Here is a 144,179-nt window from a genome sequence, read left to right as displayed (position 1 = left end):
CTTTCGGTGCTGGCTGCTTTCCTATGGGCGCCATCGCTGGATGTTTCGAATTTAGCTCCGGGGCTGCGGGAGAGTGACATAGAGAGTGTTGCCCCTTTACCAAGCAAAGCTATTACAGAGCACGAATGTCTGTGCGGCAGCGAATGCAGTTCCAAGGGACAGTGAAAACCAGCTACAGCTTTCGGTGCTGGCAGCTTTCCTGTGGGCGCAATCGCTGGACGTTTCGAATTTCGCTCCGGAGCTGCGGGAGAGTGAGATAGACAGTGTTGCCCCTTTACCAAGCAAAGCTATTACAGAGCACGAATGTCTGTGCGGCAGCGAATGCAGTTCCAAGGGACAGTGAAAACCAGCTACAGCTTTCGGTGCTGGCAGCTTTCCTGTGGGCGCAATCGCTGGACGTTTCGAATTTGGCACGCGGGCTGCGGGAGAGTGAGATACAAAGTGTTGCCCCTTTATGAACCACAGCTTTTGGATAGTGCGAATATCTGTGCGGCAGCGAATGCAGTTCCAAGGGACAGTGAAAACCAGCTACAGCGTTCGGTGCTGGCAGCTTTCGTGTGGGCGCAATCGCTGGACGTTTCGAAATATGCTCGGGGGCTGCGGGAGAGTGATAGAGAGTGTTGCCCCTTTACCAAGCAAAGCTATTACAGAGCACGAATGTCTGTGCGGCAGCGAATGCAGTTCCAAGGGACAGTGAAAACCAGCTACAGCTTTCGGTTCTGGCAGCTTTCCTGTGGGCGCAATCGCTGGACATTTCTTCTTTTGCACCCGGGCTGCGGGAGAGGGAGATACACAGTATTGCCCCTTTACCAAGCAAAGCTATTACAGAGCACGAATGTCTGTGCGGCAGCGAATGCAGTTCCAAGGGACAGTGAAAACCAGCTACAGCGTTCAGTGGTGGCAGCTTTCGTGTGGGCGCAATCGCTGGACATTTCGAATTTCGCTCCGGGGCTCTAAGATAGAGATAGAGAGTATTGCCCCTTTACCAAGCAAAGCTATTACAGAGCACGAATGTCTGTGCGGCAGCGAATGCAGTTCCAAGGGACAGTGAAAACCAGCTACAGCTTTCGGTGCTGGCAGCTTTCCTGTGGGCGCAATGGCTGGACGTTTCGAATTTCGCTCCAAGGCTGCGGGAGAGATAGAGAGTGTTGCCCCTTTACCAAGCAAAGCTATTACAGAGCACGAATGTCTGTGTGGCAGCGAATGCAGTACCAAGGGACAGTGAAAACGAGCTACAGCGTTCCATGCTGGCTGCTTTCCTGTGGGTGCAATGGCTGGACGTTTCGAATTTGGCACCCGGGCTGCGGGAGAGTGAGATAGACAGTGTTGCCCTTTTACCAAGCAAAGCTATTACAGAGCACGAATGTCTGTGCGGCAGCGAATGCAGTTCCAAGGGACAGTGAAAACCAGCTACAGCTTTCGGTGCTGGCAGCTTTCGTGTGGGCGCAATCGCTGGACGTTTCGAATTTGGCACCCGGGCTGCGGGAGAGTGAGATAGACAGTGTTGCCCCTTTACCAAGCAAAGCTATTACAGAGCACGAATGTCTGTGCGGCAGCGAATGCAGTTCCAAGGGACAGTGAAAACCAGCTACAGCGTTCAGTGCTGGCAGCTTTCGTGTGGGCACAATGGCTGGACGTTTCGAATTTGGCAGCCGGGGTGCCGGAGAGTGAGATACAAAGTGTTGCCCCTTTATGAAGCACAGCTTTTGGATAGTGCGAATATCTGTGCGGCAGCGAATGCAGTTCCAAGGGACAGTGAAAACCAGCTACAGCTTTCGGTGCTGGCAGATTTCCTGTGCGCGCAATGGCTGGACGTTTCGAATTTCGCTCCGGAACTGCGGGAGAGTGAGATAGAGAGTGTTGCCCCTTTACCAAGCAAAGCTATTACAGAGCACGAATGTCTGTGCGGCAGCGAATGCAGTTCCAAGGGACAGTGAAAACCAGCTACAGCGTTCGGTGCTGGCAGCTTTCGTGTGGGCGCAATCGCTGGACATTTCGACTTTTGCACCCGGGATGCGGGAGAGTGAGATACACAGTGTTGCCCCTTTACCAAGCAAAGCTATTACAGAGCACGAATGTCTGTGCGGCAGCGAATGCAGTTCCAAGGGACAGTGAAAACCAGCTACAGCTGTCGGTGCTTGCAGCAGTCCTGTGGGCGGTAACGCTGGACGTTTCGAATTTGTTCACCCGGGGCTCTAGATAGAGATAGAGAGTGTTGCCCCTTTACCAAGCAAAGCTATTACAGAGCACGAATATCTGTGCGGCAGCGAATGCAGTTCCAAGGGACAGTGAAAACCAGCTACAGCATTCGGTGCTGGCAGCTTTCCTGTGGGCGCAATCGCTGGACATTTCGAATTGCGCTCCGGGGCTCTAAGATAGAGATAGAGAGTGTTGCCCCTTTACCAAGCAAAGCTATTACAGAGCACGAATGTCTGTGCGGCAGCGAATGCAGTTCCAAGGGACAGTGAAAACCAGCTACAGCGTTCGGTGCTGGCAGCTTTCCTGTGGGCGCAATCGCTGGACATTTCGAATTTCGCTCCAGGGCTCCCGGAGAGTGAGATAGAGAGTGTTGCCCCTTTACCAAGCAAAGCTATTACAGAGCACGAATGTCTGTGCGGCAGCGAATGCAGTTCCAAGGCACAGTGAAAACCAGCTACAGCTTTCGGTGCTTGCTGCTTTCCTGTGGGTGCAATCGCTGGACGTTTCGAAATTCGCTCGGGGGCTGCGGGAGAGTGAGATACACAGTGTTGCCCCTTTACCAAGCAAAGCTATTACAGAGCACGAATGTCTGTGCGGCAGCGAATGCAGTTCCAAGGGACAGTGAAAACCAGCTACAGCTTTCGGTGCTGGCAGCTTTCGTGTGGGCGCAATCACTGGACATTTCGACTTTTGCACCGGGGCTCCTAAAGAGTGAGATAGAGAGGGTTGCCCCTTTACCAAGCACAGCTATTATAGAGCACGAATGTCTGTGCGGCAGCGAATGCAGTTCCAAGGGACAGTGAAAACCAGCTACAGCGTTCAGTGGTGGCAGCTTTCGTGTGGGCGCAATCGCTGGACATTTCGAATTTCGCTCCGGGGCTCTAAGATAGAGATAGAGAGTATTGCCCCTTTACCAAGCAAAGCTATTACAGAGCACGAATGTCTGTGCGGCAGCGAATGCAGTTCCATGGGACAGTGAGAACCAGCAAAAGCTTTCAGTGCTGGCACCTTTCGTGTAGGAGCAATCGCTGGACGTTTCGAATTTTGCAGCTGGGCACTGGCAAGAGTGAGATACACAGTGCTGCACCCGGACGAAGCTAAGCAAGTGCAGTGAAGGAGTGCCTGTTGCGGCAGTGAATGCATTTCCAAGATAGAGTGAGGACCAGCAAGAGCGCTCGGTACTAGCACCTTTCATGTGCTCGCAATCGCTGGACGTTTCCAATTTTGCAGCTGGGCTCTGGTGAGAGTGAGACAGACAGCGTTGCCCCTTAAGGAAGCTAAGCAAGAGCAGAGCCCCGGTGTTCGTGTGGCAGCGAATGTGGTAGGTTGACTTTGACTTTCGCAGGTGGGCACTGGCGAGAGTGAGATACGCAGTGTTGCACCCTGACAAAGCTAAGCGAGTGCGGAGCCCGAGTGTCTCTGTGGCAGTGAACGCATTTCCAAGAGACAGTGAGGACCAGGAAGAGCTTTCCGTGCTGGCACCTTTCGTGTGGGCGCAATCGCTGGGCTTTTCGAATTCCCTTGCTGGGCTCTGCGAGCGTGAGCTACACAGCCTTGCACGCTGACGGAGCTAAGGAAGCGCAGAGCGCGAATCTGTGTGCGGCAGAGAGTGCAGTTCCATGGGACACTGATAACCAGCTACAGCTTTCAGTTGCTGGCAGCTTTCACGTGGCAGCAGTCGCTGGACGTTTCGAATTTCGCAGCTTGGCACTGGCGGGAGGGAGAGACACAGTGTTGCACGCTTATGAAGATAAGCAAGTGCAGAGCGCGAGTGTCTTTTTGGCAGCGAAGCAGGTTCCAAGGGACGGTGAGTACCAGCAACAGCTTTCAGTGCTGGCACCTTCCGTGTGGAAGGAATGGCTGGCAGTTTTGAGTGTCACCGCTGGGCTATGGCGAGAGTGAGAGAGGCAGCGTTGGATCTTACAAAGCTAGGCAAGTGTAGAGCTCCAAGGTTTGTCGGCTGTGAATGCGGTTCTAAGGGACAGTGAGAACCAGCAACAGCTTTCAGTGCTGGCACTTCTCGTGTGCGAGCAGTCGCTAGACGTTTTGATTTTCGGAATTGGGCTGCGGTGAGATTGAGACAGACAGCTTTGGACCATAACAAAGCTAGGCACGTGCATTGCCCCAGCGCTCGTGGGGGTTTGAATGCGGTGGTAAGGGACCGCTGAGGACCAGCAACAGCTTTCAGTACTGGCGCCTTCCGGGCGGGAGCAATCGCTGGACGTTTCGAATTTCAGAGCTGGGCTCTGAGAAGAGTGAGATAGGGAGCATTGGACCCTTCGGAAGCTAGGCAAGTGCGGAGCGCCGTGGTTCGTGGGTTCGTAAATGCAATGCGGAGGGACCGTGAGGATCAGCAAACAGCTTTCGGTGCTGGCACCTTTCTGCAGTAATTAAGGGCTGCCATTTGCTTTTTATAACTGTCTCTGGTGTTCAGAATGGTCAACACAAAACGCAAATTAATTTGTGAAATTCTTAAAAATATGAATGAAAACAAGAAGCTATTAGGAAGTTTGAAAAGTAAAGACCTTCGAAGACTGAGGTTTTCAATGCAAGAGATTCTGGAATTCATAATGGGGTTTAGTCCTCTCGTATGCTATGGCCTAGCTGTGAAATATTGCTCTGCCAATGGAAGACGCACTGCTGAAAGTGTGGCCGAAACAAGCGTCTGTAGGATTTCCTTTCATACATTACCTGCAGGTAGAAATCATCTATAAAGAAGTAGCTGAGTAGGAGACAATGGTTGCCGGCTAAGCAGGCAGGGTACGACTGTGCTTCTAAATAAAATGGGCTTGAGGCCAGCTTGGTACAGAATGCCTGTGTTCATGCTACACATAGCACTTACCTTGGGATTTTTTTTTAATTATTTTTTGGGGGTTTGGTTTTTTTTTTTGAGCCCCGTATAGACTTCCTATGGCCTAAACCAATAATGTTCTTTCTGGGATGTGTATGCGTGTTTTTTCATTGTTATTAGTAGTGGGTTTAATTTTTCAGTGCAGAGCATGCCAAATAACATGAGAGTTGCTCTGTAGCCCACTACTATGAAGTTAGCAAAGCGTGAAACTAAGGGTCCGTTTTGAATGACCAAAATGCGGCCCGAGGCCACGTGAAGGGCACTTGAATCTTAAGGGCTGTACATAGTAAAGCTGGTGCATTCCTCTTTAGCCTGCTCACTAGGAGGAGCTCCTGACACTTGCTGACTGGAACTGGGCATTTACGTGGAGCATACTTGTTTGCGTTGGCCAAAGCCACACCACAGAGAGGTCTACTAGTTAGGCAATGTGCATGATCAGTGGTCATGCACAAACTCATTTTCTCCATTTTATTTAGAAGCATAAACTTCACCTCAGGTTCTGAATGATGTGCTAGAACAGGCTTTAGATAGTTTAATTTACTGACCTTAAGACCTGAAGTCTGTAAGAAATGGCATTTCTTGTACTGGATCACAATTTTCTTTTAATTTCCTTTTGACTCGTATTTGCAGCGTAGTTTGAGTCTGAGGGACAAGTAACTTACTGTGTTGGTAGTATTAGTGTAACCAAATGTGAGAGACTGAAAGAGTGAACGTCTCAAACGTCGTGGCGACGCGAGGTGCTATTTGCACGGTGACGGCAGGTTGGCGAGCACGGCGTGGGGGAGAGCGAGAGCGGGATGTGGAGAGGGCGTCGGAGCATGCGCGGTTCCGGGTTCCGACAGACCTTACCATATATGGCCAGAGGTCACACAGAGTTTATCTGAGGAAGGGGCTTGCGACTGCCCGAGAGACACACACACACACACCCCCCCCCCCGCGAGCACCCCCCTGCCCCAGCGCCTGCGCAGAAGACTGAGAACGTTGTAGAACAAGAACCATGTAAGTCCTGAAGGGGCGTACCTGGCGGCGGGGATTAGCCTGGAAAAGACAGGCCCTCCAGGGAACCACGCGCGCGCCCACCACCGGAGGCTTGCCACGCCTGCCATCGTCATCGCGGGACCTAAGGGTGGTGATACTTTTCCTTTCTCTTTCCTCCTTTCTTCTCCTTTCCTTTTCTCGCCTCTCTCTTCCTCTACTCTTCCAATATATGTAAGTTTGGGATAAATTGTGACGGGTTGCCCGGCAATTAGCTCCAGTGCCAAATCGCCTCTGTTGGTTCGTTGGGCTTGCCAGTTCGTTAAGTTTGTCCGTTTGTTGAATTCACCAGTTAATAAAGTTGCTGGCCCGACTGTTGCTCTGAGTCACTGTCGTGACTCTGCCGACCACGCGGCTCTGCCGAGCAGAGATCGGCCTTTGTCGGTACGCAAAGTGTTGGGGAATCAAAAAAGATTCACCCGTCTCGCAACCCACCGAGTGGGACGAGACACCGAATAATCTCCACTTTTGTGTCATACTGAAAAGGAACCACATCTCTGGCAGAGAATATCACCAACTCTAACTTGAAAAAAATCATGACTCCTTTGAATTCGTCGTGATAGATTTATGGCAGTTCTGCATGACTCTCTGCACGTGAAAGGACCCATCTTCGTTTTATGTTGGGGACTGTGAAGGTCAGGAACACAAAGGCATACAAAAAGGAGAGGTCTCGCATAGCCTCACAAGGAGAAGAGAAACCTTCTGCATGCCTTATTTTGCAGTCTTAGGACTTCCAGTTTTATTTTGCCTGCAGCCTCAGGTTCTCTGATGAGGCTTAGTATCGAATGAGGTGAGCAGTTCTTCCGAAGAACCAGGACGACGCTTTGGTTATCCACCCTTCTCTGAGATTTTCGGGGAACAAAAGAGTCACTGTGGGAACAGCATAAATCATAGCACTCTTTAGATTGTAACCAGATGTAACCAAAATTATTAGTTTGTTCTTTTGTAAATAAGCAACATAGAGATAGGAGCAGGTTAGACAATGCTTTAATATTGTGTTTGTACACCTATGGCTATGGATATGCTACTATGCCCAAAGACAATTGGACAAGGAGTAGTACGGACATGCTGCTATGTTCCCAGTACAGCCCCAGCCCATCTTGACAAAGAGTCGAGGGTAGTTAGAATAATTGGTTTGTGTTAAGGGTGCCAAATCATTGTTAGGGACCATGCACCATGAAGAAGGGCAGCAAGTTACATAAGCAAGGTGGGATTGCGCATGTCCAGAAGAAGGGGTCAACTAAAGGACACACCTGTATGACCACCAAGGACCACCAGAGACCCCCACGGAAGCCCCTCGGAGCTCAAGGACGCATGCGTAATGACCACGCAAATATGATAATTAGTTCCAGGAAATAGAATGAATATGCATTATCATTCCGGGAAATTTGATGCATATGTATGTAACTGGACAATATAAGTTTCGGCTGATGTAACCTGCGGTATGCACGCTAGGTGGAACGATCCCCCGTGCATCCGGCGCCGTAATAAAGAATGCCTGCTTCTTAATACTACATTGGTGTTAAGGAGTTTGATTCCCGATTTCGGTGACAAGATTGCCCATGGGACCTGGGGGTAGAGTCCAGGCTTGCTACAAGTTCAATCAAATACTATAATTATAAATACTTGTTACATGTTCAATCAAATAGATTTTTAAAATATGTTCTGTTGTGATATTTTAAATTTTTTCTTTGCTGTCCCCAATCAATAGAAGAACAACATAGATGATAACAAGTGCTGTTTACATTATAAACCACCCATTTTAATCTAATCAATTGGATCTGCTACTGAATTAAAAATTATGTTAATGTGGTGATTAGGCTGTCCAACTCCATTGTAGAGAAGGTTTTAAATGAAAAGCTTCTGTCTTTCAAATGATTCATAGCCTAAATTCAAGATATAAACTACCTTATGCTCTTCTACTTACTAACATTTGGAGAACCATACTGAATGAGAAAATTACTAATTAGCCTTTGCTGATATGAGAGCATATAACAAGAGAAGGGAAGGGTCAGTGTTTCCAGTACTAAAATGGAAATTGGAAAGACAGTTTCATTTTCTCTCTTTCTCTCTGCGCTACTTTAAATAACCCATTTAATTTACTTTTCCTTCATTTCCCTGTTGGAAGAATTACCATTCCTTTACTTCCAACCCTCCTTTACTGCTGAAAGATTTGAGAAATGAGCTGCTACTAAGATCTCTGGAACAAGAAATATGCTTCAGTTTGTTATTTAACTGAAGATGTCCAGCCAGGAAAAAGAATTCCTAGCCACTAAGTATATTGATACAAAAAACCGTATAGAGGCATTGCAAGATAAAACAAGTAACAGAAGGAGGAAGGGGGCTGTTAAGTCTTCTCTGTTTCAGAAGGTCATTCAACTTAAGATAATCCAAGCAAACAAAACAGAATGAGTAAAGAAGATCTATCAATCCACAGGAGAAAAGCAAGTGATAATGGACCTTATCAAAACCAACTGTATATCACTGGAGTGCCATTGACAGGTGTTCCACTACTCACAGAATGTTTGGCAAGTTTTGTTTAGTGAAAAGTGGTCATTAACAAATAAAACAATAAGCTCTCCAACACAGCTCTTTTTTCTGAATCGTAAATTAGAAACACTAAGAGTTAGATAGAAAAAGGAGAAAGTGTCATGTTATTAAAAAAAAAAGAGGTTCCTGTACAGATGTATGTGTTGATCTCTGTTATATCTTACATAACCAAGCTAAAAAGAACGAAAAAAATGTAAAGGGTTTCCTGACTAAGTGGTTTCCAAATCAAGTGTTTCACCAAGCTATTGACAAGACTCAAAAAAGCAAAAGCTGATAGGAAGTTCTCAGTTTCAGCCGTAAGCTTCATCAAACTTTAAGTTTCACATTATGTATCTATCTTCCACAGCACTTAAAATATAAAGGAGGCGTTTTATGTATCATCATTCATAATCATTTCACTGTACAACACTGAGGAGGAAAGCCTTAGACTGATACTATTAGAATACAGGAATCTTGTTATTTTTTCCACTCGACATTGTACATAAAATTAAAATAGTTAATCATCAGTATTTTAAGGTTATTACTGTGGTGAGAACACAGACTTCCATTAATAAAGGAAGGATTCCCATTAAAATACGGTCGTGGTTTAACCCTGTTATCCCACAAGTGTGATGTCATTTACCCAGTGTGCGAGATGCCAATAGACACACAGGGCAGAGGTATTTTATTTCATGTCTGTGCAGAGATGGGTGGTAGCTCCACAAGACTAGCAGAAAGTTCGGTCATGCAGGTACAGTATGTATACAGTCTAGTTATGCATATGCGTAAGTAATTACACAGCAGTTTTCTATTGGTCTACCTTTCTCTTATTTCAACTTAAAGCTACAGTGCTACTTTAATACTCTGCACATGCTCAAAGGTGAGGGGTCTCTGCTTGGGCTGGGATCTCCAGCTCAAGGGGTGTGACTTTTAGTATTGTAATGAGGACACTTTGCGTAAGGGTGCTTCTTATCACACTTCTAGTAGTAGTTTCAGATGGTTCCCAAAACATCTTAATTAGCTGACATATTTCTCCAGGATGTTCTTTACTCCCAAGGACAGTAATTACTTTTTAAACATTCCACGTTCCAGTCTGAATCTTCCTTATCAACTCTACATAAGTCCTGGCCTTCCACCAGCTCCTGTTAGACTACAGTTCCCCCCCTTTGAGACTATGAGACTTTTCTTCACAGTCCTTACATGTCTCATTATTAGTTCTCATTAATAGTATATTATTTCCAGTAGTAACTTGTACAGTTAGTCATCTAACACATTTTAAGGCACAACTAACAACAGTACAGATGATTATCATCATGACTACAATTATAATTATGGTTTGAAGTAAACTTGCCAACCATCCAGTTAGGGACAATTCAAAACTTTGAAATATTTTGTTTAGAGGCCTGAATATTTCTACTTGATTTTGCCACTTATTTTATTTGGTCTCTTTGTTGGTCTAAATGTTCAGTTATATTGGGGATATGGGTGCAACAATCTGTTTGTCAGATTTAGGTACCCACATACCCCGTGTTTATGCAATAAGGTTAGCCTATTCCGCAATGTCATTTTTGAACTTTCCTGTAATTGAGTGTTTTAAATCTTGTAGTCCTGGTCTGGTTGCATTTGCTAACCACATTCGATTCTGGAAGTAGGTAATTTGGAGACTGAAGAAAGCTCCAGTTTAAATCTAAAGTTAAAATTCCCCACTCGAGGGGATCAGTTGCAGATTTAGTGAGCAGGCCATTATACTGCTGACATTATGGATTCTTCCAAAGGCTTGGACAAGTTTTAAGACTAGATTTCTGTTACAAAAAGTAAATGCTAGGTTAATCAATGTCAGAGATACAATTTTAATTGTAACCATGCTAAATTAATAACACTTTCCAAGAGTGTCCTAGGAGTAATTTCAATAATAGTTTTCTAAAAGGAAAACCCTGATACAATTCATCGACAGTCTCTGGGTAGTTGGAGTTTCAGTTCTCCAGTTGGCATAGAGGTCCACTTGTCCAGATCTGGCACCTTCTTTACTCTAGTATAATGAATCCAGGAGTCAATCCCATTCATCTTTACCACTGTATAAGTTTTTAATAGCACTCTATATGGTCCTTTCCACTTTTCTTTCAAGGGCTCATCTTTCCAAGTTTGTTCAGAGACCATGACTCCTTGTTGGAATGGGTGTACTGGAGTGTCCAAGCGAATGGGAGTCTTCTGGTTTAGGTACCTATGCAGGGAGGATAAATTCTGTGAGAGAGATATCAAATACTCTTTAATTACTGCCTGTCCCTTTATATGCATTTGGTCTCCCTTCATGGTTAAATGATTGATTGCATATGGTTTTCCATACAAGATCTCAAATGGACTAACACCTTCCCCAACTCTGGGTGTAATTCATACTTTCATTAATGCTATGGGTAGAATATCTACTCACTTAATTTGAGTTTCCTGACACACTGTAGAAATCTGTCTTTTTAGATTTTGGTTCATTCTTTCTACTTTGCCACTGGAGTGTGAACCCCAAAATCCCATTTAATGTCTAGAAATCTAGAAACTCCCTGCACTATTTCTGCAATAAATTGGGGTCTGTTATCAGAGGATATACCTTCTAGAACACTGAATCTAGGGATAATTTATTTCAATAGAATTTTATTCACTTCCCTTGTTAGTGTAAAAAGGGAAAGCTTTGGGCCAGCCAGAAAAGGTGTCTACCATTACCAATAAATATTTATACAGGTTACACCTTGGCGGTTCCGTAAAACCTATATGCCAGTATTCCCCAGGAGTTATTGCTTGTTTTATGATACCTCCCATGATTTTCTTTGCAATTTTTGAGTTATTGGCACAACAGCACACTTTTTAACCATTATATCTGCTAGGCTTTGCATTCCTGGCCCAATGACGTGTCTTTTGGCAATTAGCACTAACGCATCTGCTCCCGAGTGTGTTTCTTGGTGCAGTTTCTCGAGTAGAATTTCCATCATCTTTTCAGAAATTAATAATTGTTTCAGTGGTATCACCCACCAACCCTGATCTTTTTTGGAACAATCTAATTGCTCTGCCAGTTCATTTGCCTTCTCAGTATATTGTGGGGGTGATAATTCCAAATGGGGTACTGAAATTAAAGCTCTTTCAAATTTTGATTTCTGTAATGCTGCTTCTTTTGCTAACTGGTCTGCTTTTCGATTTCCCTTTGTGATTTCACTGTTTCCCTTCTGATGCGCTTTACAATGCATTATAGCAACCTCCTCCGGTTGAAGGACTGCTGTAAGAGCTTCATTATTTCTGTTCCATATTTGATCGGAGCCCCGTGTGAACTTAACAGTCTTCTTTCTTTCCAGATTGCCCCATGTGCATGCACTACTCCACATGCATACTTAGAATCCGTGTAAATATTGACTCTTTTTCCCTGACTAAGCTCCAAAACTTGTGTAGTGCAACCAATTCTGCCTTTTGAGCAGATGTATTACTAGGCAAAGATTTAGCTTCTAAGGCCTGAGTATGTGTTACCACTGCATATCGAGCTTTCCGTCTTCCTTCCAACATAAAACTGCTTCCATCAGTAAATAACTCCAGTTCTGCATTTAGTAGAAGTTCGTCTCGCAGATCTGTTGCATTAAGATTTACTGTTGTGTACAAATAGGAGTCTGAGGAGTGGCTGGAGGGGGGAAACCCTCCCATTGAGTCACGAGGTTCAGACAGGAGCCCCTTGCTTTCTAAACTCCTTCTCAGAGAGGAGTCTAGGTGCGGCTAGGTCCAGTCTTAGTCTCAGACTTGGTCAACAGTTTATTTTTAAGGACTGTGCGTATAGCCACTTATCAGAACCAGAGCCCTCTCAGGGCTTTTGCTAAGACAACAACATTAATCTACAACGTCATAAGTCTGGTCATGTCCAGCGTACTGAACTTCATGATTACAGATTCACTAATAACGTGCTTACACCCCCACTCTAGCCGTGTTGCATGAACTGTCATGGCCACACTTAAAGAGGCTGGTCGTGTTCAATGAGAACTACCATGGCTAGATCAATGAAGAGTGCAGTTTATTAGAGCAACAGACACACAGATTCTTTGGATTACTGGTGATAAATTCACTGTCTGCAAAGCACATGCAAATACCAAGAATATGAGTGACACTGCCAGCTATAAGCGCATTAAAATATAATAAAGCAACTCAATAGAGATTTCTAAGTTTCCCAGGGAGGCACTTGGTATAACCAAATGTTCGACTCTTACCGAAAGGCATCCCAATGGGGGGGAAGAGACGCTCAGCCCGTGGACTGATCCCAAACGTTAGAGTGGTACACGATGGTGTCTTCCCTAACATTCTCTCTCTCTTAAGCTATTTTACACAATTTTTCACCTTTCAGGTGGAGCTTGAGTGACTCTAGTCATACATCTTTTTTTAGGATTGGTGTAAAGTTTTCTCGCTTCACTTTTAAAGGTATAAGCTAGGAAAATTCAGAGTGCAAGCTCAGTGAGGGGTCGTCGCACCTTGGAGGCGGGTAGCTTTTGGGATGGAGGTGTGTTTTGGTATTATAATGATGTTATAATGCACAAAGTTCACCAAAAGAACAGCATTTTGTCAAAAACATTACAGGCTGTTGGCCCAGGGTAGTAAATATGCAGCTTATCAGTTCCATAATACCTTTACGCTCCCATATAATCGCAGAGCCTGGCCACGGCATCTCCACACCACTCCACCCTCCAAGCAGTACCTCTTAGAGTCAGCACACCAAGTTCCCCTGACGTTACTGACATCAAAGGTTGCAGGCCTAGGGAACTTCCATGGAATGGATTCCTTGCATGTCAGCCGCATTCCACCCAGGAAGCTTCTTCAATGCTGTGCCTTACCTAAAAGTGTGAATATAAGTTTAATTTCTAAGTCACCTCAGCAATTATCCCATATGATCATAGGCCTACTAGAATACCTTTGTTCGATGGTGGTTAAGCAATGATGCAGTTCACTGGATTTGGAAATTGGGAGTAGAGTTGCAGTATTTAGAGCAGAGGTCAGGGAGATTACAACATCATCTTGTTCCAGCAGCACCGCTTGATATTTAGCTAACCTGCTTGGAGAGACACAATGATGTCCTTTATTTTCAAGGAGAGAAGACACAGCATGAGGTACGAACACAGTAATTGGTTGGCCTAACGTCAATTTCTGAGATTCTTCAATCAAAGTTGCAGTAGCCGCTACTGCCCTGAAACAAGCAGGCCAACCTTTACTGACTTCTTCAAATTGTTTTGGAAAATATCCCACTGGTCTTTTCCAGCTCCCCAGTTTTTGTGTCAAAACTCCTAATGCCACTTGCTGTCTTTCATGTACATGTAATTGGAAGGGTTTCCTCAAATTCGGGAGTCCCAAAGCAGAAGCCTCCATGAGTTTCCCTTTTAATTTCATCAAAACTCTTCCTACATTCAGGTGTCCATTGAAGAACCCCCTCAGGTCCTTTCACAGCAGCATACAGTGGTTTGGCAATCAGTCCAAAATTGGGAATCCGTAAGTGATACCATCTGGCCATTCTCAGAAATCCTCAATTGCTTCTTTGATGTAGGTACAGCAATTCTACAAATTGCCTCTTTTCTCTCAGTACTTAATTCTCTCTCTCCTTTGGTGATTTCAAACCCCATATATTGGACCTTTTTTCCCCCAATCTGAGCCTTTTTCTTAGAAACCCAATACCCTGCCAAGCCTGGAAAGTTAAGCAAACTGGTGGTGGCTTCCAGGCATGCCTCATAACTGTCAGAACCAATTAGTAAATCATCAACTTATTGCAACAATGTTACAGCATCATGATCATTTTGCCATAGTTCCAATTCTTTGGCTATAGTATGTTATCAAATAAGGTAGGGCTGTTCTTGAATCCTTGGGGAAGGACAGTCCAGCAGAGTTGTGTCTTTTGTCCTGTAGTTGGATTCTCCCATTCAAATGCGAAGATGGTCTGGCTCTGCTTATCCACAGGTATACAGAAGAAGGCATCTTTTATATCTAATACTGTGAAATAAGTATTACTGTTAGGGGTTGTAGTAAGGAGAGTATATGGATTTGGAACCGCAGGGTGGACATCTACTGTCCTTGCATTAATTTCGCCTAAGTCCTGTACCAGTCTATATTCAGAAGAATGAGGCTTCTTTACAGGTAGGATGGGAGTATTAAATTCTGATTGACACTCCTGTAACAATCCACGTTCTAAAAAAAGGAGCTTATTATAGGTCCTAATCTTTTTTGGGCCTCCAGCTCAATAGGGTATTTTTTCTTTCTTACCAGTTGAGCTCCTGGTTTCAGTTCAGTCTTTACCAGGGTCTCATTCTTTGCTCATCTGGGTATGTTCGATGCCTACTCCAGAGGTGTGACCGCATTCAGTAATTCCTCTGGAATATGCATTTCTTCATTAGGATCTTTCTCGGTTAACAAATATATCTGGGCTTTCCAGGCAGTCTCTGGAGGAATATGCAACTGAACAGAGTCTTCAGAAAAAGTTAGTTGTGCATTGAGTTTACAAAGTAAATCCCGTCCAAGCAATGGTAAGGGGAATTCTGGCATATGAAGAAATTAATGAGTTAATTTAGTATTTCCAATTGAACATGCCATAGGTTCTAAAAATGGCCTTAAAGTCTTTATCCCTGTTGCACTAACAAGGCTTATTTTAGTTCTACTTAAGGGTCCCCTACAACTAGTTACTAAAGAATGTGTGGCTCCACTATCAATTTAAAAAAATCTATTATTTAATTTCCCAGCTTGACTGGTGCCAGAGGATTGGCTGGGGAAACTTTATACACCTTATATGCGATTGACAATAGCTGTGAGATTGTCATTTCATCCACGCCCTCTACCTTTTGTAATTTCTTTCTCGTATCTGCTGCTGTTTGACCAATAAACAGCATGTTATGTAACTTTGAATTGCTATCATCTTCCAGATCTGTCCATTTTCGAGCTACTTCACACAGTCTCTCATAGAAGGCTGATGGGGTTTCCTTATCCCCTGCCTTACTTCATATAGTTACATTCTTAGGCTTTTGCACTCCATGTTGAATCCCATACAAAATTAACTTTTGATATTCCTTTACCCTCTGTAATCCCTCACTTGTGTTTGGATCCCACTCTGGATCCTCTTTTGGGAGGTACATATTGGCATTAGGCAGCCCTCCCTCCCTTCCCCCTGCCCCGTTCTTGAGTTAGTCCTTCTCTAGCCTTCTCTAAAATTATTCTCCTCTCAGTGGTAAAGAAATATTCTAGGAGATCCTATACATCTCCCCAGTTAAGAGTATAAGTCATCATTACAGTTTTAACAGTACTATACATTTCTTCTGGATTGTTTAGTTCAATACAATAAGATTTTCCCTTTTTCTCTTTTAATGCATATATTCCAATCTGATGTTTACAATCCACTATCCACATTTCTTCCTAATATCCCAATCATTTCTGAATAAAAAAACATATCCACATAAGGTATTTCCTCCCATTTTTCAGTTCTCCAACAAAACAACATTAATTGCAATACAGGGGTTTATTTCAAGGATCCATTCTTAGGCCATTTTTTCACCATCTTGCAATTGATATTGTGCCCACCATTGATTACAGTATCGTTTTAGCTTATTTTTAGTTATGGGATCCCCCTCAAATTTATTCCAATTCTTCAGGATGCATCCTAGAGGAGAGCAAAGGGGTGCCTCCTGGGAAGCAGCAGCACCCGTATCGGTACCAAAAACACCAGCAATTCTACACAAACTGGAACGAGGGATGTCTCCCTTCATTACTCAGAACAGAACAGAATAGTGTGTAGAAACAAACAGAACTATGTTACTGCCACGTATCTTTCCTGATGCATCTTATGCAGAACCCAGAACAGAACAGATGCTGCCTGCTTCCTGTGAGATCTTGCGCCTATCCCCCTTTTCTCATATCCAAAAAACCCCCTCTTTTTAGTAGCGTTGCACCATTGTGTTGCTTACTGCTTGACTGCAGGAGAGGAGCTGAAGGAGTACCAAATCAACAGGTCAGTGCATGCTGGACTTCACTCAGGTCCCTTCTCCCTGTTGGATGTGGCAAGATGCACCGGGCAAGGCTGTCAGCTCAGTCCCATCTGGGGTGCCAAAACTGTTATCCCACAAGCGTGAGGTTGTTTACCCAGTGTGCGAGATGCCAATATATAGACAAGGCAAAGGTATTTTATTTCATGTCTGAGCAGAGATGGGTGGTAGCTCCACAAAGCTAACACAAAGTTCGGTCATTCAGGTACATACATCCCCTTACTAATATGGTGGAAGGACTGCAAATTAAACCTTACAGAGCATAAAAATCCTTGCCAATAAGGTTGGATCACTATTTTGTTCTTCTCCTGGAAGCTGGGAAGAGGGAATGAAAAATGGTAAAGAACATTCCTATGTCCATTTGAAGGGGGAGCAGCTTATTCAATCAGTAGTTCAAAGAAAGTTGCATTTCGTTTGCTGCTTCTCTGAAATAGTAAAATAGACCAAAATTGTAGATGACTGAAACACCTCTGGTGGTATTAGAAAAATTTACCAGAAGAGAGAGCAGTTGCCATAAATGCTGAGTGGCATGGAGATAATTTGGTTAGATCTATAGGTAGGGAAAAAGTAATTAAATGTAAAGGCATTTTAGAGTCTCTTAAATTGAAAAACGTTGGGAAAAAAGCTTTTAATTGTCATTTCAGTGTTTATATGGCATCTTTTCCCAGCACCCTGGCACTTATCTCCACTAATTCATTCAAATTCTGTATGCTACAACAACAAAAACCTGATCAGGCATGGAAAGTCCAACACCATAGATAAGATTTTTAAAGTTGAAGCACGGTTGGATGCAAAACAAAATAAAGACAAAAACAAACAGATGAAACCTAAAGTTAATTTAAGTCATTACACCACTGTAATTAACAGTGTGAGCTTTTTTTGGTCATGTCATGCACGGGTAATTCAGAAAACTCTGGACGGTACAGAAGTATTTAGCATGTAAAATCTGGAAACATTACTTTTTGGTCTGTAAAAGTCTGATAACAGATGGTGTTTTAGAAGGTTTGAGAGCTAGAAAAAGGAGAAAATTCTCTCTGAAACAAAATAATCCTATAAGAGACAACCTGTGATGTGTGCTTTTATTTGCTGGATGTTACATAAGTAATATGTTTTCTTAAATATCAGAACAAAACTAGTGTTTGAATGGGCTTCACTAATTTCAGATTACAGAAAAAGAAATACAATCAAATACAATATTAATTTGAAAGAAACTACTTGGCTAGATAATTTAATACCTGACTAAATGTACATCTCTTGCTAACTCAATCACAGTCAGGGGACATGTTTGCAAGGCGTCTGTCCATAACTAGTATTGGGTCCATCCTCCAGTGATGGGGTCTGTAGCATAGGCCTATTGCCCTTTACTCCAGCATTTATTTATTTAGGTAACAACTTACTCATTACAGCAGCTCTGAGCAAGCTGAAGCATGTAGTGTTTTGTAAATGTGGTGCAGACTCATTACATAAGACATTCACAGTCTCACAGCTCTACACCTTCACGTTGGGGCTTCACTTTAGAGCTTGCTCTTAAGACAATTGTGGGAGCACTGCATGGATTCTTCCTAGTCTGTGGTTCCTCTAGGCTAAGGAATGCTTTTTAGTAGCTAGTACTTCACAGTTTGAGATATTTGCCTTCTCTTGCTTATCTTTGTATCCCTCGTTCCTTTTTCTTTTATGCTTAATAATATGCCCCTGCATCTCACCTGTTGATTTGGTTAGCCTTTGCCTCCCATGCAGGACAGAATTTGAAATTTCTTTGATTTCTGAAAATTAACAAATTGTTTTAATTTTCTGAATATTATGAGTTGGAAACATGACATTCAGACTTCCAGTATTTGTATACAGCATGATCCCCTCCCATTCTTCACATTATCTTCCATTTAAGTAACACATTTATTATTTCATCTAAACTCTGTGGTTAAACTCTACTTGGTTTTGATCACAAAGGAAAACCACAGCATATATTTATGTCTTAATATATGTATAATTTTTTAATGGAAACAATCAGGCTATAATATAAAAGTTGACTCTTGTTAAGTATTTTTATCTACTTTTAACTATATTTATATGTCAGAAGTAAAGATTTAAAGTCTTGATATAGCCAAAGCGGAAAGCTGCATTTCTCTGAGAAATACAAATGGATAAAACTCAATAGATAAAATGCGGATAAATTCTAGGACTGTAGCAACATAGAAAATATAAGTTGTGAGAAACAAATACAGAAATCTGTTGCCATGACAACAAAAATCCTAATTCCATATTCAAGAGGAAGTCGGTTCCTTGGTGAAAAATAAACTGCCTAAGCAAGTTAAAAAATTCTGTTTGGGCTCACTGGCTGATAAATGTACAAAAATTAACACAGTCTCTACACAAGCCTGCTTTAAAACAAAACACTTATCTATAATAAAAAATACTGGAAACTCCTCTGCAGTATAAAAACCCCAAAACAATACTTCAGTGTGGCAAAGGAACACCAATTTAAAGATTCAACAGCATCACTGATATCAAAAGAATCTAACACACTGAAACATTGCAGAATATATTTTCTTTCAGTTTGATCTCTGTGAATCTGACACTGCAGCATATCACTTTGTGCCTTACTAGCCAAATGCTTCTGGCTAGATAAGTCCACCTATATAAGAAAAGACACACATTTTCTTGGGCTTTCCAGTACTACTGGAAACTCAGTTGATCTTACATACAAGTACTGCCAGATTCTTTACTAAAAGCACTTCTCATGATGTCAACTAGGTTAGTACTAAAAATGTTCCCACTGCATTGAGCTGTAATTCAGTGGTAAACAGTAACATTTGTCCCTAGAAACGTATCACATTTTTCCTTCCCTTCAGAAAACTAGCAATAGAAAAAAAAGCTTGACTCCTGAGATTCACCAGGTAAAAAAGCCAAATATTTGATCAAGGTCTGTAATGAAATGGGTGTAACAGTAACTGGCCCATCAATTAGAGCATAACTACAGCCAAGAGCACCAGTAAAAATAAATTATCAGCACGTTCACATACATTCAGCAAGCCTAATAAAGGCAGATATCTTTAAGAGGAAGCCTTAAGTATTCAAATGAAGAGAGCAGTTAAGTTCAGGCAAAAGGCAACTCAACAAAAAAACATTTACCACCAAATTTTATCAAATACATATCCTCATCGTTCCCCATAAACTCTATGAAACAAGCAGACTTTGCATTATTCTGGAAAGCTCATTAACTCAAACTGATATTGGACCAAGAGCTAGTAAACTCCAGGGACTGCATAGAGAACAATCTTCCCTAAGCACTTCCACAAGCCACCATTGTGCAATATATTATAGAGGAAAAAATAATGCTGTACACAAAAAGTACATTTAAGCAAATGCACAAAGTACCTTTAGGCCGAAGACATGCATGTAACACAGAAGCCTGTGTTGCTTTTATTCTGCCTCTTCTTCTTAAGCAGAGAAACAACTTTTCTTCCCCCAATCTTTCTTTAACCATAACTTTGGTGGTATTCTTTAAACAGACTTGTTCTAGATTTTAAACACCTATAAGGAATCATTTAGTGTTTATGAGTATTTCTACAATCTATTAAATTACATGCTAACTACTTATCAATGCATTTGAAGTTCTCTTCAAATAGAACAGAAGTCTCCAGCTCAGATAAGCAATGGCAAATCTTTCTGTAACAGAAGCACCTGAATATTGTGACCAAAGTTCTGATGATGTTTTAACATCTTCCTCTTAGCTGGCTACAGATTCTTTCAAATACCTACTTTTGGTTTTGTTTATCAGCTACTAATAATTCTCGGATTCAAGATACTCATAATTTCTGAATGGGTCTTGAACAATACCTGATTCAGTATGAGTCTGTCTTAAAACTTGAATCCATCACTCCTGTAATATCCCTCCACTTCCTCCTAACAATAATTATTTTTAGATCTGGATTTTTTCCACAGCTTTCAGCACTAACCCAATGCAATAAGAACAGAATTAGGATCCCATTTTCAATTATTTTTGGTATTCAACATATAAAACATAGAACCTTTATCTTTATTGACAAGAAAAAAATATATCTTTAACTAAGATAATAAAGGGTGAAGTAATAAATTTCTGAAGAGAAATAGAACAGGGACTTGTTCTTAGAAAGAGATTAATGTTTTTTCCTAGTTGACGCTCACTCTTCACAACCAGCTGCACATTATTTTAAGTTGCATAGTGGCTTCATCTATAATGCTAATAATATCATATCATTAGTTAGTGAATGTAACTAACTGAACATGCACATCTTTAGCTGTCAATCTTAATCTAAATAATTACTTTTTTCCCATTGTGCCTGGCTTATTACAGGCAACATTTACTTCTGAACACTAAAACGTGGAAATATTCACTTGATGCCATCTTCCTTCCATTCCATGTCTCATAGAAGTTACAGTTAGTAAAGAACCTCAGAGATTGACAGAGAAAGGTACATGCTTTGAGAGTTCGGAATGCTGGTGTGTTGCAGGAACTACACAGGAGTAAGCCAGAAATTCTACCAAAATCTCAATTTTTTCAGCATCTAATAAAAGGGCTTATTTTAATTCTGCATTACAATTAATAGAGCTTGTCATACTACAATTTTTTAAAGTGTTCTAATTAAGCACAGTTTGTACTTTGATAGAGAATATAGTTGAAGAAAAATTCCAGGCTTAGATGAATGAAACATAGGAGATGCTAAATTCACTTTTTTCAAAAATAGGAGTCAAACTAATATTTGTGTATCACACTGAAGTGGCTATCCATAGGTACTGTCACTGAATTTTTAAAGCATGTAATGCCAATGAAAACAGAAGGATTACTTGCGGGGGAGGGTAACACTTGCTCTGGATTGACGGATTGATCTGGACTTAAACGCTTTTGAATTACAGAAAAGCATACCTTACACAACATTTTTCTTTTCACAGTTATACAGGCACTGCTGAAAAGGAAATCTTGCAGTATGGAAACTATTTTTAAACCTACCACTATGTAGGTTCTTCAGGTGTATGTTTTGCGTTCACACATGCAGTAGAGAAACAGAGAAAAGTTACAACGCTTGGCCTTTTGTTTCAATAAAATCCAGGTTGTCTTTTGCTTGTTTATTTAAGAGTTTCCAATTTCCTCCCCTATACTGACTTCACTCCGTGTCTTTTCAAAATGAAAAAGAAGGAAAACAACTGCAAGGGTACCATTGCGTCTTAGCGTGGTTGAGATCTGTTTTCCACAGCGGCATGTGAAATTTCTTGGTTTGACTCTGTCAACCCTTTTTACACACCCGCGTGTAGCGTTTGTGCCCATTACCCCGCATCTCTTTTCCGAAGGAAGAAACGACCTTCTGCCAGCCAGCGCGGGAAGCGGCTTCCGCCCGGGGCGGGGCCGCAGGCGGGCCGGGCTCTGCCGCCGCAGGCGTGTGGCGGGGTGCGCAGCGCGTGCCTTTGGCGACACCTGCTGCCCGTCGGCGGAACCGCGCTTCTGATGACGAGGGAAAGCAGAGGGGTCATTCCTTTCCTAGGCTTGGTGGTATTTCAGCTTCCTGAAGGGCTTCTTTTACCGCCTTTACAGTCATTCGTGGGTTTAGGATCTCCAAATCCACCTCTGAGTACGAAATTATAAATTCCCTTTTTCTCAGTGATTTTGCTGGGGTTTGGAGAGGAGTTTCTTTTTAGGTTTTTTGTTACCTTAATCTTGAAAAAACAGTTGAACTATAAATTGGGGAGGGGGGTGTCAACTATACTGTCTCAAGGTATACTTTGTCCAAAGGATTGGACTATTTTTGAACAGAGAATAGTTGCAATATAAAACAATCACTATTGTTCTGTTCTGCTTTACAGTTCCAATTTTGCAACATGCCAGTTGCACTAAGGTCTAAAACACAAATTAGTTATGATTGAGGAAGAAAAATCAGTTTCTAGTCATTTGTACATGACAGTATACCTGATTTTGATACAATGCCAAAGAAAACTACAGACAAAATGAAAGGGAAGAAAAATCTATGATTTTTCAAGATAAGGAAAGAAAAAGCTATGACAGGGAAGAAAAATCTAATTATGTATTACTATATTTCATTTGAGACAGCACTATTGACAATGATGACAACTTTGAGTAGATAATACAAACAAAGCAATTATAATAAAGCTCATGTTAGCCAAAGATTTACGGGGTCCTGAGTGGGCAGGGGTGCAGAGCTGGCAGAGCTTCCTTAACCCATGAGTTTTCTCACTTTTACTCTTCTGATTCTCTCCCCCATCCCACTGGGAGGGGGGAGTGAGTCAGTGGCTGTGTGGTGCTTAGTTGCTGGCTGGGGTTAAACCACAACACATGGAAAACAATAAATTGTTGTGACATTTATTTAACTTTGAGATAAAATAAATCCCCAGCCATGGCCCAGAACAGTATCTACTATCAAAAACCAGGGATGGTCTAATCTACAATGGGACACCAGCAACACACAGTTAAGATCAAAGCAAATCAGCAATACAAAACTCAATGAAACAAAGCTCCAGACTGACCAGAGAAGACTTCTAGGCATCTGCACAGGAGCTTGAGCACAGGTCAGGCAGTCAAAGTGGAAACAAATCTCAGTACAGAGATGATACTGGTTATAAAACCAAATGTATTTGTGTTTAGATATGACATAGGGGTCATCCTTGCACTTAGATAGCTACATGAATGAAGGTACAGCTAGAAGTAGAGGGAAAGAGAGGTGGTGTAATTGAGAAGTGGTTAACCCTAACCTTAAATCATGTTTCAAGAAAGATACTATTATTACTTAAAACACAAAAGAGTGATACTTAAAAAATTCAGAGTTCTAAACTTTTTTCCATCATTGACCCTCCTCCTTTTGAGAGTAATTTTTTCTATATGTTTTAATGTCAGTTTTCCCTTTGATACACTAATGGGGTTTAACCTGTAGTTCTTGCCAAGCAGGTCACATGATTTTAGTATAGCACTTCAAGATCTTTCTGACAAAAAAGGAGAGGGGTGAGTACAGAAAGGGACAGAACTATATTTCATTCCAGCTATTTAGCAAGTGTACCACCTAGTTTGTAGGGCTACATGCAGAGATGAATAGAGACTCACCTGTTATTTCAAATTCAAAATAAGCAGGTGTATAGGACAGTTGACATAAATCAAGCAGAGGGGTGTAGAAGATGGGGATTTATTTATTTATTTACTTATTAAAACAGCATCTAGCATACCAATAATCAATGTATAATCCAATAGGGACCATGCACCTATGTTAATGTATTTCTTTTGGGCACGGATAAGAATTAATTTTGAATAACCATTTCAATGCTTTAGAATGCAATTTCCAAACTGAACCACATGGACGGTTGCTGTGACATCTCATTCATAATGTATTAATTTTTAAAGCTTAAGAGCAAATGTTAGCATACTACTACAGGCTATTCAAGTGAATATGTAATTCCATTTTAAAGTTAAAGCTTAAAATTAGAATTACAAAATTGATTTGTGTAGGTTATAATACCTGCCTCCAAAGAGATTATCAGTCTTCAGAAATATGAGCTACACTTGAAAATTGTAAATTGATATTCCCTGTGACCCTATTAGATTTCCTTAATAAACTCAGATTAACAGTAGTACAGTTACAAAAATTATATTAACAGACTCACAGGGTGCAGTGGGAATAGATTTGAAAGTAAAGTTTCCTGAAGCTTTGAGCTCTATAAGTGAACTCAGATGCCACCTACTGACCAAACTCACAGGAACGTGTTTGTTTGTATGAAGGGCATCATCGTCCTATTGTATCACACAGAGTATCTCAGAAGAAAATTCACAAATTCTTCAGATGATATTCCCTAAAGTGAAAAGTACACTACAAAGTACAAAGTCAACGTCAACCAAACTCCGTATTTAACACAGCAGCTCCCAGCAAGGGGGCAGGTAGTGGGGTGTGAAGGAGAGCAGGAAACAAACCTGTTTCACAGTCGTGACAACAGTTTTTAAGATACCGTAACTAATTGTACTGACCTCTCACGTTTAAGTGCCCCGAAACTAAACAACTATGGAAAGTCAATAAATGAAAGCACTGTAGAGATGAACTCACAGGTTTTTCCACTCAGATTACAGATGCACCTTAATTTCTAGAGACCAGTTTTCAAAAACTTGTTTTTTACAGGCTGTTAGCATTTTACAGATGTGAATCTTGCCACAGTGGTTTAAAACATACTACCAAGCTGTTTATACTAGCTTCCTGCCAGGCCTTACACTTCTGTAAAACAAAAAGCACAAATGTCTGCCTGCACTTCAGCCACCCCAATTCACAGTCTGGAAATGTCACTAAAACCTGTAAATGCTGCCCTCCAAAGAATGCATGCTGACACATGCTGGGGAATACTAGTCCTGAAGATCAGCTGGCTGTAGTCAAGTTGTCTCTCATTTCTATGGACAGAATTGTGTTAATGACATCTTGCACTCAGTATTGTAAAGGACCACAAAGAGTTCCACGAACAGTTCCCATCAAGTTTTAATGTGCTTTGCCATCTAGCTCCCTTTAAATTCTCAGCGTTAACTTAGTAATGGAACTTTAGCCTCCCAGAAAACAAAACAAAACAAACTCCCATACATTAAAAGCAAATTATCTCACAGTCTAGGTAAAGGTGAAGGAATCAAATCTACTTGTCAGGGAAGGGAGATTGCTTTCACTAATCATATATGAAGAAAAAGCCTTACTTGTTGAAGGTTTAAGTTATGAAAACTTTAATTAATTAACACTTTTTTACCCTGTTGTAAAAGATTAAAAAATTTTAGAAATTCTGAAGAATTCCATGATATTACTATTTGGGGTCCAGGAGTTTAAAAGAAGAATGCTACCCAGTCTCTAAAGAGTTAGAAACACGCTTGAAGAGGCCTGTAATGGTATTTTAGGTTCATTTCTGACTTGTCTTTCTGCTGATGTTCATTTCAGCTACAGAGACCATGACTACTTTAAACAGGAGTGAGCAGGAGACAGTTTGTGTAGACCTACCTAAGAATGAGGTATGTTAGTAACAAGGTAACATCCATGAAATTGCCATCTCAAAACTGGTTCTGTTTCTCCTTTAATGAATTATCATTAGGTGCATGCAGAAATGTTCCTGGTGTCTCAGTTGTATCACCTACATCAAGGATCTCCTCTGCTGTACTCCAGGGCGTGGTCAAGCTATGGTCAAGCATCTACTTGAAGGCTGTCTGATATGAGGAAGAGACTATGGAGACTCTTACGGCCATGCTATTTTGAAACTTTTAATGTGGGTTTAACATATCCTTGCAGCTTTCTTTTAGTGAAATCATGGCTCAGTGTTTCAGTAGTTTCATTACAGTTCATTTCATTCAGGAATAGAGACATTCAAAGCTCAGAATGGACAATTCACAGCAGTCTTGAAACTGTGAGAAGTTTCACCTGTTTTAGCCAGCCATATATCCTAATAAAATTGAAAAAGAAAAATGTAATTTTGTCTTAAGTCTTTCTTTCCAAATTTAGCATCCTTCAGAGACAAAAGATTTTTGTAAGATATGAATCTCAGGGTCTTTAAGGTTGTTTTGCTTTCTTGTCAGAATAACACAAAACAATAATGAATACTTTTTTTGCCATAAATTGAGAAAAGCAGTAAGACTAGCCTAAAAAGAAACACAACACATATGACTTCTCTGTTTGTGAGATACAACTGAATAAAGAAAGCTTTGGACTTCTCAGCCTTCTTTCAGGATCACCTGTGCATTTTTCAGTTTTGTGTCTACTATCCATATTACTGCTAAGCCTAACTTCACATACAGAAACTCAACATCTTTTCATTAGTGGGACAGGTACAGGCTAGAAAAAAAATTTAAAAACTTGTAAATACTATTTTGCTGAGCAAACCCAAATCTTGTCTTTTTAAGATGTCACAGAAGATGATAGTGTTCTGATATACTCTCCAGAACAAAGATTACAGAGATAGGTGTACACAAAAGGAACCCAGACTAAAAGGCAAAGCAATTAGCATTTTGAGGGGCTTGGCAAGCTTAGTACTATTGTGTTAAATACTCTGGATTTACAACATTATGCCCTGAAATTCAAATTCTCTTTAAAGAAGAGAAATTTGGAGCTGTTTTTCTAACTGTCATGATGAACTGTCATGATGAACATTATGCAGGTCACTTTTTGTCTTGATCTAAAAATTTCATTCTGGTTCATATGCTCTGCTGCATATACTCGTTAGCAAGTCAAGATCTACCTCTTCCTAAGCTGTAATTGTTTTGATCCCTAGCACTATTCATTATTTTACTTCTTAAAGCGTTGAAGAAAAAAAAGCAGGATGAAGATGGTGTTTCTATTGGCCATGCATTGATGTCCATTATGTACAACATTAAAAAGTTTGGGAACAAGAAGCTTGTAAACTAAGGTGGTGGTATATATGCCATGTTAATTTCCCCTTTCCATGTTTTTGTGATCTGGAATTCAATTTTTAGGTTCTCCTATACTACTGCATCAGGATTTGCTTGTAAACTAGCGGTGGTATTCCTTTACTGCAGTTAGTTGCTTGATTGGTGTTATGGACATATGTTTTTTACTTTTTCCTCACAACTGATTTACAGAACAATGACTTTTTGGCAGCACATATAGATTCATAGAATATCTCGAGTTGGACAGGACCCATAGAGATCATTGAGTTCAATTCCCTGGTCCTTGCAGGACTACCAAAACTGAACCATATATACATATATAAAACCTTATCTGAAGGGTGAGAAGAAAACAGCAGCTCATTTCCACAATACCAAGGAGCCTCAGAAGCCTACTTAACTAGATCAAATCAAAGAATCAGTAACTGCTGAGTAACAAATCCAATTACATCTCCTTTGCCTTTGAAGAAGTTACTTGATAGCCTGGTTTGGTTTGCTCTATGTTAACATCTAAGATAATGCCTCTCTCTCCAAGGTGTTTTACGTATGTGATGTGAAAATGGGCATTCAATAAAAAAAAGAAGACAAAATCTTGCCACATTGGGGATATTAAGCAGATGATTAATGTCTCATGAAGAAATCAATTCAATAGAACCATGGGTAGCATAATACCAGCATTTCACCAGCACACTGTTTATGTAGCACACTGTTTCAGTATTATATTGTCAGGCTTTATTTTAAGTGCTGGTTCTTTAGGTTGCATTTGCAAAATATTGGCAATACTGTAAAATCATTTCACTGTTTATTTACAAATTCCTGCTGAATAAAACACAATTGTTCAGAAGAGCATATACAGTCTTAACGACTATTTTGTCTATGCTTATCAGCTACAGGCAACTTGATAAAGAATTATCTGCAGCCTGGTAACCTGTATCTCAGCAACTTTTGATGACTACATACCATCAGAGTCCTTCCTAGACCTTTCAGATAGTAGATCTCATTTTATCCTCACAGTATCACTGCAAACATAAGGAAATTATGTCATTTACAGATGGGAAATTGAACGACAGAAAGATTAAGGGACAGATTATTCAGGAGACCCCAAATGAAGCAGCAAGATTCTTCCAGTTTTCATGTCCATAATCAACAACCTAGACCTAATGTCTGCCTATACCTAGTCCCTACCTATACCTATTTGTATCAGAGTTATTATTGTCTCTGATTTCTAAGTTCTCAGAGGTACCTTCTCCTCAGATAGAGTTCAGCAAGGCAACTATTACAAGAAACAGTGGGGAAGACATCCCACTTCTTCCTCATTTCCCTGTCTTCCCAGCTGCATGTTACCAGCACTTAATTTGTGTTCTCTGTGAAACAGTATAACTGACCAAAGTGCTAGAGAATTAATTCAGTAAAGCAGTGGGTAATGTCCTGCCATTCCAGTGAGTTAGGTCAAATTGGTGAAGAGTCAGGACTGGTGTCAGAGGAGGAAAAACAAAACATCCCCTTCAGTAACATCAATTGCATGTGCAGTACAGCTTCTCAAAATTTCAGTCCCAACATTGCTAGGCAGTGCCTGACTGATTGTTATATATACCGTATGTTAAACAACTTTAGGAGGAGGGACCAGTACTGCAACTTCACCTCAGAGCAATGAAAAATACAACTTCTTTGAAACAGCAAGTAGATACTTCACTTTAACAGAGCTTCTCCTGACTATTCAGCTGTGCATCCCATTAATGTAACTCCTGGTCAAACCAGGAGCAAGCTTTCCTTTTGAAATAAAAAGTGTGTAAGACAGACAACATTTTCCTCTTAAGGGAATTTTATATTCACAGCTGAGAAGCTATAGAACAAAATTAGGACAACTAGTAATCTCACTTTAATAACTAAGGTAGTTTTTCAAAATACAATCTAACTAAGCTTTTTAAAATATTAACCTAAGGAGACAAAAAAACTATGAAAGAAGTACCAGTAAGTGTACTCTGCAAGTTTTATATTGACATTCCCTTAAAAATACTGCCACAGTGCAGATGCATTGATAATTTAAAATCTACATAGCTACCTATGGAATGAGCTAAGCTAAGATAGCAAAGTCAAAGATAACTGTTTACCTCTGTATAACCAGAAGAAAATAAGTAGTAATATGCAATCACTTCAATTTCTCCTGAAACTCTATTAGTTTATATTATACAGATATCCAAATGTTGCATGTCTGATTCTTATTGCTAATATAAATGATAGCTTATTTCATGTTGACAATTCATTTTTAGTGAAAAAAATTTAATTCTTGAATCTAGCTCTAATAAGGTAGTCCACAAAATGTAAACAGTACTTGAATTCCTTTGCTTCCAAATAGTGTTGACAGAGCTTAGATACAATATTTTATAGGAAGAAATAGAAGTTATTGTGTTGCTGAGACCTGTTTCCTTGCAGTTCTTTGTAAGCTGATATGAGGTTAATGATGTAACAGTTACTCAAAAAAGCTTTTTTAATAAATATATTCTACTCTACCCAGGCATGTTCCCTGCTCTAACTGTGCTTTTCTTTAAATCTGTTTGCCAGTTATTCCACAATGTCTATAAGCACCAAGAACCCAATCTGCCTTCAAGTTACAGGAAAAAGAAGAAGGTGCAGCAGGGAATGTCCTGCTTACAAATAGCAGAAATGGACTGTAGATGATAGAAAATAAAGAAGAGAGATCAGTAGAAAGCAGACCCACTTCTCCTAACACATGTCCAGGTCCACCTACTGCCAATTCTGTTTGCTGTTGTAGCAGAAGAATGTGTCAAGTGGGTCAGGCATTTGCTGAAGGTTTTCATTACTTTGTCACCCATGTTGCTTCTGAGCAGATGACGCAAGTCAGCAGTACATAAGTATGTGAAAGGAACAGCATCACCGGCAAAGTGAAGTGCCTGAAGTGAATAGAAAGAATCCAATGGAAAACAAGTACATTGAAGTCACGTGCAAGAACAGAGGAGTCCTTAAAAAAGGATGGGGGTTATTAAGAATGTGAGTAGTGGTCCATCTTGTCCAGCTCTCACTGACAGCAGGAAAAAATGGATGCTATTTAGGGTATATCCCTACCTTTTCCACTTCACGTTCATTTACAGACCATTGTCCATGATTTTATTTTGAATCCCCTTTCAACCTGTTGGTGCTGTGTGTCCCTGTAGTCTACTGCAGCAAAAGTTCGCTGCCAGTTTTGTAGAAAAAACTGCTTTGTTTTATAAGTTCCAAACCATTTTCTTACTAGCGGTTTCCTACTAGTTCAGCAATTGCTTCTAATTCCTCTAGTCTTGTAGGACTTGACAAAAATAGTACTTACTGTGTCTGCCTTATCCACCACATTCATGATTTTGTAAGCCTTGATTATATTGCCCCTAGTCTTCTATTCTACAATAGCTATTCTTCCAGCTCTTTCAGTCTCTCCTTGAAAGGCAGTTGCTCCATCCTCTAAATTTTAACACAATAGCATGATACACTGAAAAGAGAGAGAGAAATAATGTAAAATGCATCATTTCAGGGTTTTAAAAAATTAATTTTTTCATATTTCTTAAGAAGAGATGGTACTTCAGTCCAAGCTGGGGCAGGGGAGGGAGTTTCTCTTTTGGGGAGACAGAATAAACTGTTTCATGAAGTTTAGTTGTCTTGAAGTGCTCATTTAATAATAAATTATATTAAAATGTTGCATTGAAAATTATTGAAATTTATTGAAAAAAGAGTGCCCATGCATTTGCCGAACAGAAATAACTTTATATAAAAATGCATACATACAGAAAATTTAACTTCTGTTTCCTGCAGGTATAGAAGCTATTTTAGTGTGCAACAGAAATCATACAGAAAACACAATGTGGCTTTAAGTTACCTTGTTGCAAAAGCAACACTTTAATTAGAAAAATAATATGGTAATACAGAGATTCCTTAATTAAGCACTATGCATTGTCTTCCACTCCAAAACTGTATGAATATTTCTTATAACAGTGAATGGAGATCTATTTAAATTACACAGGATTCCGAGATTTTTCCTGTATGAATCTATGAATCTACCCGTATCGGTCATAACAAAATGGAAAAAAGAAAAAAAGTCTTCCTATGAAACGGCAGAGGGACTAAATTCATCACAGCACCATACTTCCAGGTACATGTTTAGAGTTGTTCTGCAAATGCAAAGAGCTAACTAGATGATGCATCTATAGAAAGCCACACAGAAAAGTCCACAGCTGGAGATTGTCTGGAGAGGCAACCTAGTGTGAAGACAGACTCTAGTGGGGAAGTAGAGGAACATTGTCCCTTTCCAGATTCAAGGAAAGGCTTAAGGTAAGACAGTCTTTCAATATAGTGTATGGTTTGAGATCAGCTCTCTCTTACTTGCTTTCAGACTGGAGTAGGCTATCTGATCACTGGTTACTGCTGTCACTGCTCCTAGAGGAAAGGATTAGAGGAAAGCTAATCAGCCCTGGTGAGGTAATCTTAATTGATTACTGGAGGTCAGGACCTGGCCTAATGATAGGTTAATTACATAATTCCACCCCAGAGAGGGGAGATGGCATAAAGCCAGCACCTAAAGCAAGAGCATATTTCAGACAGATCTGGAGGGCTCAGAATTGCCTTTTGCTGTAACTGATGCACAGTGCAAAAGCACTAAATTTGACAACAAGCTTAAGTGACAAGGCCAATGATGTTTATTCATTGGATGAGCTGTAAATGTCCTGAGAAACTTAGATTAAGTTATTGATTTACCTCCCTACATGTCAATCATATAAAAACCTACTACTTACAACATATTTGACTCCTTAAACAAAACATCATTGTTCTCAAAACAAAATACATTTGCCCTTCATTTCAACTAGATGTCTTTCCCTGCTTCCATTACATTATACCCTAGGTTTAACCATATGTGGCTTCTGTGAAGTTTCAGGGTTTTAAACACCCCTGCATCATTCAGCTTTATGTCTCCTCCCATCTTTAATTTTTTTATTCCTCAGGCACTATTATTTCCCCCCTGCCACCTCAGCTGACAGGTACCAGCAAGACTTGCTGCACATCCCCTGTCTACCAGCTGACATTTGGGACATAAATTAGAAATATTCAGTTTGTTTAGAGTCCTAGGAAAAAAAACAGCTCAGAATTTACTAAAATTTGTAATTGGAGTTTCTGTATTTTCTTTTATTATGGTTAATTACAGGAAGGATATTACCCATGTGGCTCAAGTCAACAACTATTCAGAGCTGTTAGCTTTGTCCAATTACTCTTTAATTGGGGCCATTAGAAACACCAGTAATGTTTGCAATGTGATTCTCTAATTCTTAGAAACAGAAGTTGTTAATATAATCTAGGGCTCATTTTCTGAATGAAGGGAGAATGTATATGTATGATTAATGACTGATAATATTCCAGATAGACCTGGAATTATTACACTGTGCACAAGTATTGTATTTTTGGTTACTCTGCATGGCCAACATATGCTTTTCTATTCTGAGGTGTACTGCTTTTTGTGTTTCTCTCACAAACTCTACTTTTAGCTTCCTTGAGATGGTTTTAGACCCTTGATTATGGAAAAAGTGTAATCCAGGTGCACCACTGAAGCTTAGAAACAACAGAGAAAAATTAATTTTCATTTCTGTAATTTTTAACAGGCAATTGGGCTCTTGGGCAGGTTGCTTTATTAAACTTCTAAATATCATTACAAATGATTACAATACCGCCCTACATAAAGCACATCAGGATAGGCTTAGTTAGTTTAAAATACAATGTAGTATTTACTGAATGATTTACAATCTAGCTTCAGTATGACACACAAAGATTTCATCATCTTTCCTGATCTCTATTAATTGTGAAAATCTCACCTGTCAGAACAAGCTTTTTTGTTGCATGTTTATAATCACTGACTACAATGAAATCAAACTCAAACTTGATTTTAGTTTTCAACTTTCTTCTGTTTTATACTACTGTTAACAACTGTATACATGCTGCTGAGCGGCAAGTATAAATTGATACTCTTCAGGCAAAATTTTCAGCTGGGCTACCTTTTATTTCCTGCAAAATTCATTTCCTTGTATTGAATTCATTCCTACTCATACAGCAGGCAAACCTAGTACTGTCACTCTGTCTCTGAAGAAAACATGGCCAAGTTCCCAGGTCTGCTCTTGCTGCTTTACCTAAAAGGGCCAGCTTGTCATGAACAGCTTGCCATCTGAGATTTTACCTCGAATTGTAACAATCTTATATGCCCTTCCCATGTTCCTAGTAGAACTAACAATCAATTTTCCTCATTTTCAAAAAAATGCAGCTCCAATGACAGGTAAACTGCAACATGAACTCTTTCTTACTGACACCTTCACTTGTGGGCAGGCAGTTTTCTAAGACAAAGTAACCAGTTTTCTGATATGCCCAGGCTTAAACCTTTCTCTCTTACCCAAAGAAAAATCCTACCTAGACATTTCTTTGTGTGCACTCTTACTCCTGTTTGGTACAGAAGAAAAGATAATAACTTTCCTGGAAGCAGTTTCATGTATTTTGCAGTCAAACACATACAGGCAGGTTATTGTGTTAAGAAGTTCTCAGTTTTTCTCCTTGATACATGTTTCTGTGGACTTGTGGGACACACAGCTTAATTATCCAACTGTCACTCTGCTTTTTTTTTTTATTTTTAATTAGCAAACTCTCATTCTTCCTTCCTTCTGTGACACAGCAGTCACACCATTAACGTGTCTTACAGAAATGATTGTCAGGGTTCTTTCCCTTGACCTTTGAGAAGAAGAGTAAAATAGAGTGTAATAGTTTATAAGGAAATGAATTAACTACATTCCTATTCCTTCAGCTCATGTTCACTGGTGTGCAGGTACTCTTCAATGCTGAAAAGACAGTATTAAGCAAAAGGCTATAAACCCATTATGCTAATGAAGGAATAAATAGTGGTCTTAAGCCTCTCCATTACTCGTAGCTATCTACTAGAAAGAAGCTGACAAGCAACAGAGCATTGAGAAACTTTGTTCCCTGCTATTTCTTGTCTTGAGGGAGACCAGAGATTGTTGTCATTCTTTGCTGTTCTGTGTTTGTTTTGGAAAAGCTGGTGCCAAGCAATAGCACAAATTTTATTCCAGCATTTACATCCTTCTACTTTCCTCCTTGTGTCCTCCGAACACTTAAGTGTTTGAACTCAAGCTAGTTTACTGCACTCTGATGTATGTATGTTACAAAGGAATCCAAATTAAAGAGCAATTTATCTGAATAATACACAGAAATTCCCATAACTTCACAATTAAAGAAAAACCTGGGACCTACCCAGGAAATAACCATACCCTTCTACCCTTCAAATAATCATCTGTTGGAGTTGGTGTATGCCTTTGGGACAATTTACAGTAAATTAAGGAGACTGGGTTTACTAGACAATGCATCTAAAGGAAAATAAAAAGGAATATTCAGACAAGCAATGAATTTAGTCCTTCTTCCCACCCTTCTTCTATTTATTTTAAACTCTTTATGTTCTTGAATAATACAATTAAAGATATATTTGAGATGGTTAATCATTGTGTTTAAAAACAAAGCTTATTTGGGAAAATTTAAGTATGCTTAAAGTGTTCTTTTATTAAGTTCTGAATGAGTTTGAGTTAAGAGAACAAAAACCCCAACAGTCTATTTTCTCTTGATCTTTGCAGAAAATTGGAAGTGCAGTTTTACTTTTCATGCGTTGTCCTGACAAAAAAATGAATGGAAGAAAATAGAAATTTAAAAAAATCTTGACAAATTATGAAAAAGAATAGACTTCTTTTGTTCAGACAACATGAACTCTACCTTCTTATGCCTCTATCATTTTGACTAATTAGTAGAAAGTTTTGAAAGGTTGTTATAATCACTTTAAGCAAAGCTGTGCCATCTAGGAGAAATAAGTAGTTTACACCACACGAACAGGACTTGAGATCTGACAGGCTGTTCTTCAGCTGAACACTTCACAACAGTAGTCATTATCTCGTTCCATTGTTAGTGTTATTGTTCTCTCTTTAGACATGTTATTTTGCTATATGCCTTAGTTTTTTCTCTAACTTGGTTTTCCTATTCTCTTAAAAAGAGAAGAGAAGAGAAGAGAAGAGAAGAGAAGAGAAGAGAAGAGAAGAGAAGAGAAGAGAAGAGAAGAGAAGAGAAGAGAAGAGAAGAGAAGAGAAGAGAAGAGAAGAGGAGAGGAGAGGAGAGGAGAGGAGAGGAGAGGAGAGGAGAGGAGAGGAGAGGAGAGGAGAGGAGAGGAGAGGAGAGGAGAGGAGAGGAGAGGAGAGGAGAGGAGAGGAGAGGAGAGGAGAAGAGAAGAGAAGAGAAGAGAAGAGAAGAGAAGAGAAGAGAAGAGAAGAGAAGAGAAGAGAAGAGAAGAGAAGAGAAGAGAAGAGAAGAGAAGACAAGAGAAGAAGAGAAGAGAAGAGAAGAGAAGAGAAGAGAAGAGAAGAGAAGAGAAGAGAAGAGAAGAGAAGAGAAGAGGGAAGGGAAGGGAAGAGGGAAGGGAAGGGAAGGGAAGGGAAGGGAAGGGAAGGGAAGGGAAGGGAAGGGAAGGGAAGGGAAGGGAAGGGAAGGGAAGGGAAGGGAAGGGAAGGGAAGGGAAGGGAAAGGAAGGGAAGGGAAGGGAAGGGAAGGGAAGGGAAGGGAAGGGAAGGGAAGGGAAGGGAAGGGAAGGGAAGGGAAGGGAAGGGAAGGGAAGGGAAGGGAAGGGAAGGGAAGGGAAGGGAAGGGAAGGGAAGGGAAGGGAAGGGAAGGGAAGGGAAGTTGATTTAAGGACAACTAGAAACTGAATAACTGTACCCAGAGTCCACTTCTATCCAGAAGTGGATCTATCTCTTTTTTTAATTTTGCCTTCTTTTCCGCACTCCACCTAATTCTCTTCTCTCCACTCTTTTTTTTATTTGGAGAATTCACAAGCACTCTAGTACAACAGGAGTAGCTGTTAAAAATTTTTTAAAAAATAATCAACTGTCATTCAAACGCTTAAAAGCAGCCTTTCATTCTATGCACTTGTACAGAAATGAAAAAAAAAATACTCTTAAGGAAAATTTAGAAAGAGATGTCTTTATAGTTTAACAAAGACCATCCAGTACTGAAATTTATGTCAGCAAAGTCCTGCATTGATCACCATGTGTGGCAGATAGAGCTGCTACAATCCATTAGTCAAACACCCTGGAATGATTTTTCCTTTCATGTCTGAATGGCCGAACCAATACATCACTTGAATGTTTATGCATTTTTTTTCACTAGAGGGAGCCAAAATCTCTAACGATGTAGTTTTAAGTACCAACATTTCCAAAGTTTTCAGTCCAGTCCTATGTCAGCAGCTACTGTGGTAAAGCTAAATGTGCTACTTCACTATTAGTATTAGTATTAGTATTAGTATTAGTATTAGTATTAGTATTAGTATTAGTATTAGTATTATATCATTGCAGGATTTATTTTAATATGTCATTGCAGGATATTAAAAAGATACTGGTTTAGTCCCGCTGGTACAAGTTTACAGGAATTCAGGCAGCTGAACTTAAAGTCTTAGTATATAGCAACAAGTTATGGATTTGCATCTTAGTATTAGTAAGGAATTTATATCTAATCATCTCATGTACTAATTCATGCTCAGAACAGAGTTGTCTCAGTGTCACTGTTTTCAGTGACAGAGGATAATCCAGAACACATGCTAATTTTGGATTTTTGATCATGGGTTGGTCTACATGACACCAGGCCTGCTGGCGACAGATGGGGTACACCTGTATCAAAGGGGGAAAAGGATCTTTGCGCAGGAGTTAGCCGGGCTCATTGAAAGAGCTTTAAACTAGATTTGAAGGGGGAGAGGGGGAAAAAAAACAGGCTAGAGGTAAGCCCGGGAGTGGCATGCCAATGTTTGAGGGATGGTGTGCTAGCAAGGTCCCTCAGTCTGCCATCTCAATGGAGGCAGGGGATGGTGATCCATGCAGCAGCAAAGATGCAAGGGTTATTGATGTGTTAGAAATCATGGAAGTGCCTGAGAATAGTCACACAGGACTTACGGCTTCTCCCCAGAAAAAGGTGGTGGGATCAATACCCAACGGAAGCGCATCTATAACAATGCATGCAGCATGGCTAACAAACAGGAAGAGTTGGAAGCCATTGTGCAGCTGGAAAACTATGGTATAGTTGAAATCACAGAAACATAGTGGGATGACTCACACAACTGGTGTGCTGCAATGGATAGCTATAAACTCTTCAGAAGGGATAGGCAAGGAAGGAGAGGTGGTTGGGTAGCCCTGTTAGTATTTTGACTATCTAGAGCTTGATGATGGTGATGAAATTGTCAACTGTTTATGGGTAGGAATCAGGGGAAAGGCCAACAACGCAGATATCATGGTCTGAGTCTGTAATAGACCACCCAACCAGGATGAAGAGGCAGATGAAATCTTCTAGAAGCAGATGGGAGAAGTCTCACAATCACTAGCTCTCGTTCTCATGGGGGACTTCAACTTACCAGATGTCTGCTGAAGGGAAACAATACAGGAGAGAGGAAACAGTCTAGGACATTCCTGGAGTGTGTGGAAGATAACTTCCTGACACAGTTGGTGAGTGAGCCAGCTACGGAAGGTGCCCCACTTGGACCTGTTGTTTGTGAACAGAGAAGGACTTGGTGATGTGATGGTTGGAGGCCATCTTGGGCATAGCGATCATGAAATGACCAGGTTTTCGATTCTTGAAGAAGTAAGCAGGGGCAGGTAGCAGAAGTGCTCCCTTGGACTTCCGGAGGGCAGACTTTGGGCTGTTGAGGGCCCTGGTTGACAGAGTCCCTTGGGAGGCAGTCCTGAAGGGCAAAGGAGTCCAGGAAGGCTGGACATTCTTCAAGAAGGAAATCTTAAAGGCACATGAGCAGGCCGTCCCTATGTGCCGAAAGATGAGCCAGCAGGGAAGAAGACCAGCCTGGCTGAACAGAGAACTTTGGCTGGAATTCAGGGAGAAACCAAGAGGGTTTATGACCTTTGGAAGAAGGGGCAGGCAACTCAGAAGGACTACAAAGATGTTGTGAGGTTATGCAGGGAGAAAATTAAAAGGCCCAAAGCCCAACTAGAACTTAATCTGGCTACTGCAGGAAAAGACAATAAAACCTATCTATAACTACATTAGCAACAAAGGATGGGCTAAAGAGAATCTCCATCCTTTACAGGATGCAGGAGGGAAACATAGTGACAAAGGCTGAGGAAAAAGCTGAGGTACTTAATGCCTTCTTTGCCTCAGTCTTTAAATAGCAAGACCAATTGTTCTTAGGGTACCCAGCCCCCTGAGCTGGAAGGCAGGGATGAGGAATGAAGCCCTCATAAGCCAAGGGGAAATGGTTAGTGACCTTGCACCACTTAGACACACACAAGTCTATGGGGCTGGATGGGATACACCCAGGGGTACTGAGGGAGCTGATGAAGTGCTCACCAAGCCACTTTCAATAATTTATCAGCAGTCCTGGCTAACCGGGGAGGTCCTACTTGACTGGAGGTTGGCAAATGTGATGCCCATCTACAAGAAAGGCCAGAAGGAGGATCCAGGGAACTACAGGCCTGTCAGTCTGACCTTGGTGCTGGGGAAGGTTATGGAGCAGATCATCTTGAGTGCCATCATGCAGCATGTACAGGTCAACCAGGTGATCATGTCCAGTCAGCATGGGTTTATGAAAGGCATGTCCTGCTTGGCTAACCTGATCTCCTTCTATGACAAGATGACCCACTTAGTGGATGAGGGAAAGGCTGTGGATGTTGTTTACCTGGACTTTAGTAAAGCCTTTGACACCATTTTCCACAGCATTCTCCTGGAGAAACTGACTGCTCATGGCTTGGATGGTCATACTCTGCGCTGGGTGAAAAACTGTCTGGATGGCTGAGCCCAAAGAGTTGTGGTCAATGAAGTTCAACCCAGTTGGTGGCTGGTCACAAGTGGTGTTCCCCAGGGCTCTGTGTTGGGGCCAGTTCTGTTTAATATCTTTATCAATGCTCGGGATGAGGGGATCAAGTGTACCCTCAGTAAGTTTGCAGATGACACCAACTTGGGTGGGAGTGTTGATTTGCTTGAGGGTAGAAAGGCTCTATAGAGGGATCTGGACAGGCTGGATCGATGGGCTGAGGCCAATTGTATGAGATTCAACAAGGCTAAGTGCCAGGTCCTGCACTTGGGTCACAACAACCCTATGCAATGCTATAGGCTTGGGGAAGACTGGCTGGAAAGATGCCTGTCAGAAAAGGATCTGGGGCTGTTAGTTGACAGCCAGCCAGCAGTGTGCCCAGGTGGCCAAGGTGGCCAGTAGCAGCCTGGCTTTTATCAGAAATAGTGTGGCCAGCAGGACTAGGGAAGTGATTGTCCCTTTGTACTCAGCACTATAGAGATACCGCACCTTGAATGCTGTATTCAGTTTTGGGCCCCTCACTACAAGAAAGACATTGAGGTGCTGGAGCATGTCCAAAGAAGATCAACAAAGCTGGTGAAGGGTCTAGAGCACAAGTCTTATGAGGAGCGGCTGAGGGAACTGAGGTTGCTTAGTTCAGGAGGGAGACCTTATGACTACCTACAACTACCTGAAAGGAGGGTGTAACGAGGTGTGTTTCAGTCTCTTTTTCCCAAGTAACAAGTGATAGGACAAGATGAAATGGCCTCAAGTTGGGCCAGAGGAGGTTTAAATTGGATATTAGAAAAAATGTCTTCACTGAAAGGGTTATCAAGCATTGGAACAGGCTGCCCAGGGAAGTGGTTGAGTCACCATCCCTCGAGGTGTTTAAAAGACGTATAGATGTGGCACTTTCGGACATGGTTTACTGGACATGGCAGTGTTAGGTTTACAGTTGGACTCGATGATCTTAAAGGTCTTTTCCAACCAAAATGATTCTATGATTCTATGATTATAACGTTGTAGTGCCTTGCTAATACTTGTTATTGTTTATGCATATTTGACACTCAGTTTCTCTGAGAAGCCAAGGCAAAGCAGGGAAAGGGATTACATGGAAGAAAAAAGGTGTGAGGAACAGTATAACAAAGTAAGAGTTGGAGTAAGTCTTTCCTTATTCAACATTTGCATTGCTTCTCACAGAAAGATTTTGTACAGGACCTCAGAGCACATGAGGAATTTTACAACAGGATCGTCTGCCATGTTAGTGCAGCTTGGCTGAGATATACATTTGGTAGTAACCCAAAGGTAGTATTCATATTCACTAAGCAAGCATACAGGAAACTACAGAACCAAACCTGGCTTAACAATGTATATAATATTACAGCCAGAGAACATAGTAGTCATTTTGAGTGTAACAAGCAGAATGCTCAGATGTCCCTTTAGGATTAATAACTGATCTCCATCATTTTGATAGTGTGAAAACGGTCAAAATTTTTTTCATATGGATCTATGATGATTCCAGTGATGTTGCCATACTAAATTGGATTTCTGTTTGGCAAAAGATTTCATACAGACGCTGAAGGAACTTGATTTGGGGACTTGGAAGATTGTGTTTTTTCAGGCTTTTCTTTTTTTTTCCTTGATAACTTCAGAATACTAAGGACTTTAAGTTACTGAAAATAAAATTTACTTTTTCTTAGCTATATAACCCTCCTTATCCCTCTAAAAGTATTTGATACAAGAGAGTTTTCATTTGTTATGTAGACTGCTATGGTGTTCCATTTCCTATTTGGTTTTGGCTGTTAGCTTATAATTTATCTAGGACTAAGAACAGCTCAGATCAACCATAATGTATACAGCACCATGCACTGCTGTTTGTTTAGATGATTTACCATATGAAAGGGACATAAGGGATATTAGAAAAAAGAAAAAAAGAAGATAGAATTGGAGCACTGCTTAGTCCTGAAAGCAACATGTCCTTCTTGGCTTCTAATAAAGAAGGAAATTACCATGTTGTGTTCCGGCGGAAATGTTAATTGCCCACTTCAAAATATCGTTTAGATGCTCCTTACTAGAGTGTTCTTTTTTTTTTAGTCAATTTCAATTTTTTTTTTACCTAAATGAGTTTTTCCTTCCGTCCAATCTCATTGCCTAGGAAGGGAAAAAATGCAAGTGAGTAGGGAAAGTAATTACTCTTTACCAGGGGAAAGTAACTCTCATAGATTTGCTAGTGTAACAGATGGACAGCATAGCCATAACTAAGGTAATGTAAATTAAGTTAGATAGAGTTCCTCAAAAACTGAAAGCAGACTTCAATGTCTAAATTGCACTGCATTCGAGCTTTGAAGTTACAGTCACATATTTGCAATGTTTTCATAATATTTTAAGCTGGTTTCAAGAAATGCTGTAAATAATTTCGATGTGAAAATACAAATTTCCTACAGATAACAGGAGTTAAGGACAGGTAACATTCGTTTAAAATATTTTAAAAGTCGCCCAATTCTAATCATACCACAAGCAAACCCAAAAGATAGATACATAATATTGGCTTTTGTATCTAAATTCCCTTCAATTTTCAGACCTGGACAATGTTGGATTGTGAATCCATAATCAGTGTCTGCATAATAAGTAACTCTTAGTGCCAGCTTCAGCTCCTTTACCTTAATGATTTGTGACAGTCATTCTAGCCCTTCCACTGTATTAGTGAAGTTAAGAGCACTTTCTAACTGTTTCTGTTGTTTATACTACAATTTCTTTGTCTATAATATCTCTCCAAGGCACAACAGCAAAAGCATTGTCTCCTCTATCACCCACTTTCGCACTACATAAGTCTCGGTATATACACAATGCAGCTGGGGATAATTTCAAAGGAAGCTGTCTCAGTGAAACTGTAACTTATTTTGCATAACAGAACTGTGCTTGAAAGCACTTTAGAGATCGAATAAAGCTCTGTGCGTACAGAAAATAGGAAGTAGCAACTAAGCAGTGAAGATGTTAATACTGTCTAATAAGTTGTGTCATAATAATAGAGTTATGCATTATAGTCTGAAAACATCGCTTGGGGGTAAATGCATATTTGTACTGGCTCTGGCTGAGACAGAGTTAAATTCCTTCATAGCAGCCCGTATGGTGCTGTACTCTGTGTTTGTGACCAAAACAGCATTGCTAACACACCAGTGTTTTGGCTATTGCTGAACAGTGCTTGCAGAGTCAAGGCCCTCTCTGTTTCTCACTCTGTCGCCCCAGGCAGTAGGCCAGGGGTGAACAAGAGGCTCAGAGGAGACACAGCCAGGACAGCTGACCCAAACTGACCAAATGGAAATTCCATGCCATATAATGACATGCTCAGCAGTAAAAACTGGATGTGCAGTCTTTCCAAAGTAGCCAATGCTCAGAGATGAGCTGGGCATTGATGTGCTGGTTGGAGATGGTGAGTAACTGCCTTTGCGTCACTTGTTCTATTTTTCCTCTTTTCTTCACTTACTAAACTGTTGTTATCTCAACCCATAACTTTTTCTTGCTTTTTCCTTCCCAAGTCTGTACCCCATCCCACTGGAGGGAGGGGAGAGGTAGGCAGGAGAGTGAGTGGTTGGGTGCTTAGTTGCTGGCCGGTGTCAACACATCTTTATATAAAGTGTTTAGTTGTTATTTACTTGTGTGTGACTTCTTATGTGTTCTATGATTGACGACAAATTAATCCAAACAGAAAGAAGCACCTCTTTAACCAGCTTGCTTATTCAGCCCATAGATAATCTTGCAGAGTTTCTATTTCTTAGTGGTTTTGAGGCACTAAATACTTTAAAATTAGTAATATCAGGAATAATTTCTAGATTTGTGTACACCTCAAGGTAAGAACAGATGTTCCTCAGTGAACACTAGCAATGGGAAAGCTGCTCTTTAAATTATGCATTCACAGATCACCTGCTAAAACAGAAATCAGCACATTACTTTTTAATTTTTGCTGTGCTGTCATTATGAAATCCACTGGTAGACATTAAAGTGATTCCTCTCATAAAAATAACAGCATCCACTATTCCAGCAAACATATGTAAATAGCTCAGTATGTTTTGTATAAACCTTGTTTTAAGCCCTGATTAACAACTGCTTTGAGTAAAGCTGTATGGAGATAAACAGTTGGCCTTCTGTACTTCTAAAGTCTTCAGCCATACAAAGAAAGAGTGGCAGTAATCACAGAGTATTCTCTATTAACAAATCCATTCTGTAATTTTTGCAGTAATTTTTAAGATGATTTTTCTCTACATAACCACAACCTAAGAAAACCAAAACAGGAATTCCCTTATGACTACAACTACTACTGTTACAGGGTAAAATGGGTTGGAATACTTGGGAGTGACATGAGATTACCACACCATGTGAAACAAACATTTGTTCTCCTGTTTGTAGATATTGTTACTGACATAAATCAGACCAATTATATTCTTACAGTGATGAAATAATAATCAAATAAAAAATATTAATAGCGACTAATAGAGAAACACTCACACAGGTGTGGTGTTTTCCCCTCCAAACTAATGCCAGAGCATCTGGTAATAAATAATAAAATTTGTATTACCACAAATAGCATCTCTAACTGTAGGAACAGACTCTAGGGCTTCTGCATACACTCCCTGCTCCACCCAAACACCACTATACAGTAGAAAACAGTCAGAAGAATTAATTATGTGATCTTCAAATGGAGGACAGCAATCAGCTCATCATGACCTAAAAGCAAGGGAAGGCAAACTATGTGTAGCCACTGGAGAAAATCCCTTTTTGAGCAATAATGAAGCAGAAAGAGCAAAGGAGAAAACTGTGGAATTTCCAGTTAGTGAAGCAAGTTATTCCCTCAGGGTCAAACTTTGGCACCCATAAATAATAAGCCATACAGAAACCTATCTACCTTGGAAGTGCTAAAATACTGAAACACAAATATTTAAGACAAGTAAGGATCAATTTTGACAATCTAGTCTGAAATTTTATGCCATACAGACCAAAACTCTGTAACCGACAGTTTCTGCATCAAGTTTGTAATGTGTCTGAACGCAGGACATTTGCAAGTAAGGCACCTTGCACATATACAGGCACTTCCGTATCAGGAATCTTTATGTGATCCCTTTATACTATGTTCCAATTGGTGTCAAAAAGCTACCTGAATGTCTAATTTCAGCCCCCCAAAATGGATTTCAAAATGCTTCTTTACCACCAAGTGAATCTAAAGCTAGATATTATGAGACATCCTTGCCCCGAGTTATACTCCAGACCATATTTAGACCATAATTAAGTTGCTTCTTAACCTTTTCTTTAAGGAAACTGTACAGGTGGCTATTCCTAAATTTTCCTTCTAAACCCAGCTATCAAACTTCCAGTCATTGTAATTTCATTGTGAATCCTCACCTTGTATCATTCTCTTACTAGGACATAAGTAGGGAAGGTTCACCTCAAAAAACACCCTCCTGGATGACAGCTGAAGAATGCCACTTTCCTGTCTGCCAAAAACCTTCCTGGCTGTTGCAGAGGGCACTAGGCACACTTACACTATGAGAGGACTGACGTAAATCGACTGACTCAAGAAAGTCGGTCCCAGTTTGACACTGGCAAAAAATTAGTCAACACTGGCACACTTCTGCCTTTGACCCTCTGTCTGTTGGCCACCTAATAAAATGTCTACCTTCGAAGTATCTTTTTGCAAAACAAGCTGTCATAGCTAAAAACCTATCCAAGCCACAATTACTGTCATATGTAGTACTCCTCCACTTAGAAGGATCTATATCATGAACTATTCATTAAAGATGATCTCCCTGAAACTATGAACCATTTTCTCCCTGTTCTAACAGAACAACATTATACAGCAACATTGTGTATGTTAGTGAAAATACCAATACATGACATTTAGAAGGATATGAGCAAGTAACTTCAGCACAGCAAGATTTTTCATTATCCTGGACACATCATAAGAATGCATCAGAAGCAATCCCCTATTCCCTTTCGGACATGGAACTACACTCCACATGAAATTCTGTGACCTGTTGTAACAACCTAACTGTCACTGATTGACTTTATTAAAACTTCAGGAAGAACGTACCTCAAAAGTTAGAATTTGGGCTAAGTAGCTCCTTTTGCTTAAAGCCTGCAATGGCACAATTGTTTAAATTATTAAATTAACAGTCAGATACTGCTGATCACCTCTAGGTTTTCAATCAAACCATAAGTGTCTCCTTAAAAAAAAATTTCCTTTGATCGTGTATTTAAAGAAAGCTGTCACTAAGCTGTCACTTAAATTAAACAAAATTGAAGTACAATATTACAAACTCATTGAAAAATATTACATTTGTGTTATTTCTAACAGCTGTGTAAAATAACAGGCCATTTTGATAAATCCATATTTTGAACCTCGTGCATAGCTCAGCATGTATTCTCATGTACACAGAACTACAAACTTTGGCATAAGCCGTCAAGTAAAAAAAAAAATGTTGAATTTCTTATACAATTCTTAGAATTGTACCTAGAATTGCATCTCAGAAAGTCCAAGACTTTGCAAGCGTGATGTGCAGTAATGAAGAGTAAGGACACAAAGGTCCTTTACCACATTAGCAACTCTGTATTTTCATTCAGCAGTAAACTTTGCCCATAAATAATTTTAATAAAGGTAAGGCAATTGTTCATGTCTATTACCTTGCATCTGGGAAGATCTCTGTTCCCTGAACCTGTAGTAAGTACTCACAAGTCAGAACCATGCACTCTGCCAAAGCCTCATCAACAATAAATTTATATATAGGAAAGTACTCAAAGATCATGCAAGACGGGGCATAAGAGGTCATTCATAGCTCATGAGCCTGTTTGATGCAGTTCACACAAGCCTACTGAAGACAGTTAAATTTCTACCTTGGCGTAAATAGTATATGCAATGATTCTAAAACATTCATCAAGGCTTATGCCTGCCCTACAACTTGCACCTGCTACACACAGTAAATATTGGGCTACTTGATTAACAAATGCCTTCAAAAAGGTACATAGGGAAGTTGCTGATGACTTACAAGAAAGATGTTTGAAGACAATTGAGCTGGTTTTGCTTCATAGAAGGCTGCATTATCTCAATACTAAATCTATTCTGAAGGTCACATTATTCCCATACTAAACTGTAAGGAGATCTTTGCAAGCTTTTATATTTTTATAGCACCATTTTGATTTGCAATTAAAATGACACCAGTTTCTGCACAGGCAGATATTTAATACAAGATTTCTAATATGGTGAAAACCACTTGCTCTCATTCAAATCTCTTAGTAGAAAAGCTTTTCTGCTCAAATTTGCTTTTGTTCCTCCTAACTTTGGGGGGTGGGGGGAGGGAGGAGAGAGAGTTTACCAAAGGCAATGGAATCATATCAACTTAAGTGTCAGGGACTAAAGAATGACATGCTCAGGAAGTAAAAATGTATTATCATACTGGAGGGGTGGTGGGGTGGATGTATTTGTTTTTTAGATAAAATGAATATGCAGCCTCCTCACATTTTCTTGGAAGAAATAAATGAATGATTCAGAAAAGCAATTTTTCCCATCTTTTATTCTATTTAAAAAATTGTTAACTAATAAATTCAGTATGGGTAAGGCAGCAGCAATTTTATAGGTAAATGTGAAAATTATTGTTGAGTCTGACCTTGATTTCCAACACTTCTCAGAACTGCACCTGTTTTAATCTAGGATTTTAAACGTTACACAATTATTTTGTTTCCTCAGGTAGATGCAGAGAAGTTCTAGTTTTCATGGTGTTTAACAATTTTTGATAGCTCTGCTGAATTTATACATACCAAGTTGCTTAGTCCTTCAGAACCACATGTGCTACTTCACCTGTACTCACAGCTTATTACAAAAGTGTATTTTACAAAAGCCTTTATACTTTAGTTACAGCAGCAGAAGAAGAATTTTAAGCTGAACTTTTGACTGAATTTGAGTTTATTTTAGAGATTTTAGGGAATATCCTTGCTCTTAAGTTTTTCTCACCTGAGCTACCAGTATTGGATCCTGTGTTTCACCATAAGTAAGACCTTTCACCATCACTGTTTTTAAATTTATAATGGAAAAAAACAGTGAGGTATCTTACATTCTAGTAGAATAATTGACGCCTGCTTCAAACAAAATCCTGAAACCTTTGTTTCGGCACGGGTTTATGTAACAAATGATTTGTCAGAACATTACAGTGAAATTCCTCCCTCTACTGCAGAACTTGTAAAGAATATAAAACACACTGAGATTCTCCATAGATAACTAATGATTAATTATAGTCTTAGTGCCACCTGCTTTTTAACACTTGATGTTCTTTCCTATCACCAATTCACCCTGCTTAAGCAGTAATTGTTCAGAGCTCTTCATTCAATCAAGAAAGAGCATGATGACACTCTGAAGGAGACAGTGTTAGCAAAATACTTACTCCAAAATAAATCTACCATGATGCCCCAATGATTAGGTGAGTATTTGCATTTTTAAAAATAAAATTATTTTTTCCAATTAATGATCAATCTGACCATTTCTCTGTCTCTTTCTAGTACCTGCGTTATCGTACTAAGTACCAAAAAGATCAACAATGAAAGATGTAGGGTGATGGTCTTGATTTTTAATTTAGTTATTACGTTTTAATGACAACATTTCTCAATTATCTGCAGAGTTCATCCTTCTAGAAGGGAATAAGATGTTCCAGTTTTTGAGTTAATGTAATAGTTATCCAAAACAATCTAGAAAAAAAAAAAACCAAACCAAAAAACCAAAAGGCAAGCCATCAGCAGTGGTTTTAAATTAGTAAACCTACATACTAGTTTAATATAATAAGTATCTTCTATAGAACAGCATCTGTGGGTTATTACAAGTCAATGATGACTACTTCAAGACCATAAAGATTAAAGGACTGTAAAGATATGTAAAACTAACTTACACTTTAAAAGAATAGTGAAGATTCAATTAAATAATTGTATTGGGTCTGGCTGGGATTCTCACTGGTGCTCTATCTACTGCACACTGACAAATTGGACAAAATCAAGTTTCAGCAATACAAACGTAAGAACATGTTAGAATGGGATTTTCTCCAATTACTACATTTAGTTTGAATAAAAGTTCAAGTACCAGTAGTATCTTACATTGTAACTTACCAAAGTTGAAAACACCAGATGTAAAAACTATTACAACAAATATTCCCATTATGTGAAAGTAATGGTTTGATGATAACATGCCACTTCTCAATTCCTCTGTTCAGAAAGATGTTATTTGGTCACTGAGCATTAACTGTTGCAACAATATCACAAATTTAATTTTCTTTTAATATGTATGATAATTTGGTGTGTCAGATGTTGTTAAATACCTCACACATGTTTAACAGGTCAAAACCATAATCTTAGCATGAAATTTTTAAGCTGTTCCAACAGAGTAAGGACAGAGCACAGCTCAGAGGAAAGAATGCAGCTGAAAAGTGAGGCTCAAAGAAAAACAGGGATTACATACCTCGAAGAGGACCACCATCACAGTACTATAAACTATTAGCTATTATCAAATAAAATAGTGCAGATACTTTGCTGGTGTAAACTGTTCCAAGTTTACAGAACTATACCAATTTCATAGTTAATACAAGTTACACTGTCACTGGAGAACGCCCATGGTTATAGTTTTGACAAATGCTGATTGTTCCATCTATGGTTTTCTAGGTTTGTTTCAAAAAAGTTGTAAATTATGTGCTTTTTTTCCCTGAATTTTAGTAGTTTTTCATAACACATACTATTTCAGACAAAATTAAACCCTCCTACTACATTGTAAACTCAAACTCAGTTACATACTTGAAAAAGAGTTTTAAAACACAGAGAAGCTGCCTACATGGAATTAGTTTCCAATCAGAATTTCCACTGAAGAACAGGTTACTTCAAGAAGTAAGAAGGAAGGCTACTAATTAAAGAAATTTTACTGTATTAAAGAAGTTTGAGTTTTCATTTCAAATATTACTAATTGCTAATTTTTACTAGTGCAATGAATTCACACTTTGACATTTTATAGATTAATAACTGCATCTCAGATTGCACGCACACAGAAGTACTAGAATGCACTGAATACAGACTTTTGCACAACAGCTACACAATAATCAAGAATCCCAAAGTGAAGAAGTATTATTTTTAATTTACCAACAGCTTCTCTGAGTGGAACTGCTGCACAATGGATTTATTTTCTTTTAATGTTGGGTAATGTTAGCCACTATAATAATCCTGTTTTCTTCTTAAGAATGACCAGCAGGGTAGTACAAACCATAGAACTTAGTGTAATTTATAGTACAAAGAAAGACAGGGACTAATCCACCTTGTTGGAAACAATTTAAGTTAGAAATGAAAGTTTGGGAAGCCATGATCACATGCTTACTTAGAACTCCCATATAAGCAAGAAATAGACAATTCCCTAAGATTTTAAATGATAGCATTGCTCTTCTTAACATGTCAGAGAATGACTATTCAATTCTTTAACATGATCCTCAAAGCCACGGAAGTGATCATCTCTGTTTCTTGTAAAAAAATTCACTCCATCTGAGAGCTGAAGTCTCAGAAGTTTCAGTTTGCCCGTTCTTTTATACCATCCTTCCTCAAATCTTTAATCATTCTTGGAAAGCTGCAGTCTTCACTAGTTAGAAAATACAACCCTGCTATTGTCCATGTCTCATTTTCTCCCCGTGTCCTGATTCTGGAAAAGAATTTTCTTGGAAAAAATTAACCTTTTAGGATTTCCTTCTTTAAGGCAAAATGAAGTTAAAATCTGAGTTCATAATGAAAAAGTTAAATCTTACAAGAAAAGTCTATTCAACCTTAGATCTAACAGTTTAATGTCTAGGTTCCCACACAAGAAAAATGCATGTGCAAAACCTATTTCTGCATCAGAGATCAAAGAATTAAACTGGTATTTTAAGTGTCAGTTGAGGACCCAGCAATGGATTTACCACCTTTTCTGATGACTCTTAACTCTCCCTTCCTTACTCAAACTTTTTTTGCCCCTCCCCCAGCTGACTCCCTAGGGTGCATTCTTCCAAAAGGAAGAAACTATATCATATTCTGGTTAATTTTTGGTGAAGACATGCTTTGTAAATACGAAGGAGAACCAGCGTTAATATCATCCTTTGCAAGCAACTTTCCACAATGCTCCCTTTTACATTATACAATTAGTTCAGAATCCTAGATCCTTTAAAGGCGTGAAAGAATTAGTGTGTACTGAAGGAAGCAACATGTATCCATACTACAATCCAGGCTTCTCTAACAAAGGTAGAGACATACATACTGTCACTCTCATTTACAAGCTGTACATGGGCCCCTAAGCTTTTTTTGAAGTGCTGATTGTCAAAAGAGTTTTAAAAATCCAAATAAACAAACAAAAACCCCAAAACCACAGCACTTCAACAGCAAATATTTCTTACGTGGTGGAAGAATGACTTTAAGACATATTTATTTATTTATACATAACCATTTATGACAAGCTGGTTCAATTCCTTGATTTGCTTGTTATAAAACAGTATCTTCATTTTCTAACAGGAGAATTCATGTTTTGGAACTGTCAGCTGTAAGAAATTTTTTTCAGGTTTGACTTATCTCACATGACTGTGATATACCAAGTAAAAAACCAGTTTTAAAATAGACATTATTTTAAAAATCAGTATAAGAAATCCTCAATTACATCATTTTGAAGGTAAATCTCTGCTGTCCACCATAGGATATCGCCTCAAGCATAATCCATCTCTATTCCTGTATCCAAGAAAATTTGGCTTAATTGCCAGATCTGTCTCACACAGCTGTGTGATCTCAAGCAATTCACAATCACTACTTATTTTCACACTTTCATAAATGTAACTGGAATTTTTTCATAGCAACAGAGTATACTAAAGCAAGGCACATGCACATACTTCTCTTTATAACTTGAGGCACTCCATCTTCCTCACTAGTCTTAACATTTAGCTCATTTTTGGAGCTCAGGACTAAAATGTAATAATATACAGAATAAGTAAATAGTTTTCTCCCTTTGAATATGTATGTATGTTCTTCCTTAATGTCAGCATATATTTTAAATGATTTATCAAATTGCTTGGTATATCATATGAAATTAAAATAAACTGAAGGCAGCACTCATTCCTATTCTACACAACTGTGTTATTTAATATTGTGAAAATATTTTCCTATCCAGTATTTATAGCCAAAGTTGAAAGTTACGAGCACTATTGGACTTACATTTCCTGGACTTTTAAACCAGAAATTGCTATTTTATCCTAATCTAAGACATTCTTTTTCTTTTCTTCAATTAAAACTCAGTACTTTGTCTATTCTAAATTCAACAATCCAATTTAGTTTTTAAACAAACTTTTGACATCTAAAAGATGAAGAGCGGGGAGAGCAGAATCTCTGTATTTGAAGTCTGTGTGTGTAAAAAGATGTGGTAGAATTTCTTGTATATGAAAGTATCTTCAATCACACAAAAAAAATTTAAAACAGCCTTTTGCATGAACAACTGAATTGAGGTGTGTTGTTTAATGTGAACATATTTTTGTGTGTAAAAAGATGTGGTAGAATTTCTTGTCTATGAAAGTATCTTCAATCACACAAAAAAAATCTAAAACAGCCTTTTGCATGAACAGCTGAATTGAGGTGTGTTGTTTAATGTGAACATATTTTTTATACCTGTAATAATAGTGAGAATCATCATGGTACCACATACTCCAGCTAAAGATGAGGAGAATTAACTAATTGAGCACTAATGGTGTGTTTCAAATGAAGACACCTGGTATGGTTCACTAATTTGATCATATTATTGTATTCTCCATGTCTTCAATGCAAAAAAAAAAAGAAAAAAGAAAAGAAAAAGAAAATCAGTTACTTCAGTTACTTTCAACAAAATTTTGGAGTTTGGGTTTTTTTCTTTTTTAAATGGATATTCCAAAATTGTAGATGTATTTTTGCAGTAGGATTTCTAATTCATGTATTTGTATATGTAATTCCCAACTAAAAGACTGGATTAAGGCTGTCCATATACACTTGATCTGACATTCTCTAAATTTTAAGTTGTCAGTTTCTTTAAATGATTAAGGGTCTCTTAAAGACAGTCACACATTGAAATGACACAAAACTGCTGCTTTACCCAGTATGCAGAGGAATGTTTAGTATCCGTATCACTGAATGTTCTCCATTTAAAAACACAGAATGGCCAAATGCACTCCTGCCATGAATTTAAAGGTATTAATTTCCTCTTAGACTTTTCTTTAATAGACTATATTATTGCATCTTCTTGCTTCATAATAATTTACTAAGCTTGATGAAATCTCTCTGAGGTATAGCAATGCTTTTACTTCCATTCTGCACCTGGAGACCCATACTACAGAAATTTAGACAAGATGTCAGTAATTTTGCATGCTTAATTTGAAAAATCTAGGACCTGATCTGCCACCATCCCAACCCATAAGTTTACTCATGTTGTTGTCTTGAATATCATGCTATAAGCAAGCACATGCCCAAGTTTATAAACATATATATAGAACCATACATGGTTCCCAGTTCCTTACTGCCACCCATTTTGGGAGACTGTTTTAAATTTCAAACACTGAGTCTTATTCAGGTTTGAAACAGGTTGAAACCTTTTGCCAGTTTTCTCCAGATTTTGTATGCCTTAAAGAAGGACGGGAAGTTCTAGTTGTGGAGCGGACAGTTGTTCCCAGCCTCCTCTGATGGAAAGACAGGCATGGCACAGCTTGTGTTCACAGCCAGCACCGTACATCCTGCTTTCTGCTGCTACACAGCTTTTTACATTTTACATGTGTAAATGCAAAGATATAAGAGCAGAACTTCCTGCAATACAATACAGTGTTCTTATTTCCAGTCATCAGATCCCTCACAGTCTTGCCACGCAGCTAGCAATTTACTAGGACTTCCTCAGGAAATGGAGGAGCATCTCATCAAATGACTTTGTTAGGGCCATCAAAAGGAAGAGATAATTGCTAAATCTCTGTTGCATAACCCACATTGTGGTGCATGCATAATTCATGGCCCTCCATGTGACAAAAATCAGTCCCGAGTTGTGTCTCCCGAGCTGTGCCTGCAAGGACTATCCAGTCCTAAAACAAGTATTACACACTCCCTTCGAGGCTCAGAAGTGCCACTATTACCTGGATGCATATCCAGCTACTGTCAGCCACCAGAAAAAATTTCTTACTCTCAGAATTTTGGAGTACCAGCTCTCAAGCAGCCTGAGCAGCTCAAGTGGGGGTACAATATGAAACCTTTTGGAGTTACTTTTTGAAGATACATTTTGGAGTTCTGGTTACTGTGAAAGTGACCCAATATCTTAGTCTATTGGGTCTAACAAGGCAACATTTTGGTAGCTGGGGTGGTCTGCAAGGGTGGCCTCTGTGAGCAGCAGGGCTGCCCTGTGCTGGACACAGCTGTTTCCAGCTGGATCCGATGGAGCCACTGCAGGGCACAGCTGAGCCACTCAGCCAAGATGGTGCCACCTCTAGGAAAATGTATTTAAGAAATGGTAAAAAACGCTGCACAACAGTTGAGAGAAAGGAGTGAGAAATATGTGAGAAAGCCCTGCGGACAGCAGGGTCAGTGAAGGAGGGGAGGAGGCGCTCCAGGCACTGGAGCAGAGATTCCTCTGTACCCTGTGGGAGATACCTCAGTGGAAGTGTTATTCATTCCCCTGCAGCCCATGGACAGCCCATGCTGGAGCAGGTTTATCCTGAAGGAACCAAGGCCTGTGGACAACACGTGTAAGAACAGTTTGTGATGGACTGTATCCTATGGGGAGGACCACCATGGAGCAGGGGATGAGTGTGAGGAGGAAGGAGTGGCAGAGTGGAACTGTTATGGACTGATGCCAGCTCCCATTCCCCATACCCCTGCACTGCTCAGGGCTAGGAGCTAGAGGAGTCGGGAATGAAGGAGTGAAGTTGAGCCTGCAAAAAAGCAGGAGGGTGAAGGGAAGGTGGTTTAAGTTTTTCATCTTTGTTTCTCACCATCCAACTCTATTTTAATTGGTAATAAATTAAATTAATTTTTCCCAAGTCTAGCCTGTTTCCCCTGTGATGGTAATTAGTAAGTGATCTCCCTGTCTTTACCTCAACCCACGAGCTTTTAATCTTATTTTCTCCCCATCCTGCTGAGGAGGGGGAGTGAGAGAGCGGCTCTGTGGGCATCTGGCATCCAGCCAAGGTCAACCCACCACATGTACTGGAATTTGTCACCATGAAGAAACACAAGAGTCAGATTAAAAGATTCAGTTTCATTGACAATCAAATTATAAGGACAAAATAACTTCTTCACTTAAAATTGCAGATTGTAGCAGAAACAAAAAAACAAAAAAGAAAATGTTAAAATTCACATTACAATTTCTCCTTAGCCATGCCACCTTCTAAGCAAGTCTATGAGGCTTTCTCATATGACTCTACAGTTCACAGCCACCATGAACTCACAGAACTTTGTCTTTTCTGTTCCTGTGCTCACATATGGCTTGATATTTTCTAGCACATGATGTAAACCCTCTCTTCCTATTTCCTGGCCTCTTGTGACTGGACTGTGGAGTCTTAAACGATAGCCTGACAGCAAAGTTATTTCTTACCTTTCTTTGGGTTTTAGGGTTGACTTAGCCATCTTCCACCTCCATTAACAGATTCCTGGCTCTAAGGTGTTTCTTCCTGCTAAAGTGAATTCTCAGCTCTACCGGCATTAACTTCTATAATCTTTTGGTAGACGAATTAAAACCCCATATTGATAACTTCAGAAAGAACTTTTATCCCAGCTTGTAGGTAAGACCCTAAGACAGGGATCTGTATTTCAATGTGTTAATGAACTGTATCAGACAAGGCCTTAAAAATTTCAGAAGGTCCCTAAAAAAAATGCCCTTTTAAAATTTACATTAGCAGTAAATTAATTATGCAATTAGTGTCTTGAGAAAATAGATGCAGAGACACTGTTATATCTTTAGTGTCTTGCTGTAAAGTCCCTGCAGATTAACATTTTGTAGACTTTTTTCCTTCTGCTGCTATTGTATCATTTTAATTCTCATTTATTGTGTAAGCACTTCATTTTCTTTTATTCATTCACCAAATTTTATTCATTCATTCATTTTGTGTAAGTACTTCATTTCCTTTTATTCATTAATCAAATTATTCATTTATTGTGTAAGTCTTAACTTTCTTACTATAACTTGGGGTAATACTGCCTCATGGGAAAATCTTGAGGATCAAATTCTTAATGATGGTACAAATGCTTTGAAGGAATGAATATATTTCACATTTGTTGTGACTCTTCTCAGCTTCAAAATCATTGCTTTTCACCACTCTCTATGTCAAAGAGCAAGTTATGGGTCTAACTGCAATTGTTACTGTTGTATACAGCAATACAGTGCAGGCCTTTTCAATAGACCTCTGCATGTTTCGTATGTTATATGGTTAAGTACAGAAGGGTGATTCCTCTTTCAGACAGAGGTCCTGTTTACCCCTTTAGTAACTGGAAGAAACAGTTCACACATAATTCCTTTGATTTCTTTGGTCTATTTTTCCCATCAGCAGTAGGGTTAGTAATAAACCTTAGCTTTGAGCTGATCTTTGCATGCTCAAATTATAGTCAGCTGTCCACTCTTCTCAGAGCTAGTCTAAACTGAAGACCTAAACACTGAGTTACTTTTTATAAACTTATTTACTCCTAAAAGTACTAAAAGTACTGAAGTACTAAAAGACTACTCCTTAGTTTAACTGCTAGTATGACCTACCCATTATACAGGTACAACTGAGAGGGAAAAAAACCACTGTCTTATACAACTTGGAGAAGTCTAAGGCAATACCTGATTTAATTTGCTCTAGTAAGAAAATTGCATTACTCCAGTATGCAAGAGGCACAATGTTCAAGGTTTTGGCCAAGTGTAATAGTTATATTAGTGTAAAATATATTGCTTTGTTAAAATTGGCAGGTAAGAGTAGCCTTCTTGTAGCTGAGGGGAAGCTCCAAACATCTGCATTTGTAGATGTTTGTAGTGTAAACTATGCCAGGCTGGGTTATGAGTAGGGGAGGCTTGTGACTGAAACAGCTGTGCAAACAAAGATCCAGGTGTAAATATAGTGTTATATACAGTGGCATATAGTTATGCCACTTTATGCGTCTTAACTTCCAGTGAATTATAAAATCCAAGACTACAGTGACATGTTACAAAGAAGGGGCATTTTATGCGTAAGGTCACATAACAATAATACTTATCAAATGAAAAGTAGGTTCCCAGTAACACATGGTCACAGAGGATTGCCTACAACACAGAAAATGCCTTATGGTGGGAGTTCATTAAGCAAAGGTGCATATTCCCTGGCAGCTGCCCAGTACCACGCCTTTTGCTGTGGCACTCCACCTGCCATGTGTATCTGGCCAATGATCTACCAACCAGGCCAGCTGAATTTGGGAGGATGGATCAGGAAGAAGACCACTAGAAGTTCATGATACACCAGCATGCAAACAGGAAAAGCAGGAAAGGGGCCAGATGAACAAGACCTGTATGATATTACTGTTGCAAACCCTGAAAAAGGAAATCTACCTTAGAAGTAGTATAACAGCTCTCTAAAACAGACTTATGATAGCTTAATTCTACATGTAGGAGCTGACATTTTTTGACTGTTCAAGAGATGTTTTAAGTAACTTTAAACTTAGATTTTTAGAGGTGTTTTGCCAATGGACAGTAGAGAGAGTCTTTGAAAGACTGGCTCATTTCTTTCCCATGCATTACTGGCGTTCATCTTCTAGTAGAGGTTCCTAATGAAAAAATCGTATGGTTGCATTGACTCTATTTACTTTTTCATTCCCTATGTTCTTCTGCAATAACTTTGGAAATCAGCTAGCAAGTTTGACCAAGTCTATCAAAAGTGTTGGGTCTCTGAAAATATAAAGTCTGTGGTTATAAAGAGAGGTCTAAATGAATATCTCTGGTATCTGGTATCAGCTGGTATCCAACAAAGCCAAATCAGCCTCCTCCTGCCTTCCCCTTCCCTTGACCTGCAGCACAGCGCAGTCAGTGGACATGAAAAGGAACCTGAGGTGTTGAAGACTGGGAAAGGTCAGGAACATAACAGAGATTGAGATGGTGGTATATAGGCTACAAGTTTGCAGAAATAAAGATCTTAGCTGTTGCCAGAACACCTATTTGTTTTTCTTCTTTCAACTACTTGGAGAACGCCAGGTACAGCATGAACCTGCAACAAAGGTAACTAGTCTCACTCTGTAAACAAGAAAAAGGTATCCACTAGCTGGTGTGCTTATAGCTTGGTCTGCTCATGTTATCATGTTTTCTTTTCTAAAAATAGCCAGCTATGTTTTTACATTCAAAGACTGGATGATTTTAAAACCAAAGTGGTCTTTTGAAATAAGATACTGATTTTCAAAGCAATAGGTGAGAACTAAAATAAACTGTATCCTGTCTTGGACGCTGCTACTGAACCCATATACTCTTCCGGGTAATTGAAGCACTCAATAAACATTGCAAGAAAGCACAACCTCTCCTAAAAGAAAAATGGTGGCAAGTGGAAACATAGTCTGAAGACGCTGCTGTTGCTCAGCAATGGCTTGCCACCTGCATTGAAACTGCCCTGGTGTACAGGACCAGGAAACACAATCGCAGCATTAACCATTTGTACAGCTACAGATTAAGTATTACTAGGCTGCTTACAGTGATGATTATCACATGCAAGCCGAGTAGCCTCAGTAAGGCTTGGAGATTACAATATTCTGAAATGAGTTTTATTTAGCTGACTGTTAGTCTCCACCCTTCTTCAGTTTCTCCTGATTCCTTTGATCTTAGACAAAACTTAGATATGCCAATTACTTATTTGTTAATTTTTAATTTATGAGCTAATTTTCAACTAAAATTAGAAATAGAAAGCAAATCTAGAACACTTAACAAAATCAGTTAATTATTAATATAATCACTTCAAAAAGTGAGACTATTTGAAAACAAATAATATCACAGCCTCAAAGTGAGAGTTAATATACTAGAAAGATATTGGGCCATTTATAAAAGCTTCACTAATGTTACCTACCCATCTAAAATTAGGCTTTATTGTATTTAGCTACAGCCTCAAGTAGTGCACCAAAAAGCCTGCTAGTTGAAGTATAGGCTACTTCAAACATCTTTATAGGGACTTGTTCATTTCACCTGGGCATTTACAATATTTATTTTGGCTTTTAAAAGTTTTCTTTAAGTTACCTTGTAGACTAATTCAATACACACGTATGATAGACAGCTATAAGCCAGAACTTAGTAGACGTCACTGTTAGAACAGTTACCACTTCCTACCATCAGCAACAAAGAAGGCTTTACTAGATTCCCAAATTAAAATAGCAAGAACTCTGTCTTTGATATGTCTAGCCTCTTGGCTTCTATACCTACTAAGCGTGCCATCCCCCCCTTTCCCCCAAAAAAAACAAAACAGAAAAAACAAACAAAAAACACCAACAACCCACAGACCTAAAACTATCAGGTTCCTAATATGGACATGGGCTAAGGCTACAACATTTAATAATTACAGTAACAGCTGTAATTGCGCCTTCATGAACAGAACAATCTGAGACTGTTGAAAACAGAGTGGGAAGAACTGAAAACATAGGCCAAAGATAAGTAAATTCATAACAAAGCAAGGCCATCCACATTCCATTCATATCAGAAAATGTCTTTCCCTTTCCAGACACACCAAAACTACAGGAAACTAAAGACTGGCAATATCATCACAGAATGAAGGTATGAAAGGCAATTAAGAGAAAACAGTCTACTTCTTTCATTATAGAATTCCAAAGCACAACTGAATGAAGGAAAAATCTAGAATTGACTGCATGACAAGCTCCTCTTCTTCGCAATAGAAAAGTTCCTTATTTATTTCAAAAATCCTGTGAAAGAATTAGTATGCATATGATCAGTCTGACTTGAAAGAAAAAAGGCTATAGAAATGGTATGATAACAAGAAAATGGCCACGTATAAAACTACCATCTGACATTTCTTTATACAAAGACTACTTGTGGCTTTAAGGATCATTACTGTAAGTTTCCTCTTTAACTCTGGATGCTAGATTTATTATTTTTATCCACAAACACATAAGTGCTTACTGTGATTAAGTAAGTCTCCAGGAATTAATTTCTTTCTCCTACTTCAGAACACAGTCTAAAGCAGTCTACAAGAAAGTCTCTGCAAGAAATAGTCACAGGTTTGTCTTTATCTTGAAAATACCAAGGGTTATTGCCTGAGACAGAGAAGAAAGAAAAAGTTTACTTCAATCTCAGTTTACACTTGCTCTAGCTAAACATTGAGAAGATTACACTAACGCACACCATGCTTATAAGGCAGACAAGGTCTACACCTTGCAGCTGCTTTTGGAGAGAATTAATGTGTCCAACAAATAAATGGTAATTTAGACAGACCAAACAAAACAGTAGTCTAAAGAAAAGCGTGAACTTTTGTCTGCTGTCCTGATGGATGTTAACTTTAAAGCCTCATTATAACCATTTAAATGCCACTGTTTTAATTACCTCTTTGATCTTTTCAACAAAACATTCAGCAAATGCACTGATCCAATGTTTCTGTTCAGATGTTCCAATCACGTACAGATACTCTGTCCAGACAAGGCAGAAATTTGTAAAAAAGTTTATTTAATTGTACTATATATGAAGTGTAAGTAAAGCTTTGAATCATACTTGCCCAATTATCAGTTTGGTGTTCAATTTAATTAAACTCATATAGCTAAGAAAATTTATGTATACACTTGTACCAGTTGAAGCTGTTATATTTTAACCTGAAAATAATTTACTTGAAGATGATGTACGTACATATTTTTGAGGGATTGCATAAACAGTTTAAGAAATTTGTAAATAAATAATTTAAAAAGTTATGGTTGGTCAAATGTAGCCAATTTATTTAACTAGCCACTAGGATTTTTTATTTTTTCTTCTATATTTCCAGTTTCCATGCTCTGCAGTTAACAAATCTGCCTGCATTTTAAGTATCTACAGATTAATGACATTTAAAGCTAACAAAAATTTGTATCTTACTATGATGTAAGTATCTATACACACAACTGTTTTGAAATAACTACTTCTGATAAGCTGTATGTGAAGACAAGACCTAAACAAGCAGTGGATTTGAACAAAACTGATTTCTAACAACAGTACTCTGAAAGTGGCCCACAGGCTAAACAGATAAAAAATTTAGACTACCTTTTTCCTCCTAGAACTGAATTTTTTTCTTTTATTTTTCTTTTAGCAGTTTCTGTAAAAGAACTGATTTTTTGTCACCTTTGTCTTCTTCTGAGTCTTAATCTCCCTACGCATTGTGCTGCTGGCTGGTTGATGGGGCCCAAGTGAGGAGGGGAGGTAAATGAGAAGGGTTTTTCGGGTGAGCTAAATAAAAGAGGTAGAAGGAGTGAAGGAGAAGGCAAGAAAGATGTAGTATTTAAGTGACAGGATGATGGTTGGTTTACCTACATAAATTGTTGTTTATAGTTTCTTAGTAGAAGGGAGAATGCAAAATGAAATGAACAGTAGGGGTACGAAATTAATGAAAAGCAGGCAAACTAGGCTATGCCTGCTGCATGTAACATCTATTGAGGAGAAAGAAAATCTTTGGTGTTGTATTATATCTAGTATTGTGGTCTTTGAGCTCTTCAGGACATGTTTTAGAATTGAAGAGTAGAACGAGAAAAATCAAAGTACTAAGTGTGGTGGGTGAGTTGTTTAGAAAGAAGATAAGAAAAAGGGATGAAACCAGTACATAATTTAGTGCGCAGTTAAATGTTAAGGATATTTCTTATATCTATCTTGACTCACTAAAGACTGCTAGATCCAGTATTTAAGGCTTCACTGCTTTAAAAATGAAAAAGCTTCTTTCCCCAGAAGAGCTTCTAAATGTTAAGAATAGAACAGTGATAAATTTTTTCTTTAACATAAGATACTGTGATAAACATGAACCACTACCACAATTAAAAAGGTATGTTAAGGTAAATAAATAACCTAAAAACATAGACATTTAAATTGATTGTGCTAATTGTGTAACAGTGCACCTAACCTGGATCATGTATTGATTGTTTTGTCTACAAGCACAAATCCAACTCAAGAACAGCTGGGATGGATACGGGTGGGGTAAATCAGTGACACCTTAGGCACAATAAATATTCTCACCCACATCCAGGAAGCATGCTGAGATGCCAGAAACCTGTAATACAGTTTCAGAAAAAGACAGCTTATTCCCAAGGGTGATAGCTTTTCTGTAATAACAAAAAGCTTTGTCCAGTTGTCCTTAAAATGCTGTGTGTGACATGCGTTTGTCTCTTGATACAGCCTAAAAGCTATGTGTATCAGAAGTCAGTATTACTCATGGTGTGAAATGCTGCTAAGATAGGAATGTCATCCATACTTTACTATGCCATCTGGGAAAGAAGGAATTGGTTAAGGATGCAATACAAACAAGTTCTGCTGTGAAAGAAAAATCCATCTCTCACAGGGATCTGGAGAAAGATCTCCAGATGCTGTTATGGCAATTTCTAACCACTCTAAGTAACAATTGCTGCTACCATCTTACTGCACAAGGATCACTGCATGTGCAGCTGTATGGTGACCTAGTTCAGAAAGCCGAGGTGGCCAGAAAGCAATCATTTTTGAGTGCAGCTAGTTTTTGCCTGCTATGGCAGACAAGAGGATGGGATCACAGCAGCTCTAACTCCAGTTAATTTAACCATTGTGAAACCATACCTTCAAAGGGGATTTCCAAGGCAGCCGAGAAACTCTACCAAAAGAATCTAGGTGAAGGAAACTGAAGGAGCTAAGAAAGCTATTAAGTAAAATATAAAGTAATTGGGGCCTTAACCTGCAAAGGAAACTGTGTGTGTGCAGTGTGATCAATATTTAAATGCAGAAATCGTCACAACAGTAACTCTAACCATGCAAAATACAAAGTACTAGTTGCCACATGAAATGGAAAACCTGGACTTTCTCCCTCAATTCTTTTCCTGAAAGAATAGGTAGTTAATTCCTGTACTAATGGCTAAGCCAACGTATTGGACTTGTGGGAGTAATACTTGCATTTGTTAACAGAAGTTGATTACTATTGTTGATTAAAAATTAACATGTATCAAAATGAAATTATGCACATGACTCGAAGCAGCAGCCTGGAAAGTTATTTCTAGCAGAATAAAACTATTTTCATGATTTCTTACAGAGGAGTAGGAAGGGGGAGAAACAAAGAAAAGAGAAGGATGAAAGTCACTGTACCTCTGTGAATAATTAGGAACTTGACGAGAGGAAGTTGAACAGCAAAAATAGAGGAATTTCACTAACATCTGCTCTCTTTATTGATGTTTAGCTTTCTGGATGGTTAGTAAGAATTTAGTGTATTCAGTAGCTAAGCAACCAGAATTGCTGGAATTTATTTAGTTTTCTCTTTTTTTTTTGGTTCACTTATCTCCTTTCTTACCTGAGCATTTTTATGTATCTCCAACTAGACAAAGTGTAGCAGTTTGTAAGAGAGATTCTGTAAACTGAAATGAATGCTAAATTCACGTATTTCCTTTTATTTGTATTTAGGTGTGGTTGGATTATTAAAGGTTTTACTGATTCTGTGGATCACATAGATATTAGTGTAAATTATGTATTTACATATCTATATTGACCCTAAAACCCACTGAAAACTGTTTTGTTATTTAACTATGTAACTAAAATTATTCATCTACGTAAGTCACATCATTTGTACACCTAACACCTAGCATGTATGCAAATTCTTACCAACCTGGTCTTATCTCCTGCTTGCTGCAGGTAACTGCTTTAGTCCACAATTTCTGCATAAGGCCTATCTCTTCTAATTGAACAAGGCAGTAGCTTCCTACTGATTCTTTCCCTAAAACTAACAAATCCCTAACAGTAATACAAATCTTTCTGTTAGGGTCTGAACTGTCCTTGGTAAAGAGTTTTGGTATTAATTACCTTAATATAAAACAGTTACTTTTATTTTGACACTCTTGAATTTAAACTTCAGTCCATTGATCTTGCAGCATTCTTCCCTATCACAATAAAATATTCTCCCTTAATCTGACCTAGGCAAACTTAAGTGCTACAGTAAGGAACATAGTATAATATAGCCTTCTTGCAAACTTTGAAGCTCTTTTGTTGTCTGAACAATTCCTGGTGCATTTTTTTAACTCTAGGGGGAAAAAATATTCTCTGCCATCAACCACTGAGATTTTGGGGTAGCTTCCTATATGGTGCTTGAGAACTGGGCTAGTGTATATGCCTCATCTAGCCTCTGCTGCTCCTCAGACAGCAAGTTGCTGTGTGGCAGCCAATCCCACAACCCACTTGGTGGCCTGAAGGCGCAGCTCCAGGAAACCCCAGCAATCTAGCTGAAGCGTGGTGGGTATATTGGCTGCCCACCCTCCACTGAGCACTGAGGCAACCAGCTTTGCTCACCCTGGAAGAGCAACCATGAGGTAAGCTATAGGCCCAAGAGGTCTCCAGCTGACTGACTGTGGCTCAGATGTTGGCACCTGGCCAACACAGCTCTTCAAGCTTGAATTGATTTGACAGCTACTGTAACCACCTTTCTCTAGTATACACACACAGTGACTCGCTTCCTTCAAGCTTCCCTTTGCTGATGAGCAAACTGTGTTTTCATGCTGGTCTTGCCCTCTTTCACTCTTGAAGGTACTAAACAAATACATATCCAAAGGTCTGGTGCCAGATGTCAAGTCAGTAATGACCCCACAATCCTCCTTTAGAATGACAGAGCGTAACCACATATGTGTGCCTCCGAAGGGGAGAAGGCAGGTAAGTTGCTTCCTCTTTCTGACAGTGTTTGGCTGTGGCATTGCGTTGTTTACAGCACACTCTCTCACTCAGTTGCCACTACTTTCTTTTGCCATTCTGGGAACATTTGGACACACAACGTAGATAACTTTTTGCTTGCGTTTTGGGTTTTTTTCTCCCGATAACGACCGTGAGACATGTTAAACAAAGGGCTCACGTTAATCGCTCTGAAAAGAGCGGGCGTTAGGTTCTGGAATGGAAGGAGGAAAACCAGCCCCCAGCCAGGGGACAGTCCGCACGGAGACAAGCGTCCTCCCAGCAGCAGCACGTCAAGCTTTCCTAAATACTCCCCGGTACCACTTCCAACTGCGTAATTAGACTACGAAATGCGGTCGTGTTTGTCGCCGGGCTGTGATTTTACACCGAAAACCCCAGAGCAAACACAGAATGCATGCTGCGCAGAACGGTAACGCGCGCCGCGCGCCGGCATTCCGGCCGCGCCGCTCGGGTCATGGCGCCCCTCCGGACCATGCCACGCCCTGCGCCTTCACGCGGGGATGGGAGCTGCAGCCCCGCTAGCCCCCGCGCCCTTCCGTGCGACGGGTAGGGAAGGCGGGCGCTGCCGCCAGCTCCTGGCGCAGCTAGAGGCCCATCCTGCCTCCGTCAGCCCCCCCCCTCTGAGCGGCCCGGCGGCGCTGCCCGACGCCCCCGGCCGTGGCTCCTCCTCCTCCTGCCGCTCGGTCCCAGGGCGCAGGGCTGACATCACGCCCGGGGTTTCCATCCGACCGAGGGAGGGGGAGGCTGAGCGGAGCGGCAGCGTGATGGCGGCGGTCGGGAGGACTTAAGAAGCGGTGGCGGAGCAGAGCGGCGCAGCGTCTACCCTGGTTCTCCTTGCGCCCCTCCCTGCCCGGTTCGGGGCCCCATTGTTCGAGCCGGCGAGGGTGGCGGGCGAATCCACCGTGCGGGGCTGCGAGGAGCCAGCGGCCAGCGGGAAGAGCGGCGGCCCAGGCCCCGCCGCGGCCGCGGGAGCAGCCCCCGACCCTGGGCTGCGGTGCGAACCTCCCCGTGGGGCGTAGCGCAGTCCGGGGCGGCGCTGGGAAGGCCGGGCCGAGCGCACGCAGGTAGGCAGAGGCCCGCCATGACTCCTCTCCCTTTCGCCGTCTGGGAGTTGTGCGACTTCCGAAGATGGAAGGGGGGAGCGGGCGGTGGTGAGGAGATGGGGACCGGGGCCCGCTGTCGGCCAGCGGGGCCTGGATGTCCGGTGCGGGGCTGGGTTCTTGGGCCCTCTCACTATTTTCTGCGGAGGGAGGGAGCTGCGAGGGCCGAGGCGGGCGGCGGGGTTGAGCCGCTCTGGCTGGCTCCTGCGGGGGGAGCCAGTGTGGAGCTGCCCGGGAGGAGAGCGGCCGCGGCTCTCCTTTGGCCATGGGGGGCGCCGGGGGAAGCGAGCATGGAGGACAGCGGCGGTCTTGGAGACGCTACCAGGGAGCGTTGGCTGGGAGCGGCGCCTGTGCAGGCCGCGCCGCTAGCAGAGGGCCGTCTTCGGGGGTGGGAGGCAGCCCTGGCTTGGGCTCCCGTGGGAGCGCCCTGGGGGCGGGCAGAGGGAGAGCGGCCGTGGGAGGCCGCGGGAGCGCGGTGCGGACGGTCGGGGCTTGGGGGAGGATCGCCGCAGAGCAGGAAGCGGGCAGCAGGGAGCAAGTTTAGCTGCTGCTCAAGGTGTTTCCCGGGGTCCAGAGGATGCCGGGCCCGGAGGCGAGGGAGTGTTTGTCCGCGCGGGAGGGCAGGCGGCGGGGAGCTTGCTGCCGGGCGGCGCAGAGCGCCGGGCCATGGGGAGCCGCCTGGCTCGCCTTCGCGGGGATCCCGACCTCGCTTCGCGGCCGCTCCGGGATTGCAGGACTCCTTCCTGTCACTTTCCCCTCCCTCATCGCCTTTGTTTGCTGGCCGGAGTGGCCTGGGCGTCTGAGATGGTGCGTGAGAGCAGGGCATTTCCCACCCTGGAGGGAGGCTCCCGCCCCCCCCCCCCCCCCCCGCGATGTTCACTGGGTTGGGCTGTTCCATATTATAGGAGAGCACCTCGGGGCAGACAGCCAGCAGGCGAGCCCCTAATCGCTTTCACACCACTAAATCTGTGAGAGGAGCTGCTCTTTATCTTATTATCAGTGAGTTTATACTTGCAGTCCATTTACCGTGAGCCTAAACTTTCTCTAGCTGCATCGAACACTGCAGTGATCTGATTTAAGGTGCTCTTGTATGTGAAATAATGATCATTCCATCTGGGGGATCTTGCTGGTTTGATTTAGTTGAAACAGTTGTTTTAAACGGGACAATCTTTATCTTTCTGCCTCTACCCACAACTGGATGTAAGCATTATGTGTGTCTCTGGAAATGCTTCCATTGTGTTTTGCGCATGAAATACATTTAACTAAGCAGATCTTAGCAGAACATTAATATCTATGTTTTTTACCTATGTGTTCAGGTAGGCAGTCTTTCTTTAAAATTTAGATCTGCTTTATCGTGAAGTCAGTACTATGGCAAAAGTTAAGCCACGAGGTATAGTGCAGACATGCAATAAGCTGTCTTCTCACCCTACAGTGCTAAAGATAATGTAATTTCCATAACATTTCCTATTCTGCAGCTAGTGGTTCAGCAGAAATTGCCATCTTTAGAGCACCATCAATGAAAAGTTGCATGAAGAAGCATAACGGCCTGTATGTTGGGACCCAACTGCAGTTGAGCAAAAAGCTAGACAGGTCTTTCCTTTCATGCGTTTGTATATTTCATTTAATTATTTCAATTTTTTTAATAACTAATAAAAAGACCTGTTCTTCTCTTGAAGAATTTTTTCTGGTTTTCACAGACATCAGGAAAGATTTTAATTTTTTTTTTTGACAGGAAAATGGTGATAAAATGATCAACCATGAACAGGTAACACACTAAAATCTATTTTTCAGTTAAAAACATGACGTCAAACAAGATGCCACCTCTCTGTTAGTGGAAAAAACAAGTTATTTTTTGTATATTTTTAGTTGCAAACATGCTTTCAGATTGTGTCAACATTTTCCTTTACTATTTTAGGTATTTTGGGAGAAATCTTGAATAACCACAGAGAACACTAGAGCAAACACATCACCTGGAAAACATACACAATACCAAGAAGTGGATTCTTGATATCCACGTTGTAACCTGACTGGACTTTTATTTATCTTTTAAACTTCTTAATATTTACAATGAATGGGCACAGTGATGAAGAAAGCATAAGAAACAGTAGTGGAGAGTCCAGGTAAGCACTTGCACATTTTAGTTATTCTTGGCTATGTATTCTGCTATATCTTGTTTACTAAAACTGGTTTGTATTTGAACTTGGTGCCAAAGCTTCCTGGTTAGCAAGCAGACCATAGGAGGACTGGACGTGCTTTCTTACAGGTGCTTAATCTGCTTGTTACATTCACATTGCTTCAGCTAAGAATTGTAATGATCTTGGATATGCCTTACATAATAAAACTTAAATATTATTAAAACTGTGTCAGCATCCAACAGAGTAGTATCACTCTTTTGAGGGGAAAAAAAATGTCTGAAGTGACAAAAGCTGAAACATTGGATCAGAATGTCAAAGCTACTGTCTGTAAAGTGCAAGGCACACATGCATAATATGTGTTGTATAAACATCTAACTAGACTATCTGTAAAGGTGGAGCAGTGAGCTGTTCATTTTGGTTTTTGATACAGAGTACTCTTCGTGATTCTTCCCTCTTTAGAGCTGTCAGAGCAGTATAACTGAAAATGTTAACTTTCTATTTGTTTTCTGAAGTGAAAGTACAGTTTTCCAGCTTTTTTTTAATTAAAAAACCAAAATCAGTCCACTAATGTCTTCTAGCACGTGCAGAGTGTTCATGTGTTTGGAAGAGCCTCATTAGAACTTCCCTGCATCCACGCAGGATGACAGCAGATTCGTAGGGGTGGAATTAAGTTCTCTTTCTAGAACAATGCTAAGTTCGAAAAGTCCCTCCTGTGCTAGAAAGTTTAGATTTCTAAAACTGGAAATACAATGAATGGTGAAGGTTTAAGAAGTCAAAGTAAACTTGCAAATAAAAAGTGGTTTTTGACTTCTCTTCTCTTCTAAGAGGTGGTTGTGATCGTACTGTAAAGTCTACCCATCTGTCTCCCAGCCCCCCTTTCTGATCACAGCCTGTTGAACCATTTAGCTGATTCTGTCAGTCAGAGGGTCATACACACAGTGGACTTTATGGAAGCTTCCAGTTGGGTAGAGAGAGATCTAAGTTACTGCCTGAAGTGAAGAAATGCAAGAAGAAAATAATTGCTGGCTGATCAGTAAGCACATGCTGGCCATAAAGCTTGCACGTAGTGCAGTGTGTGATGGGAGTGGGAAGAAGGGGAAGAGAGAAGTGTTTAGGTGACTTTAGGTGCACATCACAAGGAAATCTATGAACAGTAAAACTAAAGAAACTTTAATAACTTTTGTGTATTTTTATGTCAAGCTTCCTGTTATACAAAAGAATGTTCTAGAAAGACGGTAAACTTTCAATCTTGTGCAAAATTTGTAAGCTCTAATACATAATTGTTTTTGAAGATTACTGCTTCCAATAAACTTGATACTGTTCCAGTTAGCAAACAAATTCAGAGTTTCTTCTAGTGAGGGGCAAAATATTCCGGGTTACTTTAAAACAAACAAACCCAACAAAAAAAAACCCAAACCAAAACAAGGCTTGTCAGGTGAGAAGAAATCTTCTGAACAAATAAAAGCCTGAACAAATAAAATGCCATGAGCAAGGCTAGTCTTATGAACTACAAGACTTCCAACAAACATGAATTTACCAGGGAGAAGCCTGATGATTTTGTGTGTGAATTTTCTCACTACTCGAAACAAGCCACCTTGCTAAAGATTATGTGGGAAAGCTACTTTGTATCGAACTGTGGCTGCCCATAAATACCAGCATATCAAAGTTATTTAAAAGCTGTAGGAATTTATAAGACTAAACCAGCTAAACATCATAAAGTTCCCAGCAACTTCATTAACAGTAAGTATCAGGAGAATGCATTGTACTCAAACTTGATACTTGCCTGTGAAGCGAGACTTTATTCTTCGTCCTAAATGTCCTACTGAGCACATCTTAAACTTTTAAAAAGTTCTAAAATGCTAAAAACTTTTTTCGTAGGCTTGTGTCAATCATTAATCTCATAGCCTAATTCACAGGCAGGTCTTGGAAAGCTTATTTTCATGTTTGCCATGCATTATCAGGAAACTGTTTTTGTAAATGAAAGCTGAAAGCTTTCTGTTTTAAATGATGGAACCCTTTTCTGTCTAGCCTAGTTCCATTATTAAAATAATTATTGCAAAAGGGGTGTGACACTTAGGGAATATATTTATATTACTTGCCCCTGTTATTTAGTTTTCTTTTTTTTTCTTCTTTGTAAGTTTCCAGAACTCTAGATGGTTTTTACTTGGGAGGGAGTTGCCTTAGCAAGCTGCAACTGCAGACAGATAGCTAACTGTAACTTGGGAAGTGTTGCTGTATTTAGCCTTCAAATCTGGAAGTGTGAATTCTACAGAATGGAGGTAGATATAAGTAACAAAATATGTTTAGTAAGCTTCTAGTGGTTCCGTTCCATTCAGAATGGTAGGGAGGGAAGTGGAACAAGTGAAGAAAGCAGTTGAGAATTGCTGCTGGAATTAAATTGCAAAGAAGATCAAACTCTCAAGAATTGGTAGAAAAGAAGAAGAGACAAAGGTGAATACAGTGATAATCTAAGCAGTGGCATTGGTGATAACTACAACAAATCTTTGAAAATTTATGTCACTTTACAAATGTAACACTTTACAAATGCCATAGAGCCATTCACTTCCCTTTGATGTCTGGTGTAAACTTACATGGCAGTCATTCTGGAGTGACAGTCTTGATAACAATTAAATATAGTCTGCTGTAGGGGAGCCGCCATCATTACTTTAGAAAGTTGAGAAGGAGTGGATCAGGTTTGGATTTACAAAAATACACGGGGCTCATGGATACTGCATTGTATTGTTTTACAGAAACACTGTGACTTGCAAAAGTTGTGGAAAGCCTGTAGTATTCTCAGCAGTGGGAGGGTTGGAGAAGGGACTGATCATAATCCTTCAATTTCATGCACTGGTCGGCATTATGATAAGGAGTTGTAGCTGTCCTTTACTCCCTGTGACTGGCTGTGAAGGTGAATTATTTCTGAAGTGTGTGAAAGAAATGGCCAATTTGCCATGCTCCTGCACTCCTTTCCAGCATTGCGTCAATTAAATGTATTTGTCTGGTAGATGAGCAGAAAACTTGCCCTTGCTGCGGGTGTTGAGCCTGAAGTTCTGTTTTGCTACAGGTGGAAAAGTGCATCTCTTGTATTTTCATGGTTGAATAACTGGCTGCACTGTTTGGACTTTCCTTGCATGTTTCGGCAACCTCTGAAGCTATAAATCAGTACTAGAACCAAGCATGATGGAAATTGTAGACTAGCATAAACACTATTACCTAATCTTGTTGCTTGATGTTCTGATTTCTGTGTAATAATTACAGTGGAGTCTACTCTCCAGCTTCTTGTTTACTTGAATCACTACTCTGGAATGTTTTAAAGTAGCTCAAGGTAAAATATCACAGATAATGTTCATCTGGACAGCAAGTGAGTTGGAGACACAAAAACTTCATAGCAATACCCTGAGAAACCGACTCTTCAGCAAAGCATCTTTGTGTAGTGTTCTTGAAAGCATTCTGTTGCAAACTTGAATATGAGTAAATGCAGTCTAGTTAGATAGTAATAAGAAAGCTTAATCAGCAAGGAAGGGCAGTTGTACCTGAACTGCAAGAGAAGCTCCACATAGACCAGGGACTGCAGAAGTGAAACATTGGTGCTAATTGAGTAACAATCTGGTTTCCCATCTCTTTGCTCTTCCTATGTTTCCTTCAGAACAAAGACTTGAGCAAACCTTCCTTCTCTAGGTAAAAAGGAATGTGCTCAGTGGAAAGTAGCTGGCTGGAATGTATTGTATTCCCATTTTTGCAGTAAGCAGAAAGCAACTGCTTATACCAAAGGCTTTTACCATTCTTTACACACTTGAAAGCTGATGTTAATAGAAGATAGTAATTTCAGTGGGTTTAATTTGCTTTGTGGATTGAATAATCTGTGGACCACAAAAGATAGTTAAGTAAAGACTAAAGACTTTGACAGCAGCTTCAATTTACTATATAAATTCATACCTTCAGTAGGAGGTAAAAAAGATGAATTGAAAGCCACGTCTTTGGGTTCTCGCTTTCAAGAAATCTAAGTGGGAGTTAAAACAGAGATTCCCCAAGCATATTTGCAGAATTAGTCCTATGCGCTGGTTTCTTTTTCACAGAAGTTTAATAGATAATGTGTCTACATAGCAAGAGCTATGTACACATAAAACTATACATATGTACATACATGCTTACACGTTAGTGCACAGGAATTCTCAGATCAACAAAAGGGCCTGAATGGTAAAGGAAGCAGTTAGTAGAACTTACTGTGGATGGCTAGTGGATAAAGCAAGCTCTTTGCTTCTGTTAGCAGTAATCTTCTCTTTGGTTAGTAAGTTGCTATTTTATCAGGAATGATCTCTTACAGAATTAAGCATATTAAAGCATGATAAGGTGTCCTGATCCAAGTTAAAAGCATCTTTTCACTTCTTTTTGGAAGAGTTCAGGTAGAATATGTATCAAAACACAAGTGGTTTTTGTCTAGAAACCTTTCCAACTAACAGAAGAAATTGTAAATTCATGATACAGCTTTAATTGTGCATAAGGTCCCTAGTTTGGCTTTGGGACTCCTGCTGAGTTATCCAGGTCTCAGTCTTTGTCTAACCTAACTGGCTGACAAATACTTGTTCCACATATTCTAGATTCAATTCCACCATTCTAAGAGTTTCAAAATTTTAGCTGATGCAAGCTTTTCACATTCCTCAAGACAGAGTGAAGTTTTGAGATACAGGCAGTGTATACACTGGATTTATCCAGATGTGGCCCTTCAGGTGGGGGTTTTTTTGGATTAAATTCCATTTAATACTTTTTTGCTGGTGATCTACAAGGAGCTTCTGGTAAAGACACCATTGTGTTGCCCCTGGAACCAGCTGCATGTTGAAGGATTGCACATTGCATGTGTCACATTGCACAACAGAGTAGTAGGCCCCTGAGGAACCACTGATACCTCCTGCCCGTGAAGGATTCCTGGAACAACTTTGTGCTCTTAAGATGTGCAACTTGTGGCTCTCAAAGATTTGTAGTGTGGTTCATAGGGTCATGAAAGTTGGAAGATGATCAGTGTAGTTTTGATACCTTTGCTTTGGGGAAAGTTTATAGTAGTGGCAGCAGATAATAGTTTTGAGGACTGGAAATACAATGCATCGCTGATTTGTTAGCCCATATCAGGAAAATTCAATTGAGTTCCTGCTTTGTAATAGCAGAGGACAGGAAATAACACTTGGTAGCCTGAACTTTAGAGTCTTTGTTCTTTCTGCTTTTTACTGGCGGTGATAAATAAGATAAATCTTCCTTATGCATCTAAATAAAATTAAATAGTTAAGATTTCTTTAAAAATAAAACTAAAAACCACTTACGTAGCATTTGCCTACAGAAATTTGTGAACTTGCAATTTTAAGAGTTTGGCATCTAGTGTCTGTTACTTCTGCACATTTTGAGTGGGCTCTTCATATTCAAATGCTTGCCTTCCTTCAAATTCTGGTTTATTTTGAAAGCAAAAAAAAAAACCCCGAACCAAAAAACCAAACAGTCCACTGTAATCTCAGATGCTTTTCAAAAACCCTGCAGAAAATATTTTTTTTTTTTTTTCCAGTGTGTTGAACTTTATTTTGCTTAAATTGGTGCTCTTTCCTGCTGTTCTTAAACAGAAGATTCTTAAGATAGCTTAACCAAATGAATGCACTTGGAATCAGTGGTGATAAATTATCCGCTCTTGAATCCATTATTGACCTAGACCTTACCCAGGAGTCTAAATGCTCAATCAGTTCTTTTACAATGTGACTTGTGTAGCTTTCCATCTTAGGATTTCTCTTCCTAGTGCCTTGTATAAGTTAGCAGACTTTGTTCCTCATTGTGTGATCCTGTCAGGGGCATCTTGTTTTAAGGGGTAAGCTGGTGAAGCTAAACTTAAGACTGTTGAAAATAACTAATTACTCTGTGATGGGATACTTGCTTTTAATCTGTTTCAGTGATCTGTCTCTTTAAGCCTGTCATCTCCCCAAATCACTCTCCAGTTTCATTGCATAGGTTTGTTTTTTTTTTTTTTGGGGGGGGGGGGGGGGGGGGGAGAGGTGTGAAAAATTAACAGGGAGAAACAAATATGAAAAATTATCTCCTTTGGTACTTTCATTAAGCTATGCTACTTTTCTTGCAAAGTAGTTTGTAAATAAATACTGCATTCAGGCTTAAATTCCTTTGGCATATGTAGGGAGTATCTGGAGACAATGTTTATAAAAAAGAACAGACAAGTAACTTCAGTGTGTCAACTTCCATACCAAAGCAGATTTGACATGTGATGCTGTACAAATGTAACTCAAGGGCTAGGGGTGAGAGAGGTTTCTTGACTACATGTCCTGGAAGGTGCTCTTTATAGGCTTCACCTCAGTTTGTCAACATGCATGAAACTATACTAAAAGTGAGTAGCATGTTCTCAGGATGAGATTTCTACAATAAAAAGTATATACTGTTGCATGCCTGCTACTGCAGCTTGTTATTGACAGCTAACTTTGTCATCACTGCTGTGGTTTGTTTGCATGATAGAGAAATAGTCTCACTCTAACAGTACTGAAGAGGTGACCATTATTGCTTTATCCATTATGTTTGTTTCTATTTCCATAGTCTTATGATGCTTCGCTATTTTGTAGTCTTGTGTATTGCTGTCTTTGTTTAGTTTTGTTCTGTTTTGTGGTTTTTTGTTTTTTTTTTTCAGTTGAAGCAAGTACAGTGAATGTAATGTAAGGTTTCTTATTCAGGAACACCTTTAAACTCATAACACTGTTTTCATTTTACTGATCCCCCACCCCATAAGCAGTATGTATAATTTCCTTGGAGCTGGAGGAGGGAAGAAGGCTTATGTGACACATTCTTAGAAGAGGTACTTACAAAAGCAGGAATTCCGTTTTGAATAGTAGCGTTAAGTGCCTAAAAGAGCATAAATTGTCTTCAACAGTTAATGTTAGCAAATATTGTATGTCTGTATACGTTATATTAACAACACCTTGACTCTGTAGCTTAACTTGCTTTGCCCTGTTGTTTCCATCTACATTTCCTATTCTAGTCTTGATAATATTTATAACTTCTGTTGGCATTTGGTTTCTTGGAAACCCATTCATCAGTGAAGAAGGCAGGGAAAAGAGCAAGTTAGACCACAAAATAGAGTTGGTTAGAAGAGATCAGCAGTACAACACCAGAGCAAAGGGAAGACATAATGTGACATGGTGGAGTAGGGTAAATTTGACAACCACAGGTGAATAGTTACTGAGAATGAAGTCTTGTATGCTGACTGTTTCTCTGATTATGTTTAAGGTATGTATGACTTTTCTACCGGAAGAGTTGAACGAAGAAGGTAGGCTCCAGCTCTGGATTGTCCTTGCAGAGACACTATCTTGATTATGCTCAGAAAGGGTGGGAGAAAGACATCCTAATTTATGCTAGCTGCCTGAAAATAGTGGAGATTTTATCTTACTTTTCCAGTTTTAATCAGGATTTTTTGAAAGAAGGAGAAGAGAGGATACAGATGCACAGGCAAAAGGCTGGTTAAGTTGTACCCAACCCATCTCTCTTACTTGATCTCAAGTGTCCACAGCATGGTGGGTATGGTGTCCACTTTTGCCTTTTGCTGAACTGTTTCCAGTAAAAGCATCTTAAGCAAAGGCAATGACCCTGGCCTGTACAGAAAGAGAAAGTGTCAAGAAATAAAGCACTTTGCCTTTCCTTTTCTGTAAGGGGAACTCTGAAGAGCAGGGGACCAGAATTGCTGTTCCTGAGATAATATTTATTTAACAGCATTAGACAGCAGGTGACAGGTAATTGTGACAGTTTTCCAATCTTTGGTTGAAGGAATATTTAATGTTCCTTGCATCCTAGCCCTAGAGATATGATACCAGAATCTCAGTAATTAGTAGTGCCAGTTCAGGTGATTAATTTTGTGGAGGTCAGTGGTGCTAATTTGCACTAATGGGCATTACTCATTGCTAGAAAAGTTAGTCAAATTATGGACCCTAGCTAGACTACATCAGATAATACTTAGAGCTCTTTAGCTAGAGAAGGAATTGCTTATCGACTATGCCTCAAAAAATGCAGGGAAGATTAAAGAACCCCATAGGCAAAGGTGGAAAAGAAAGTGACCAAGGGTGTTATGACTGCCTCACAGCTATTATCTCCCTGAATTTATGTTTTAACATCTTTATTGCAGAACTTTGATTCTTTTTCTTTAATGCAAGTAAACTTTCTTGGTATCAGACAGGGTTTTCTTGTCTTTTTCTAAATGCAGCAACTATTTTAAAAGATTTTAGTTCAGTGTGAAATGCTCTCATTTATCATTTGGTTTGCAATGGTAGCTTCCACTGAGTATTTATAGAAAAATATATGTTTTTTTCTTAGATTATTTACAACTTAAAACAAGTTGTTAGAATAAGAGGTTACTTGTCTTCAAGCTCTGAAAAGCTTGTAGACCTCTCTCAAGCTGATAATGATTGTTTTTGCCTTGTTACATCTGGCTGTTAGAGTATCCATTTCAGCAGATCAAGAAAATGTCATCTGAGCCACTAGAAATCTGTATGAAACTTCTGTATCCTGTATGTCTTTTCATATGAACTTCAAAAACTCAGTTACGTTTTAAAAACTCTGGCAAACAAGCTCTCTAAATTTCCAGTGATGCTGGTAGACACTGCAGTGTAATAGGAGTTCTGCATGCTTTTGCCCTTTTTCTTAGTCATGTCAGCAATGCCGTGCTCCATGAGAAAGAGGAGAAGGTACTACACCACATGGCAGTTTAAGCACTTGGAAAAATGACTTGCAGTATGTCATGATGCCGTGTGGAATGTGTGTATACTAAAATTGAAAACTACCAAAAAATCATTTTGCATTTTAAATCTATTTAGTCTTTTCTAAATTCTGTATTGATTTCCACTGTTTTATACTTCAGTTTCAGGACAGCAGTCTTAAGAAATACTGCCTGTTCACTCCTGCTTGTTTGTTCCACTTCTTCATCAGCCCTTTAGAATGTTCATGAAAACAGAGGCTGTTTTGAAAAGCTGAATCTCTGCCCTCTGTGGATGGTACTGACACCACAGTGGGCATTGGAGAGGGCAGCTATAACAATGTTGGAAAAAGTTATTCCTGTAGAACCCTGAACAACAGGTGGATGCATTGGTGAGGACTGAGAGTGTTCTCAAAGTGTGATAGCTTTATATTACTGCTTGTACCATTGCTCAAATTATGTGAAAATTGCTGAAACTCAGAGCAAAGGTAGGAGCAGTTAAAGGGAAACTTTTAAGTTCGTTGTTCCTGAGTTCCCCCTTTACTATGAGGAGATGACAGCTGTAAATTTTCTTCTTGAATGCATGTGCGTGTGTAAATGTGTGTACCTTTTCTTAGATAATTATATCTGTACGCTTAGGATCAGCATCTAGCATACTAGGATTTAATCTGAATTACTGCTCATATAGAAGGGGATCATAGGTAGTCCTGTGAAAGGTATTACAGATTTATGTTCATTTTTAATAGCCAAGGCTTGCTTAATGTGTCTAGGTTAGGGAGAAAGGAAGGCTTCTTTCCATTACATTTTTTTTATCCTTTAGTGCACTGATCTCCAAAAGTTTTGTTTGCACACTCCTATCAATAAAAAATATTTGAGCATGCACCTCCAATGTATGTATATTCATTTATAAATTATATACATGCACTGCTGTACTAATACCTACATTATAAAACATATGCAAGAAACGGAAATTTTAAAAGGATGAGATAAAGATTAAATAATATTTGAAAATATTTTACTTTGTTAATGTAAAAAAACCCCTTTTTGCACTCACTAAAAAAATTGTTATGAATATTCTTCTTTATTAAAATCTTGGTTTAACACTTTATGATACAGTGGTTTGAAGGTATGGTTCTAAGTTCATTTTATGTTGGTACTTGGTTTTAATGGCTGGCGTAGCTGAAAAAGGTACCTCACAAAGATATGTGGATCCAAATGGAAGAAGTGTGTCATTGACTGTGCTTACTAAATCATGATACTCATTTTTTCAAATCCTATCCACTATTTATGCAATGTTTTTTCTTAAAATTTGGCTAGTAAATTTCCATCTGCCCTAGTGTCAATCAGTTCTTGCAAATTAATCAGAAAGGGTTGCAGTTTTATGTTTTTAACAAATGGATTCAAAACCCACTGAAACTTTTTGGAAGATTTTTAAGCAGGTTAGAAATTTCTATCTCCAACTTCTTAAGTGTACAGACGTGATAATTTTTATAGGTGACATGCATTGGTTTTCATAAAATCACATAATGATGGAAACCTTTCCAAATATCTGTTTTCAGAATGCTCTCTCCATAGCATGAGTTTCTTTAGAAAAGCAGTTGCTTTCTCATTGTTAAAATGTCACCTTCACCTGGAAGGGACACACTAAGTGTGTTTATTTTTTCAAAAACACCTGCTAGGTAGCATACTACTAGTGACCACTTGTTTTCACAGAAAAGGTCAGCAGATTTGGAACACTTGTCTTTTTCTTTTCTTTTTTTTTTTTTTTTAAACAAACAGACAAAACCCCAAGACCCCACCAAAACCTAATCTTCAAGGTCAACAATGCTTTTAAACAGTGAGTCCCTCTTGGTACAAGAGACTTATGGTCACTCCCCATCTCATTACAAAGTATTGTAAAAATTTTAATATTTAATGGTCTTGTTTTCATAAAATTAACCACATTGATTATATCCTTTCACACTATATACACTTCTGGCTCCAGAGTCTTTGCTGCAATAGCTTGCCTATGGATGATGCAGTGGATGAACTTTATGTGTAGTGCTGTCTCTATCGCCCTTACCAGAATCTATTTTTTATTCCAGTCAAAGCAGCCACTCAGTGATTACACTTTCACAGTTTTTCCATAAAACTTTTTTTTTTTTTTAAATTCAAGAAGTAATTTACTGTTGAGAACATACCTTCTGTGGTACATCTTTCCTTTAGTGGCTCACAAAAAAGTAGTTCTTTGTGTATTTCATCCTTGAAACAGAATCTAGCAAATACCGTAAGTTGGGACATATTAGAAGCATCTGTACTTTCATCCAACTGTAGAGCAAACCTCATACAGTGCATGATTTGTTGTAATACTTGTTTCTTCAAATCTTCACCAATGTTTTCTATGCATCTTTCAACAGTGTTTGCTGACAGAGAAATGCACTTTACTTTGTCACTGTTGTTTTCCATGCATTATTTTAGCCATTTTTACAGCAGCATAAGTAAATTCTCCAGTGGTATGTGGTGTTTTTGTACCTTGCTGTTAGGTAGAAGAACCTCAAAAGAGGCTTCTAAATATTTATCATTAAATTTAGTGAAATTTTGTAAAGTACGGGATTGAGTATTGCATGACTTGAAACATTGCTGGATTAAAAAGAGGTTTGTCTTTGTGTTCTGGATTGTTAGTTTACAAATGTCTTGCTGATTGGGATGGCTTCATATGATATTGGCTAATAGCTCAAGGCACAATATAAATTTAGGATTATGTTAATCGTTAACAATAGTGGATGTAAATACATATTTCAAATAGTCTTGATAATTCCAATTTTTTTGGTCCAACTTCTTGTCAGATGCAATTAGATTGTCATTGTTTTTACCTCGCAATGTAGCTGAAGAAGAGCTTTTACTAGGAGTAGGAGAAGTTTCAGCTCTGCCATTTTCTTGTTGTTCGCTTGCACTCACAGTATTACTGTTATTCAGTCCATTCTTTCTTTGCAGGACTCTTTTTAAATCACTTCTCCATTTTGTGAGGGTTAGTTTGGTTAAAACTAAGTAATATAATCCATAAATCCACCTAACCAGGCAGAGGCAAACTGCAGTATGTCACAGTGCACAGAAAGGGAACTGAATAAGTGATTGTGCCACTGTTACCCCTCTGTGTTGTGGAGCACACACTTCCCCCAGGACACACCTCACTTACCATATGTGACGCAGGACCCTCAGACATACAGAGTGCATAAGATTCAAGTTGCACTTGAATGCCAGTGTCAATCCAGTATTAAATATTTATGAAGCTGAATTTGTGGGATGGCTTTGTTGGGGTTTTTTTGTTTGTTGGTTTGCTTTGGTTTGTTTTTTTTCCTGGATTGTTGGTTTGTTGTGGTTTTGGTTTTTTGTTTGTTTGTTTTTTTAGATTAAAAATAAATCTAAGTAGAAGTTCCAATATTTTCTTCACATACCCCCATAAGTTGTCTTGCACACCTCCTAGAGACGACTGCATTTGTGTGCAAGTAGTTTTGTCTTGATGATGGAGTGTGGTGAGGCTGGGAGGGGAGGGACCTGTTTCTCTTTCATGAACGCCTTAGGGCAAGTACTACAGCTAAAAGATTGGCTTCTTAGAGGATGGTAAAGCCTTTAGTTAAATCCTGGCATTCCTCACATCAGTTAGCAGAAGTATGGATTGTCTTTCTCACCAGGGAGGCTGGCTTTCAGAGATGGGTTTCTCAGTTAAGTCCTGAGGCAGGGTGACTCTGGATCCTGCACATGTGATAATGAGAAGCAATGACTTACGGTTAAATTTTGTCTAGGTCAGCACTACATGTGAAACAAAAATAAAAAGCCAGTTACAGATAATGTCCCAATGGTTTTACATCTGCAGAGGCAGAGTGCTAGAAAAGGTTGTTCTCTGGATGTTGAATTGATAATGGTGTAGCAAACTGCTAGTATCAATGCTGAACAGAAGTTGAAACTGAAAACTACTGCTACAGTAGTTTTGCGGTAAGGCTTCTTTTTCAGTACCCCATTTTTTCATTATGGATACTGCTTAAGAGGCATGGCTAGAAAATGCTACAGAAACATTTTACTTTTTCATTTGTTGTGAGGGGAAAGGTAGTTCTTTATTGTCCTCTTTACATATCACTTCTTCCTTTGTTCCACGCAAGTCTTTGCATATTTTGGTGGCTTTCTTGATTTTTAGAAAAAGTTAGATAGGTCTATGTTTTTATTTTATTGCTGGTGCTTTCTTAGAAGTATTATTTAAAAAAAACAAATAAGGTGCTCATTTATATCAGAAGTTGATCAGTAGTCTCACAAGTTGGCAGTCTGGTCTGATGCTGGTCTAAAACTGTTTCCCATGAGAGATTAATAAAACCAAGAAAAAAGCCAGTTCGTAATCACACCTTTCTTTCTGTCTGCCTTGTAGATGTTTACCTTTAGACATAATTAAGAAATAAGTCTTAGGCTGAAAATTTCCATTCAACTTCTATAGGTAGCTAGTCCTATTAGGCAATAGAGGGGTTTTTGTGGTGTTGATACAAAAAGGTTTTCTTTTAACTGCTGGCATTTCCAGATAGTTTGGTTAGGGAATGAGTTCCCCTCCCCCCCCCAGTTTAAGAAAAAATATCTGTGAGAGCAGAGGCAGTGACTTTGACAGAGGGAATAGCTGAACTAAATTCCTTGTTCTTCAGCCTTCTCATGATGACACCTGTGTTTGTGTAAAATGACTTGGAACTAGCTAGTAGAAAGTTTTTCTTCTAAAAAATAAAAAATCAGTATCATAGTTTGAAATGATGCTATATTAGTGTTCTACATTGTGAAAGAAGATTATCTTTAGAAGTGTTAGACCAAACCTTTTTTTTTTTTTTTTAGTACAGGAAAAGCAAGAACACAGTCTGCACCCAGGAGTGTGTCATATTTTGATCTTGGCATAAACATGATCTCTTTTGGATCTTTGACTGCAGTGACGTAAATGATAAAAAGAAAAATACCAATTTTCTCTCAGATTTTGAAAATATTTTTTATGCTGAAAACTGAGCACTGAACCTGTAGCTCTTACTGTATGGTGTGTGTTTTGCCTCAGGTTCCCCATCACTATTACAGTTGGTTCAAATCCTTTAAATTTCTTAGAGGGAGGTCCTTTGATGTATGGAACTGTTGCAGCTATTGGGGATTTATAGTATTACATGTCACACAGAGCTGCTCAGTACTGTCTCAACGATATACAATATGTCTTTATTGCATATGTTTATGGAGAACTTTCTCATGATTACCCGATTTCCAACCTCCTTTGCAAACAAGAGCTTCAGGTTTCTGGGTTATAGTACTGTCTTTGAAGAGGTTGTGCCTCCAAGTCAACTTCTGCTGAAGCTCAAGTTGAAACATTGTGTGAAAGGACACGATGAAGTAAACATGCATTGGTAGTTCTCAGAGCCTGTCAGTTGCTTGTCCTGTGGCCAATGAACAGGAAAGTTCTTCACAATTCAGTAGAAACAAAGTCACATCTGTTAATTTTACCTTTTTTTTTTTTTTTTTTTGGTATGTGCTGGAGTTGCATCAAGACCTCTGGGGAGTGCATGGTGCACATGAGGAGGTATACAGGCAGAAACTCCAGTGTAGTTTCACACATCTGTATTTATTTGGATGATTAGAGTTGAAGTAAGCTCTGCCCAATACAGGCTAGTCTTGTGAGCTTGAACTCCTATAAGGCTTTTTACTAGTTAATTTCAAACTCTTTTAAAGCATGTATGAATACTACCATAGCATCTTAAGATGTGATAAATGTTTTAGCAAGTCCTTGCTGTTTCCCTAGTTTTAAAATTACTTGCTGCTACTCAGTTTGTCTTTTCCCATTTCCTTGTGCTGATTTAACACTGTGGTATAAGAAAGCTTAGTAAGACATTATTGATGCTGTGGCCTTTAAATTTTATTTTTCTGGTTTTTTTCTATGTACCGATTAGCTGTTTGTCTATGGTAGTGATCCTGCATTGCCCTTCATACATGGTGTCATTAGGGCAGCCCTAAATCAGTTGTGGTGATGATATTATTTGTTCTTGTTTCTTGTAATTTCCTTTCTTTCTCTCTCCATCCCTTCTACTTCTACCCGCAGGTTTGTTTAGTAGTCTTTCATTTATTAGTAATGTGGTTGAATATTGACTTTAAGACTTTTACTCCTGTCAGATGTTACCGTTGATATGCAGTTGGGTTGTATTAATCTGCTCTTGTCCAAATCAAGCCAATTTATTGTGAGAAGCAGGGTTTATGAAATAGCTCTTAGTTTGCTGGTCCTGCTCATAAGCCTAGTGGGAATTCCTTCTCAGACTCCCAGCTTTGTTGAGAGCTAGTTGGCATGATAAGGAGTCTATGTGTTTTGCCTGACTGTTAAACATTGTATGATCCACATCTGTTGACAGGTTGGTATTACTTAGTGGAGACCGTAGATGATAGCTAGCTGATCTCTTCATAAAGAAAAAGATTTGGAGTTAGTTGGGTTTTTTGCATCCAACCCCAGAGCAACTGGCATTATCTGCTAGGCTTTTTTTTTTCCCATCTCAGTGCCTTTGTTTTTGAACTTACCGCTTAATTCCTGTGTTGAAGAACATCAAGCCGCTTAAAATTTCCCATCAACTGTGAATCTGACTGACGTGATTTTTTGCTTGCTTATCTAAGCAAACTAGATTTTTTTTTTTTCTTTCCTCCTTTGGTCTCTCCACCATTCTCTCCTGTAGCTGATTTACATGTTTCTCATAATGTTGGCAAGCTGTTTGACCAAGATGGCTTATTCCAGTGTCAGTTTCCCCATAGCATGGTTGCGTCTGGGTCTATGTGCAATTGAACCTATGGTTAGCACTGTATTAGTGTGTATTTTACTGCTGTATGGAAAGCTAACTTAATTACCATCCTTATGGCTTAGTGGTTTGCATCTTTTTTAGATTTGGTAATCCACATTATTATCATTGCCCTCTTTGAGCAGGGCTTGTCCTGCATGGAAGTGTTTGATTCCCTTCCCCTCCTCCAAGGTTATGTAGGATTTAGACATTTTTGGTGGCTTGTTGTCACTGGGGCTTGTCTGGCTATTGTTTACTTGTGTCTGAAGGTTTCTCCATGCTGGATTTTCTCCTATTTCTCTTCATTTATAGTTAGTGCTGACTTCCACAGTCCCCCTGATATTTACTTATGGCACTTTGCTATGCTGAGAAATGCTGTTGTTTTATAATGGTCTGATTTACCCAACATTAAAGGTAAGGGAACATTTGTGTACAATAACACTATTACAATTGAAATATCTTTGGAAGATAGTCATGGAGTGCCATTAATTTCTGGTAAACAGTTTAAACTCTGGTCATACTCTGTAGTGGGTGCCCTGCTTTATTTGGCAGGTGAGTTTAGTGTTAGAGCACCATGCCTGCAGTAAGCCTTTGATGACAGAAGTGGGAAGTTTGGGAGCAGCCCTGTTGCTTCTCAGTTTTCCTCTTGGCATGTGCAGGGAAACCCAGCAGCAGTGTGTTTCTCCATATCTCCCCCTTCACAACAAGGAAACTTCACCATGGTCTGTTTCTTTCTCTTTCTTTCTAAGTTGACAGATGCAGATGACTGATTGAATTGCAGTCTACAGGACTCTGTTTATGAGTAGCTTCATTGCTTCTTTACTGGTACAGTTTTGTTGGTGTTGGCAAAAGCAGAAAGAGGGGTGATTTTACTTTGTTTTGTGGTTTTGTTGTCAATTAAGTATGTTCTAGGGCAGAGAATGATCAATCTGCCCTGTTCCCCCAGCCCCAGCTGACTGTCAGCCAGATGAATTGTGTTGGTAAGGATTGGGTAGGTTTTGATACCAGCTTTTGGTTTTATTGTTTTTGATACTGGATGCATGTTTACTCTGGTTTTTGAAGCGTTTGCAGTCAGTGTGTACATAATTTGAAATTACTTTGCTCTGTGGTGGTGTGATTCCAATGTTTTTTCTCATATCTTTGAAATATGGTAGTATTAACCTAATGAGGAATCTTATTAAAGTTTTAACTGGGCTGCTTCATGAAGTTGTCGTAGAACACCAAATGTTTCTAAGTTTTTGAATGGTCCTAAAATAAATATTTATCTTTAAATATTGTGCTTTCTAAGTGTGTTAAATCTGGTGTAAAATGAATATCCAGGTGGAATAATCTGGCAGCTCAAGTACATGCCAAGGAAAGTGCCTTGGCACAAGGCATACCATCAGTGACAAATTCAGAGTTGTCTGCATGGGGAATTTTACTGCTGTTATTTTAACAAAAAACCACTATCTGCATAGCTTTTTAAAATTATTATTATTTTTTGAGAGATATATGCTTCTAAATTTGTTTTTTAAGGAGTACTGCCGATCTATAAAGATTGAAAACAATCTTTTGTGTTTTAGTTGGACGGGTCTTTGTGGAGTAGGCTTAACTGTTAAGAGATGTGTATGTATATATGGGGTTTGATGGAGCTAAACAAGGATTTTGGAGGGGGTGAGGCTGGAAAGTTTGCATGGGTAAAAATCACTTCTACCACTTATTTCCCTTGCTTGACTCCTCCATATTAATTTGAATGTTCTTGCTTTATCTTGCTTTTTTTTTTAGGCTTCACAAAGAGTATCTGATTACACTCTGAATTCTCATTTTTTGTTTATTCCTAACTTTATTCATCTCAACTTATTTAATCATCTGCATCCATTTTTGTGCTACCCATTTGTCTGGTCTAACTTAACAATTGATTGAAGCTAAGTGGTGAAGCTAAGGTGACTTTTTTCTTTTAATCCTCTTACCTTGGCAATTGTGTAATATCCTACTAATTTCTCATTGCAGCCGATCAGATGAAGATTCCGGGTCAGCCTCAGGTTCTGGATCTGGTTCAAGCTCTGGAAGCAGTAGTGATGGAAGCAGCAGCCAGTCAGGCAGCAGTGACTCTGACTCTGGTTCAGAGTCAGGCTCTCAGTCAGAATCAGAGTCCGACATATCTAGAGAAAAGAAACAAATTCAAGCTAAACTGCCAAAAGTTGATGGATCTGAGGTAAAACATACAAATGAACCCTTGGGGGGGGGGGGGGGGGGGAATTATTAAAAAAATCACTCTGTGAGTTAGTTTCAAGAGCAGTTTTCATTTAAAAAAATGAAGCAATGAAGTGTTTTTAATTAGATTTTGATGTGGTTGGGTTAGTGAATGCATGTGCTTAGCTGTCTTAAACATCGGGCTAAGTTTCTCATGCATGAGTACTTGAATCGATGCTTTTAAAATTCTCACATTTGTAAGTATTTTGAGTTAAATGCTTACCTAAATTTCATCATACAGAAGCACACACTAATTTACTGGAACTTATGGAAGAGAAAGGCATGTGTAATGTTGTTGTTTCTGAAATTCTATTTTGTACATTGTTTCTCTAATGCTTAGTTTCCTTGTATCAATAAATGATTATATAAAAATTTCAAGTTTATGTACAGTTGGCTTTCTTTATCAATAAGTCAGCTGAATTCAGGAAGAAGTGATGTTTAGAAATCTCTTAAATCCAGTGGGCCAAAATTACCTGCACTCTCCTATGTTGTATGGACTTAATTGGGGTGGTAGACCATATATGTGAAAGGTAATCATATATTAGTTACCCAAAGAATTGAAGACTGTTAAGGATTCTCTATTACATTTTGTTCATGTACTTCAGTATTACTGTATGAAACAAAACCAAATCAACTAAGTGGTCTGAAAGGAATTATCTGGGCCAGTTTAAAAATGTACTCTATAAATGTTTTACCTTAACAATACCTACACAACTATTGTTAAATGTGCTGTAGAAATTGTCCTTGCACTTATTATATAACATTCTGTTCTGCAGAAATCTTACTACTTTAAAAAGCTATCTGATGTTATTAGTGAATGCAGTATTTTGTAGTGAATTTTTTTAATTGATAAAATTTAAAATCAGTCTGAATAGTGATGCTACTCAGGAAGAGTAAATATGTGGTACACTGGATACTTTCAGTATGTTTAACTGACTCTTGCATCTCCATTCCTGTTCAGTTTTGGAAGTCTAGTCCAAGTATACTTGCTGTGCAAAGGTCAGCAGTGCTCAAGAAGCAACAGCAACAACAAAATGCAGCCTCATCAGACAGTGGTTCAGAAGAGGTGAATAGCATAATTTAAATTTTTAAAATGTAAACATGCCCGTCTCATTGTCTCATGTTAGAATGAAGTTACATAGAGCTAAGTTATATTCTCTAAGTGTGCAGGAAAGTCTGGTTTTAGTTTATAAAAGTAACATTGAAATAACTGACATTTTTATAAAGAAAAGTAAAAATATCTCTAGTTACTTGTTTTCAAGTGAGTTACGCCAGAATTATAGCAGCCTCGATTATGTGGTATTTTTAGGTAGATATTCTGTGAAGTATAGACAAAATTTTCAATTCACACAGTACTGACTTGCATTGTATTTTTGGCTTCTTGACTTTTGTAAAGACAGTTAAAAATGCTGCTGTGGTTTTAAAAAATTCTGTATGGAGTAGAAAACTACATTTTTGCAAATTTTGTAACAGTTACTACAAAAGAACTCTTATATTTTAAGAATGATACCTGTATTCTAGGTATTTTAAAACCTAAATCATAGGCTAAAGAAATGTTGACTTTGTGCAGTAGAAACATCTTTTAAGGACACCAGTAAAATGCAATTTATTTATAAAGCGCACTTTTTCTCCTTCATTACAAAAACTATGCAGTGTAGTCACACTCATTTGGTTGGATTTCTGGTTTTGTCTGGTTTAACAGCTCATCACTAAAACTTAAACACAGAACTTAAGCACCTATCGTTAAAACATTAATTTACAGCTGTTGTTAAGTACTCTCTTTCCGAAAGATGTTTTTCAGAATAAAACTTAATCTAAATCTAACCTTAATCTCAATTAGATTGGTTTTAGGAAAATCTAATTTTAAGAGGGTTCTTGTTTTTTCTTTGAGCCTAGAGAATAAAGAAACATGCTATCCTCAGAATTTTCTTAAACTAGTGTTTAAATGTGAAAGAATATGGAAGGTGAGGAAGCTCCTGAGGGTAGGAGATTTTATTAGGATTTTGATAGAACCATCATCTTGATTAACTTGGGGCAGCTTAAACCATCACTGTTTTTATGTAGGCACAATAGTTATTTTTTTAAGATGGGGCTTTTTGTGATGTTCTCTAGAGCTATGCTGGCACAACATATTCATAGATGGATAAATACAAAAGCAATAGCAGTCCTTATCTCATTCTTCATTAACAGCTACACTACAGGTGGTGAAGAGGGTAAAACAAGAATAATATCCCTCCAGTTGGAAAGTGGGATCTGATTTATCTTTTAATGTTGAAAGTACTTCATTCTTTTTGTGATAATAAATTGTTGTGTTTTTTTTCCTTCACCTGTAGGACTCATCAAGTAGTGAAGATTCTGCAGATGACTCATCCAGTGAAACCAAGAAGAAAAAACATAAAGAGTAAGATATTTTCATAAGTAATATCACATAATTTTTTTGTCATAGTGACATATGCTCATAATTCATGCTTCATTTCTCCACACTTGAAACGCTTAAGTTCCCTTTTTAATTCACCTTGGTCTTGCATTTCCAATTTTGATAAATGTTTTGGAATATTTAAAATAAACTCTCAAAGAAACATCTATATCACATTAATTTCTGAGCAAAAGAGTCTGCAGTATTGTTCAAAAACATGAGTGCTGGTATTTTTAAAATACTTCGTTGCAGTTTATTTTTAGGCTGAAGGCCCTCACTAAAAATTCTTGTAGAAATGGGAAACTACTTAAGTAGGTTGTCTCACAACAAATTGAAATTGGAATCCCTTAGTTAATGCCAAATTCTTTCTGTTTTTTTCCCCCTCTAACATGTTTGAAAGTTATTACAGTTCTGAGAGTAATTAACTTTATTGACTAGCAAATAATTTTAACTGAAAATAAGCTCCTCCTAAGTTATAGATTTAAAAGTTTGTGAAAAGGATTATACATTGTTATTGTGGCAGTGAGAGGCAGTGACCTGTGTTTTTTGTGAATGGTGTGTGGAAATTGAACTGTTCTATCATTCCTCTTCTCCCAATTCATCAATCACCTCAGTGTTCATGGTTGCCAGTATAATATCTTAAAGAAATGGTAGTTGGAAAAAAACCCAAAGGGTGCAACAACAACAAAAAAGCACTAACTATGCAAAATTGTACTTTCCTAGCAATGAGCTGTTATTCATAGTCTTTTTTTAGTTAAGAATTTGTTTGCATCTAATAGCATACTCTGTTACAGGAAAGATTAAGTTTAGGAACCTGTAACCAAATCACTTCATGTATCCCATGCTTGAATTTTTGTTTTATGGCTCTTCTGAACAAGTATGTCTGCAGTTGTTATCTGACATGCAGATAGGAGATTTCTTAATATATATCTTGGTACATGATCAAGCCTTAGAGGATGGTGATTTATATCTGTTTTTTATATTTCCAAATAAATGCAGGTCATGGATTTATGTTTTTCGGGGTTTTGGGGGGTTTTTTGGTGTTTTTTTTTTTTTAATTTACTGTTTGCAGAAAAATATTTTAATAAGACATTCTGTATTATTGACTGTGTGCTGTCTGTACAATACACACATATATGTATTTGTCTTCAATGACTGGAACAATGGGAATGTAATTTCCTGTGGGGCCCAGTGTTCTGGGAAGACAGGCAGGAGAGAAGAGGGATCAAAGCACTGGTTCCTAGGCTTCCTGATTGGAAATTTAAGGAAGAGATTTCTTGGTAATATTCCAGCTTTGATGAGCATTACTACTGCTCTAGCACCTTGGTCAAGTAAACCTAAACCTGACTATAGTATAAAGATTTAGCAACATTTCAATAATGTATACCAGACTTTTTTTTCTTTCTTTTTCGTGAGGCTGTTAGGATTAAATTTGCCTGTGTAAAGTCAGAGCTAGAAGCAAGATACTGTTCATCAGTGCGTACATCTTTCCTGTTGCAAAGTAGAAAATCTCAGTTAAGGAGGAACAAGGGGATCCTGCTGCTCTGTCACAAGTGTCTTCCTCGTATCTTGCCTGGTTGTGAAGCACTGATCTGGGAGCTCAGTGGGAGCTTTTGGGAGCCAGTGCCACTCACAGGTTGCTGCAATTCAGGTTCTTCTGGGTGTTTCTCAAATCTGCCTCTATTTTTTGATTCCTGTGCCAAAGTTGCTGGTTCTTAACATGGGCCACAGAGACCATAGGCATTACGCAATATGTGACTCTCCAGAATATAACATGACAGGGCTTTATGATTTTAGCATATGTAAGTTCCGATAAATATTTATCTTTCCAGTTAGACTTGTTAAGTGCTTTGGTTTCTTAATGTGATGTTAACTCATTTCTTTGTGCTGAAATGTATATAGAAATCCAGATTTTTGTTTTATTTTGGATTTTAAATATACCTCTTGATAACAGAAAACTTAGTCCAACTCCCTTTGAAGCCATTGGGCATTTTTGCTTATCTGTTATTCATTGATGACAATTTTCTGTCTCAGTTGAAATAACTGTTATGAGATTTTTATTTTTGTGAAGATGTTGAAATCACAGCAGATACCCTGTGGATGAATACCTGTTTAAAAAAAAAAAAGTAAGTTATGCTTTTGTCTTTCAATACGTACAGTGAAGACTGGCAAATGTCAGGATCAGGGTCAGTGTCGGGAACTGGTTCTGATTCTGAATCGGAGGAAGATAGGGAGAAAAGCAGTTGTGAAGAGAGTGAATCTGACTATGAGCCAAAAAACAAGGTCAAAAGCCGGAAACCTCCAAGCAGGTAAGAAGTCATGTATTTGGATACTCTGGTACTATTTCTAATAAGCAATTGGGCATTTACTACTACTATACATGTGAATGAAAACATTAATGCTTATTAAAAAAAATGAAGCTTTTTTAAGGCTACATAAGATGTTAATATACTAATGCTTTCTCGTGAATACCTTTTCCTGTCTGCTGTAATTGAAAGTGGAGTAACTGAGCATTCATGAAATACATGCATTCAGAAAGCAGTACAGAAGATTTATAGTTGTTCCTGTTGAAATGTCATTGTTGTGTCATATCTTACTGTCTTCAAGAATTAAGCCAAAAAATGGGAAAAAGAGCGCAGGACCGAAAAAGAGGCAACTTGATTCATCGGAGGAGGAGGAAGAGGATGATGATGATTATGATAAGAGAGGATCACGTCGCCAGGCAACAGTCAACATTAGTTACAAAGAAGCTGAAGAAACCAAGACAGATTCTGATGATTTGCTGGAGGTTTGTGGAGAAGATGTCCCACAAACTGAAGAAGATGAATTTGAAACTATAGAGAAGTTCATGGATAGTCGAGTTGGCCGAAAAGGAGGTATTTTTTTTTTTTCTGTCGGTGTTCTTAAGATCCTGGAGTGCATTGTGGTGCAACTTCAGCAAAAGTTCTCAGCTGTAGGTCACCTGTGAGGTTTATAAACAGCAATAATTTTAAAGTTACCAAAAAGTGGTCTTGTTTTGTCTTTTATATTCATAAGGGCGTTCCTTTTTAGAGTCCCTTCTAAGCGTTGCAAAGTAAAATGTAGAAGAATTATATACCTAAGTAGAAAATAAAAATGCAGTGGAAGATAGCTCCATACTGCATAAATTCATACCATGTTGTTACACCACTGTTTGTATAGTTTAGTGATACTTGATCAGTACAAATTGTATACAGTGGAGAAAGTGGACTAGATAGGAGAGCTGACTAGTAACCTGAACCCTGAAATATGGTGTTGGCAAGGCTGAACCACTGAGGTTATGATTTCAATTATTGCTGTACAAATTGTCTCAATACAGTGAAATGTGTGGAACCACTACAAAATGCATCTAAAATTTCAGTGGTGCTCTTGCATGTGAACTCTTCAGAGTATTTTATGAATAGTCGTAGGCCTGTCGTATTTCCAGCAATAATGGGATGCAGTAACTAGCAGTTCTGCTTATGTGTTTGAGTCTGCAAATTAGAATTTTAATTATAAAAACAAATAAACAAAAAAACCATCCAAACCCTGGGCCCCTTGCATTTCAGAGCTACCTTTCTCCATTAGTTGTACCCAATCTCTTAAGTTTCTGACCCATCTCAGAACTCACACTCTTCTTTATCTCGACTTTCTTGTCCCATGCTGTCCCAAATTCTCATGTATACGGCTCCAATCCATAGTGTTACTGCTGTGGTTGAAGCCTTTGGAACTAAGCTTCTTATATTCTTCCTGACCAGATTATGTTGCTGCTTGTGCTGTCTCTTGCTGTTGCCACTCTCTGTTGCTTTATCTGGCCCCTGCAGCTTGCCGGGCTCATTTCCTTACCTGTCTGTCCTCACAGAAATGAGCCTGTTTCCTGCTGCTAGTATGCTTCAGCTGTGATACAGACTGTACTTAATTAAAAATTTTCCCAGGTAAGATAACAAAGGCAGAAAAAGTAGTAAAACATGTTTAGGAAGAAATAGATTTATAGTATCCCTAGTAGTAGGTTATTTGATGTCTCAAGACTGACCAAGCATAACATCAGATGTCTTTTGTATGCTCAGAGATAAAAGTAATATAACAGAGAAGACGACAAGCAGCATTAGTGGAGTGTTCCCTGGTGATCACTTTAAAAACTAGGAATGCAAAGAAAATCCTTATGAGAAAAGATAAGATATTGTAGGTTAAGTGCAGAAGTTTTGGTTGTTTTTTTGATTCTCTTTTGACTATTTGTGCATGTGTTAACATACCTATGTCATAATTGTTCAAATAAGACTAATGACATGAGAGCTGTAGATATGCTCAAGTATATGCTCATCTAAAACTATCACTAATTGCTTTCTACACTATATTTCTTACTGGTTAACCTGTGACAATGCACACTTAATTAAGGCTTATGATGTGGTTTCTTTCTCAGCCACGGGTGCTGCAACAACCATCTATGCAGTTGAGGCAGATGGTGACCCAAATGCTGGGTTTGAAAAGTCAAAGGAGCCAGGAGAAATACAGTATCTTATTAAATGGAAAGGTTGGTCACACATCCATAACACTTGGGAAACTGAGGACACACTGAAGCAACAAAATGTTAAAGGAATGAAGAAACTGGACAACTATAAGAAAAAGGATCAGGAAACAAAACGATGGTGAATATTTTTATGTAGGCTTCCATGATACTTATTTTGTAACAATGTAGATGTTCTTTTGTGTTTCTGAGACCTGTTACCTCTTTTTGAGAGCGTAATTTCAAGTTTCTATGCAACAGGAAGATAAAAACTTTGAAACTTGAAGCCTCCTGTAGGATAATCTTCTGAACCTGATTTTAGTGTGTGTGTGTTAGAAATGAAGTTTTAACACGATGGTTAGTGTTTAAAAATAAATAATAAATTGTACCTTTTACTAATTTTGTCATTATACTTTGATCAGAGTTCTTCAGGAATTGCTGCAGAGATTAATGGGTTTTTGGTGCATTAGCCATTTCAGATTACTTTGAAGAATTTAGTTTTCGTGGCTCAAACCTGAGGTTCAAGCCTGAGAACAAAAACCTGAAAAAATCCGTACATTTTAAAGTCACCTTTTTGGTGTTCAGTTCTATTACTATGTTTAATACAATCAATGAATACTGGTGGAGTTTTTAGCAACTTAATCATAAGATGGATTCTTATAGAGTGAGCCACTCTAAATACTGTTCCGTGAAAGTACCCTGTAAAGTACAATACTTATGGTTGAGAATAGGTATTCTGAATTAGCTGCATGACTAGTACCACCTGTAGTAGTTGTGTCTCTCAATAAGCATTCTCAGTCATTAATGATGAGGCACCTAGGTCAGATGCAACAATTTTGCAGTAGGAATTTCTAAGCTGTCCCTTCAAAGAACCTCTCTAAGCAACATTCCTGTCATGCTTACATTCAGAACTTTAGAGTTGCCAAATTTTCTTAGTTTTAGAACTATACAGTGTAATAAATGTTGTAAATTAATTTCCATTACAGGCTGAAAAATGCTTCTCCAGAAGATGTGGAATATTACAACTGCCAGCAGGAGCTTACAGATGATCTACATAAACAATATCAGATAGTGGAAAGAATAATTGGTATGTTACAAACTTGCAGACAGAAAACAGTGTTGAGAATTCTGTATGTTCACTGCTTATATGTTGCATTTGTAGTTAAGAAATTTAGAATATTAGTATCATTAACTTTTAAATCCAAAACAAAACTTCGGGTAAAGAGAAAATTTGTCATGCTCTCTGTGCTATGAAGCTAGCTTATGTTGTCTTATTACCTAAAATGAATGTTTTCATAAGATACAGAAGTAAAATGCTGATCAGATATCTCTGGTGTATTTCTGCAGCTCATTCAAATCAGAAATCAGCGGCTGGTTATCCAGACTACTATTGCAAATGGCAGGGTCTGCCTTATTCAGAATGTAGCTGGGAAGATGGTGCTCTCATTGCCAAAAAGTTTCAGGCACGCATTGATGAGTACTTTAGCAGAAATCAATCCAAGACCACTCCCTTTAAGGATTGCAAGGTGAGTTTGTAATTTGCAATGGATTTCTAATTGGTTGTGCTGGGTGTGGCTGTGATGGAGTTAATTTTCTTCATAGCAGCCTATATGGCCCATGTTTTAGATTTGTGACCTAAGCAGTGTTGATAACTCACTAGTGTTTTGGCTGTTGCTGAAAAGTGCTTGCACAGTGTCAAGGTCTTCTCTGTTACTTGCTGTGCCCTCCCTGCCATGAGTAGGGTGGGGGTGGGCAAGGGGCTGGGAGAGAACACAGCCAGTACAGCTGACCCCAAGTGAGCAGAGAGACACTCCATGTCATTTAATGTAATGCTCAGCAAAAAAACTGGGTGGGCTGAGCAGGAGGTTCAAAGGTGGCTGTTGCTTGGAGACTTGCTGGTCATCAGTCTGCTGGTGAGTTAATGTGTGATTCCCTTTCTGTCACTTGCGGGGGTTTTTTTTGGTTGTGGGTTTTTGTTTTGGTTGGTTGGGTATTTTTTCCTTCACGCAGCAGACTCTATTTTTTGACCCACAAATTTTTCTCACTTTTATCCTTTCAGTTCTCTCCCCTGTCCCACTGGGGTGGAGAGTGAGTAAGCAACTGGGTGGTGGCTTAGTGGCTGGCCAGGTTCAAGCCACCACATCAGTTGTGATAGTAAAAAAAGTGAAAATCTTCCATGAATCCGGAGATAAGATACATATTATGAAATGTTTTTTGAAGGTTTTTCAGAATAGTAATAATGATATATAGTAATATATATGGAAAATATCACTACTAAGAGTAGCTTTTTGTAGATACCAATCCCCTGCATTTTTACTGGCTTTCAAAGAAGGGCTTGTTTAGTAATGTAGTTTATTTTAAAAGTAAACTTTGAGTGACTTAATGTCACTCCCATTTTGAAATTTAGATTCGCAGTCAAACTAATTTCAACTTGCAAGTTGCTTGGTGTTTTTATATGGCCTAGTTTTCGTCAGTGGATAAAGACTAGACTTGTTGACCCAGTAGATCCCTACTGCTATTTTTCCTATAGGAAGAAATTTTGGTAACTTCAGTCAGTAGTAGGACTGATGATCAATTTGTTTTTGACAGGTTCTAAAACAGAGGCCAAGGTTTGTTGCACTAAAGAAGCAACCATCTTACATTGGAGGACATGAAAGTTTAGAGTTAAGAGATTATCAGTTAAATGGATTGAATTGGCTTGCTCACTCATGGTGCAAGTAAGTATAGTCTGAAATGAGTTTTTCTGTTTGTAAATTGTAAGCATTTGTAAAACTGTGATTTTTTTCAGGTTGGTTTTTTTTTTTTGAAGATGTAGGGTTTCATACAGTAAGCTCAAAGTAGAGATCTGAGAGGGGTGGTTTTGCTTTGAGTAGTAGCAAAGCTTATCATTCCATGGCTGCTCTCAAAAAACAGCTAAGCTCTATTGTTGCTTTGCTTTTAATTTCATATGGGGGTAAGTCATATTTTTGAAAACCAAACAAACCTAAACCAGTAAAACCAGAAAACCCGGAGCAAACTCTTCTGAAATGTCAATGTTAGTGTTACACTCTTAAAATTAGACTAATGAGGAATACTTGCAAGCTTTTTGTTAATTTAATTCAAGTATTAAGTGTGAGGGGTCGAAATTGGTTTATGGAAAAACAATGGAAATAAAAATTCTTCAAGATGTATAGTTGCAAAATCTTGCAAACTTCTATGAGTGGTTTTTATGCTCGAAAGATAATAATTTCTTCTTGTCCAATCCCTCCCCCTCTGTACACCCCCCCTAATTTTTTTTTTTTTAGAGGGAATAGCTGTATTCTTGCAGATGAAATGGGTCTGGGTAAAACAATACAAACAATTTCTTTTCTGAACTACCTGTTTCACGAACATCAATTGTATGGGCCTTTCTTGCTGGTCGTGCCACTTTCTACCTTGACATCTTGGCAAAGAGAGATTCAAACTTGGGCTCCTCAGATGAATGCTGTAGTTTACTTAGGAGATATAACTAGCAGAAATATGGTGAGTATTTCTCTTTATCATCGTAAAGGCTTGTAGATAAACAAGGCTCACTTCATATTCCTGTCCTCTGCTAATCTCCAATATTTTGGTTAGGACTGAGCAAATACTTACTGAAATACTATGTGTTTAAGATGCAAATTGAAAGCTTAGATTTTTGATCTGATATTAATGTGTGTGAAAGATTTCCTTCCTGCTTAATAGTGAACAGGATTAAGAATTTAGTCTTGCATTTGAAAACAAATTGTCTTCTGCCATATGATTATTTAGGTGGATATAGTAAAAATAAATATGTAAGCAAGCCAGTCATGATCTTAATTTATTTCCTGAAAGGTTGTTGGTTTGTTTTCTTAATGTGTTTTCTGAATGTTAGTAATCTTATCCATTAAAGTAAAAAATATTTTGTAGAAATTCTTTGCTGTTTATTCAGAAGTTTAAACAAAATTTTTTTGGAGTGCTTAGACAGGTTGTAAGTTCAGTCTTCTGTATGTTAATATGTTCTGCTTCTGTTTTGTGATCTTATTATTGTATGTCATTAAACATTTACATTGCTGCAATACTTAAATTCATCCCAGTCATCAAGACCTTTTTTCTCTAGCTTACAGTTCATTTGATTTTTTTTTTAGATTAGAACTCATGAATGGATGCATCCACAGACCAAACGATTAAAATTTAACATCCTTCTAACAACATATGAAATTTTGCTGAAGGATAAGGTAATCACACTTGTTCAAGGAGATAAAAATCATTTCTCCAATGTAGAACTCTCTTTAGACTTGCATGTATTTGGGTTTGGATTGTGGGTCATTAAATTTATGGAGAGTGTGGTAGCTTTTGCTTTTGGAAGTATGACAGTGCGTGGTTTGGGTTTTGGGAGGTTTTTGTGTGTGTGGTTTTTTTTAAGCACTTAGATTTTCTGTATGTGTGGTGAGGCTTTTAGCCTTATTCCATTTCATTAAGTGGGTAGCACTTTTTCTCCAGTTTGCTTGGGATTCTCATTACTGTAATAATCTCCGCCCATCTTCAAGAGCTCTACTTCTTTGCAGACCGCCATCAAGGATCTGGGAAAAAAACCCAACCCCTAGCCCCAAATATGATACAGAACTCTGAAATCCCATACAGTTTTTCTTTGTGCATACATGTACGTGTACATGTATTAATAGTGTCTCTGTAGTGGTAGCACACAGAGTTACTGTTAATCCTTCTAACTGTGTATGGAAATTTTTATAGATAGTCAAGAAGCAGAACATTTTTACTTCATTTGTTTGTACATGCTGGGAAGAAAAGGTTAATAGTGATTTTTTTTTTTTTTCCCTGTCATGTAAAAATTAATGTGGGTCAGACTTTTGGCCATTTTTTTTCCTTTTAAACTTAACTTATACTTTCTTGGGATGCTTGCACAGCCTTTCATTGAATCTGGCAAATGTAAAAGCCATAATTAGTACTAAAAACATAGCTGTCCATATTTTATTAAACCAAAAAGCCATGGTGTTTATAGTTAGGTTATGAAATGTCAGAAATTATGCAATGTGTTTACTTATATAATATTCCCCCCCTCCTCCATTTGTTTAAGTCATTCCTTGGTGGTCTGAATTGGGCGTTCATAGGAGTTGACGAAGCTCATCGTTTAAAAAATGACGACTCTCTTCTGTACAAGACTTTAATAGACTTTAAGTCTAACCATCGTCTTCTTATTACTGGAACCCCTCTGCAAAACTCCCTCAAAGAGCTTTGGTCTTTGTTGCACTTCATCATGCCAGAAAAGTAAGGAAGAGTTTTATATGATTCTTTTAAACTTTTTTTGTTTTTTGTAAAGTATCTTATTATGAATTAGTGTAGTGATTTGAAAATCAATAGAGGTAGAGAATCATACTGAAAGATAACTTAAATATTCTGTATAAAGTAGATGCATATATTTTTTCACACTGCTCCAGATAAGTAATGCTGGTAGCAGTTGTCACCTTTTTCCATTTTAGCAGTCCACAAAAATGGTGGATTGATGTATAGGCCAGAACCTGGAAAAAAGGCTTCATCTTAGCCTAAGAGGAAAACTGTATGGATTTACTCTGGGGAAATAGAATGGAATCTTTTCTGTATTAATACTATTAATGAAAACAAATTTGTACCAAGATGCCCAGTATCTGTAGTTCAGTCAGATAGCTGGTTTTCCCATACGGTTTGCATACAGTAAGCTTACTGTATTGACCTTATTTTGTACTGATCTCTGTTTATAACTAAGAAAAATTAGAGCTCATGTGTGAGAGCACATGTTCCTGTCGACATCTTGCAAATGCCAAGCACCATAGCTCCATTTAGTTTGAGCTGTGGATTGTACTGACTTCTTCATAACCTTACAAGCAAAGCCACTATGGTCTAGTACCCATTCTTCATTTGATCATAAAGCCTGTTCTCCTAGTCCGTTAGCACAGAGGATAGTTAAGCTTCAACTAGACCATACAAGCTGCAAAAAGAACATTAAGTAGTCTCTTGTTCTCTTGCACATCCTCCAGCCATGCAGCTGGTTTTTCATGCTGCTCTTGATAAATGTAATAATGGAATTTCTGCAACCATCTAGGTGCATATCCTTGCAGAAAAAGAAAAATGTTGGGTTTCCACTGCAGAAGTTAAAATTCAGTAGTGTTCATTCTGTAAATGTTTTTGGAAAATTCCATTCTTCTATTTACAGGCAAAGTATTTGGAATTTCTTGTGAGATGAAAATTCAGAAATTGGATAAATTAAACAGAAGGGAGTGTGGAAGAAATCCAAATGTGTGTGTGCTCTTGTGGTATATTTATACACATTCTGTGTTTGTGTTATCTTTCTTTTTGAATTTTGCTTCTTCAGGTCATTCACAGTGTCACTATTTTGCACTCCTTCTTTATTATGTTGAAGGTTTTCCTCCTGGGAAGATTTTGAAGAGGAGCATGGCAAAGGGAGAGAGTATGGTTATGCAAGTCTTCATAAAGAACTTGAACCATTTCTGCTGAGAAGAGTTAAAAAAGATGTAGAAAAGTCTTTACCTGCTAAAGTTGAGCAAATTCTGAGGATGGAAATGAGTGCACTGCAGAAGCAATATTACAAGTAAGTAACAACACTTTTAAAATTGTGTTGTTTTAGTGAAATGTCTACATGCAATTTACTGAAGTATAATAGTTTTTATAATGCAATTTGAACTTGAGGCTTCTAGGGTTTCACAACAGTAAAATTCTATGAAGCGAGGGCTCAAGAATTACACTGGTCTAATGTCTATTCATGTAGCTTCTTTTGTTTGGCATGTTAGCACGTTCTTTTTGGAGCTGCTTTTTTTCTTTAGCTGGTTTATATTTTGAGAGCTTACCTCTGTCTTGCTTCCACATATGGTTAGAAATTACTTATATTGTACATCTTACATCATAGGTGGATTTTAACCAGGAATTATAAAGCCCTCAGTAAAGGTTCAAAAGGCAGTACCTCGGGCTTTTTGAACATCATGATGGAACTCAAGAAGTGTTGTAACCATTGCTACCTCATTAAACCACCAGATGATAATGAATTCTATAATAAACAGGAGGCCTTACAGGTAATGTCACTTTTTAATAAAAAAAAAAAAAAGTTCTGTTTTACATCTGCAATATTCACACAATTTTATGGTGCTCTGGCAGTTTATTAATTCTTATTGAAGTATACTAAGAAAAAATAGGTTCTCGGGAGAATGTGCATACTGGGTTTTACAGGTAAGTGAATTAATTTTTGTTTCTTAATTGGAGCTGAATAATAGATAATTGACTAAATAATATATCCCCAATTTTAATTACAATCAAAGTAAAAAGGAAATAGTTTGAAACAGGCTGTATATTTTCATGCAAAATAAACTTGAGACCTATTTTAAACCTAAGTAAAATAAAGCAGCTAAGCAGGTAAACGTAATGTGCATGGAAATGCATGTGACTGGCGGTGATACACCAGCAATCTATGTGATAGCACAAAGTGATCTGCAGAATGCTTTTAAGCCTTTTTATAATCAAATGCTGTTCTCTGTATGTCTGCAAACAACTAAAGTGAAAGGAAATGAAAGTAGCAAGCATCCAAAGCTCAATCTGATTTTGTTGTTGTTGTAACAGATGAAAACAATTATCACTACCAAAGATAGTCTGTTGTTTCTTTTTTTTTTTTAAGGTTAAGTAATATTTGTACCAAAACTGTTGAGAAACACAGCAACAGATAGCAAGACGGTTGTTGTTGATGTAGTTTATACCAACATAAATGTTTCTAAAGATGATTTTTTTTCTGTAAGCTTTCAAATTGATAATTTAAATACCTTCCCAAAGCTACTAGTTTGTGCAGTGACAAATATCCTCCTCCTTTCTGGCATAAAGAATAAAAGCACCTAGCTGAAAACGTAGCATTCACTAAAATTCTGTCCCAAGCATCTTCACCTAAAGAGGCCTAATGTTTTCAACATTAAATTTCACATTTGCTTGAGTTTGTTCTAGTTATTCCTAGTGGAGCTGAGAAGGCTTAACAGGCTTTAGGTGGGTTACAATGTTAGGCACCACAAACAAGATTCCTCTCAGTTTATCTTGCCTGAGAAAGTTTAAAAATACTTAGAGGGTTAAGCAGCAGTACTTATTTCTTATCAAAAGATGGGAAGTGAAGAGAAAGTAGTACTAAGATATTTTATATATATATCTCAATCTTATATTTTATTGGTTACCAAATTTAATTTTTTACTTGGCAGAAAAAAAGTTGGGCCTATATCATAACTGCTTAAATTTTTAAGCCCATATATTTACTTCATGTTTTGATGAGATTTGAAGATAAGATTTTTAGGAAAGGGAACTGAACAATGCATTTTCTTTAAAAATGTGAGTCAGTATTTCTGTTGATTTCAGTTAGAATCAGCTAAAATCAGAGTAAAGTTTCATGTTCAGTTAATGCTGCATACTAGTAAATTTATATAGGAGTGCTGTCTTATGGCCACATGAATTTGGGTTTTTTTTGGTTTTTTGTTTAGTTCTAGGAGACTATATATTGTATGCACATTTTAAACTGAAATTCTTAAGGAATGTCAGAATTTGCCTTTTTTTCTTCCCACAGCAATAGAAAGAAAAGCAAACCTCAAGTGAATGTCTAACCAACTGCAGTGTGTGTTACTGTTGAGATGAACTCATTTTGTAATATGTATTTCTTGGGTTTTGTAGCATTTAATACGTAGCAGTGGGAAACTAATCCTTCTTGACAAGCTACTGATTCGTCTGCGAGAACGTGGCAACAGAGTTCTGATTTTCTCACAGATGGTGAGGATGCTGGACATCCTAGCAGAATATCTGAAGTATCGTCAGTTTCCTTTTCAGGTATGAATCTTGGTGGTAGTAGCCAAGAAGCTTTGGTCTTGAACATAAGAAAAATCTTTTTTTTACTCTGAGGGTGACAGAGCACTGAACAAGTTGTCCAGAGGTTATGGAATCTCCATCTTCTGTGACATTCAGAAGCCACCTGGATATGACCTTGGGCAACCTGCTTTAGCTGTCCCTGCCTGAGTAGGGGAGTTAGACAAGATGACCTCCAGAGGTCCCTTCCAACCTCAACTGTTTTGTGATTATGTGATCTTTACCACTTTGCTTAAGAAAAGGTATAAGAAAAAGTGTTCTTATTCTAGAAAGATTGGCAATTGCTATATGCTAAATAGTATTTTGAAATTAAACTGATGAATTAAGAATTTGTGTGAAGTATTGCATTACTTTTTTTTTCCTTCATGTAACAGTTTTGGCAGTTGAGAATTCAAGTTGCTGTCATTTTTAACATAGTGTAAGAATTACTTTTTAACTGTAGTATTCAATCTCTTTAGAGACTTGATGGATCAATAAAAGGGGAATTGAGGAAACAAGCACTGGATCATTTTAATGCAGAAGGATCAGAGGTATGGCATTTTTTTCCTAAGGAATCTGTTTTATTTTTTCCCAAGAAATACAAAAAATATTGCACAAAAAATGAAGGCTGAGAAAAGTGAGGAATGTATCAATAAGGTTCAAAATTAATTGTTGTTGCCTAGACAATAAGGTTTACATCTGCTATATTTTTTTCTCTAGGAAGAGGTTAGGTAGAAAACACATAACTTATGAAAATGGTATTTAATCAGTTGTGTAGCTATAATTTTTTTTTTCTGTAATGCTCTTTATCAAAGTAATTTTAATTACTATATAAATGCTGCAGAAATTTAACCTCAGCCTTGATGCTGTGTAGAACTTAACCCAATGATGTTTACAAGAGCATTGAACATACACAAGCAGTTAGCATCAAAAACATCCTTTGGCAATGGGCAGAATTCACTTGTGTATATCCTTGCATGAACAGCCATCTTTAATTGTTTCAAATCTGTCTTCTGTTACCTTCATTTGTTGCCACCTACTTACTTGCCCTGGAAGAAATGGTGAAGCTGATTTCTAGCCATTCTTTGTGAGCAACCTGTGAATATATAGGTGTCTGTTTCAGATTCTTTCTTTTCTGAGTTGGAAAATTTGTAGCTTATTTAGCATTCCTAATACACAATCCATTCCATACCTTTGATCACCTTAAATCTTTTGTCCTATGCTGGCAGATTTGGGGGAGGGGAGGTTGTGGGGTTTTTTTTAGTTGGTTGGTTTTGGGGTTTTTTTTTAATCAGTAATTGAAGGATAGCATTTCTCAGTTGCTGCTGAGCTTGCTTCTGCTATGATGGAGGGAAAAGGACTTAACTCCATAATGTAAACTTCAGATATTTGTTATATACAGAAGTTAATTCTGTTTCAAATTTCTAGCATAGACATTGTTGCCTTTTTTTGAAATCTTTGCAGTTACACTGTACATTTTTTTGAGATGAAGAGGAATTTAAACTCATGCATTTCAAAAATGGAGGCAGAATGGAGGCAAGAATGGAGGCAAAAATGGAGGCATTTGTGCAGCAACAAAATTATGTTCTCAGTTTTATTTTTTATTTCTTTCCTAAAAATTCAGAACATTCTGTATGGTTTTTGACCATTACTGAGCTAAGGTCTACATGGAAACTTCTAACACAGTTCTCAGGACTCATTCCTGAGTATAAGGGTTTGGTATTTCCTGTAACTGTACTGAAAATTGGGATTTTTTTTTTTTAACCTGTTTTACTTTATCTTGAATTTCATATGTTGTTTTATTGCATGTCTCAAGATCCTTCTGCAGTCCTTCATAGTTGTCTCTGAATGAATAATTCTTTATAATCTACAGGCTTTTTCACCTTGTTGCTTATTCCATTTTCATATTGTTCATTAATATGTTGAACAGCATTGAACCTGGCAGAGGACTTTTGCTTCCTGTCTCTTAACCAGTTACCTGTAGATTCAAGCATTTTCCCTGCTCTGACATGGCTGCTTAGTCTTCCAGGGCTTGGGGCAGGGGATGTGAGAGAGAGACTTAGTAACATACAAGGCTTTAACAGGAGGGGTTTTGTACTTTTTTGGCCAGTCTTTTGTTCGGTTGGGATTTTTTGGTTGGTGATCATCTTCTAGGATGCTGTTTCCTTTAAACTGTTGAGAAATCAGTAACTATTTATGGAGGAAATTGATATCAATGTTTGCTTTATACTTAGAGAAGCTTTAACTACAGAACAGTTACAGAATTGGTAGTATATGGTTTTGTAGTCTGCACCACAGACTGCATAAACAAGTGTCATATTAGTTCCTTTAAGAATATTACAACTATTGTATATAAAACTTTTTTATTTTATGATTTCAGGACTTCTGCTTTTTACTGTCTACCAGAGCTGGAGGGTTAGGAATCAACTTAGCATCTGCTGACACTGTAGTTATATTTGATTCTGACTGGAATCCACAGAATGATCTGCAAGCACAGGCTAGAGCACACAGGATTGGACAGAAGAAACAGGTACGCACATTCACCTTGAAGCTCCAAACCTGATGGAGCGTTCCGTACAGTCGCGGTCTGCTCTCTGCCTGCACCATTCAGTCTTCATGTATTTTTAAGAATAACTAATACTTGCTGTGTATGTCCAAAAATGTTAGTAATGCTCGTTTAACTTTCTTTTTTTAAAATCTCCCTACATGGAGAGATAATATGGCAGTTGTGGTACATGGATGGGAGAGGGAGAAGAGTTGTGGGCTTGTCTGTCCTACATTCATTGGCATCATGTCATTCTAGAAAATAACTGCTACATCAGGCACGTCCCTCTTGCTTAAATATTTCTTAGTTCTTTTCAGGTTTCTTTCTTGCAGAAGGCATACAGTAATAATTGGAAATATGACAGTTTTGCCTGTGGCAATGCTTGTGCCAAATCACTGAAGTATAAAAATGACAGATCTAAGAGTTTACTTCTCTGTTTTTTTAAAACACTTATATAAAGACTGTGGTAACATGATTGAACTAGTGTTTCACACTTGAAACCAGTCAATAAATTCAGAAGATATGTAGTGAAGACTGAGATTTCTCCTTGTTCTTGCTTACTTTTTTAAAAATATACATAGGTTAATATTTATCGGCTAGTCACAAAAGGATCAGTAGAAGAAGATATTCTTGAAAGAGCCAAGAAAAAGATGGTGTTAGATCATTTAGTAATTCAGAGAATGGACACTACAGGGAAAACCGTACTACATACAGGCTCTACTCCTTCAAGGTATATTTGTGTTTATTTCCATATCAATTTACCCTTAAGTATATTTGACAAGTAAGTAAAAATGTAAGTTATTTTACCTGGTTAATGAAAGGCAAAATAAGGTTAAATAAGTAAAGATGCGAAGTATATTGTCTTTGTAGATTTTTATCTGCATATTAAATATCTATATTAAAAAATACATAGTTTTTATTTAAAAGTAAAAAGAAAGCTTAATTGACTCATGATAATAGAGAACTTTTTCAACTTACTAAGATAAAATTTTTTTCCTGAAACATCATTTATTTCAGCTCAACACCTTTTAATAAGGAGGAGCTATCAGCAATTTTGAAGTTTGGTGCTGAGGAACTTTTTAAAGAACCTGAAGGGGAAGAACAGGAGCCCCAGGTAAGTAGTGTTTCTGGACTAGATAGATAAAACAACTAAAAACATGTATGAATTATTTCAATTGTAAAGAGTAACAACTTCTTTTTTAGGAAATGGATATAGATGAAATCTTGAAGAGGGCTGAAACTCGGGAAAATGAGCCAGGTCCATTAACTGTAGGAGATGAGTTGCTTTCACAGTTCAAGGTATTGCTCTGTTCCCTCCCTCCTACCAAAATTACACTTTCCTTTCTAAACTGTACTATTTTGTGTACCTATCCATCTCTTCATTCTTATGAAATAAATACCTCAGTAAGTCAACTCTGTATCTCTTTCTATTAAAATGTCTTTTCATCTATACAGGATACCTACCATCGGTATAAACATGTAAAAATAAATGATGTGTTTTGCTAATAAAATAAGAGATATTTATGAATGTGTTAATGATTAGAATTCTAGGTAGTTCAGTGTTTTATTTACGGCCTTTGTGTCAAGCAGCTGTGGTTTCGTTGAATGCAAAATGTAAAGTTTACATTTCTTAGTTGATGACTTCTAGAAATAGCTTTTAGCCCTGAAGTAACTTGAATGCCAGGTATTTTAAGCATTATCAGTTAAACATATCACAATTTGGGTGCAAAAAAAATGCAGAGCATGATGTATTTGTTTAGATCAGCAGAATATTAAATAGCTCTCCTGCTCACCATTCATTTGCAACATATTTTAATTTCTACAGTGTATTCATATTTGTTTAGTTTTATTTTATTATAGTTTCACATTAACTCGGGCATTCAAATGTTGTTAGCCCTATTTTGAAGGAAGTTGTACAACAATCATACAGCTATCAGGGAGGTGTTTCATTATGCATCTGTATTAGTCAACTTTTGAAAGAAGAAAAAGTTTCTCATCTTTTCTCATCTTAGCCCATTTTGTATGGAGTCTGTGACTGGTTCATAAATGCCTAAAAATACTTTAATTAAAGACAGTGGTTCATGAAGCATTTTATATGTATAAATTGTTTGCATATTATAAAACAATAGCATATATATAAAAATACATAAAATATATAAATGCATAAAATATGCCATCTAAAACTTTCTTTTCCTAAAATGTTAGTTGCTCAGTCTTTTTGAAATAAACTCATGTAGTGATTTGATGAAAATACATATATTCTGCTATACAAGGTGGCCAACTTTTCCAATATGGATGAAGATGATATTGAGTTGGAACCAGAAAGAAATTCAAGAAATTGGGAAGAAATCATTCCGGAAGTCCAGCGGCGAAGAATAGAAGAGGAGGAAAGGCAAAAAGAACTTGAAGAAATATACATGCTCCCAAGGATGAGAAACTGTGCAAAACAGGTGTCTCTTTGCTCTGACTGACTTGTACTTTTATGTTGCTGTTGGTTTACTTTGTTGGGGGGGTTTTTTGGGTTTTGGGTTCGTGGTTTTTTTTTTTTCCTTCCTTTTCTGAACACATGTTTTTGACAGGCTAGGTAAAACTTCACTTATGTTTGTTAATCATGTAGCTTTGAACTACTTACTCTGAAATTCCAGATCAGCTTTAATGGAAGTGAAGGGAGGCGCAGTAGGAGCAGAAGATACTCTGGATCTGATAGTGACTCCATCTCAGAAAGAAAACGGCCAAAAAAACGTGGAAGACCACGAACGATTCCTCGAGAAAATATTAAAGGATTTAGCGATGCAGAGATCAGGCGGTAAGATACGGGGAGACATGCTTGTTTAAAGGGACAACATGAATTTTTTATTATTATTACTATAGAGCTTGAAAGTACAGAAGGCAGTTTATTTTTCCTGAATTTATTTGAAGTTTTTTTTATTCTAGGCATTTAATGTATTACCTTGTGTACTTTGTGGTGCTGACATACTGTCATGTCTGTCATGGCAAGAATTTTAACCCATTTTAATGAGGGATAAAATTATGACTGTAAATATTCTTGATTGTTTTAAAATTGTTAATTCCTGCAACTCATGAAGACAGTGATTTCAAAAAACAGTTGTTAGAATGGCAGAGCTTTTCTTTTAACATACAAGCACAATAATCTGCTTCCCATCATTTTATCTAAAAACTACCATGCTGAAAGAATATGTAAATCTTTTTGGTGACAACTACAAAAATTTGAGTGGATTTTGTTTTCTTTTTAAACTTCTTGACACTGCAATTGAATTAGGTTATATCATGCTTTTTTAAACTAAAAAAATATAAAAACCTCTTTGAATCTTGTGCAGCAAGTCCCTTCAATATTTGGTGCTAAAATATTTTTTTGGTAGAAGGAGGAGGAATTGTTTTGTTTTACCTTGTTGGGTTTGTGAAATGCTACTTTGATGCTGAAATTTAAGAATGCATGTTGCCCTAAAATGCTGCAAAGCTTTCAAAATATTTTGGGATAGAGAAATAACTTTAAAGATCCTTTTTGCCTTTCCATTTGATCTAACAACACAGCGAATTGGTACTTTTTTCAAGGCTATTCTTGTGATTACGCTAGCAATTTGAGGCCTTGATTGTTGAGGAAATCTTTTTTTTTTTTTTTTTATTTTTATTTCATTTCCTTTCTATCCCAGGTATCTCCAGTTTCTTTCTGTCACTTACAGATTCCTACAGAGAGTATCTTTCATGTCATATTTTCCTAAATCTTCAAATAACCTGTTGCAGATTGCTCCTTTTACTATATAAGGCATAACATAATGTCTGAAATCTCTATTTTCTGTCAATCCACATTAAATTTTTATGATTAGACATTAGACACAACCAGCTGCTCAGTCTTCTGTCTCATGGAATTAATAAAGCAATTTCTGAAATAAATTGTACCTTCTATTTTTTTTATTTACATCAGTTCTTAACCAATAAAACTCTGATTTTATTTGGGTTATCTGGATATACTAAGCTGCCCTACTCGCTCTATATTTTTTTTTTTTTACTCCCCCTTCCATTGTCCATATAGCACTATACTAAGATTAATAATTATATTAATACAATTTTAAAACCAATTTAGTTAGTTAAGCATACATTTAAATGGCAAAATTATTTTCTGTTTCTAGGTTTATCAAGAGTTACAAGAAATTTGGTGGCCCTCTTGAAAGGTAAACTTGTTTGATTATTATTTGTGTAGCAACTTGGAATGTCGTTTTCACAAAAATTAGAACAATATACCAAGAAACCTCAGGCTGAAGAAAAAATACAGTGTCTAGTCTTTTGCTTTGACTGTAACATGACTTTAGCTTAGTATCTTCTGTTTCTTCATGCATGGTATGTATGCAAACAGCCATACAACAAACCTTTCAATTTGCAGGACTACTTACTCTCTTTCTTTATACTTGACCTGCTGTCTTGTTTAATCTTTATTGGTGATAATCATTCAGTTGTCTTGTTCGATAGCCTGATGAAAGCCCATCAGTTTATCCACTGATTGTCAAAGTTAGTTTTACATTTTCCTTATTGTCAGTTCTTATTTTTAAGCTTTCTTTATTATTCCATATTTTAAGAAAAACTTCCTTTCCTTATTTTCCTTAAAAAATATTTATAGACCATATGAGCATATTGTATATAAAGATTCCTTTTTTTAAAGAGATGTACAGTAATTTAACTCAAAACTGTAGGGTTAGGGTCCTTTATAGTTCTTGTTGTAGTGTCCTCTGATACCTAAATCACTTATTTTTTTTCTTGGATCAAAAGTGTACACAGCATAGCAAGTGCAGGTGACCGATAACTTACATGATCAGTTCTCTAGTTTCAAAGTCTGAAGGAGTCATTCACAATTACCAAACTTTCAGAGCTATAAAAATGTGTATTTGTTTTATTACAGGTTAGATGCTGTAGCTAGAGATGCTGAGCTAGTTGATAAATCAGAGACAGATCTTAGACGTTTGGGAGAGCTTGTACATAATGGATGCATTAAAGCTTTAAAGGACAATTCATCTGGACAAGAAAGAGCAGGTACAATGTGTTCAGGGAGCTTGGGGGGCAATAAAAAAATGTCACGAAGTCTGAATTATTCTTGCACTCTGATCATAACAGAAAACAGTTTTGTTGGGGGAAAACACAAACAAAAATGTTAGCATGCTGGGTGATTTTAAAAAAGGGTTATAGTAAGATGACTTCTTTTTTTTCCCCCTTTCTGTGTGTGAATTGTCATTGGAGAATGCAGTATGTTTTTGCTTTACTGTGAAACTTAAAAGTAATCTGTTATTATCTAGAAGGCCTTTTGATTCTGGAGCTTAATTCAAGCATTTGGTTAAGAAAAAGTAATTTGGTATAATTGAAAGTTTGCTGCTACAGCATCAGTATGACTTGTTTTCTTCACATTTTTCTGTATTATATTCATAAAAGTCAATATCTTAGTAGCTTTGTCATTTATTTTAAGGAGGTAGACTTGGGAAAGTTAAGGGCCCAACATTCCGAATCTCAGGAGTGCAGGTGAATGCAAAGCTAGTCATCTCTCATGAAGAAGAGTTGGCACCACTGCATAAATCCATTCCTTCAGATCCAGAAGAAAGAAAAAGGTATTGAATTTTTTTTTTTTAAAGGAAGTAGTAATGTAGAAAAATTTTCAAGTTTTATTAGCTTTTTTCAGACAACTTTTGAGTCAAAGCACATTGTGACAGCATTGTCCCTCTATTCCCTGTAAGGACTGGCAGCAGTAACCTTCTCCACATCTGTTCTTCTTTCTTCCCTTGCCGTAAAAGCCAGTACCAGCTTTGGCTTCTCAATTTTGACATTTACTGGTGTTCAGTGACTAATAATAACCAGGACTAGAATTCAGGCTTGCTGAGAGCTGCTGTATGTGTCATCTCTGCTTGAGGGGAAAGCAGTATCTGTTAAAGTGCAGCAGGAGCTGTTTCTATCCTCTGAACTTTCTCCCTTGCCATCTTGTGTATCACAATCCCTAAGCTATCCACTTAGTTAGCAGTTACACTTGGATGATGGTTTATGCTTCTATTCATGGTTAGCCAACTCTGAAGCAGCTCATGGCCACAGACAGATGGCTGTTCTTCATATTTTAGTCTTGATCAGCTTTAAAAAACATTTCAGTCCTGATTTCAATAAATATTTTGTAGAAATGTTAAGAAAATATAATGATAAATATTTGGATTAATTTCCTAAATATATCAGCATCTTAGCAGAGAAAATAAATCTAGTTACATCACTTTTAGTATGCTCCCTTCCCCCTTGCTAAACTTCAGAAGTAAATCCTTTATTTGTCTTTCTAATTTATTTCTGCTAGATATGTCATCCCATGCCACACCAAGGCTGCTCATTTTGATATAGATTGGGGTAAGGAAGATGATTCCAATCTGTTAATAGGCATCTATGAATATGGTTATGGCAGCTGGGAAATGATAAAAATGGATCCTGATCTTAGTTTGACACAGAAGGTATGTCATCTACAACATTTCATCAAGGAGTCTTTTTGTTTAGGTAATAATGCTACTAAGAACAGTTACTGAAAATTTATTTTATGATAACTGAAATTGCAGAGACGTTATATGTCAGTTGTACTTCTTAGTATCCTTCTTGTGGTATATTATCAGGTTTTAAGTTCTTGTGTATTCGGTTGAAGTATGCCTGCTTGCAGTCAGTTATGTTGACATATTCCCATGTAGTTGGACCTCTGTCATTTGAATTTTTCTTTTCAGTCTTTTCCTTCTTTATTTTAGATGTTCTAGTTTTGTCCTAGTTTAGTTTTGTTCTAGTTTGTTCTAGCTTAGTTTTGTCCACTAGGTGTTCTTAAACTTTTGGAAGGGAGGTTTTTCTAGAGATTTGATTTGGTTTCCCCATCCCCACTTAATTCCCAGGTTCTTCACTTGAAGCTGTCTTTTCATTCACAACATGAGAACTTTTCACTCACAACATGAGCTGTACTAGAATTAGTGCAATAGCTCCTCAGCAATAGTGAGCAACAGGTGTTCAGGGAAAGACTGGGGTGAAGTAAACTTTGTGACAGTGCCAACAACCTATGTTTTTGGGATTTGAGGAGCCAGGGTTGTGTCCCCATTCATTTAATAATGATTTCTTCTCCTGCCTTCCATTAATTTGCCTGTTTTTTTTGAAACCACCCATTTATGTTTTTGGCATCTGCAATACCCTGTAGTGAGTTCTGCATTTAGAAGATGAAGAGGCAGAGCCAGTACTTCTGTGGATGACTGGTACAGGAGCTCAGAATTTCTTAGATAAGCTATTAGTGTGGAAACAGAAATCTGAGGCTGGTTTCTTGAATTTGTTTTAAACTGTGAGGCAATTTCCAAGACTCTGCATTGGCTGCATGATTGGAGAGAAATGAAAACATTTAAGAAATTTTCCATTGCTTCAAGCATGCTGGCATATTTGCGAGGTATAGTTGAAGTGGATTGTTTTCCACCTTCTTTTACACAGGTTTTTCTGTTCTGTGTGCTCCAGGCTAGCATCTTCCAAACTTGATAATATGTACTCATAGCTGTGATGCTACCGTTGTTCTTCTCAGATTTTGCCTGATGATCCAGATAAGAAACCCCAAGCGAAGCAGTTACAGACCCGTGCAGACTACCTCATTAAATTACTGAATAAAGACCTTGCAAGGAAGGAAGCACAAAGGCTTGCTGGTGCAGTAAGTAAAATTTGGCATTCATTAGTGAGATAAAACAATATGCTTACAGGCATATCAGCTGATCCTTTTCTTTTTCTTTTTTAGTTCTGCTCTTTTTCTTTGTGTAGCATTACTCTATATTGCTAATCATATTACATGAGACTAACTCAATTGCAAGTTTTGTATTGTATTATTCTCTTATTATTTGTATTCTCTACTGTTGCACTATGCTCTGTCTCCAGTCCTAAGAACAGTGGTGGTCATTAGTGGCAATAAATAAAATAAAATGAACCCTCTATTTAATGTTTAAAAAAAAAAATATCTTTTTTTGCAATTGTGGTCCAAAGATGCTTATCAGTTGACCTGTTAAAGAGACAAATTTGCATTCAGGGCAATTCAAAGAGGAGGAAAACAAGAACTAAGAAGAATAAGGTGATAAAGGCTGCAAAAATAAAAGAAGAAATGAAAAGTGATTCTTCACCACAACCCTCGGAAAAATCTGATGAGGATGATGATGAGGATAACAAGGTAAGTATCTTTCATATGGTAAAGATGGCTATTCAGTTCTTCCTCTTAGTATCGATTTCTATTTTATCTTCTGCTTGACTTAATAAAATTGAAGCACCTGACTGTCATCCTTTTCCTGTGGCCAGTACAGTTGATGTTGCACCAGTACAAGCACACGGAAGGCTATCTATTTTATTTTAATAATAAGCCAGTGGCTGAGGAATTATGAGTAGTGTTCCAAATTATATTATTAAAAAATGTTGTGGTCTAATTACAAGTGGCATTGCTCAGTTTCAGAATTCTTCAAAGACTCTTCAGCATTGTATCTGCTAGAAATGCAAACCTAATGTACCACACAATTATAAAACTAATGTTGCTGGCTTATGTGTTATTACTACTGATAGTGATTCTTCAGGTAAAGTGTTTTTTTAAATTTAGGCTCAGGAAAAAAAAAAATCAAGCTCAATTAGAAAGAGCAGCATGAATAAATGGTATTTCAAGACTTGCATGTGAAAGCTCCTGTATATGGCATGGCTTTCATTATCCAAAAAAGACTATTTAACCAACTATTTGACTTTGTTGTGTTCTGTTACTTCTGATGTGTTCCTTTAGGCCTCTGCTTTTGTTGGGTCTTTTTATTTCTAACACTTATCTCCAGTGGTTTCTGCTGTGTGATAAAAATTTAGGTAAAGTTGAGGGTCATGTCACACCTGATTTTGTGACTTTGAAAGTAGCTGAAATAAATCAGTGCAAATCTATATGTATCATTAAAATACTTACTACTTGATTTAAAAATAAACTAAATTGAAGTGTCTTATGTAACCATTTTAAGCTATTACAAACCATTGTAATTGTCAGCTTACTCTAGAGGAAAAAATACTTACGCGAATACATAGTTAAAACGGAGTCAACCTTAGAAGAACCATGAGTCATCTATAAAAAATAGTTATTTTTAACTAAAGCATTCCTGTATGTATTTAAATTATGCTATGAAGAATAAAACAAAGCCAGAAAAAAATAAAAAACTTTGAATAGCTTATATAGCTTATGTAATAGACTAGCTTATGTTTATAGATACAATAATTTGTCTGGAATGCAAGTTTAAGAACTGTAAGTGTTGTCACAGTTCCCAGTAAATTAACATGGGCAACTGAATCCTAAAACTAAGCAAATTAAGTGTTCAGACTACTGAAAAAATTAGTGTTACAATTCATCTCCACTCAAAACAGAAGACACAGTCAGTTGATTGACTTGTTATGTTTGGGAAGGTGCCTAGAATGCTGTCCCCTTTTGTATATTTAATAACAGCTATTCATCACTTGAATACTTTTGGACACAGACTAACAATTGCACTTCTGAAAACTGGACCATATACAAAAATCAGCTTTAACCACCTAAAAGTTTGGCTTTAGCAACTTAACTGCCATACTGTGTGCAATATTTAAAACTTACCTGTTTAACTGCTAGAACATTCAGGAAACTCCTGGAGTAATTGCATTTTTGCTGGGAAGTTTCCATGATACCTAAATACTGAAGTCCTGGTTGGGCTGATTACTTGACACCTCATCTAAGTAGCTTTTTCGGATGCATGCATTAGGCATCTGTTTTTCTGCAATGGATTCTATATATGCCTTTCCAGGGTGTACTTCAAATCAATTCAAAGATGATCATGATTCTTGCACCTGTACATAATACTTTTCTACTTACTGTAGTATTCTCTGTGTCTGAAAGGATTTGAGTTTACATCTCAAGACTTCTAAGTGAATATTATAAAGACCACTGGAGTGGTATTTTGTTCACCTTCAAATAAATGGGCCCCATCAGACAATCTGTAACTAAGACCTTTTTTTAAGCCTAGTAAAAAGAACACTTCTGGAAAAGAGAAAGTTGGGACTTTGTTACCTTCTCCTGTGAACTTTTAATATGGGATTGATAAAAAATTACTGGGGCAAAGCTAACTATAACAGAGGTCTTCTAACTTCCCCATTACTTGAGTGTCCTGACCAATCAGCTCAGTTTTGTGAGACCTACTTCCTTACAGTTTTTAGCTCTTCAGAGCCTAACTACCTTTTAGAGGGAGGGAATTCTAAGTTAATTCTAAGTTAAATGGACATAATTTCTCACCCCTACTACCACTGCCAAATCAGTAGTTGCTTTGTCACATCAAGGAAGTGAGTGAGTAGTTCTCATCTTTCTTTACAACTGCATTCAATTCTGTTTGATAGGTGTTAAATCTATGTCCAAAAAGAAAAAAATGCACAGATAAAAAGTATGTTTTTAGTCTGATGGTTACAAAACTTATATAGATAGGAATTCGGTTTGATGTGACATATATGCTTACATATTGCAGGATGAGATTGTTTCACTGAAACATCCACATAAAAAAATTAAAGCAGAAAAAGAAAATGAAGAAAAGCCTGAGCCAGATACTGGTATAAAGAAGGAAGCTGAAGAAAAAAGAGAGACAAAAGAAAAGGAAAATAAGAGGGATTTGAAAAGGGAGAAAAAAGAAAAAGAGGATAAGAAAGAATTAAAAGAAAAAGATATTAAAGAAAAGAGAGAAAACAAAGTAAAAGAATCCACACAGAAAGAAGTAAAGGAAGAGAAGGTAATTAGGTTTACTTATTTTATATAGCACTAGAAAAGGCCACTAGGTTTTTGTGAATGATTTTGAGATTAAAAGGTACTTTGGATCTGATCAGTTGTCATTTCATTGGAGTCTTTGACATCATTTGAAGTTTTATTTTTACTAACTGAAACCATGAGGACAGGCATATGAAATGGGAAGTTACATCTTCAATGATACGTATCTTAGTTGGACTGAGAGTACAAGTGTGTGCAAGAAATTATTTTATTCCTTTTCCATCCCACAGAGAAAGTAAAATGTACTGTCATTGAATGTCATCATAGTTTTTATTCTATTTTTATTCTATTATTTTATTCTACTATTCTATTTTATTCTATTATTGAAGACAATGCAGTAGTTACAGGGATTGTCATATACTATAGGATAATTCCAGAGCCAAAATAAAGTTTACTTCAATATTTTTATATGTCATTCTTAGGTAAGTGAAATCAAATCTGAAAATAAAGAAAAAACTAAAAAAATTCCATTGTTGGATACTCCAGTTCATATTACTGCAACTAGTGAACCAGTTCCTATATTGGAAGAATCTGAAGAACTGGATCAGAAAACTTTTAGTGTGGTAAGTCCCTTTTTGACAAGTTAGTGTTTATACTTAGTAGTCTAAATGAGGACTATTTCTGATGTTCTTGATTCTGTTATTGGGCACAGTAACACAGGTGATCTTTTGCTAGTAAAGTCTCTGAATCACTGAATGTTCACTGAATGATCACTGAATCACTGAAAGATCACTGAATGTTCTTGACACTGTACTAAAGCAATTTTTGTCTTCATTCCAGCAGTTTTGTTTTGTTGTTTACTGTATTTATGCAGGATAGTAGGAAAACTTATCCAGTGGTCTGTGTGCTGAATAGATTTAGAATATAGACTGTAAAGATATATCCTCAAGAATAACTTGTGTATCCTGCTTCTTAAAGAGCAGGCATGAATGAACTTCAGTGCAATTGCTGGAGTCTCTGCCTTCGCTTTATTATATATGCCTTTCTTCTTCGTGAGATAACAAAAGAAAATAAGTTTCAACACTTCCCTCCTGAAGTATTGCAGACTTAAATTAGTAGACACAGGAAGGAACAAATGCTAAAGCCCTTAGGAATACCTTGCCAGAGTAATCTCTCTGACACCAAAAGAATTTTGTTTAACCACTACTTCTAACTAAGAGCAGAATCAACATTAGAGGAAAAAAGGTACACAATTTCTGTAAAGTTTTATAGGTTGGCTGGCACCTTTGGAAAGGTATCAGCGAGCTACTTTGAGAAGCTGCTCTCCTGTGGGCGTTTCAACATTCAGATTTCAAGAGCTGTTTGTTTCTGCCAGCCAGGTATATTGGGGCTGTTGTGGGTGCTGGCTGTGACATGCAAGTAAGATTCTCTTGAGTATGGTAGCAACTCGTCTGTGTATAGTTTCATTCTAAACATTCCCGTTAACTCACTTGTGATTTCCAGGGTGAGCCTTGAGTTATTCAGGTGGATATGTTTGTGTGGCTAAGTGACAGAAAATCACTTCATTTCAATGTACAGTTACATTTTTCTGATCACTTCCATACTTAAGCAGTGCACTCTCTAAGCTGTCTTTTAAAAGCTGCTTTAAGCTGTGGCTAGTGCAATATGTAATGCAGCTGCTTAATTACCTAGAGGCATAAGCTGGCAATGGAACAGCTTCCCTGACTTTTCTGAATTGTCCCTAGATGCTTACATGGTAATGGTGATATTTAATTTCATTCTATTCCAAACATTTGTTGGTTTATAATTTATTTTTTTTTTAATCTACAGACTTCCTTTTTTTCTTACTGGGAGTAATTCTAGGTTGGGTCTGTGTATAGGACAACTTTTTTTTTTTGGCTGGGCTTTTAGTTGTGGAATGTATGTTTATCATTATGCCATGGACAGAAGCAGTCTAATTAGCATATTTAACTACACTTTCAAATGGAAATTACTACTGTGGGTTGTTCAGGCTTGACTAATTTAGCTCTTTGTGACAAGGAGAATATATATTTCATCTGTTTACCATGCTGTTATAGTTCGATGGTATTGCTAAGCAAGTGTCTGTAATTTAAATCATGTTAACTGGTTTTATCTGGATTTATTATTAAAACATTTGATTTAAAGTGTGAAAATTCAAGAACACACATATGACACATGTCTGTGTTGCCATCACTGTTGTTACTAATCTAGGCATACCCAAACTAGCTTTACTCTACATAGTACAAGTTCTGCTAGTATCTGCATAGGGCTGGGTCTGCTAATATTTGCATAGGGCTGAGGTTTTAAAACTGCTCAGAGAAGCATTGTTGAGCTTTTGCTGAATGCCAGGTTTAATTGTTGCAGAAAAGTATCTGTTTGAAATGTACTGAACGCTCTCATATTTAATTTTGACATTGAGTTTGTATAGCTTTCAAGGTGCCAAAAAGTGTAAGTCTTGTCCTATATGCTTGTGCTGAAAGTTATAGCTATGAGTGTAAAACCCAGTTGTAATGAGTCCTTTTCCTCAGAAAATCCCTTATATTAAATTAGTGCTTTCTTAAATCCTTGATATCTGTATTTTATGCAATCTAATGTTTTCATAGAGGAGTAAATTGCCAACTGGGTTTAAAATACAATATTTTCCAAAGGAAACCTATAAAGCATTTTTAGAGCTGTGAGCAAGTCTTGTGTTTCATTTGGCTTGTAACAATACTGTCTTTGGCCGCCCCCCCCCCCCCCCGTGAGTCATGTTTTAGAATTCTTTTTTTTTCTTTGAATTAATACATTATTTTTTTCCATTTTACAGTGCAAAGAAAGAATGAGGCCTGTCAAAGCAGCATTGAAACAGCTGGATCGACCAGAGAAGGGCCTTTCTGAAAGAGAGCAGCTGGAACATACTAGACAGTGTCTAATCAAAATTGGGGATCACATTACTGAATGTCTAAAGGAGTACACAAATCCTGAACAAATTAAACAGTGGAGAAAGTAAGTTATTCTCCTGTTTTTTCTTGAAAAGGGAGTATCTGTAACTGATGAATAGTTTTCAGTTATTTCTCTTGTTTCTTATTCTCTCTTTCTTGTATCTTTCTACTGTTTTAAATAGGAATCTATAAAAATATGATTATAGATGGTTCTGACTTCTAATGGATTGACTTTTTCATACTGCATAGCAATGCGTTTTGTCCAGTAGGTGGAGTCATCTCACGTCTTACAACCGACAGCAAACATTAGATAACTTATCACTTAGGCCGTATTTAGTTGAAAAGCATTCTTACCTTTAAGGATCTGGGTTTTTTTCAACTTTGAGGTTTTTTGTTGGTGGGGGTTTTTTGTTTTTTTTTAAATTCCTGCTGAAAATAGGCAGTTCTAAATTTGTGCTGAACTTTGTATGACTTTGAGTTGCAGAATTCTTTATTCTTTTTAAAATATACTCTAAAATTAAATATTACATATTAACTATGAGTTGATTAACACATTTATCATAATGACTCAGATGTATTTCAAAAATGAAAGAAAAGTTTGCATCTTTGAGGTGACAATTTAAAACAATTAAAAAATGTTGGTTTGTAAACCTCTTAATATTTCATTGTTAAGCTCCTAATGCAATTTGAGTTACCTTTATCAGAATGTGCACTTTAATCTTTTGTTTAGGTTGGTTGAAAATACATCCTGCACTTCCATATACAAAAGTCTGTTGTTTCATTTTCTTAAAGATTTCTGTTAGTGTAGAATGCTTCTGCTATTTTTACTTGCTTTACTTCAAAATATTAACGTCATCTGAGATACAAAAACAAGATCCATGTCTTACATTTTGGTAAATGTTGTATTTCTTTAAATGGGAACTCATAATAGAGCTATTCATAATAATGCTACAATATGATATGTAGATTATTAAAATATGTATTTCAGCTATATTTGATAAGAAGTGTAGTTAAGCAACTTAGCTTATATAAAGTTTTACAGGTGTCATTAGGCACACCATTGACTGGTTGTCTACTTTTGCAAACCTCTAGACCAAAATTATAATGTTTAAATAATCACAGTGAAGGAGCAGACTGTTGCTTCCTGAGCCTGCATGCTTCAGATACTTCTAAACACTGGTACTCTGTAGTCTCTTTTAAGCATTCTACCTGTAAATTTGATTAAAAGAATTCTAGACTTTACATCTGTTGCCTGTGGTCATAGAAGTAGATATTTTCTTTAGGGTTTTGGCATCTGGACAGCAAAACACTTTCAGAAGACATACATAAACTGATAGCTATGTTTGTAAGCAGTTTCACCAATCATCCTATTAATACAATTGTTATTAGTACTACTTTCTGTGCACTTTGTACTCTGAAGTACTTATGATAAATATTACAAAGTGACAAATTGTTAAAGGAATTAATCTTTCAAATGTTTGAAATACAGCTAGGTAATGTTTGCTGTGCAGCCGGGCAACACTGTGTAAATTTTACAGTGTTTTTGGTTTACTGAAGTACTATTCAAATAATTTCAGTTAAATCCATGTTCTGTTCCATAATAAAAGAAAAATGAATGTGTAGAAGAATTATAACTTCTCTTTTCTTCTTCCTCAGAAATTTGTGGATTTTTGTCTCTAAGTTCACAGAATTTGATGCCAGAAAGCTTCACAAACTGTATAAACATGCAATCAAAAAACGCCAAGAGTCCCAGGTAATGTTTTCAGACCCTTTCTAAATACATAAATATATATTTTAAGTATTGTAACTCTTTTTCTTAGATTTAAAAGATTATAAGGAACACAGAAATACACTGAAATACACTTCAAGTAGCATTTGTGTTTTTAGTAAAGTAGTCTCGTTAGGATATTTTTTCTAATGACTTCAGATGAACTTTGGGATTTAGCAATGAGTTTTTGTACTTGTCTCTTTTAGCAACACAATGACCAGAATATTAGCAGCAATGTGAATACACATGTAATTAGAAATCCAGGTAAGAAACCTTAAGTATATTCTTGTGTTAGATATCTTAGTTTTCATGTTTATTTCATTTCACATGTCTCCTAGATCTGTCTCCCACACTGCTAAGTATCATAGAGATAGGCTTATTAGCAAAACTTTACTAGTTTGCTAATGAAATCCATCTGAGTGCAGACCGAAGCTGGTATTTACTGGTTTTAGTAGCAAGTTATTTGACCATCCTTTAAAAAAAAATTGGAAATATTTTTGGTGTTTAATTTTGGGAAGGGAGAGAGGTCTACTCAAAATCTGTACATTTCTTGGAAATTCTGTGCCTATTTGTAGCTGTTGTAATGTTGCTACTGTGTAAGAAAGCAAGCTATTCCTTGAAGTCATAGTTTGTAATTAGTTACCTGGACTGTCTTTTATTGTTGACAATAACACTGATTTTTTCTATGCTCCCACACCTGCCTTCTTTTAATACTTGCTTTTTTCTTGTGTTAATGTAACACTTTGAGTATATTTTCATGGACTTAAAATCAACATACTGTATTTTAGGAATACCACTGAAAGCCTTTCATTAACAAGGTGTACCTTTAAAACTCTTACTGATGCTAAGGCCATCCCTTCTTAGAGAGGAAGTTGCTACCATTCTGTCTAAAATTGCTCTACTAAAGGCACCTCTACTCACTGCCCATTTGGACCACACTTAGCTTCACAGACGGAATGGAGAGGTTGAAAAGTTCAATTTCCAAGTCCTATACTTCGGCATTCTAGTTTGCTTCCCTCTTACTTCTGGGCTTCTTTCAGTTAACTCATGTTAGTGCATTTGTCTTTCAACTATTTAGATCTTGTTTTTGTCAAATGATAATGTCACTTTCATACTGCTTTACATCTGACAGGTAGAGGTGCTGTTTGAATTAGGTGAAGAAAAGACTTTGAGACTTCCTTTTAACCTCTGCTTTATTGAACAGATGTGGAAAGACTAAAGGAGAATACAAACCATGATGACAGTAGCAGGGACAGTTATTCTTCTGATAGACATTCTTCACAATACCATGATCATCATAAAGACAGGCATCAGGGAGATGCTTACAAGAAAAATGACTCTAGGAAAAGGCCCTATTCAGCCTTCAGCAATGGAAAAGATCACAGAGACTGGGATCACTACAAACAAGACAGCAGGTAAGTTTCTTCAGCAATTTTAAAATCTGTTCAGAAGTCCCTTCCTGTTTTTGTAGTATGCTTGTAGCAAGCACCAAAACATCTTTTCTGAGTAATGCAAAGTTGCAAAGATATCTCTCTAATCAGTTCTGTTGATTTGACAGAATTGTGGCTCTTAATGTGTGTTCAGTAACACTAATACAAATAATTTATATTTTTTAGATACTACAGTGATAGTAAGCATAGAAAGTTAGATGACTACAGGAGCAGAGACCACAGATCAAACCTGGAAGGAAGTTTAAAAGACAGCCGGGGTCATTCAGATCACCGTTCCCATTCAGACCACAGGATACATTCAGATCACCGTTCCACTTCAGAGTACAGCCATCATAAATCATCTAGAGATTATAGGTACCACTCAGACTGGCAAATGGACCACAGAGCTTCGGGTAGTGGCCCAAGGTCACCATTAGATCAGAGGTCTCCTTATGGTTCAAGATCTCCCCTAGGACACAGATCTCCATTTGAACACTCATCGGATCACAAAAGTACACCTGAACATACATGGAGTAGCCGGAAAACATAACACAGACTGACATTTTCTGGACCTTCTTTTAGCCATATACAGTAAACTAACACAGTAATTGCCTTACATGACTTGAAAGATACGGACTGGATATTCTATCAGTAGCAGTATTGTTACTTCTTTCCAGGATGCAAGGTCTATTATCCCAACAGAAGAAAAATATTTTTGTATTTAAAGTTTATGCTGCACTGTGCTGCAAATGTTGTGGCACTCTTTTTTAAGAAATGGAAGATGTTTACTTTTACAGGGACCTCAACACTGCCCCTTTCAGACTGGATCTTACTATAAAACTCTTCATGTCAAAGTGGTTTTAGGCTGAACATGTTTTAAATTATGTTTGTAAATGAACTTTTAAACACTGACCTGTGCTCATATTTCAGGAAGGAACGAGGAGTTTATTTTCTTTTGTTTCTTAGTAAAGAACTCTCAAGGACTTTGTTCACTTTCCAAAGCTACTTGTTTACATTGTACACTGCGACCACCTTGCCGCTTTTCATCACAAGCTTGAATATTTAAATTCCGTACCTATAACTGTAAAATAGCCAGGATTTCTCCTGTTTGTGATCAGCTATAATGCCTTTTTACAAAACAAACAAACAAAAATAATAATAAACAAAACAAAACACACAAACAAATGGCTGTAAATTATTGTAAATTAATTAAATGAGCTTTTTTCCCTCTCAGGCTTTTTCTGACTGTTCCTTTCCCCACCAACTCAGGCCTTCTTGTCACAAGTATGAAACAAAATCAGTGTACTTACATGTTTGAATAAAATAACCTTGATGGAATTGCTTTTCAGAATGTAAAAATGGGGAAAGGGAACATTTTATTCCATTTAGTGCTCCTTTTTTATTGGATACTTTAGATACATGTTTTGGGTTTTTTTGGGGGTGTTTTTGGTTGGTTTGGTTTTTTGTTTTGTTTTTTTTCTCCTTATTAAACTGTCAGTGTTGTGATTTGTTTGTAATGAAATAGTAAGAAATACCCAGCTCAACTGTGCTCTGGAAAGTTTTTCAGGTGCATTGGTTTTAAAAAAGGAGTGTTAAATACTTGAACACTTCAGAATCCAAATCAGCCAAAATTTATTGTAAATCCATTTGTGTTCCCTCTTCAACATGGGCAATAATGTCAAATGTGCTATGCAGCCAGTTAATACTTTAGCAGATTTGAATGACTTTATTGACAGAATTGTTACAATGCACACTGATTGTACATAGATAACTTCTATCTGACAAATTAAATTTAACTAAAAGGATATGTGGGCTCTTGTAGTTTTCTGCTGTGTTTTTCTCTACAATGTTACTTTTTCTCAGGTTTACCCATAAAAACATTAAAGTCTTAAGTACTAAATTTTAATACGCAATGTGATAGTTAGGGAACATATCTAGCCTGGCATCATGTGGTTGGAGCGGTATCTGTTGCTCCAATTTTTCTCTGCTCTTGCAATGTTGAGCATTTTTTCCAATTAAACAGGTTTATATGAAAGCATTAATACAGAACCAGAATCTGTCTACAGAGTATCTGTTAAGATCTCACTGTAGGCATAGTTGCTGCACATCAGTTTTTAAGCTTTTTTAATGTAGGCTGGGACTCAATGCTGCTTCATTTCTTAACTCTTCATCTTCCCAGGATCTGCAGGGTTTTGAGTTGTTCTGCTTTTGAGCTTAATTGCTGAAGCAGTTTTTAGGCAGTGGAGTGGTGTGTGATAAGGTTGTGCATGTGTGCCATGCGTCTTCCACTTCCAATGGTGAAAATCTGGAAGCTGGAGTGTCTCCAACCACTGACTGATTCTTACTGCTTGAGTAGTGCATAGATCCATCAACAGAGCATAGAGAGAGCAGTCCCACTAAGCCTGGTTCACCATCAGTGCAGCTATATTATGGCATTGTGGCTGAGCATGTCTAATGTGACATGGTTAGTCTGCATCCGTTTTTGTTAAAGGTATCTCAGGTCTGTCTGAAATAAGACAGAAAATACTTACCTAGTGGCTTTGATGATTAGGATCTTTGGCAATTAGTCCACTTAGGCTGTGTTAACTTTTATTCAGTCATATTTACAAATCACATTTGCAACAGTTCCAATTTTTCCCCTCTGGTTTCAATTAAGTCTTAAGTATAAAGTTTGATGGTGGAGATTAGCCTCCATTGCTTATGAGGCTGACTGTTACAGTGTATCTTACTTTTTAGGAGAATCCCATATCCTCTGTAAACAAGCCATTTATAATTCATTTTCTATGCATGCAGATTTGATCCTTCTTTTGTTCATTTGTAATAAAGTCTTCAAGGAGTGTGTGCAGTTCTGAAGCATCCATCAGATACTAATGCTGCTTGTCCGTAAGAGGTTTTGGGAAGTAAGAATTATGGTGACTGCAAGAGAACTCGTATGGCTGTTGATAAAGATTCAGGTATTTAATCTACTATGCATGGAAGTCTTAAGATTTCCATCTTAATCCTGTTACGTATTTCTAGTCTACCATTCCCAAATCTACCTAAAAAGAGTAGATTGTTGGTCAGTCTGAAGAAGCACATTAAAAAATGTATTGCTGCTATTAGTTTTAAGGACAGAGAAATGCAGGCTCTGACTGGTTGCCATTAGTTTATCAGGTGCTGTGTTGGCATCATCATTTACCTGCTCACAGTCACTCTGTGTTTTCCCCAGTTTGATCTTGAGTGCAGATGTCCTGGTATCTGAGCAGCACTCAGAGAGCTTCTGGTTTCTGAAAGCCTTTCACTACTATCAAGAAACGGACTTGCAAAGGATTCAAGCACCAACCACTAAAGGATGGCAGTTTCTGCAGAAACCTGATGCTCCTATAAAAGGAGTGTGCCCAAACCACCCTTTGAGACATGGACAGCAGAGTGACCTAGAGCACTGACTCCCTAGGCTGAATACGTTTGATGTCTGTCTTCCTTCTTTTTGGAGTTCAGTTGGCTTGTTTTGTCCCTGTATGGTGTTCTGTCATCAACAAACGTATCTTGTCACCTCCACAGCCCTTACTGTTTAGCTGCAGTTTTTCCACTTAAAATGTAAAATCCTAGTGAAGTACTCCTGTAGTGATGTATTTTAAGGAGCTGTTTCAATCTCCGGTGTTAATGCTTAGTGTTGTGTTCAGTGACAGCTTTCTTTCGGTAGGAAATTACCTCACCATTACTTGTGAAGGTGGGCAAGACTGAAGACACTAAAGAAGATCATTCTGATACAGCTTTTCTTCCTGATGAGACATTTTATTGCAAGTTTCTCCATGATCAAGTTTTATTTGAACAGCAAATTAATTAAATCCTAGCTTTTTTTTGTGTACTATGGCTGAAATGAGGTCCTCTCATTTTAACCTTTACAGAAATGAATGTAGCCAATCTCTTGCTTCTATTAAAGAGCTGTTAAAACAGGTTAACAGCTGGTATGAGTCATCCACTTGTACTGATCGAGGTTTGTTTTACTGAGCTATGTTGGGACACATATGTAGTGCTGTCACTTGTATCTCTTCATTCTTCCAACAAGCTACTATGGTTGCACCTGAAATTTAAGCTTTGTTCTTAAAACTTTATGCTGAAGCTTTTATTTGTGACATGCTCTGGAAGCAGTAGCTAAGAAATACAATTGTGTGAGACACTGCTAGGAGCAGGAAAAATAAGAGGTTCATGGAATTTGTTACTTGTTTCTTATCCTTTTCATTTTTCTCTGTAGTCCAATTATTCTTCTTAAGATACAAGTAAAGAATGAGAGTAATGGGGAGCACGTTCTGGTCCACCTATCCGTACACTCTCACACTGTATGGGGTTAGTGAAAGGTCTTCCTTTGGATATGGCCAATACTAAAACAAAGAATGTTTCTAGCATGTATTTTCCAACCCCCTAGCCCTACCAATTTATTGGTAATTATTTTTTTGTTTTAAAAACTTTTAACACGTGAAAAATTGCTTTGGGGTCAATAATGACATTTAATGATGATTGTTAATTTGCATTAAAAAGTAAGAATTGCCGTTGTCCTGTTGAAAATAACTATTTCTAGGCCTAACATACAAAGAAAATAATTCTGCTTTTTTAATTATTTGTAGCATCTTCATAAACCTATTGTGGAAGCTGCTTACTTTGTTTTACACTCTAAAGCTGAGTCAGCATTAGGCTTTTAATTTATATTATATCAATATAATTCCCACTTAAAATACAGCAGAAGAGTAAGTGTTTAAAAAATCTTAGATATTTGTTCATATTCTGTATGGTATGTATTGTAGAGAAAATTGAGGGTGGGTGGTGTTCTACAGAAAAGTGGTAAGTCCTGATCAAGTGCATAATTTTCAGTTTACTCCAAAACTTCATTATTTACATGAACTGATAAATACAGAAAATTTGCATGCATTTATTGTGGATTATCAAGATTGTATTTCAAATGTGTTTTCTTCCATTGTATAATATGACATCTTCATGAATCCTAATCATTCAAAGGAAGTTAACTGAGCAACGGTCCTTTGAGATACATAAGTGCTATCTGGATTTTATGAAGAAACTTCAAAGCAATTAATTATAGTTCTATGTTTAGTCAACACCTGAGATCTAATTGTAACCGCAAACTACTTAGTCCAAGCTTGGTTTATTACAGTACTTATTTTATTCTAGCTATAAGGAAAAATGTAGCCAGGTAGTGGTCTACAATAATATATATGGATTATATGTGAGGTAGCTGCGCTCTGAACCTTGGTTAACTGCTTAATCTTTCTGTAACAAGTGAACCACAACCTTTGGCCACAGCAAGTAATGTGGCCTCATATGGAAGTTCCTGTGCACCTGGACCTCTCTTCCACTATGGGACTAACATAGAAGATACCTGTATCCAGCCTGGTACTGGTCCCCCTGATTTTCCCAGCCCAAATTCCCACCCCACAGCTTCACCCTCAGTGTGTGTTTTTGTCAACCTACCCCAGAGGCAAGGAAGGAAAGCCTTTCTCTCAGCCTTCCTCTCCCCCTCACCGCTGCTCTGCTTCTGAATCCATCTTCCCAGCCCTATTCTAACTTCCCACTAATGCTCTTAACTGCACCCTCCAATCAATTTGTTTTCGCCAGGGCCTCCAACTCAGTGCACTCATGCACATAGCGTGCAGCTTCTCTACAGCTGAATTTTTTTGAAGTGTGCTGTTTCTGTTGCTAGCCGACACCCACCTTTACTCTTGGCTGGCTGTTGCAGTTAGCAAAGCTTGTGTATCCCTGTAAAATCAAAGCTTGAGTTCTCATTTTGGTGAGGATTTTGGAAACGCAGGCAGATTGCTCTTCCCCAAAATAAACTGAGACAGTTTTCAGAGAATAGAAAAGGAAGACATGCCAGGGGAAAAGTTAGTCGTGTAACATATCTAGGATTCTGTGAAGCATGTTGTGTTCTTGGCAAATGCTTAATGAAGAGTTCATATCTGACTTAAGTTCATACAGTTGAGTTTATACAGCTAAGGTGGAGCCTTACTGTAATAACTGCTAGGCTAAAAATCACGTAGAGGAGTGAAGGTGAGAAACAGAAGGTGAGATATGTTGCAAATCTGTTCTTAAATTGTTAACAAGGAGCTGGCAAAACTGCTAGAACTGGTAAAACCAGAGTGCTCCAGAGCACAGCGGTTTAATACAGATGCTGCTTAATGTTGCAACAGCACTGTTTTTGACAGTTCTGCAGACCGTCAGAGTAGTTCAATGGCAGATGAAATACTACAATCAAAAAGTTGTCATCCTAAGAGCAGCTACTGTCAAAGTACATTTCATGAACTTTATTGAAAGTGAGCTGAAGAATATGTAATTATTAAAGACTTAAGGAAACTGCTGATGCAAGACTTTGGGAGGTTTTAAAATATAAACTTTTGGTCCTGTTAGAAGGCTTAAATTTAGATCTAGATTGAGTTCATGCACTAAGGCTGAAGCCCAAATAACATACTTGGACATCATTATTATTTATTTGTTAAAAGTAAATACTTTATTTGTCACGTTTTTCAGCAAGCTCAGTTTTAAGTCTGTCTTCTCTGAAAATAAACATCCGGAGATCATGTCAGAAAATCACATACCACTGATCACACATAAGAAATTAGTCAGAGAGCTTTTATTACTGCAGTACTCTAAGACCTCAACTGACTTTTAATTGCAATATATTTAGTATTTGCTGAAGTAGTTGGAGTATCTGGAAAATACTCTTCTCACTCATCACTTAAAATTAGCTACTGCTTTTGCTTTGCAGTAATCCTAGCATTGGTAAGTGACTACCTGTAGTGTATAGACCAATTAAAATTAACATGTTTCTTTAACATTCCTTTTAATCACAGAGGAGCAAAGAGAACTTCAAAGCTCTGATGTTTGTGATCATATCAAATAATCATTCTTTTAAGTGAAGCTTAATTTAATCTTATATTAGAAGTTTCTGAGATACTTAAGAATATATTCTGTGAAACTATCTATGCCTATTAGTATCATAATTAAGTGCTATGTTTTGTGAATCTTGGAATTGTGAAATGTAGTCAATGACTAACACAACTACCATGGCACTGAGCATCCATAATAAAACTGTTAGAAGTCCACAGCTTTAAATGACCTTCAGTTCTTGGAACCAACTGCTCCATCTCTTTTTGGTACTGTTCGCAAAGGAGTTGTTAATATGAGAGAGCTTTCTCATTTAAATTTTTAACTAAATTAGATTTGGGGGGGTTGATGGTATTCTTCTGTAATGAAATCTGCAGATGGATTCTCTATCCAGAACAGAATAGGCAGGAGATCAGTTTTAAAAGATCTCGAACAGAAAATTGTAATTCTACCTCACTGAAGTCTATCAAAACTATCAAACCTAGGCAAGGTCTAATCCGGTCTTTTTTTCCTGGCGTGAAAGTAAACAAGGCTGAAAAATTACCTTTACCTTGATAAGATCTTAAGGGTTCACTAAGCTATGTCAAATTCCAAATAAATACATCTGAAGAGTTAGAATACAGATACTCATTAACCTTAATACTGGAGGGAAACATGCACAGGAAAGAGATACTCCATGAGCTTTAATGAAAAAGAAAATACATGAAGCACTGCATTCTCTAGTTTGGTGCTTTACAACTCTATTCTTCCCTTCAAATGTATTGTACTGGGACAGTCTCTAGCTATTGACTGAAGAGAGATATTTGAAGTATATGTCCATGAGCTAACAGAACAGATCACCCTGTAGGTCATTCATATTCCAGCATGTTCTGGTCAAGTTTTTATAGTATAAACTCCCATTCTATCTGGTATGTTATCTGTGATAGTGCAGCCTTCCCCATTCTGTTTTAATTAAGTGAATTCATTGTAAGATGAATAATATTTACTCTCAGACAAGAATACGGCCAGAATACTAGAACAAATAAATATGAAACTATCTGAAAGGCACAGTATGCCCAATTATTACAGTCTGCAAGTATGTATGTTTCTTGAAATAGTTACCTTTGTCAAGTTCAAGGATGTAGCCTCAGACTATCATAGATGACTGCCCTTTTGCAGTTTTAAAATTCTAGAGAAACTCCATAATCATTACTACAAGTGGAAAAAGACCCAATCCTAGTTGCTTTGTCATAGAAACATAAAGGGATAATGTGTGAAGTTTAAAGAGTTTGTATTATTTCAAGTTACAGTACTGAAAACAAGCAATTATGATGTATCTTATAGCATCAATTTACTTGTAAATCATCTAATTTGCTTTTAAATTTTTGAATACTGCATCTGTCCTTAAGGATCACTCTTCTAATTTGATGGAAAATTTTCCTTCATAGGGAGAACACATGTTATACTTAAATGTTTTTTAAGTATAAAAGTCAAAACAGACCTTATTATTAGAACCACAACCTATGTTTCCATAATTACAAAAAAGACATTGTCATTATCAATTTGAAATTTGCTTACATTAACTGAGTCAAGTTATTTTTCCAATCATAACCTAAAGGCTTAATATATGGGTTTGTAGTATAATAACATACAAAATAAACAGATGGATGGACAGCCTACCATTTCTTTACAAAAGAAATGTTTTCAATAAATACTCTGTAAGCATTCAAAACTGAGGCAAGAATATTTTTAGATGAGAGTATTTTCAGGTTTTTTTCCATAAATGTGAGAGTGACTTGACATTTGCATAATTGCAGAACAAATCACTTAAAAGTTAACAGATTCCAGAACTAAGTTTGCTTGCAGAATCTTAATTCAGACTCCTTTATGCAATTCTTATGATGCAATTTTAATGACAGAGCCCCAAACTACTTTTTCTAGAGATGCCCACTTCATCCACTGCAGAGAGTACATGATGAGAGTACACTGCAGGGAGTGCGTGAAGTAAATTCAGTATTTATTTTCTTTTATCATTATTCAGTGTATGATCATGGAATAAAAAACTAATCATTTCTTCTCAGGTGCAGTGATGCACTCAGTTTAGTACTGGGAACACTTTAAAATGTATGTTTTATGAGATTAATTGGTGTTATTCCAGCATAACAAGGGGGACATGAGACACACATCAGTTAGTAGTAATGTCTTTTGAACACCAAAATACTTTAATGTATTTTATTTTATCATCACCTGGTACTTCCAAATACTACAATTTATTCAGTGTTTCTTTATCCCTTAATATCTTCTTTCAGCCATCAGGATTGACTCAGATCTCTTGGTGTAGGATTTTTTCTCCTAGCTTGTTCGTGAGCCCTCCAGGAAGGAGGCAAGGAAGCCTGTAGCAGGAAGGCAAGCATGGCTGCTGCCAGGTGTTCCTGTTGGGGCAAGCTGGGAGATGAGACAAGCTCATTAACTTGTCTGAAAAATAGCATGTGGGTATTCTGATTATTAAACCAAGTCTTTTCATTGGCTCTTGCCTTAAAAATAAAATATTCAGCAGATGTGAGAAACAAAATGAGGAAGCTGAAAGCAGGCATATTGAGGGAGATCTGTTCTGAGTTATGCATCAGTTCACAAATGTTGGAAATGAACTGGGTACAGTTTCTCTATGCTAGGAGCTCATATGTAATTCTCTTGTCTCTTTTTCACACTTCGAAACTTGAGTGCTAAGTTGAATGAAACTTTTAAAGTTCATCTTCAGAATTCCAGTGCACCAGAGTTGTTCTGACAAAAGTGCTTCTTCTGGAATTTTTTTGAACAGAAGTGCCTATCAGGGTCATGAGTGAGACTGAAGACTCCTGCCTATACCTCTGTGAGGGAGCAAATGTGGAATGGCTGCAATCTTCCCTTGGTTCTCTCTTCCCATCTGTTGTAGAGATGCCGAGTGGTTGAATGTACTAAACACATTAGGCATCTGGTTATTGGCGTTGTTGGTGTCCCACATGTAAATACCATGGTATTCCCAGATGTCAAAATTACACAGACTAACAGAATAAGCAACCTTTGGGCTATGTAGTTGGCATCATCTGTGGAAAGCATTTTCTCAAAGTAGTTAGTTGTCTCACCAAACACTGTGGATGAATACTCCAGTATATCTTCCATCTGCTTTAGGAATGTGACAGCAAAGTAGATTTGTAAGGCATCAAATCTTTTGATGTTTGCCAAACACTGAACCTAGCTGCAAGGCACATACCAGGTTTGGAAGACTGGCCCTGAAATAACTGTTCCACAGAGACAGTGAAAAAAAAAATCTGAATTTCAGCCAGCAGTAGTTGCTCCATAGTCATTTATGGGAATGCTAGCACACACCTGCAGTTGAAAGAGCACATGTGTGCTCTGTGGCAGTCGACAGCACCTGGCTCTCGTGGTCTGCCCCTCCACTGATGCTTCTTTAGAGCATGGGAGAAACAGGGAATTTAGACAGAGTTGTGTGGTTACAGCTATTTAAAGAAAACACAAAACGTCCTCTGCCAACGTCCTCTCCTTGCCACCTAAATAGCAGACCGGTGGATGCTACAGAAAGTTACTCGCTCTGTCATAACTCATTCTTCAACTGCAACATCTTTAAGAATCATAATTACTATGCGGGGGGATAAATAGCTATAGCACCCACAAGTCAGTAATTATAATTCTTGATTTAATAACCATTTGACCGCCTAGATTTGGAGGCTTCAGATTCTATGGAATCCGAGATTTTGGATAACAGGATATCCATTTAGTGATATGTAAAAGGAAATTCTGTATTATTAGTGGAAATATTCTTTTGGGGAGCCAAGTAAGGAACAAATGCCTTGATTTTTATTATTATTATTATTATTATTATTATTATTATTATTATTATTATTATTATTATTATTATTATTTTCAGATCCTCTTGTCCCAGAATATCTGTTGTCATTTCTGGCTTATTACTTTTATAATATTGGCTTAAAAGATTTGAGTTCCTCACTGTTCTCAGACTCCTTTGAGCCAGGTGCCTGATTATCGTTGTGGATGTACAGAAGCTTCCAGAAAGTGTTAAATACTTGGCAAACACACCATGCATCTACAACAGGATTTCAGAATAAGGAGAGGATTTTTGAAGTGCATTTCCTGATCCCTTCCACTCTTTGCACTTTGGTTTGCACTGTAGTATCCCTCTGCACAGGGCTGGTTAATTTCAGATGAAGCCAAAGGGGAATACACCCCTCAAGCACCCAGGCCACAGGAGCAGACTAAAGCTCGACTGATGTAATCCCCTCCTCCCTGAAGGTGTGGAGTGTGGGTGTTGGGTCCTCAACTTGTTTTTTTTCCTTTGCAAAACCACTCCTATTGCACTGCATGACTTGCTAATGTAGACATAGCTTTCCTCCCCCCCCAAATGCAGAAAAACTTTTGCACACACCCCACCTTGGGTAGGCCTCGTTAGATTGGTGCTTCCCAGCAGATGCAGGGATGTCACATCTGTCCTTTCCCTGCCAATTCTAGCGCTTTCATGGTTACTTCAAGTCTCCCACACAGGGCTACAAATTAGCAAAGATCTGTGACAGTACCAGCTGTTTTAGGCATTGTTAGCTTTTAGCTTATCAATTAAGAATTTTAATGAGATAGTGAGGTACTCTCCATTTGCACTAAATATTCTGTATTATATTAAAAATAATTGCTGTGTTCTGTCACTTCAATAAAAATGATTAGACAGAACAATGTAGACAGAAGCATTTACTGTATTTATCGAATGCAGTTGATTGATTAAGTGGAACATTCCTGAAAAGACAGGTTCTGATGGATTATCCTCATTTCTTCTTCATGATTATTTCTTCCCTTCATATATGTCACCAAGAAACAGCCCTATGGCAGCTACTGTAAATGCTTGCTTGTACATTTCAAATCTCTCAAGCATTTTATTATTTATATGACCATTTTTTAGATACTAACAGCTCTTGTTTTTGTCTTTTAACATGATTTAGAAAGTGAAAATATGGAGAGTTTTTTATGAGTGAGCAGAAAGTACTGCACTATTTGCTAATCAGAAAGTACTGCTTGAAGTGCAAGATGTTTATTTACTAAGCTCAGCTTCATTTTGTTTTGTAAATTCACTTTAAATGATGTAGTCTTTGTAACAGGATATACTTTCTTTTCTCCTTTGCTATTAAGTTTTCTCATATGATAGAGATACATTTTTATATTTAGGATTCCATTTTTCATTTTGAGTAGAAGATGGGGGCTGGGGTGAAGTGGCAATGTTCCTTCTCTTGCCAGATATTCAGAGGAGCAGTTTGAGCCACTAGAGGGAGCTGCGCTTCCAGCTATGTTAAACAGCAAGAGAGCTGCTGAAATGCTTCCCGTGGAAAATTCGGAGCACAGTTTCCACTTTAAGACTGCATGACTGTGAAAGCTTAATACCTAAATGGTTAAAAGAAATCTACTTACAAAAGTTTGCATGAGCAGTCACATGTAAACAGTAAATACTGATTTCTCTAAACTTACTAGCAATGGTCAGTAATTTCAAAGAATACAGTACTCTGAATGCTTTTAATACAGATCATTTCTTTTCCTGAAGCATTGGGAATGTTAAATTGTTAATTAGATATTAAACATTTGATGATTAACCATAAGATTCTTTGTATTTATTTTCAGCTTTCTGAGTAGTTCAATTTGACAGGTGAGATTTTCATTCTTCCTATGGTCTGTGTGTTTCTCTCAAACCTAATTTGTGTGTAAAACAGGTTAGCTGTACTTGAGTTCCAGAATAGAGCAATCTTCTTGTAATAAATTCCAAAACTGAAAATTTGAGAACTAGAGAGTTGGTACAATTAGTTTCAGATCTTTCTATACTGTGAAGTGAGCCCTGTTTTATTTTCCCACAGAAAGAAAAATCACATTCTAAAATGACCACTGTGGCACAAATACAAGGAGGTCATCATGGCTATTTCTGATGTACTTTATTGTTTGAAATGAATATTTCTAGGAAAGCTTACAGCATCAGAAAGAGAGATGAGAACAGAGGAGCAAAGCGTCATAGAATCTAAGGGAAGATGTTTAAAATCAATGTCTCAGCTGATGGATAAAGAAAGTGAAACTTTCATCATGGATTTGGATAATATCATGATAGCATTGTGCAACCCTTAGGGTTCATGAAAAAGAGCAAAGGAGACAAAGAGCAAAGGAGAGTTTTTCCAGTAATCCTCTGATCTTAATTAAAGCCTAGGGCAGCACTTCTCAGCCTTGTTAACCTGCGCCTGACCTTGCTTAATCATGTTTCCCAATAACAATAAGGGATGTGTCAGTTTCTCTGAGATGCTGTGGCTTCAAAAGCCTGAACCCCTGCTGTACTTGAGGAAGCAGGGACAGTCTGTGCATACAGGTGTGGGAAATGGAAGCTTCCAGGAGGGCAAAGGCTGGAAACGGGTGGCTTTCAGTCCCGGGAGGGTATTCTGCCCCACGTGCAGGTCTGCACATACAGAAAAGATTCAGTGCCCTGGTAGCAGATGAGGGGCTGGGAGCTGCATCTGGTGAAGTGCCACATCTGGCTGCACCTGAGCCCCACTGCAGCCGGGGAAAGTGGCAAGTGATAGCAGTGCTAAGCTGCCTGCTGTGGAGCAGAGGTCCCCATATGCCAACCTGACCTAGGTCAGGACCTAGGAAGGTTTGCTGCTTGCTGGGGGTTCGGATCTAGGACATTGTGGGGAGGCTGCCAAGGCTTCTCTGGCTCCCAGCCCATTCTGCCTCCTGCTGCTCTTCCACGTGAGCACCAGCAATGCGGCCAGGGGACACCTGGGGCATAGCGAGGATGACTATGTAGCACTGGAGGCAAGGGCACCAGGGCCCAGTGGCATCACTTGCCAGTGAAAGGAGGAACGTGAGGAGGAGTGGATAGATCCTGCAGGTAACAACCACTTTTGCAGCTGGTATCAATTATAGGGTTTCAGCTTTTACGACTACCGGGCCATTTTGAGGATCAAGGACTGCTAATTGGTCCCACCTGACCAAGTGTGACAAAACATCTTGTCAGGTTTGTCAAGTCTGGCCAACATGGTTAGAAGAGCTTTAAACTAGGAACAGCAAGGGACAATGATACACAATCAAGAGAGGAAGTTGTGGCCTGGATTGACAAGCAAAGGGTGCAGGGTGATGTGGACTGGAGAGACCTTGAAGCCAGCAAAATAGGGCAGAAGGGGATCCACCCCAAGTGTAGGCACACAAATAAGGATGCGCAGAGAGGACTGCATGATGGCAAAAGCTCTCATACCCTTTCTGGAAAAAAATCATCCTGACTGGGTGCCTCTTTACATGCATGTAGTCAATACGGACTTCACCTGACTGCCCTGACTTTTCAAATACAACAGAGAGTGGCTTAGCAACTACATCTGCTAGATCCCTCAGGATCTTGGGATGCATCTCGTCAGGTCCCATGAAATTGTGGATGTTCAAAATCTAGGCTCCTCTGCAAAAATAGGAGCTTGTTAATTTACAGGGATTAAAGCCTTTAATCACTGAAGAATTTAGACACCTAGATTGAATACTGCAGTCCTCAGAACCTGCACACAGCTGTTGCCTAATCTGGTAGTACCTGAAGGGCCTCAATTTTCTATATTAAAATTTACTGCCTTTCTAAATTTCTCCTTCTGATCACATGCCCACACCACCCCCTGGCTTCAAAGGTCTGAGCAGCTCACTGCTATCTCCTGCCTGCATCCAAGAGGATACATTTCTATACTTGTCTTCCTTCAGGGTTCAATCTTGTAGGCATTTTCATTTGCCCCTAGATTTCCAGATCTCAAGGTTGATGTTTTTATTTTCCCTTGTGGCTTTGGTAAGACATTTCTTGACATAACCTGTCCTGGTTTCAGCTGGGATAGAGTTAGTTTTCTTCCTAGTAGCTAATACAGTGCTGTGTTTTGGATTTAGTATGAGAATAATGTTGATGATAACACACTGATGTTTTAGTTGTTGCTAAGCAATGTTTACACTAGTCAAGGACTGTTCAGCTTCCCATGCTCTGCCAGGTGCACAAGAAACTGGGAGGTGGCACAGCCAAGATAGTTGATCCAAACTGGCCAAAAGGATATTCTGTACCATATGATGTCATGCTCAGCATATAAACTGGGGGAAGTTGGCTGGGGAGGCAGCAATCACTTCTTGGGGACTGGCTGGGCATCGGTTAGCAGGGGGTGAGTGGTTGCATCACTTGTTTTTTTTCCTGGGTTTTGTTCCTCTCTCGCTCTCTTGTTGTTTTCCTTTTCATTACAATTTATTATTATTATATCCCCCCCCCCCCCCCCCCAATTATTAAACTGTTCTTATCTCAACCCATGAATTTTCTTACTTTTAGCTCTTCTGATTCTCTCTGACATCCCACCTGGGTGTGGTGGTACTTAATTGCCGACTGAAGCTAAACCATGACATAACCCCAGAAATGGGATAGGTATTATCCATGTGTAGAAGGTTATGTCATGAATTTCTTCCAGTCTAGGTAGAAAATCTTTAAGTGTAGGAAAGTGAGAACACAAAGCTCTGTTAACCTCACAATGAAATACAAAATTTTTCTTGTGGGCCGCGTATCTGCTTACTTGAATTAGATTTGTGGGTGTTGGAGTGGGAAGGCATTGCTGAAAACGTAAAGATGAAATGGTACTTCAGCTCTGCTGCTTCCTTGAGGCACTCAGTGTAAGGAAGTTATGAGAAGTGTTTTGATCCTGTATAGAAAAATCCAGTTAATGGTAAGTGCTATGAGCTTGAAACAAAGCTTTGGAGGGCACAGGCAGGGGAAAGAGCTTCCCTGTGATTCAGGGATGCAGTGCTCCAGCCAATGCTGAAACACAATACTCTAATCCCTATACTCAAAGTTATGTGTAAGGGTGAAATAAATGAAGAATGGAAGAATTGTATTCCCCCTTTATGAGTAGGATAGACTGAATGCTTACTCTGTGGATAAGGAACAGAGGTGAAAAGGATTGGCAGTGGATATGCCCTTTATTCAAGATGGAGAAATGCCTAATGGTCTTAAGAGAGTCTAAACCACCAAATAAAGTCACTTTGGCACATTAGAAAATTATATTCTAAGACTAAAAATCAAGCAGAGTCTCTATGTACATACTGATCCATTGCACACTTAATCTCCAAGAACCCTGCTGAGGGGGAATTAGCATTAAAAAACCCACTTAAGTTGTTATCTGGGGAAGTTTCATTAATGATTGTCAGATAAACTTTGCTGTCCACAATTAAACTCCAGTTAGCAGCTCTATGTTTAAGGCAAGTACTCCACCAGAGGCCAATATATTGCCATTTAACTACTGTCAGTTTAAATGTCCAGTAAAAATATCCTCTGAACAAAGCAGAAATTGGGAGGTTTTTTACTTCTTGTCGTTAGATTAACTAGTTGACTTACAAATGAACTGCTTTTAGATTGCGGGGTTGCGGGTTTTGGGTGTTGTTTTTTACCCAGAGAGATATTACACAGCATGTTGATTTCAAGGATTTGTATTATAATTGTTAGCACTACCAGGCAAGTGATCTTTTCTTAATATTGAAAGAGCTGGTAAGATTTTCACTTTTGAAGTAAATCTCCTTATTTCCCCCTCTCTCTTACCATGCTTTGGTTCATGTCTCTGACTGGATGAAGTGGATCTTTCCTGGTGAAACTAAATGGGAAGAAGTGTTCCAGAAGATCATGCAATGCACTCCAGCTGCTGACAGCTGTTTGCTCTGTTCGAGCCAGTGTAGGCCTATGCCAAAGCAAAATCCTCTGAAATGTGCAGAACTAGAGATTTCTCTATACGTTTCTGGTCCCATCAGACAATGTAGGTGTAGCGGATTGATGCACGGACTCCGATCAAGGAGTAAATCGAAGACCCCTTATTGAACTATTACATGGCTTATATACTTTCTAATTGTTTGTACATGCGCTACTGAGAGAACTCTTATTGGTTTATATGTCTTGTTCACGCGTCCTTCATGCGTTCCTTCAGCTAATACAATTGGCTATCTTTTTGCAACTTTGCAGCTCCTTTCTTCACAACAAAAAATCACGCGCTGTGAGAGACTGAAAGAGTTAATGTCTCAAACATTGTGGAGAGATGAGGTGTGATTTGCATGGCGATGGCTAGCATGGGATGGGGAGAGCTTTTCAGAGGAGAGACTAAGAGGTATTGTCTTGTGAGACACTGAAAGAGGTACTGTCTCAAACATTGTATTGAGATACTTTGCAGCAAGTCGGCTAGCACAGGATGAGAAGAGCACGTTGGAGGACGCACAGTTACCATCTATAGCCAGAGGTCACACAGAGTTTTATCTAAGGAATGGGCCTACAACCACCCGAAACTTGGAATGAAACTCCTCACAAACGACCCCTCCCTCCCCCCAGCGCCTGCAACCCTTTGAGGACCAGAACAACATAAGTCCTCCAGAGGTGTGACCTGAGGCAGGGATTAGAGTATAAAGAGACACCTTCCCCAGGGAACAGTGCGCACCCATCACCGGAGGATTGCCACGTCTGTCACCATCATTGCGGGATCCAAGGGTGGGTATACCTTTCCTTTTCTTTATCTTCCTCTCTTCTCTTTTCCTTTTCTCACTTTTCTTTTCCTCTACTCTTCCACTATACATATATCTAGGCATATGAGTTTTGGATGAATTGTGACGGGTTGCCCGGAAAATAGCTCCATTGCCAAATTGCCTCTGTTCGTTCGCTGAGCTTGCTAGTTTGTTAAGTTTGTAGTTTGCTAGTTAATAAAGCTGCTAGTCTGACTGTTCCTCTGAGTCATTGTCGTGACTCTACCGGCCTGCGGCTCTACCGAGCAGAGATCGGCGTTTGTTGGTACACAAATCCCCGGGGAATCAAAAAGATTCACCCATCTCGCAACCCACCGAGTGGGACGAGACACATGCTCACCTATCTCTCTCCAATCCCACCCACTCCTGCTCCTGACACACAGCCTCCTTCCCTCAGGCATAACCCAAACTCTCAGTACTTCAATCTTGTTAACCCTTTCACTCCTGCTATGCCTAATTCCTCTTCAATTCCCCCATTTTGTTTTTCAACAACATATTTTTTACACCATTTTCTGCAGCATTCCTTGGACACGTGACAATAAACAGGGTAAAAGCAGCAAGATACATAAAAATATACCGATAACCAATAACCCAGTTTTAAATAATGATTAAGCCACCCATTTACCTCAATCCGCAAAGCAGGCGCTGACATTACTGGTGGTAGAATTACATTTACCTGCAGTTAGCACTCCACTTGCTTCTTTTTGTATTAACCCTACCTCATCTATAGGCAATCCTACAAGACATGTATGGAATGGTTGTTCCGGTTGTTCCCTAGATACACAAAAAGCAGTTTGATTCAGCGTTCGTGCTAAAGACACCCATTCTATCAAAAGCAAAGGAACATTATTGGTTGCTACTCATTGCCCCAGTAGGGCGATGAGACCGAGGGCAGCGGACGACAGGCGACGCGGCCACTCAGCCTCGGTGGGGCAGGAAGGCGCTGCTCTCCCCATGCCCGTCTATGCAGGTTCCCGGGTTGGAGGCGGGACGGGGCTGCAGCATGAGACAGCGAGCGGGATGCCGACACCTCCTCCTCGCTGCTTCCTCCTCTTCTTCCTCCAAAGGCGCAGGGACGGGCAAAAGCCTTCGCGTAGCGCGCAGCAGCTCTGCGGTCGCGGGACGGCCCTGCGCGTCAGCCCCTGAATGTCTCGAATTACAGGACACGCTATGAGAGCAGCAATAGCACGATCGCCGCTTTTTTCGGCTTGTTGCCGCAACTCCTGCCAATATTTCCTTGGATTATAATCTGTTTCAACACATTCAAAGTCCCGTCTATTTTTCTCCTTGTACGGGTCCTCTGCAAATGACAAATCCATATTCATAGGTGATGGTGGCGGTGGAAAATCGGGCGAGGGAGGTGCAGTGGGCGCTAGTTTGTTAGCTGTGGCAGCTACCGCTTCTTTTCTTTCTCCTACAGTGGCTGCTGCAGCAGCAGCTGTTACAGTGCGATCTGCCTTTAATTGCTTTTATGAGTCTGTAACTAAGCGCCATGCCGTTAACAAGCCTGTGGCACTGGAATCCCCCCTAGTAGCCGCGTCCCATAAAACCTTTCCAGCTGTTTCCCATGTACATATTTCAAATATCTCAGTCAATTCTGGAGCTACACCTCGGCCTTTAATCCAGGCGAGCAGCATGCGCAGTTGCGTCTCATTATACTTAATGCTGCGCTTTTCTAATATCTTCTTAAACATAGTTACCATCGATTTTTCTTCTGCAGACGTTGTTGCCCCCATTGTCCCTGGCTGCTCACCTGATCTAGGTGATTACTTTGTCCAGACTTTTCAGCTCTCCAACCGCTAATTATACGTTCAGCCAGGCTCTGCTACTGGTCGCTCTTTCCCGCGATTCTGTTCTGTAGACTTCAAGTTTCTGTCCCGCGGACTTCAAGTCCCTGTTCGGGTGCCATTTGTAGCGGATTGATGCACGGACTCCAATCAAGGGGTAAATCGAAGACCCTTTATTGAACTATTACATGGCTTATATACTCTCTAATTGTACATGCGCTACTGAGAGAACTCTTATTGGTTTATATGTCTTGTTCACGTGTCCTTCATGCGTTCCTTCAGCTAATACGATTGGCTATCTTTTTGCAACTTTGCAGCTCCTTTCTTCACAACAAAAAAATCACGCGCTCGCCTATCTCTCTCCAATCCCATCCACTCCTACTCCTGACACACAGCCTCCTTCCCTCGGGCATAACCCAAACTCTCAGTACTTCAATCTTGTTAACCCTTTCACTCCTGCTATGCCTAATTCCTCTTCATGTAGGAGCAATATCCTAACACTTTTTTGAACAAAGTTCTATTTATTTGGCTCTTTTTTCATAATTGTGAAGTTAGACTTTTTACCAGAGCCTAAACCCAGAAGTAGAAACTGTTTCCATTTCTAAGGGTCCTCTCTTTCAGTCTGTGAAACAGCCACATCAGGATTACCCGGTTTTCTGAACATGTCAACAATAAAAAATAATGCATCTAGAGAAAGCCAAAAAGTAATCCACAATCTTACAAGGGTTAGCTGAAGCTCTGCTGACAAAGAAGAAACTCTTAGCATTTCTGTCAATAAACATGCATGTCTACTTGTTGAAAACTTTCAAGGACTCAAACACAGAGGGTCATCACTGAAGGACTTATTTTTTTCACTGAGGAGCCTTAAGCAGTTGTGGGGAGAGGGCAGAAGACTGTGACTGCCATAGATGTAGGTGCATCTGGAATTATTTTTCACCCATTATTCTTAGAGGAATATCTGTATCTGATTTCCCAATGGGACTATTTATTGATCTCTTTAGCATACAGAAAGGCCATCTCATTTGCAAGAAGAGATGAGACATGCAAGTTCTTAATATGCACATTAAAAAAAAATAATTCTGAAATGCTGGCATTCCAAAGAATCACAAACACTACTTGTGCATGCCATAGTTTAATTATTAGGGCCTTTTTACCGGATTTATAATTGCTGAAGTATTGTAAAATTACTAAATGAAAAAAACCTCCAAACTTTATTTTTTCAGAAAGTCTATTCTGGTATCACCTATCTCTCATAGCTTAGTATCAACTTACTAATTTTACAGGGAATTAGTTCATCGTGTTTTAAGCAAGCTGGGGAGAGATGATTGGCAGCACCTGAAGAAGCAAGGACTACATGAAGGCAGGTCATGCCAAACCACTGGACTGCATCAAGGTCAGGACAAAGGGATTAGAGATAGCACCACAGACAGTGATGTACATATTACTTTTTAACTTGTCATAGCCACCAGGAGGGTTTGCCACTGTTGGGCTATCGCTACAGAGAGATGGGGTTAGAGAGTTATTCCTCTGACATGAGATGCTACCCCACTTACAGGAAGTGGGAGTTATGTGTTTCAGTCTATCGCAGTCTTTGAAGGCAGGTCTCGTATGCTTCCAAGCAGACTGATATGAAAAAGCTGAGCATTTGTTCTGAGACAGGACAGCTCTAGGGTTCTTATAAAGGGGGGGGCGAATTAAAGGATTTAATCCGATATAGCTAGGTACTGAGCTATTTGTGTTGAGGATGTTACAGGCATCTGCAATGATTTCAGGGGTGAGCTAGCTTTTAAAATCACTTAAATCACATACTGGACCTACTGTTCAGGCACTGCAGTGCTAAGAAGCGTAACATGCAGGCATTCTATCTAGTTAGACTTTTTGAGAGTGATATACCTTGGACGAAGTAAGACTGTCAGGGTTTTAGCTATCCAGTAGGAAATACTAGGGTAAAATTCTCATAGGACTTCCCAACTCCAGCTCAGAGGTAGTGCCGTCCTCCACCAGAGCTCCCAGCTAAGGAGGCAGCTTGCACTTTCATTTATCACTGCCAGATAAAAGCTGATAAACCCAGTAGGAGAATGATTATTACAGTCACCTGAAAAGGAAGGAAATCTTTGTTTAAACATCATCTTTACATAATTCAGAGTGGGGATTCCAACAAACACAGATCGCTTACTTTCTAGTCAAACACATTAATAATTTGGCTGCAGGGTATTTAAGGGTTTTGGTAATCTCACCTGTTGAAACTGTTCTGCTTTCTGTAAAACACTTGCACAGTAATGGAAGCAAGGGACACACCAAAGGACAGCCTAAAAGATAAAACATGCTAATTAGAAAACACAGCCCTCACTCCTGTGCAGACTTATGTTCTGTACTTTGTGTCATTCATTGGAAAATGTAAACAGGCTGGGAATTAAAGGCCTTACCCACTATGATCCCACTCAATCTCTTCTTTCCTCTTTGTCCCCTGACTCCTGCTTTTTTTTTTTCCTTCTGCATAGAAGGAAGGGGAGAAGGGGCCAGTACAGAAAGGATGGGGTGGCCTTGTTGCCTTCTTCAGGTATGCTTTAAAGAGAAATCAAATATTGAAAGTTTCAGTGTACAGGCCAGGCCAATAAGGTCAGGTGTGAGACTTTCAGAGGCTAAGGTGTATCCGTCAGTCAGGCCTGGGAGACAGATGTGGTGCTGTGCAGGAAATGCTGGGTCAGCTGGCTTGTCTCTAGCAAACATAGGTAGTCCCTGAATAGGAACCTAGACTGGAATTTAAAATGTACCTATCAGGGCTGGACTAATTTCACCTCACTTCAGCTATTTAAAAATTAGCTGCCTAGGTTTTCCCTCTACTGAAGGATATCAGTAGGTACCTCCAGCAGACAATTCAACCCAACCTACAATATTGACATTTACTTCACTGACTACAGAGAAGGCCTACATGTTTAGTTTACTGAATTTAGGTGAAATAACTCTCAAGCATAAAGTATGCCTCCAATCTCTTTCAAGGCACCTAAGACCTTGTTTGCATAAAGCTATTACTTTATAACAACACAAAATGGCATTTATTTGATAATAGCTCCCAGCTGTTAGGGCACTGGCACTCTCACAAGATGTGAAAGATTGAGGCAGAGGAGGAATTTTAACTTGCCTCTCCCAAACTCCAGCAGAATGCTTACCACCACTACACTATGAACAACTCTTACATCATCTGCCAAACATCAGTGACCAGGTCAGGTACCTGCCAAAAAAGTCCTGCAAGTAAACCAGGCAGATGAATGATATGTGAATGCGGCTACAGTGCACGTACAACCCTCAAGACTGCATTTTTGTTCTCTGCTCAGCAGCAAAAATACATGTTCCCTGAGGGACTTCACTGGATTAAGAAGAGAGAGGTAGAGAGCCTAAAGAAACGTCTGGGTTCAGGCTGAGAAGGCTACTGGATTAAGATGAGAGAGGTAGAGATCCTAAAGAAACATCTGGGTTCAAGCTGAGAAGGCTTTACTGTGTATCTCAGTTTAGGATTTAAACTTTAAGCTTTAAAACTGCAGTAATCATGAAAATAAATAACTCCTATAAATAAAAATTATTGGCACTCCACTTAGACACATTAAGTCCTTTTTATATCTAGTTATCAGTTCTGATACATACCCCTGCATGTATCCATAGTTTGCAATCAATCTTACTGTTCACAGTTGATTTACTAATCAGCAGCTTTTAATTTCAATGAAGTGTAATTTACAAACATAGTCAGACTAAAAGAATTCTGAATGAGATCAGATGCAACGGTTTTACATCAGCATCACAATAAATTTACCTGTATACTTGTGCTTGATCTGTGGCTATGTTGCTCTCCAAAATGAGCTAATTAATAAGAATGATAAAATCTAATGAACAACATTTACCCACACAATCCTTGTTTGTTTTGAATATAGATGGGGAGAACTAGCAGCACAACACAGAGAACACTTATCTTGTAAACAACAAACTAGTAATGACTCCCTTCTGAAAAAAAGGAAGTCATTACTAGTCATATCTAGGCATTGTATAGATAGCAGTCTTTAATACCTGGAATAGGGAAAGACAGAAAGGAATGCAGTTTATATCAGTCAAGACACAGATGGGAATTGAAATATCAAAAATGAAAATTTCATTGTAAAACACCACAGCTGTACTTACATGAAGAAAATGAATGCAAGAGTTGGAACTGTGCTATGAGTCTGTCAAAAAAGAAAGCCATAAGCCACTTGGGCTTTTTTTCTAAACATGTCCACTAATGAAACCCTCATTAGGCAATGCAAAGCTTGCAACATTGCTTGCTTCGCTTCAGGGTGAATACAAGTAAATAGCCACTTGCACATCCTCTAAACCCAAAAAACAAATGCACGGTATTCATAATGCTAAGGTAAGAGAATGTAAATAGTTGGTGATTATTTTCTCGCAGTAGAGCAGCAGTTTGAAAGGAAATGCACTGCTGACGGGCCCTAACTTGACCACAAGAACAAAAGCCAGTTTGTTCTCAGATCCTGCATTCTCTCAGGTTGTGTTCCACTTAACAGGTGCTCTATGCAGATTAGTCTTCCAGTCAGGTTTTCCAGGAAGAAAGAAAAAAGAATTTTTGGTTTGACAGGCAGCTGAGCATACTATTTCCTTTTATAATACCCCTGTTCAGGAGCAGTATGTACACACAAAATGAAAGATTAAGCACCTGGTTCTCTGTTCGGTTCTGTGACATGCTTCCTACGGAAGTTGTCAGGCTCCACGACTACAGAGAACTATCTTCAGCTCCTCTTAAGAGCTCTGTTAGCATAGGATTAGGAAACACTCTGGTTAGAAATGCTCTAGAAGATACTTAAAACAACCTTTTGAATAAGCCACTAACTAATATCCAAGGCATCTGCCAACTTTTTTAAGGCAAAGGCCAACGACAGATAGCATCAGTAATAGCTTACTAGTTGTTGCATTAAAATACTGATGATCATGCTATATTGCCTTCTGCAGAGCTTGTAGTGGTAGATCAATACCTTTGA

At 38.4% G+C, this 144,179-nt stretch overlaps 1 protein-coding gene across 5 annotated transcripts; it reads left to right on the top strand.

Moving 5' to 3' along the window:
- The first annotated feature begins 64,430 nt into the window (after nt 1-64,430).
- Nucleotides 64,431-121,773, top strand: CHD1 (chromodomain helicase DNA binding protein 1). 5 transcript variants are annotated; one of them, XM_072860135.1, is made up of 38 exons: nt 64,432-64,808; nt 66,577-66,609; nt 66,760-66,964; nt 84,482-84,686; nt 85,686-85,790; nt 87,058-87,125; nt 89,300-89,449; nt 89,748-90,016; nt 91,558-91,783; nt 92,628-92,728; nt 92,989-93,167; nt 94,231-94,358; nt 94,926-95,142; nt 95,766-95,855; nt 96,713-96,903; nt 98,033-98,221; nt 98,537-98,699; nt 100,321-100,473; nt 100,968-101,039; nt 102,869-103,018; nt 103,615-103,763; nt 104,051-104,147; nt 104,237-104,332; nt 105,307-105,483; nt 105,679-105,839; nt 107,182-107,223; nt 107,946-108,076; nt 108,504-108,642; nt 109,365-109,515; nt 110,601-110,723; nt 111,093-111,230; nt 113,560-113,817; nt 114,275-114,415; nt 116,620-116,798; nt 118,391-118,487; nt 118,709-118,766; nt 119,707-119,917; nt 120,119-121,773. In XM_072860135.1, the coding sequence occupies exons 3-38, from the start codon at nt 66,912-66,914 to the stop codon at nt 120,480-120,482; spliced, it is 5,421 nt and encodes a 1,806-aa protein (XP_072716236.1). In that variant the 5' UTR covers nt 64,432-64,808; nt 66,577-66,609; nt 66,760-66,911; the 3' UTR covers nt 120,483-121,773. The 5 variants fall into 5 exon arrangements, with proteins under 5 accessions (XP_072716237.1, XP_072716236.1, XP_072716233.1 ...); XM_072860134.1 differs by lacking the exon at nt 64,432-64,808 and adding an exon at nt 66,360-66,434; XM_072860132.1 differs by lacking the exon at nt 66,577-66,609.
- The last annotated feature ends 22,406 nt before the right edge of the window (nt 121,774-144,179 follow it).

This window comes from Ciconia boyciana, chromosome 4 (genome assembly GCF_034638445.1).
Source record: "Ciconia boyciana chromosome 4, ASM3463844v1, whole genome shotgun sequence".
NCBI classification, from domain to species: domain Eukaryota; kingdom Metazoa; phylum Chordata; class Aves; order Ciconiiformes; family Ciconiidae; genus Ciconia; species Ciconia boyciana.
Note: the sequence above shows the minus strand (reverse complement) of the source record. Positions and strands in the feature narration are given on the sequence as shown.

Bases quoted from the DNA above. Each gene is read 5' to 3' on its own strand.
- CHD1 (XM_072860132.1), top strand. From the start codon at position 66,912: ATGAATGGGCACAGTGATGAAGAAAGCATAAGAAACAGTAGTGGAGAG. The intron at 95,143-95,765 runs GTGAGTATTTCT...TTTTTTTTTTAG, and splicing joins ATATAACTAGCAGAAATATG to ATTAGAACTCATGAATGGAT. The intron at 108,077-108,503 runs GTACAATGTGTT...ATTTATTTTAAG, and splicing joins ATCTGGACAAGAAAGAGCAG to GAGGTAGACTTGGGAAAGTT.